The 137,128-nt window shown below is 43.5% G+C and overlaps 5 protein-coding genes across 15 annotated transcripts; 3 read left to right on the top strand and 2 right to left on the bottom strand.

Moving 5' to 3' along the window:
* Nucleotides 1-427: 427 nt before the first annotated feature.
* Nucleotides 428-4,364, bottom strand: AVPI1 (arginine vasopressin induced 1). Its single transcript, XM_020812051.3, has 3 exons — nt 4,144-4,364; nt 2,262-2,622; nt 428-905 (listed from the first exon to the last, which is right to left on the bottom strand). Exons 2-3 carry the CDS (start codon nt 2,582-2,584, stop codon nt 752-754), a joined length of 477 nt encoding a protein of 158 aa, XP_020667710.2. The 5' UTR covers nt 2,585-2,622; nt 4,144-4,364; the 3' UTR covers nt 428-751.
* A 3,475-nt stretch (nt 4,365-7,839) lies between these two features.
* MARVELD1 (MARVEL domain containing 1) lies at nt 7,840-8,659 on the top strand. Its single transcript, XM_078389407.1, has one exon. It carries the CDS (start codon nt 7,992-7,994, stop codon nt 8,517-8,519), a length of 528 nt encoding a protein of 175 aa, XP_078245533.1. The 5' UTR covers nt 7,840-7,991; the 3' UTR covers nt 8,520-8,659.
* Nucleotides 8,660-18,833: 10,174 nt separating this feature from the next.
* ZFYVE27 (zinc finger FYVE-type containing 27) lies at nt 18,834-36,517 on the top strand. Of its 7 annotated transcripts, none has more exons than XM_020812034.3 (13): nt 18,834-19,109; nt 20,186-20,389; nt 20,836-20,906; nt 21,215-21,401; nt 27,698-27,793; nt 28,117-28,229; nt 29,978-30,120; nt 31,206-31,277; nt 31,584-31,607; nt 31,929-32,088; nt 33,287-33,333; nt 34,061-34,142; nt 34,412-36,517. In XM_020812034.3, the coding sequence occupies exons 2-13, from the start codon at nt 20,187-20,189 to the stop codon at nt 34,474-34,476; spliced, it is 1,263 nt and encodes a 420-aa protein (XP_020667693.3). In that variant the 5' UTR covers nt 18,834-19,109; nt 20,186; the 3' UTR covers nt 34,477-36,517. The 7 variants fall into 7 exon arrangements, with proteins under 7 accessions (XP_020667693.3, XP_020667695.3, XP_020667692.3 ...); XM_020812036.3 differs by having other exon boundaries at nt 18,834-19,192; nt 20,314-20,389; XM_020812033.3 differs by having other exon boundaries at nt 18,879-19,192.
* An 8,561-nt stretch (nt 36,518-45,078) lies between these two features.
* SFRP5 (secreted frizzled related protein 5) lies at nt 45,079-55,295 on the bottom strand. The gene is made up of 3 exons (XM_020812044.3): nt 54,384-55,295; nt 50,512-50,589; nt 45,079-45,859 (listed from the first exon to the last, which is right to left on the bottom strand). The coding sequence occupies exons 1-3, from the start codon at nt 54,904-54,906 to the stop codon at nt 45,516-45,518; spliced, it is 945 nt and encodes a 314-aa protein (XP_020667703.3). The 5' UTR covers nt 54,907-55,295; the 3' UTR covers nt 45,079-45,515.
* Nucleotides 55,296-66,135: 10,840 nt separating this feature from the next.
* On the top strand, nt 66,136-120,687 carry GOLGA7B (golgin A7 family member B). Of its 5 annotated transcripts, none has more exons than XM_020812057.3 (5): nt 66,136-66,229; nt 111,316-111,441; nt 111,939-112,091; nt 116,587-116,688; nt 118,382-120,687. In XM_020812057.3, exons 1-5 carry the CDS (start codon nt 66,194-66,196, stop codon nt 118,487-118,489), a joined length of 525 nt encoding a protein of 174 aa, XP_020667716.1. In that variant the 5' UTR covers nt 66,136-66,193; the 3' UTR covers nt 118,490-120,687. The 5 variants fall into 5 exon arrangements, with proteins under 5 accessions (XP_020667716.1, XP_072851810.1, XP_072851809.1 ...); XM_072995709.2 differs by lacking the exon at nt 66,136-66,229 and adding an exon at nt 66,301-80,053 and having other exon boundaries at nt 120,397-120,687; XM_072995708.2 differs by lacking the exon at nt 66,136-66,229 and adding an exon at nt 66,301-80,053.
* The last annotated feature ends 16,441 nt before the right edge of the window (nt 120,688-137,128 follow it).

Raw genomic sequence — 137,128 nt, 5'->3', positions numbered from 1 at the left:
ATTCAATTCTAGAATGCATATGTAAGAAGATGAGGCATATTAAATGGAGCTAGTTGTGTTGAACACACTGCCCTAGTAAACTAGGACTCTTTCCTAACACAGCTCATTCTAGAGTGGGCTACACTGCTGTGGAGGCAGGATCTGTTTCTCCTACACAGTTACTGATCCTGTCTTCATCCTCTAATCAGCATCCAGAATATCTACTTAGGTTCAATACTGATAGACTTCAAAATTAATTGGCAGAGCAACAGAAAGAAAGGCTTATTAAGTTTACTTCCCCTTTGCAGGCTTCCCAGAAATCTCTGATTATGGAAAACAAGGTCCTGCACTAGGTAAACATGTGGGCCTTCAAAGAAAGAATATATACAGTGGGGTCTCGACTTACGAATGACCCTACTTGCGAACAATTCAACTTACGGACTCGACATACGATATATAATCTTTATTAAATATAACATGTGCAATCCATAGATACAGTATTTGTGCTTTAACACAGCAAGTTGTGGCCAAGTCTAAATAACTGAAACATGAAGTAGTGCTTGAGGTTGAGGGTTCTGGTTTCAAATTTGTCTAATAGCAAACTTGAAGTCGAAGGACTAATCTTTATCTGAAATACTCTTCTCTGCTCAGTGATTATTGAACAGCAGAGCTGAACTGTGTTTGCTTGTTGGAACTCCCTTCATTTCAGGTTTTCCCCATCCCATATACTGACATTTAAACATGTACAGGCGTGAAACCTAGGTTCAGTTGCTCACCGGTGGAGCTGGTGCAGATAACCTGCAGCTCCCATTCCCCCTTTCTTCCTATAGTGGAGGCCAGTGGAATGGCCAGTTTGATCTGGAGACTCTGTGTTCCTGCTACTGCTACTGTCAGCATCGGTACCAGATGTAGTGCAATCTTCAATGCTGTTGGATAAAAGATAAAGAATTATTAAAAACTGAACTATGTCTTCTCCTTTAGAGGCCAAAAAAAAAAAAAAGGGGGGGGAGGGAGATGCAATCCATTGTGTTGTCCTTTTAAAGACCAGGGAGCATGACCACAGGAGAATTCATACCCAGGATTAGTGCTGGACTCAACATCTTGATTAATTTAATACAACATGCTGCTGACCTAGCCATCTTAAGTACAGCACTGTATACTCTTACTTCAAGAATAAAAAGGGGCATTCTTTTAAAGACAGAATAGGTTCTAAGGCCTACACAGATCATGAAAATGTAAGTATATTTATTTATTCTGTACATATAACTCCCACAATTACTTACTGTTGTATCAGTTAAACTTGTTGGGAGTTTTGGTCCAAAAATATATGCAGGGCACAAGATACCCACTCTGAAATATTCTGTGCATATAGTACCATGTTTCCCGGAAAATAAGGGTGTTATATTAATTTTTGCTCCAAAAAACGCATTAGGGCTTATTTTCAGTGGAAGTTTTGTTTTACAGTCATGTCATCTTCTAGTTGCTGCACAATGGTAGAAAGAAGGGTTTAACTTAACTGGGGCTTATTTTGGGAGTAGGGCTTATATTAGGAGCATCCTGAAAAATCATACTAGGTCTTATTTTCAGGTTAGGTCTTATTGTCAGGGAAACAGCATCTCACTAAATGTGTACTGGTTTCAGAAAATGATTTAAGAATCAGCAGCTAATTTTGTCTACAAGCACGGTGCATCAGTCAAATGTAGGCTCTGTTTTCTTTTAACCTGCAGCAATGAGACTGTATATATTTCTGGGAGAAGGGAGTTCCAGATGTGCAGAGCCACCCATGAAAAGGCCCTGTTTCTTGTAGCCATCAAGCTAATAGGCGGGCAGGGCTTCAGGCATGACTTTTAATGCTGGGGCATGCTCACATGGATGTAGGCAGTGTTCAGATAATCTAGTCTCAGTGTTTTAAGACTTTTTTAAAGTTATCGTAAATTTGGTCCAGAAACCAGCAGCTGGCATAAGTTGTGCAAAATTGATATAAAAGCCAAACTTTTTCAAGTATTTTAGCTGCCACATTCTGTACCAGTGCATCTTCTGAACTGCATTTTAAGGAAAGGCCCTACATAAAGTGCAATCCTTTTATTATGGGGTGGTACACGGAGGAGTTATGAAATGATTATCTACTAAAACAAGATCATTCTATACATTTGTATTATGTGCATGTGTATGGCTGAGGCTCCCTGGCAATTCCAGATACAAGGCTTGGAGCCCAAAACACTGTTTATCCCTGGACGGTGTAACTGAAATTCAGTGTGGCATCACAAAAGTGATGACCATACCGTAAGCGACTGAAGTGCTGTAGTTCAAGGAGCCTGGCACTACTACTCTTGTTCGAAGGAGGCCTCAGATGCGACTGGAGCCTTAGCTTTCTCTGCCTTCTGTGGAGCTTTTGCAAGGCCTGGGTGATGCACCGATTCTCTGCACACTCCCAGACCAGCTGGGCCCGCTCCTCTGCTTGTGCATCCCCGGTGCTGTGGAAGAGGCGGCGCAACTGCCATAACCCCACCCCGTGAAAGATATTGGCTGATGCTCTCTTGCGTGTGCAGGATTTGGGAGTCTGATGCTGTGGCAAGTCACTGGCAATAGAGGCTGGAGTACCCATGGTGCTAGGTTCCCTCCATGCAGTCGTTGGAGGCAGCTCTGGGGGAACAGAGAAACAAGGATGAGATGAAGCAGCAGAATTAATTGATCTTCTGGGCTGATTGTCTCCTGCTACCCTCTCATTTTATGACGTATTTTTCCAGGATGTATAGAGGATGTGATCATTCCATAATCTTGTTCTGAGGCAGCCAGACTTGCAGTCCACTGCCAGAATGAAGCTACACAAAAGACTGATTCTATCACCACGAAGAATTATGTTTACTGGTATTATAGCTGAACCCTGCCTTTCAGCAATCCCTATGTGCCAAAAATGAGCAATGTGGCCCTCCGGATGTTGTTGGACTGCAGTTCCCATCAGCCCTCCCTGGCATAGCAAGTGATGAGGGGTGATAGGAGCTGCAGTCTAGGAACACATAGAGGACCACAGATTCCTGGCCCTTTCTGTAGGCAGTCAAATACAGAACATTTACATTATCTGCTCCTGAGCAAGAGTTCTCAGCCATGCTGATGGCAGATTATTGAAGTGATGACAGAATACACCAGAGCTTGGAGAAGGATCAGTAGAGTATAGCATGTCAGTTTTTACAGAACACAGGTATGCCCCACTGTGGGAGGGAGGAGCTAAATGAAAAACACTGCAGGCTAAAAGAGTGACAGGTGGCTATGCAGGCACATTCCATCCAGGCTGGGAGTGCCAGGGGTGGGGTGGTATGGGGCACCAGCTTATATTCTTGCACCTCACAGTAATTCCATTCACCAAGTCTAGCAACGTTAGCCTTCCAAAAGTTTGGTGAGTCATTTCTCCAAAGATGGGCATTACAGGCTCCAGGAGGAAAAGGGTGGGGAGACGCAAGCTACTCCAGCAGGACTTCGCTGGCAAATCTTGACTACAGTCTGGTTTTGCGAGCTGCCCGGTGATCCTAACGGGGCATCCTGTTCAACTCCGGAGTCTAGCCGGAGAACAGGAGGGGGAAAAGAAAGTGTCCCAGTTTCCAAGCCAACAAGAACTGCTGCCACAAGGGCTAGATAGGTGAGCCCTTGTATTCGTGCCTGTGCTGAGCCTGTTGGGACTGGCCAGGGCAGCGAGTGCTGGATTCTTGGAAGACTTAAGCACGAACTCCTGCTGAGCAACAAGAACCGGGAGGGCTTGCGCGCTTTCTCTTTCGGCCTTACAGAGATCTCTCCAATATGTACGCCGACTTCAGCTCCTTCGCGATTTACTGATGTTAATTAATGATTAACCTACCGAGGCACTGAATCGCAACGCTTGATCTAAGACAAATCACCCTTGCCTACCATACCTACTACCATCAGGCAGAATTATTTTGAACTTCACCGAGGAATAACAATATTTTTAAAAATAATAATTAAGCAACCAAATTAATAGGAATTTCTTTTAATAAACGGAGCTTTCCTACCTACGAGGCCCTGGCGCTGATCATTCTCACTCTACCTCTGAGAGGAAACCTTTCTCTCGACCCAGCTTACTCAACCTGGAATTTTACAACCACAGATCGAGGCTGCGGCCCAAACCCCAAGCGAACTCAGTCATTTACAGACCTGACGCTTGTTCTTCTCCCTGGGGCCGCGGGTGTCCCGAAAGCTGCTGGAGACCCGCCAGGGCGGGCTCTTCGCAGCGCTGGGAGATGACTTTCGCCTCTTTCCAAGCCGCCTCCCGTCATTCACAGGCTCTTTCTGCGGAGGTTTCCTTTGTCCATTGAAGAGACCAGACAACATGCATCTCAACCAATCAGCTTCCTCTGTCTCTTAATACTGTACCAGGGTTCTAAATCCGAACTCCGAAGAACACTCGCTAACCAATCGAGCGGGGAGGGGGTGGGACGCCGGTGCCCTTTGTGGCAGTGCGTGGCAAACAAGATTCTTGACGTCAGTGGAACGGGCGTTACCCTACAAGCGGGAAAGAGGGTGCTGGGAGTGTCTCATTCGAAGCTGCCGTGTGCGTGTGTTGCACAAAAACCCCACAAAGATTTTTGCCCCCGCCCGGGCAACGAAACAGCTAGCCACTTTGTGGTAGCCCGAAGTGATTGTAAAATGCCACAGATTCAGGCTGCCTTTCTTTATCCACCTTCCGTTGCCCGTTTCTTGTTTGCCCGGTCCCCTTCCCGCGCTCCCCGTCCTGTTCGTTGGCTCCCGTTGCATCCTCTCGTTCTTAAAAATAAAAGAAAGATTGGGTGCGGCGACGCGGTCGAAATGCGCGCTTTGCTGGCAGCCGCCGATGCCGCGGCCTCTTTGGCATCAACTTAGGAACTGCATTGGGAGAAAAGTTTCGGAAGTGTAGACGCCACCGCGCTGAGCCAGGTTAGCAGTCACAGGACACGTGGAAGTAAAACACGGGTTCTGCGGCCAGCTCCGGCGTGCCGGGAAGACAGAAGTTCAGCAGAACCCTCGGGCAGAAATTTTTGCCGTGGTGTTTCCTGGGAAATGAGAATTGCCGTCAAATCGAATCCCTGGGGAGAAAAGCAGTTTTGATAGCTTTATTACGGAATATACAGTTGGCATGGTTCCGAGAGTACCCTTTATTTTATTGTCTGCACAGTGACAACCCCGGACCCAGACTTCAAGTGAAAAACTGGGTACGGTTGTCAATCTGTGGAAATTGCACAAGAATCGTTTTTGCTACAGATTCACGTTATTGAAAGCTTTTTCAGACTGTAATTTCTGAGTGTATATTTGAGTGCAATTTATGGAAAAACATGTTAAAAGAGAGAGTTTTACAGAGGACTGTGTATGCATTTTATATGAGCCCATAGGCCTGTATCCAAGTAGGAGATAACAATAACCTCGTGAAAGTTAACATCATACAGCACACACAGAACTCATTGTTTGCAGGATCTTATGAAAGCCAAGAGTTCCATTGACTCCTAAAGTAGAAATTTTCAATAATGAGACCTTTTATACGTTAGTGGAAAACTGTATGTTTGGAATGGCAACCCGGATACAGGATTTTCTGGACTGAATCTGTTTGGGATAGGATTTGCTCAGTGTGAAGAGGGGGATGGGCGAGTGGGGAGGAGAGACCAGTGAAAAAATTAGAACATGAAAGATCAAAGACTGTGTGCTTTAGAGATAATAACTGTGAGCAAACTGCTGGTTATTTACCATCACCTGAGGTTCTGATGCTGTAAGGGCAAGGTTTTCTCATGCTAAAAGGTAAATTGCATCAGATGACAAATTCAAGTTTAGTCTAAAAAGAGCATTCATAACTTGTTTTGCTGAAACAACTTTGTTGTTCCATATTTTGTCCCAACTCCTCAATTTTTAACAAGCTTTCCCCTTTCTTTCCTATAACTGCAGTAAATGGAAAGGCCATAGGCTGTATCTAACAGTTCTGCAGTGAATAAAGGGAAAACTGATTAGAGCCTGACTAAATCACACCTGTTCAAAGCAGCTGGACCAAAGGGTGCGTTTGGACATTTTAAAGACATGGGAGTGAAGGTTCAAATACAGATCAGATACATCAATTTGTGAATATTAAATTTTATAGTTTTTACACTCCACTCTACAAGTATCAATAAAAAGGCATGCAGCCCCTCTCAGATATAAAATCTAAAAAGGCATGGCACAAAACAAACAAAATGGAGAGGGAAAAAGAAAATAACAAAATCCAGCTACAATTTTTAATTAGGTTAGAAGCAAAATTCAGTGGATATATTTTCTCAGGAGGATGCTGGCTTGTGTACTCTCTTCATTCTCTTCCGCAGTCAGATTGCTAACTGGGACTGGTCACGGAGATCACATAACCCCCCCAGTTACAGCAACGTCACTGGTTGCCCTTTTTTTTTTCCAGGCACAACTCAAAGTTGATTTTAACCTATAAAGCACTAAAGGGCTTGGATCTAAGCTGTCTCAAGGGCCATGTCTTCCTTTTGTTGTTAAGATCATCAGGAGAGGCCTTTCTCTTGGTTCCATACCACCTTCACAGGTGCGTCTGATGGGGACACAGGAGAGAGGCTTCTCTGTTGCTGCTCCCAGACTTTGGAATTGCCTCCCACAGGAGGCCAGACTGGCCCCATCTTTGCTCTCCTTCCGAAAGCAGGAAAAGATCTTTCTTTTCATGCAAGCTTTCCCTTAACATCTGGCTACCTGAGTTGGGTTTTAAAATGATGGGCTCAGAGAGAATGAAGAGAGTACACAAACCAGAACCTTTACTGCTTTGAATGTGTTTTTGGTGTTGCTTTTGTTTTTAGTTTTTTAGTGTGGTATTTGATCCTTTTTTAAGTATTTATATACTTTTGCTTTAAAAATGCTCTTTTAATGATGTAAGCTGCCTTGGGTCTTTTTTAGGGACAAAGGCAGGGCAAAATATTGTAAAATAAAATAAAAATATATAAATAGTGCAGCACTAGGTAAAATATACCCCTCCAGGTTTAATTGGACTGCAGCTCCCAGCAGCTTTAACCAGCACAGCCACAGGCGAGGAATGCTATATATTGCAACACCTGTTGGACCACAGTCTGCCAAATACATCATTTCCCGGAATAATTGTTGGGCAAGAGAAAATTATTTAAATTCCACAAGTTATTTTCCCCTTCTGTTGTGCCAGAAGTTTAATAAAAAGTTCACCTGAACTTTTTCTTTAGGTCACGGTAGGTTGGTCCAGATGGTAAGAGCAGGATGTAGCCCACTTGCACCACTTTTGAGTAGTGCAGTAAGTCCATGGGCTGCCATGCGAGGTTGTAAGTACCCTTAGTTTTCTGACTTATCCCAGTACTCTGAGCCTGCAGGGCCTACATTTTGAGCCAACCTTTTCTGTTGGATTTCCTTGGCAGCAATCGGGTCATTTTGTTGCAGCTAAAATATCAAAAGGTATCAAGCCACAGGCAGATATTATTTGGCATAAGTGTTTAGTTTAGATAAGTGTTCCTGCAAAGCCCATTTCTGATGCCTCAGCTGGCAGGTTATTATACACACAGTCTACAAAGTGTGCCAACACTTCATGTTTCTGACATCTACTAAAGTCTGTGGCAAATAAAATGTGTTATTCTTTGCAGCTTCCTGTTTTGTTTTGTTTTGTTTCAGCTCTGTTGACTGGGGAACTACAGTGTGGCAGAGAAAGTCAATGCTGGTGAAGCCAGCTTTTAATGGATATTTTGAGAGATCTCAGATGGGATTGTAGGGGTGTGGATGAGAGATGGAGAGAGTTTTTAGCAGAAGGGTGGAGAAAAGAGAATCACCCAGAGGAGAGGAGGGGCAAGAGGGGGGAAAAGGGAGGGACAGACAGGGGAAGCTGAGAGGCCCCAGTGCAGGAAAGACTGTTAGGCTCCAGATGTTTGGCAGCTGCAGACAGAGGAAGAGCCTGAGAGGGAGGAGGAGAGTGAGATTTGCTGGGGTGCAGGAGGCACGCAACGCAACAGGACGGGAGCTCCCGGAGGCCCTGGTGTTACAGCATGCCTCTTCCACCACCCCCTTCCTCACCGCCACCCCCTTGCCCTGCATCTCGAGAGTCTCTCAGCCTGAACAAGGCCTTTCTGCGAAGTCTCTTGGGAGGGCTGCGAATTGCACAGCTGCTGTCGGGTGCTGTCTGCTGGGTGACTATAGCGGCACACAAGTACGAAGGGGCCACCTATTTTGCTGTCTTTGCAGCTGTCCTCGTGTGGCTGCTTACTTTGATTCTCTTCGGCCTCAGCGTGTTGGGCCGCTGGGCTCTGGTGCCTGTGTTGGGGACTCGATGGCTCCTGACAAACATCGTGCACGACCTGCTGCTTGGGATGGTTTTCTTTGCTGCCGCTGCAGGCATTATGGGCCACAAAGCACAGAGGGTCAGCTACTGCAACTTGCGAGGCTACAGCCAGCCCTGCAGTTATAGTGCCTACTTGACTGCTGCCATCTTTGCAGGCATTTCTGCTTTCTTATACCTGCTGTCAGGACTCTACTGCTTGGTACGGCGTTCTTCAGGACACCACAACATCATGTGAGAGATGCCAGAAGATACGTGGAGATTGATGGACAGATTTTTCATCAACCAGACAGACAAGACTCACCTTCATTGTTCCCACAGACTGCTCCTTGCTCCAGACTCACTGTTGCTTTCCAAATGGAATAACAAAGCATCCCCTTCTCCTCTGACTGATGGATGCTTTTGCCTGAGGATAATTCTACCCCATCATCAATACCTGAATACCTCTCGTCATGACCCAGAAGCTCGAAATGGTATATCCTTAAGATGAAAGTGGGGTGGGGTGTGTGAGATAATGGGCTTTCCTATCTCTCTTCCTCCTTCACTTCACAAGTGGGTTTTTTTGCATGTCTGGGATGTCTGGTCTGGCCTCTGATTCCCGTATTTGTGATTGCTACAGGAAGCCCACAGTAATTCATTCTTATTTATAGTCTCCACCAAAGCAGATTTAACATAGTTTCTTCACAATCATTGCTTGTTTATTTTTATGCCCTATGCACAGGTTCTTATCCTCTTGCACCGAGTTGTTGTGTGACTTCGAATAGCCACCCTTTGAATATGCACCATTGGCTTTATTAATAATAGTAACCTGTTTCAGGAGTGGTAAGCAATTGTTCAAAGTCTATCGGTTTCTAGAGGCCAGTAACATTCTGTCCTTAATATTTATAAATGAAGGCTTTCTATTGTAATTTTTTAAAAATTTTGTATATGACCCTGATATGGACTTTATAGCATTTGCATAGCCTAGTTGTATTAACCAGTTATTCATTTATAAATATAGAGTTCATATTAGCAAGGAAGTTCTACCCCCTATTTGGAAGACCTGACTTTTCAACCCACATGTGAGGCATGGAATGTGCATGTTAAAATAAAAGGGAGATGCACTTTGCCCAGGTTCAGAGGTTGTCTTTCTTTTTAAAATACTATTCAGTATATCCTAGGCCTAGCACAAAAAATGGGTTCCTGAGCTGAGTTCCCTAGCTTTTTCTAGGGTTAACCATAAGGGTTAGCTCAAAGGAGGACTTCAGCTATCTTTGATTAAAAAAATGTTGCTCTTTTTATTCCCTGTATTAATGAATGGATTGCTTTCATGAAGATAAGTTGTCGTCGTTTATAAGCGCAAACTCACCCCTTAAGTTGATTTGTCACAGATCGCAGGAAATACAGTACTGCAAACCTCTGCAAGTCTTGTGGTCAGACAAAGAAAAAAGAGCAGGAGCCCATCCTAGAAATGGAAAGGAAGTACTGATCATCAGCTATGGCCATTATTGAACTCAGGATGGATCATATGTGAGGATCCCTCCTGGTTGTCCCATTATAAGCCTGAAACCCAATTTAGCGATTTGATTAATTTTAGAAAACAGTCAATTTAAGACTAAGGATCTCAGATTTCATGCTTTCTGAGGCCCCTAATCTCTAAAGAACTCTTAAACATAGCCGTGTTCCCAGTAAATAAGACATTTTGCTACATTCTAGACTCCAGATTGTGGTCAGCACTTTTTATGGCATGACCATGTACCTTCTTGTTTCCATTATAGCCTAGAGATGCATGCATAGCTTATTTTTGTATAAAAATAAATCCTCATCTGGATGGGAGAAAGCATGGAGTTATAGAGCAGAATGGAAAGACATTCTCTAGGAAAAATGTACAAGCAGTTGCAATGTGAACACTAGAAGAAATGTTAAGTACTCCAAACACTGGACATTGGGCTCAGAATTGGGGCAGAAGACAGCTCCTTCCCACAGCACCAATGAAAACAAAGTTACACTGTATGAAAGGCTTCTGTCATGGTCATAATACAGAGATTATGTATTGATTATGTATCATGTATTGATAATCCAGCCTTAGAGAGGCTGATGCCTCAGTGCTTAGCAGCCAGAGCTATCTCCAGGGCCACTCCAACATGTTTTGTTGTCTGAGATAAAGAATAGCGGGCACTCCATTCTATTTAGAAAATCTAGTGAATCCTGCTTCAGTCTTGGTGAGGGAACAGTATCTTCTACTACACCTGAGACAAACAGGTTAACATCATGGGTCCAAGATAGACCAGAATCTAGTTTGAATGCAATGCAACATCACTGCTTAGAGCTGCCATATCCAAAGTCAGAATAGCAACAATGATGTCTGGCAGAAGAGGAGCAAGGAGAAGGGTAGCCTAGCCTTGGGCATTCGGAGGAATGATGGGGAAACTGCTGCTCTGCTCTCCAGCATCTATGCCTGAAGCAGCTATTTTACTCTGTTGGATGGAATGGCCAGCCCTTAATGTGACTGCACCACCATGTCATGTGACAAGATCTGACCATTCAAATCTTGGATCCAGGGACAACATGCAGAACCAGTCCCTTCCACAAAAACTGAAGGCTCCCTCATACAAATGGAGGGCAATGCATATGATTTTACTGTGGCCTGCTCCTGAGAGGAAAAGTGCCTCTGAAACATGGACGTGCCTTGGAAAAAAGACCCCTCCTTTCCAAACTTCTATAGTTTGTTCAATCATGCCAATCTCTCTGAGCAACTAAGAAAAGATTGCCCTTGGCAAGAACGCTACAGCTGATGTTCTTTCTGAACCAGTAGTTTTCAAAAGATTCAGAGGACTCATCTTGTTGGAGTCTTCCTCCTCCATCAGCAAACAATGCTCTTCCAGCAATGCTACACGGGAAGCGTACATCACCTGCCTTTCTGCTTAGGACACTGTGCCTTAGAGTGAGCTACAGGAGTTTTTGAAAGACATGCCATCAGCTTCTGGACATTCCAAACTTTCCTCCTTTTATTCTAAAATCAATTAAGACATTGCTCCAATATGTTTTCATCTTTCTTACTGTACTCTGCTATGAGGATCTGAGCACCCCTTGTGTGTGGCATACAGGAGTTCTTCTGGGCCAGAAGTATCTCTTTGTTTTCCTGGATTAGCCAGAGTAGATGCCTTGGCCAGGACATGTGGCTGCTGAAAAGATTGTGCCTAGGAAGAGGCCCTGACACCACGTCAGTCCTGAGGTAAGACACCTTGCATTTAGGAACAGGATAAGTGCCCTTCAAGTAACAGTTTAGGGAGCAAATGGAATTGTAGAAGCCAAATGGGGATAGCATACTTTGCTGTCCTCACATCATTCTGGGTGGGGTGGGGATCCCTAGCTCCTTTTACTTTGCTGCCTCTAAGAAGACAGTGAACTATGGCATCCAGCCAGGTTTTTGAACTTTTCATTTCTTTTTCTATCCCCTAAATTTTGTACCATTTAGACTAATTAAGACGTCTGGAGAACTCAGAAACTTGCCACTTTGTCACATGTTAATAATTCTAATTTAGGTATTACCCACGTCTTTGTTTTGTTTCCTTTTATGCCAGAAGCAGTTTCTTCATGTATCTTTAGAGCTGGGCTGATTAATATTACATGAACAGGCCACACATTGGGCAGCAGGGGAGGAGACAGAAAGAATGGAACATTGTCTATCATGTAGGGTGGAGTCCAGTCAGCATAATGGGAGACAGCACACATGGTTATACCAAGGCAGTTTGGTCAAGGGTTGTAGAGTAGTGGGTGTCAGTATGGTAGATAGACAAATTATTTAAAATTACAACAGGGAAGGTGATAGCACTATGTAATCACTTTTTCCATTGTAGATTTCCCTGCTTAGAGTCCTGCACCTCAGACATGCTGAATCTCAGAAGCCACTTGACTCCATCCTGAAGGTTCCCAGTTCACCAGCTGAAAGAAGCTTCTGAGAAGGGAGGGCTATGCTGTCATCCACCAAAGCCCCATCTTTTTGTTTAGACAAAGGGAGGTGGCAATGGGTTCCGGATGTTGCAGATTCTCTTCTAGCTACAGTTGGTACACTTTGTGTTTGAAGTCATGGGTACAGCAATGTAGACTAGATTTAGGTCAGTGACATCCACTCAGTTTTGGGTACTTCTTGCCACTATATACTATATTCTACTCCTGTAAATAAATGGGACTGTGTTCATGGGATAAATTTCAGTGAGCACGTGATTCCAAAAATGGATTTTCAAATGTTACTGGATGTCAAACCCCAGCCAGCTTGGTAAGGGATCCTGGGAAACATAATCCAACAACATTTGGGGTCCATAGTTTCAAAACCATGATACCAAGCTATATGTTGCAGATTTGAATATTTAAACATTTCTAGGCATTGATTTTCTTAGTTCCCCATTTTGATCCTCATCTTCATGCCATGGAATGTCAGCTGGCTATGGCTCTGTCCCATTCCCAAAGGTTGCCTTCTGGACCCCTTTCCCACATTTTGTAACTCATTTGCATTGCAATAAATGTATGTGTGGAGCATAGAATGTTTGTGAGTTCATCATTGCTTAGTTCTTCCAAAGTGTAAGAACAAATATCTCTGCAGTATTTCTGTGCTATTACACATGCCACAGCCATGAGGACAGTGAAAAGGGAAACACCACAGCCATGAGGACAGTGAAAATAGTATTTGTGGAAAGTGTGGGAAAGAATTTCAGAATAGAAAGATTCTTCCTCTTTTTTCTCTGCTGCCCAAAGGCTGCAGGTCTGGGGTGGGGGCAGAAAGCTATGCCCAAGAGTCACACGCAGCCCTTGGCTCAATTTCATGTGCCCCCCCCCTTGTCTTCTGTAGATAAGCAATTGATAGGTAGGAAAGACAAGAAGTGACATAAAAAAAGCACCATGTAACCCTGAAATTTTGCAGACTCCACACATTTTGTGTGCTGATTGTGTCCACTATTGTCTGTACCACATATCTGAATTTAGCACAGGTTCCTCATAACAAAAATGTTCTCCAGCTTCTGTTGTAGGGGTCTGCTCCTGGATGGACCCTTCCATCTTGTCTATGTTGTCCCTTATCCAATCACAAGATGCCAGGAAAGACATCTGAGTTGCAAATTGCCTGAAAATGGCCTATCATAATTTCAGAGGCATTTCCCTCCATTTTTTCACCACATGCAGATGTTTTTGACTGCATCAAAAGTTTTATGAAATGCAGTGTTAATATGTATTGTCTAAAGCAGTGCTTCCCAGCCTTATATCTACATATGTTATTGGAAGACAGTTTCCAGAAATACTGGCCAGCACAGCTAGTTATGAAGGCTTCTGGGAGTTTTAGTCCAATAATATCTGGAGACCCAATGGGAACCAGTGGTCTAAAAGCAAGTGATAATACACTGTCTCTGAAATGATTGTTGATTGTTATGACTGGTTGCTGATGACAGACCTGCCGTCTACACCAGTAGTTTTCAGCGTTTGGTTCTACATCTGTTTGGACATCCACTCATAGAAGCTCAAGCTAGCATAAACAGTGGCAAAAGATTGAGAGCACTGAAGTAAAAAAACAGCTGGAGAACAAGCTGGTTACGTGCATTACATAAGCTTTAATACACAAAGGCGTAACCTAAGCAGAGATCAATGCATTAGTTTCAATTCATGCCCAATAGTGGGAAGATAAGCATACCTGGGGAGAAGCTGGAAGGAGAGTCTTGTCTTCCTGAAGAAAACTTTCCAGCTAACAACCTATCGTTTGAAAAACAGAGATAAATATATTTGGTGATGCACCATAGTACATTTCATAGTCTTCATGTTATAAATTTATTTAGAAATAATTGATTTTCTTCCTCCCTCTGTTTACTTCATTTTAAGTACCGTAAATGCCAAACTGGCCATTGGTCATACATTTGTTTATTTGTTTATTTAAAATAATTTACCTTGCCTTTCACTTTTAAAATAACCATCAGGTATACAAATATTTAAAAGGCTCAAGCAAATACCACACTAAAAAGCAGTAAACAAAAGCAACACCAAAAACACATTAAAAGCAGTAAGGCACAACAATCCATTTACGAACCCTATTCAGGCAGCTAGTCACTGAGGGAAAACTTGCCTGAAGAGAAAGGTATTTGCCTGCTTGCGGAAGGACAGAAGAGATGGGGCCAGCCTGGCCTCGTGTTGGAGGGAGACGCAACATCTGGAAGCAGTAACAGAAGGCCCTCTCCCATGTCTTCACCAAACACAACTGTAAAAGTCGTGGGGCCAAGTGAATGGCCTCTCTTGATTTTATTATTGCTTCATCAAGATGGCATGTTCAATCTTTTGAGTCTGAAACTACTGCACAAAGTAAATCCTAGGAACACCACTGTAGATTGTAGCTGCTGGCTAACTGATGTATGTGTGCTGAAAGAGTTCAAACTGTATGTGTTCACTCTATCACTAAGCATATCACTAAGTAACAATTCATACAATACAATACAATCCTGCTGACACTAATAAATATATTGTCGCTATGTGTGAAAAAACACCCAGACACAATGTCACAATGACATTTTTATGCTTCAGAAAGGCAGCAATAGAAATCTACAGCCACAATCTCCAAACCTCCCCTCAGAGAGGAATTTCAGCCTTGCAACAGCCTGTTAACAACCAGTCTTTTGCTAGGCCAGCAGACAGGACCAGACAGAGAGGGAAGGACTGACATTCCAATCACAACAGTCAGCTCCCCAGCCCAGTCAGTGGGAGGCCTGCCCTGAGAACCCTCAGGCTCTCCAGGAGAAAGATTTAAGGCTCATAGGGCAAATATTGCTCCCATACAAATCCCAAGTTATGTGTTACCCATAAGTAGCAAGTAAGATGACACTTTATTAATACAATGTTCTTTTTTTTAGCCCCAATTAACAATGAATTGAGAGAAAAAAATCCAATATTTTCTAAAATGTACCATTTTTGCAACAACAAGCAAACATTACCAGCTATGCAAAATTAAAATGTTTCGGGCATTATTGTGTTGAAAATAAATAAATAGTGTTATCACTTGTTATTCAAAAAAGCAACATGTTATGGACAGTGTCGCTTCTCACACATTACTTCCAAGCTCTGGTCCACAGCAAGGCATCAGTTATCTTCTGGATATCCTTCCAGCAAGAATAATATTAAACTCAAAAGTGAGGGAATTGACATTTCACAAGGCTCCTCATTAGTGTGCAAGGAGGAGATGTTAAATTCAGTTATTCTTTAAGAGATTAAACATGTGAAAAAAGAAAACTAGGCCCACCCTCTAGGAAACTGTCAGGCAAAGAGGATGAGTCTGGAGTAGAGAGCTGCAGGGTATAACTATCTTGTGATATACGTGCACCTCCAATTACTCCATGTTTAGCATAATGCAATTGCAAATTGATTCAGTTTCCTGACTGTACAACATTATTGTAAGCACTGGGGAAACAAAGTTTTCTTCAAGGAATTGGTTTTTTTTGAGCACCCATTGGGGACTTGTTTGTTTCAAATTGCTCTGGTTGTGTGAATGGCAATGTTGTTGTATTCTGTGTGCCAACATTTTGATGTGATTCAAGTGGTGTGAGATGCTGTCCCATCGGGGAAATCAGCAATTATGCCTCCTGACTGAACCGTATCACTTTACATTAAAAAAACCTATTAATTTTTAGTGCTGCATCACATAGGTGCTGAAGTCTTGCTGGTTTATTATTGATATGAGGTACATGTCTTCCATCTGGTGACTTTAGCTTCACCTTATAAACACTGCAATTTCCTTTCTTTCCCTTCTTTTTTTTCTTTTGCATACATCTGCATTCACACAGCCAGAACAATTTTTTAAGAGTGTTGTTTGACCTACAGTATTTATCTCCTGAACATTGCTGCCTTTGTTGTGGTTTGCTTTTTGTGGCAAGGAATTCCACTGTTTGTGGGTATATGGCATACTTAGCTTTTCAGTCCTTGCAAAGAATCTCTCGCAATTCAGAAAAGTCACCTTTCCAAATTCCAAAATCCCCAGTATAGATGCTTCTGGAATTCTGTAGTCCAAAAAGATAGTTGTTCCAACTGCTTGCCTCTGGAAGTGCCAATTGGACAATTCCCAAACACACCTCATCTTCCAAGCGCTTCTGAAAGCTCGTCTATATGCGGATCGGCCTGCATTGCTAGGCAACCACAACATTTTTCCACACAAAGGGACAATTTATGCCAACTCATTACAGTAGTTTGCTTCTAATCAGTAACAGCATTTAAGTCTAAAGGTGATAACATATTACATACACGTTGCGAACAAAAGCAACTTAAAACAAGTTTTCGCCAAGAACTATGGGTCCCACTATGGCTCTTGACTTGACAGGAGAGAATAAAACTGGCCTTATATTTGCAAATCACCAGATAACATTTTGCTTTAAGTGTACAGTACTTCCCTTCCGTGCTAAGCGTCGGCAGGGCCAGGAGGCCTGCAAATCTATGAAGCACCGCCTCTTAAAGCGCGATGTTCCACTTTGCTCCGCCCCAACGTTGGAAGACGGCGCCCCGTCGTGTTTTGAAAGCTGTTTGCAACCTTCGAGCTAAATGCTTGTGATCGGTCTCAGCCTTGCCCGCGATCGTCTCTGAGAGTTTAAGACCTTGTCTAATGCGGCAGTGTCCGTTCCCGAATTGGTGCTTTTCGAATAGGCAGTGCAGATCCTATAAATAAACGTCAAACTTTGGGGGAAAAGGAAGGCCACGTTAGAAAGATGCAAACGGTGACTAAAAAACCCTGGGATCTGACTACAGCGGTGACCTGGGGTTTGTGTGTGTGTAGTCAGTCTGAGAGGGTAAACAGATGATACGACGGAAGAGCGTTATGCTATCCGGAGGCTTGCTGCTGTCATCTCAGAGTCATGATTTTTCTGAAGTACAGTATCACAGCTTCTGGACTATATGTGCAATTTCGATTGCTTCCAATAAAGCGTTAACTGGATTTTGGAATGTGAGAGAAGCGGAATGCTTGACTTCAGGAAGTGTGCTGAACGGTTCACTCGTTCCTCCTGGCCCGATCCAGGCCCCCTTGGAAGGGAGCCATAGTCTATTCTGGAGGGCCATCTTGTGGTTTCCGTATCACATTGCAGTCTCCGTTTTTATCAGCATTATTTAGGTTGTTGTCCGCACTTGCCATTGAAGTAGGCACATCCCAGTGCAAAGTGAGAATGAAGGAAAGCGTGAATGCTTTCAGTATGGGTTTACCAGACTCTAAAGGTTTTAATAGTATTTATTCTTCTAAGGTAGCCTGCTTACTTCGATTGGGATGGGTTGCCATGCATTTTCAAAGTGCTTTTATTTACAGTATTTAAAATATTTTTATCCGCCTTTCTCCTTGAAAAGGAGAAGCAGGTGTCGTTGTCACTGTGAGGACCCGAAGGCTTTTGATTGCTATCTTGATGTTACCGATACTACTATTATGTAGTTAAAGCTTCATTTGCATATCTGTCGATCTCTCCTTGCATCTCAGGACAGTAACACCACAATATCAAAAAACAAATGAGCTTTAGTTTCTCCCTCTGCTTTTTCATCTTGCCCGATGAAGAGATCTGGGAATGTCAAAAGCTTGCACATTCGAGATATTCTGTTGCCCACTGATGCGGGTTGTGGAAATACAAGGGTTTGTTAGATTTCCTAATTGAACAAAGAGGCCTTCGCTTTAATTTTGCCCTTGAAATCCAAACCCTTCCTTTCTCGTATCTTACCCTGGCCTCTTGCTGGCCCATTCATACGGCTGACGTTTGATCACGAATATTCTTCGACGGCCATCGTCTTGTGTGTAAAGCATGCGCCCTGCCTTTTAAACTATGACATTTTCCTGAACGTGTACGGCTCGGTACTAACTGCGAAGCTCTCAGTACACTGGATTCCGAAGTCCTTCCAAAAAGCAGCTTCCTACATGTAACAAAAGCGTATTTTAAAAACACAAAAATTTCAAACAATACGAAAGAAAGACCAAAATAAATACTATTCGTTCACTTCTGGCTTATGACGGATTCGTTTTATTCTTTCGGATCTTCCTCCCTTGATACTTTGCAATTTGCATTGGTTTCAGTGAAACGCAGCCATTCCAAACGGCATTATTTTCTAATCGGGGGGGGGGACGACGACACCGATCTAGCAGCCCCTTTCACGGTTTCAGGGGCTGTTCTCATCCTTCATTCAAACATCTCCTTTTAAGACTCCACCGCAGGTTGGTGGCTATCAAAGAGCTCCAAGGTCAAGAATACTGGCTAAGCGTTGTGCTGAGAAACAGCTGATACTGATAGTGATACGGGTGAACAACTGGCTATCCGACTGTACTGGGAAAAGGGAACTCTCGTTCCGCTGGCCTTGGGAAAGCGACAAAGCTCGTCCACGAATCCACGTTCTATAAACAGCATCCCGCGGAGCTTTGCAGGAAGTCAGGCTCTCAGAGGGAGGCAGGCAGGCGGCCGGCCGCTCTCGACCAATAAGAGGTGGAGCTTTCCGGGAAAGGTCGCGCGCTCCTTCACGGGCTGGTTCCGTCGCTTTCGATTGGCTGTGTGTCTCAGGTGGGCGGGCCGGAGAGGCGCTTCCCTTCCCACAGCGTGGCGCTGCGCAGTGGAGGTCGGGTGCCGCCGGGTTCTTCCTCTCCAGGAAGTGGCGGCGTTCCGAGTTGCAACGATTCGGGGAGAGGGGGCGAGTTCGAGCCTGACAGTGTGCCGGCTCCGCCCTTTCTCCCTTTCAGGGTGGCGGCGGCAGCGGCGGCGGCGGCTTCTTCTGCTCGAGAGGGAGGAGCCGGGGGATCCTCGCCCATCCCACGAAGAGGGCATTCGCTCCATGGGATCTCTGTGCAGTACTTGAGACCTCAAGGCTCCAGGTTTGACTTGGAAATCCCTGCGCTTCTTTTTCCTGGAAGGGCATACGGTGCCCTTAACTGCCTGCCAGGCAGAAATTCAGCAGGTGAATCTTTCCCAGCATCTCTAGGCGGTACTGCTGCCGTTGTGGTTACGTGCCGTCAAGTGGCCTCCGACTTATGGCGACTTTAGGGAGATCTATTTTGGAGATCGTTCATTCATAAGGTCGCCATAAGGGGCATTGATGCCGCAAGGTTTACCTGTTCCGTTTCTTTGTGCCGAGTGGCTGTTTATTAAAGGCGCAGGAGCCCTTCCGGCGGGGATGGCGTGGAGGAGGCGGCTGACAACTTCACTGTCGTCTCCTGAGAGAGAGAGAGAGAGAGAGATGATCTCTCTCCTTGCTCTCAGACTTCCTAGACAGGAGCATCTTTTTTGCTCTTTACTTTCTTTGTCTAGATCCAGCTGGTGAAGTTGCTCACCTCAAACTATGCAAACTGTGGTATAACACACACACACACACACACACACACACACACACACACACACACACACACACACACACACACACACACACACACACACACACACACACACACACACACACACACACACACACACACACACACATATCCAAATGCCTTGCATCCTTTGATGGAGTGTGCTGAGCGGATCACTTAAGGTAGGCTGGTTAGCTCTTAACCTTCCTGTGCCTATCTTGTTATCCTGGTTAAAGAAGGATATGAATACAGGTGGATTTCCTTCCATCCTCCTCCACCAGTGCATGTTTGTGGGTTAGAGATTCTAGTGTAGGCTTGTTGGTGTAAAGGGCTACTTGTGATAATCAGCCCATGGAATGCATTGACATTTTGCATTGTGTCATCTAAGATCTGGGGCCTCAGTAGGGCAAAGGTAAATTTTGTAGGTATCCCAGTTTTGTGTGTGACTTTTCTGGTTGAAAAAGACAGTTTCTACACATGGAGCCATGTGCTTCTTCAGATGTTGTCACTTATTTTTTCCCTCAGACTCGGGGGGGGGGGGAAGCTAATTGTTTTATTTTTCATTTTTTCATTTATTTTTGCAATGACTTCCCTATCTATAGTATGCAGCTGTCCGAGCGTGAAGGAGGAGCAAACACAGGGAATGGGCTGGATAGCCCGACAGCATCTGACACAAAGCCTGTTTCTCCTTCACCTACTAAACCCCCTCCCCTGGACCTCTTCAATCTAGTTGTGTCATACAAGAAGTTGGAGCTGTATCTGGAACCACTGCAAGATGTTGCTGAAGGGGTGTGGTTTCTCCTCAGGTGGGTACCCCCTATGACATCTTTGGAGGGTGGATTACTGGGAGAAGAACTTTGGTTGGCTATTGTAATACTTGAGGACTGAGAGGAAATAGGCCCTCTGTGTGTACTACATACATTTCCTGATATGTAAGAGTGAAGTCCCTCTGATCTTATTCTTCATACAGTGAATACCATCCCCTTTACTGGAGATTGCAGGTAGATTGGGCTAGGAGCTCTCTGGATGTTTGGCCTTAAATACAGGATCTGTGACTAACCAGATTGCAGTGGTTATCCTTTTTTAAACCTTTGTGTCCTCTTTTGGATCTGACTTCCATCTTAATAGGCCACTCTCCTTAGTTTGTCACCCTGTCCTTCTAATAGTAACTCCTTTCTTGTAGCTCCACCACTTTTATGTTTGTGCCTCCTTTATGCAGCTAAAGGATCCTTTGGTTGTTTTTGTTCCACAGCTGGCAAATGCCTCTTTGCTCCCTTGTAACTTGCCTGGGGCTCAACTTCCTACTGCTGACCCTGAGTGAAGGTGAGACTTATTGAGTAAATATGCAAAGGACTTGAGAGGGCAATATACCTCTTTCCACACATGATGCCTGCGATGGCAGGAGGGGCTGAGCCAGTGGGGAATGGGATAGGAATTCACTGGAGGCAAAGTCATGAGGATTGGGTGGCACTTAGGGTGAAAAGAAGGGAAAGAATAGCATGATTGTCAGGCAGACAGTTCTGCTTTGTTGAGGTCCTTTGAACTGGGTGATGGTGATAAAACTGGCTGATGATTAGATTTGCAGTGTCCTAGCCTAATAAAGTCTCTTTTCATCCCACCTTTCATTCCAGCTGCTTGGTATGGACTGTTTATCCTACTAATCTTGGTACCCGCCATGCTCGGTTACCTACAAGAAACATGCCGTATCCGCCTGACAGAAGAAGAGCTGGCACGCCGTAGGTACCACAGTGTACGGCGTGAGGATGTGAGGAAAGTTCAGCTTTCTCGAAATGAGGCTGTGGCAGAAGTGAAGGGCTTGTAAGTACTGTTGGGGAGAAGAGAAATGGAGCAAATGGGTGTCTGTGGACTGCTTGTTGAGTAATATTCTGGAACGTTGTGTTCTTGAAGGCTTTCACAGCCGGGTTCCAATGGTTGTTGTGGGTTTTTCGGACTGTTTGGCCGTGTTCTGCTGGTTTTTCTTCCTAACATTTCTCCAGTCTGTGTGGCCGAAATCTTCAGAGGACAGGAGCTAGAACTCCTGGAACACTTGATGGCAGGAACTTTGTGTAGAACGGAAGAGTCACATAGGTTATTCACGTTAGATGTTCTTCCGTTTCTGAAACATCTCCCTTGCCCTGAATGCATGTAGTATAGTGGCCAACAGTTGTATTCCTCTGTTTCTTCGTTCTCTTAATTTTTGGAACTGATTTTGTGACCATTTTTCTTTCTCTTGTGTTGTTGCTGTATGTTTTGAATGCAAACAGATGAGCCACTCTTATTCCAGTGTGGTAGAAATACTTCAGTTTACGAAAACAGTTTGTGAACCTACACCACCTTGATTTTTTTGTGCCAGTTTCCACGGCACTACACTTGGATGACTATTTCACCATGTTTGACCAGCTTAAAGTCTTGTGCCTCAGGAGAAAAATAAGAGAAGATGGATACAGAAGTGGCCAAGTAGTGGTGTGCAGATTTATGTGCCTCGAACCTGAAGTTGGGGAAAGGGGAGGTCAGGGATTTCTTTGAGGCCAGCTGAGATGACATCACGGTTTCTAATCAACTTACTATATGTCACCTGTTTCAACACAGCTATGTGGACAATAATTGTACAGGTTATGTGGAGGATGTAGCATAGTATGTACATCCATGTAAAACAGTGATAATACCACTTTTAAGAAGTGGTGGGAGGTCATTAGGACAGTAGTGCAAGGAACTATATATGTGGATTGCCTGTGGAGTAGCTGTCCTTTGAAGTGCATTACTTCAGTTCAGTCACTGGAGGGCATCACACATCCTTGTTAATTGTGGTTTTGAGTCTACACTGGAGGAAGAGTCGTTAAGCACTGACATTTCCCAAAGGGATTGCTGTGTAGTATGTTGCAGAACAGCTAACAGTCCAGGGCACTGGTTCTTAACCTTTGTTACTCAGATGTTTTTGGACTGCAACTCCCAGAAGCCTTCGCCATCAGCTCTGTTGGCTGAGGTTTCTGGGAGTTGCAGTTCAAAAACACCTGAGTAACAAAGGTTAAGAACCACTGGTCCAGGGCATCTTAAAGACTAATGACTGCATTATAGAATGAGCTTTCATGGAGTATAGTGCACTTTGTCAGGTACCTGAAGTGTTTTCCAGAATGTACAGTACATGGAGTGAGAGGTAGAAATATAGGCAGTGGGAAATTAAATAGGCTAAGTCATGATATGTACACTCTCTCTCTCTCTCTCTCTCTCTCTCTCTCTCTCTCTCTCTCTCTCTCTCTCTGTATGTATGTATGTATGTATGTATGTATGTATGTATGTATGTATGTATGTATGTATGTATGTATGTATGTATGTATGTATGTATGTATGTATGTATGTATGTATGTATGTATGTATGTATGTATGGAGAGAATGTATGTATGTATGGAGAGAATGTGTGTATCAGAGTTCAGAAATTCTGATGAGCTCTTATGGCATCTGGTGAAGGGCACTATAATCCAGAAATCCCATCCATCATTCTATATTTTGTTCACCTTTTAGATGCCACAAGATTCTTGGTTGTTTAAGTGCTTCTATGATTGTGCTTCCCACTTCTCAAAAATGTGCATCCTCATCCCAGAACTGTGGATCGATTTCAATCACCAAGCAAGAAGTCTCATCTTTAAATCATTGATTTTAATCAACTTTTCTGTTTGTACAGTTATTTTTCCAAAGAAAAGTATGTTCTCACTGTTCAGCGGAGCTACTAAAACATATTGATTTGCAACTAAATATAACTGCTGCTTCTGATTTATAGAATCTATTAGCTATCTATGAATAGGACACCATATTGGTGTAGTGCATACACTTGTTTTGCAGTTATAGTTTTTGATATTTTAAAGATTTTATAACAGATATTGCTTCATTCTGGATGTACAAGTAAAAATTGTGTGGGTGTACTTTATGGTTGAGACTTATTCTGAGCTAAGGCCAATTATCAGATTAGTATTGGATCAGGACAAATGCTTTATTTGATGGATATGAATTTAGAAATGAAGCTACATTGAGCATCAATGCTGATAGGCAAAAGCTCTAACATGAGAGCTAACCTGTCACTCTTCCCCACCCAGAGGTTACCATGCCAGTAGCCACTTTGCAGTATTTTGCAGACGATCATGAAAACATGCCTGTCCATACATCATGTGATTTGGAATGTGGTTGAATGAACTAAAAACCTCATTTCTTTTCTACAGAAAAGATAAACTCAGTCCAAAAAGTTAAAAACTGGTTGCTGTGGTACTGAAGGTGTCTTTAGTATATATTTATTTAACTTACTGAAAGATTTCTTTCCTACCATTCTAGTAGCCTGAATAATTTGCTCAGAGCAGCTGACAATACCTTAAAATCACAATACTGTAGCATGTAAAAGCGTTATGTGCACTGTACAGGGCTGCCCTTGAAAAAGTGTTTAAAAATTGATACATAAAGTGGTAACTAGAGGACAGACCAGGGCTGGTTATAAGAAACAGGACTTCCATGTTACAGTTTCTGTCCATTTCTAGAGACAATTCTGGGGAATCCTACATGGTTTGGGACTTAGCGTATTTTCCCACCCAAGCTGGCCTGAATTCTAATCTCCTCGGGAGAAGCCCTTCTCTGTGTCTCTCTATTGTCTGAAGCTTCTTTGTTAGGAAAGGGAGAGCAAGCCTTGGTGCCTGTCCCTAGAGTGTATGTAGAATGGGCTGAGCAAAATACAGCCTTTCAGATGTTTTACTACAAGCTGCAAGTACAATTCACCCTAGTCAGCACAGCTAGTACTGAGGAATGCTGGGAGTAGAAGACCAACAACATTTGGAGGGCTTTGTTTTGCCCACCCCTGCTCTAGAACTGCCAGGAAGCCTGCTAGCTCTTCTGCAGCAGACTCCCTAAAGAAGGCCATTCAGTCACCATTGTTGAGGTACAGTGGTGCTTGCTTAGCGATTGCTTCGTTTAACGATGAAATTGCTTAGCGATGACTTTTTCGGAGCGATCTTGCGCTCCGTTTAACGATGTTTCCAATGGGCGCTTTTCGCATAGCGATGTTTGGGACCATGCTTCGCATAGCGATGACAGTTTGGGTCCCCCTGTTTCGCTTAACGATGGTTTTGACAGCCTCATGTTGGCTGTTTTTTAAATGTTTAAAAATGTTTAAAATTGTTCAGAATGCTTGAAATCATAAGTGCACATAATAAACCCTTTGTTAAACTAATTTGACTTTGTTCCAACTCTTTTTAAATTTGTTGTAATTTCCCCCCCCATTGAGATGCATTGAATATGTTTCAATGCATTTCAGTTGGGGAACCATGTTTCGCTTAGTGATGTTTCCTATGGTAATTTTCACTTAAGGACGGCAATCTGTTCCCATTGGAACGGATTATCCGGTTTTCAGTGCATTTCATGGGAAACCGTGTTTCGCTTAGCGATGAAATAGCTTTACAGCCATTTTTTGGGAATCAGTTATCATCGTTAAGCGAGGCACCACTGTATTTTTAGCCAGCAAAACTTTTTCTTTCTTTTTTTAAAATTCAGATGAGGTAGTGTCTTTTCAACTAAATTTAGTCTTATTGAATTTGATTTTAATGGGTGGGTGCCATTTGTTGGTGGTCTTTTTACTCATTCTTTTTTTTGGGCTCGCTTTTTACTGATGTGATTTGAATTTATTTTATGTTTTGACTATGATTTTATATTCTTATAGATGACATGTAAGTGCAGCAGACAAACTGTCATAAAGAATTGCTGTCTTATAGACATCAGATCTCTAATAATAGTTATTAATTAGCACAGTGCTGGCTACTTCTCTCTTCGATGGGTAGAGTGGAAGGCACAAGATGGGTGGATGGGACCAAGGAGGATAAGCAGAGCCGAAGGCAAAAGTACCTGTGCAGGAACACTCTCTCACACAGGTGTGGTCAAACAAATATTCACACACACAGGAGGGGAACAGGGCGCTGACCCTTTGCTTCTAGTAAGGAGGCAGGGAGGAGTAGGATGGCTGGAGGTAATCTGGACCTGAGATGGGACAGCATCCTGCTTGTCTTCATGGAAGAGCCTCCACTGGTGCCTTTTGGCAATTAAACTCCTTGTAAAGATTTTACCAGCCTCCTTGCAGAGTTCTTCTGCAGAGCTTTCTTTCAATTGCATAATAGTTCAGAGTGCATGCAGTTGTTATAGAAATCTCTCAAAGCGTAGATTTTCAAAGAGTTGGTCAGTTTCTGTTTCTTGTGTCACACGTGTCTCTGTAAGGAATGCAGTTATTTCAGAGATGTTTATTGAGATGTTCTTAAGACAATAAGAAAAGGATGTTCCTTCATCCTTAACAACTCCAGTAATCTATGTGGCACTATGTTGACTGCTTTCTGATGAATCAGACCCTGGAATGCTGATGTCTCCCTGATGTGGTCTCATGCCCTGGACATATCCAAAAGGAAAGATGCAGTCAAGGTCAAAGTTCATGCTTTTGTCTATGCTACTTATTTGTTCTGCCTCCCAGGTTTATCCTTGGGTCTCTTTATTTTTGTTTTAAATCCCTGTTGCCACAGTAATGCAGCCTTCACTTAGTTCCATCTCACTGTTGTTCCAGTACACAGTTTATCCATCAGACTGCACCAGGCGCCCACAGACAGGCTGTTTGCTTAACCTCTAAAACTTCCATGCTTTTGCTGGTATAGCCACCGAGGAAGTATTTCTTAGATGAGGGAGTAGTTTAGCCCAGCTTATCCCAATTATCTCCTTGGCAGTTTCATTTTTGTGTGTGTCACTGATTCAGTATAAAAATGCATTTGTTCATATTTTCCATGAAATATTTAAAAACAAACCGTTTTTTGGAACCTGTTTCTAAAATATAGTGATTAATAAATGTTCTGGTTTTCTTTATGAGCACAAGATTTTAAAACATACTTTGTACATAGTCTGCAGTGTTTTACACATTTATCAGGGATTAACTGAATTCTGTGGGACTCTTCTAAGTAGCCATGCATAGAATAGCAGTGTTGGCCTCACTACAGCTCTGATGCTAAGCGCAATTTATACAGAAGGGGGTTTGCGTCTAACAGCAGAGACTTCTCCAAGATGGCCTAATGAGAGCCAGTGTGGTGTAGTGGTTAAGAGTTTTGGATTGGTGAGATTCAGATTCAAGTCCTCTCAGAGCCATGGAGATCACTTTTTCTCAGTGTGCCTTTCTTCATAAAGTTATTGTAAGAAGGAAATGTGGAGGAAGACAGCCATATGTGGAGGGAAGGCCCTCCTCCAGATGTAACAATTAAATAAATAATGAGATATTTGTGGCCCAGTAGGGATATGAAACCAGAACCCACCACTTGGTGTTGAATCCTGCTGACTCCCATGCTATGCGGGAGACTTACACGACTTCCTGCCCCCAGCTCTGCATGTACGGAGCTTCCAGAGACAGGAAGTTCTTGCAGAATTCTGGGTGGCAGGCCCTGTTCATCTTCATTTATAATTTGTTCATCACATTAAGAATCCAGTGATATGAATTTGAGTACAAGTTAGCTTTCAAATTATCTTGAGAGAGTTTGTGTAGGCAAGTCATTGAAGTGTGTCACAGGAGTGTGGTGTAGGTAATTTTTCTTTCCAATGTGTCATAATATAAAATGTCATACTTCCCCCTTCTCTGACTGGCTGTTACCATATATGCTTTGTTTACAGCAACCAACATCCGAGAACTCAAATGTCATGAAGTATGGATGGTTAGTCATGCAAAATTTGCATGTGCAGAAAATATAAATTAACTCATAATCCAATCTTTGTTTGAATAAACAAAAAATATTAAGGTTTGTTGGAATGATGTTAAGGTTTTTTGTGCACTCAGGCATCACAAACCACCTAGATCCAATTAATTTCAGGTTTTGGCAGTGTTTCTAGTCCTAACTGTGCTGTATGTGGATGAGGGAATCTTTTTTCCAGCTCAAATCTTCCCTGACCTTGCTCCCTGTTTGTGAGTGGCTTAGAATAGATGAGTTATGTGTGTGGGAAATAAATGTTCACCATTTGTGATGAAACATTAGGAACATAGATTGTTGCTGTGGTTGTGGGAGTAGTGAGTGTGGGGGGCACCAAATAACGCATGCAATGCTGCTGTAATCTTTTTTTCCCTCCAGTCTGATCCAATTAGAGGCCCTCCTGAGCCATCTGTGTGGTAGCTGTGAGGCCGCTTATCGTGTCCTCTACTGGGAGAACCCTTCTCTCTCCTCACAGTGAGTGTTGCTTCAAGAGTACTTCATGACATCAGAGAGTTGTTGCCTATGGTGGCAGTGGATCTAGCGGTCAAATGTTTTTTTTTTTTGGGGGGGGTTGAAGTTTCCTAGTGACTGACTTTCACAAAGATACTACTGTCTGGATACTTAAGATCAGGGAGCAGCTGTTCATTTGTCCAAACTGAGAGAGAGGGTCTTGTTGTGGTTTAGTTTAAGGAGACAAGGGAGGCCTGGCAGGCTTGAGCTGCTTTCTGGACATTTGGCTGTCATCCTGATGCCTAGGTGCGTAATGTTTCATCTGCTCTTTTTCCACCCTTGCCTAGGTTTTATGGGGTGCTGATGGGTTTTGTTTGTGCCCTCTACCTGCTGCCTTTGTGTTGGGTCTTCATTCTTCTCAATAATGGCCTTTTCTTGGGCAATGTGGCATTTTACCGAGGTAAGAGACAACATTCTGATTTATCTTGTTTGAACTCTGGGGAAGAAGACTGGGGTAGATGGGTGGAGACAGGGTATCCCAGATGAAGTCCTCCTGCCCTTTGTTACGTAAAACAATACGACTAAGTGTATGCTAATCCCACCTCACCAAAAAGACTGTGTAGAAATTAATTGCACTGAAGGTATCTAAATTTCCCTGGACCACTGAAAATTGTGTGAGGCAAGGAATATGGTTTGTTCATCCCGGCCGTCATCCCCTGGTGTTCCAGATGGAGGTTTTCTGCTGCTTATGGCAGATTTTGGTGAGGAATGAAGAATTGCAACTCTTCTCTACTGCCCCAGTCCTCTCAATAAATTCTTGAGTGTTCATGAGACCCAGGTTGTAATTTCATTCTCTGGGAATAGTGCTGGCAACTTAATTCCATTGCAAGATATTACCATAGGGAAGTAGTATAAATGATAAACTACCTGTGGTGTTATCTGAAAGATCTCTGATCTCTCACAGGTGGTGGTACAATGAGCAAGTTAGTGCTTTATTGAAATGGAGCTGGAATGGTTTTAGAACATTTTTATTTTGCCATGAAATGTACCAACCAAACCATTGCACTTGGCTGTTTTTATTGGAGGTAGGGGTGGACTACAAACAGGGATGAACCAGTTCAGAGCACATTTCTTTCTCTGACATTCTTTCGTAGCAAAAACAGTGTTCCTGCCCTCACTCTAAACTAGCTTTGTGGATTAGCTGGTTCAGGAGGTGTGGATGCTAGTACTGGGCCAAACTTCTTTACCCAGCTTTGCTTGACCATTGTAGGAGTGAAAGCTGGATATACACACTCTAAAATTTGGGTAGAATGATTGGTCTCCTCCAAATTTTTAACTTCTAGGCAATATGAGTTGTGTGGGGGTGGGTACTGCCTTTCAGTTTAAAAAAACAAACCAACCAACCCCAAAACAATAACCCATGGATTTGGTCATACTGACTGTGGAGCTCTCTCTGTAGCCTTTCATTTGTTCCTGGAAAGAAATGCAGTAAAGAGACTACAGATATGTGCACATTTGGTGTGACTGACCACACAAGGGTTTTTGGAAAATGAAAATCATGTCCTTTGGTCATATTGTTGTCTAAAACATGTGTATGCTAACCCCACCTCACCAAAAAGAAATTAATTGCATTGCAAATAGCTAAAATACCCTGGACCGCTGAAAATAGATACAGGTGGCAGGATTTGGCTTCCTGTTAGTGTTCAACTATGCTTCCATTGCATTGAACAATGCAGAAGAAATTTGGCCTTGCCTGGGAGGTAGGAATTTGGAGAATATTTCAGACTCCTGGAGGGAATTTTGTGCAGGGAAATATTGTTCTTGTTCAGTGGTACTGGGTGAGGTTTAGTTGCAGTTCAGAAGCTAGGTTGGTTAAAATGACATGGTAGTTTAGGCCTGGCTGCTCCTGTTCTGGATGAATCTTACCTAGCCTGGTGCTCCAATACCATCATTCCCAACCAACATAGCCATGTTGCCTCGTGAGGATGGGTGTTTTGGTTCAGCACATCTGAGAGACAGCCAGATTGAGCAAAACAATTTTAGGTACTGTAAATGAACTTAGAAAATGGTGACAGCTACTGTGTCAGTCTGCTTCCTGTGCACTTGGGTAGGAGGTGGGCTTGAAAAATAGGTTGTTCTTCTCATGCTGGAAGTTTGTTGTATCTACTAGAAGGCTTTCAAACTTTTGGGCTTTCTCTGTTTCACTAGTGATGCTGGAACTGAAGTCAGCAGTTGAGCAACGCTTGGGCTTCAAGCCAGTTGCTAGGACTCCAACTCCTGTAGAGGTGGATGCTGCAGAAATGGGAGCTGGAGCCCTTTCAGATCGGACGCCCACACCCACCAGCACTGAGGTGAGAGCTAGAGGAAACACCAGGCCTGTGTTTTCCACTTCCAAACTCTCCTGGAATAATAGTTTTATACAGATGCCTGGGAAGTGTTTTTACATTTCTTGCAAATGGCTGAGGTCCTAGTTCATCCTGACCTGCATAACAGGGCATCAGCTGGTCACCGTGCAAATTACTCCAGACCTGTAGTCTTGGGAAGGTGTCCCCGGTCGACTGTTGAGGACATGCTTTAAGCCAGCCTTCCCCAACCCGGTGCCCTCCTCTGGATGTGCTGGATTTCAGGCTCCATAATCCACAGCCATCATAGCTAGTACCATGTTGGGGAAGGATAATTTTGTGCTACAGGGGCATTTTGCAAATTCAGCTCATAGTAGGAGGGAGAGACAGATCATGGCAGGAAAAGTTGGCCCCAAACCCAGAAATGTGGGGTGTCAGTATTGCCTATAGTGGTGCTTCTCATCTGGAATGTGCCCATGCTTCCGCCCCCTACCTCGCTGCTTTCCAAGTGGTTGAGTCTTACACTCCCAGCCAGTTAGGAAGAAGCTGTGCTGCAGTGCACCTGGACCTTCTTGTTACGAAGGAGTGGACTCAGGCAGGCAGCAGATTGTCATACATCTTGGGAGTCTGTCTTCTGACTTAATTTCTCCAGTTTGCTACTCAGAAGTGCAATAACCTTTTGAATTTGCCTCCGGTTTTTTTTTGAGAACCTCTTTTGCCCCCATTCACTTTAGAAATAAGATATGAGGAAATATCCAAAACCACTCTTCCTTTCCCCTCTCCCCAACTCAATAAATCAGATTGTCTTCCCTGCCTTTGTCTGCAAGGGGCCATCCTTTCTCTCCTTTGGCCCACAAACATATATTAAGCTGTAGGTCCTAAACTTACCCTATATTGTTCTGTGCCTTGGCTCCGAGCTGCCAGGTTAAGAACTGTAACCCGGCAGGAGGGGGATGTCTACTCAGAGGCCTAACATGTTTGTGTTCTTGCATCTGCATAGTAAAACCTCTTCTGGACTTATTATGGCTCTCTTGAGGACTGGTGGACCTTTGCCCCTGGAGTCCTGTAATATTTGCTGTTTGCTTTCCATGTAGGATCTAACCCCCGGCAGCATAGAGGAAGCGGAAGAGGCAGAGCCTGATGATGAATTCAAGGATGCTATTGAGGTCTGTTTCCAGAGATCCTGGTTTGGTCTGTCCTATGCTGGAATAAGGTGATACAGGGCTAGGTCAGCAGGTTATAGGTGTATCCTCCATCCTGTCATCAAGGGTAGTGTGTAGCAGCAAGACAGGATCTGCCCCTGTGATTCGGGAAACACTGGGTATGGGGGGGGGGGCGGTGGCAGAGAAGTAGGTAGTGCTTGACCATCTGCTGAGGATACAACCTAAAAAGTGAAGAATGCCTTGATCTGGGTCTACTGTCTTCTGTCTGCTGGCCTTATCTCTTGCCTTTTCCCCTTGCTGCGGGAGTAGGAGACCCAACTGCTAGTAGTAATGGTGAGTGTGAGTGCTGGCTCATCTGGTCCTAAGCCTGTGTTTGTTCCATTTGCTTATGTGAAACTGCTGTGTATGGATTAGTCCCCTTTGTGAAGTTTGCCTGAACCAAGTCTCATTTTCTTCCCTGTCCCTGCAAGCCGGAGCCCCTTCCGCTATCTCAGAACTTTGTCTCCTTCCAACTTTCCTTTCTGTCCTCAGAGCCATGTCTCTGGATGGTGCCTTCCATTATGCCCTTATCCTTCTTCCCGTGACCATTGAATTGACAATTCATACACTGCTTTCTTCTTAATTTGTTATTTTCACCACTCCCCTCCTGCTCAGGAAGATGATGATATCTCTCAGTGCTCTGGAGAGTTTGAGCTGGGCCTTCCAGAAAACCCATTAATGAGTAAAAATGAGGCAATTCGCAGAAGGGTGTCACAGCTGAAAGAACGTCTACGCAAGCGCTATCCAAGCAACAACCTCGGTGCTGCAATGGGAGGTAGGAGAGTGGGAAGGGCAGAGGGGATAGTGCTGCGGGTGGGTGAGTGAGGAAATTGTTGGGATTTATGTAGGATAGTGTAGAGTAGGTGTGAGATCTGGGGCTGCGTGTGCATATCCTTGGACCTTTCAGTTTTGTGCCCACTCACACAATCCTAATCCCTACATTTTTCTAACAAAAAACGTGCATGTTTTTTTAAAAGCTCCCACCCATCCTCTAGTAGCCAATATTTTTCATTTTAAATGTTTTCAGGAATATGGGAGGCCCTGGGGTGCTGGTCCACTTCAAAACATGACAGAATTGAGCCCCTCCCCAGGTGTGCAGACGGACTTTCTGAATGAACATATATATTTAAAATTTTTAAAAAACTTTTTTGAAGAGTAAGGGACTTCATGTTGTCAACCTATGATGTGGGAGCTTGATAGAATAAAATGGTTTGGTACAATAGCTGTTTCAGAGGATGTGTCTTTTCTTGGAAATACGCCATTCTGCCCAAGGCTGCGTCTGCTTTGGTGGTATAAAAATCTTAGTGCCAAGGGAAAAAACAAGCCTCTCATTCTGCAATATTTCAGTATTGCAAGGAAAACTGGTAAGAGTGAAACATCCTACTCACTGTTTCTCTCTCCTCTACCTCCATGTTTGCTTTACTTTGGCAAGCACAGGTTTGTGAATGCACACCTGCCAAGGTGCTATGTAACTATTCTCTGAGAGTGGCTCTCTTGCCCATGGCCACCCAGTGAGGCTGAGTGGAGATTTGTATTATGTCTCTCCCTGGTCCCCCTCTAACACTTGATCCCTTCATACAGTGCCAGTTCAGGCTGGCTTTCTTAGGAAGCGGAATTTCCTATCTGATGCCAAATTTCATGTTTATATGAAATGGGCACACCTCTGTGCTTCTAGGATGGGGTTGCAGAGCAAAAGACTACTGCCTACTGAGAGCTATAGCATGTCATTGCAAAGCTGCATGGTGCCCTGTGCAAACCTCCTTTTATCTTAAGACAGAGAGCCTTGCTTGGCATATCCTGGCACGTGGGTGGGTCTCTAGGACTGTCCTGTAGGATGATGGTGCAAATGGGGCTGTTGACAGATAGACCCTGATCAGAGGACAGGGGGATGGCGTGCAGGGAAGGGCAACAGCTTGCTGGAAGAAGGAAGGGAGACCTCTATGGTGATAAATGGCTTTTCTGATGTTTCACAGGGAGCTGTGCAAGCTGTTCAACTACCTTCTCTGTGCTGAAGAAGAGGGTGAGTCTCTCTGCTCCAGGAAACCTCTGACTGCCACGTCTGGCTCTTCTTCTGCTCCCTTGTCTTGGGGTTCTCTGCAGCCCAGTGACAGCTCTCAATCCTTCCATAAACCCCTGTGGTACTAGAGTAGAGAGCTGACGTGTAAAGCAGTGGGTGTTGGAAGGTTGCTTGTTTATGGTACTATCTGGTGGTCCTTCTCCTCTTGGCTCTCAGGCTCATGCTAGGCAGGGAGGCAGCTCTCCCACAGTTTCTCATCTCTTGTTCTGCTTCTTTTGATGACATCTCCTTGGGTCAAACTGAAATATGACCTGAAAGGTCTGTCATTGGGATCTCCCACATGTAGTAATAATAAATGATCAGCAGCTGTGGGGCATCCAAATCTCGGTGGGTAATGCAGGATGGGAGTTGTTGCACGAGGTATTGTTTGCATATCTGTATCATTTGAATATCTGTATTCTTCCTCTTGTAAAGCAAATCACCTCTTGGAGAGCCTGCTACCATAGTGGCAACTCATTCTCCCCCCCCTCCCAGCTTCAGATGAATTTGAAATACTGCAGGAAATGCTAATCACTATTCTTATCTTTCATATGTAGCTGTGCCCTTAGGGGAATAAGGTGGGAGGCCTGCGTAGCAGGAAAGCGGTCTTCCAGGAATAGGAATGACCTTTGATGGGATGTCTTCCTTGAACTTTAATTCTATAGCAATGTCTTTCTTTTCCTCCTGTCAGCGGAGCTGCAGTAACTGCGGGAACATTTTTTGCTCCAGATGCTGCTCCTTCAAAGTTCCCAAGAGCTGCATGGGGGCTACAGGTGAGTGAGTAAGAGAGAGGAAAATAACGGAGGATGAACAATGGTAATGTGGTGCCCTGGATCCTGGGCATACATGTGTGTGTGAGAGATTTCCTTTCTTCCGATGAGAAGCTGCTATAATCCTGACAGTTGTGAGGGGGATAGTAGGAAATGGTGGTTTTATATCACAGGCTGGGCATTTAAAATGAAAGGAGCTTGTCAGGCTTTGTGGGTGGGAGGTTGCCTGTTCCTTGGTGGGGCCTGAGTCTGACTGGTGCTTTTTGCTGCAGCCCCTGACGCCCAGCGGGAGACCGTCTTCGTGTGCGGACACTGTAATCAAGCTCTCATCAAGTGAGAAGCCCATTCGGAATCCTGTCTTCTGCCGAAACTGCTGAGCATCTGATCTTGTTCTGGTTGACACTTGAGGAAGCAGAGCAATAACGCCGTGCACTCCTTCTGCGCCTCCCTGGGCTTGTTGTAGGAGGAGGGGGCTGGCACACCGGAGCTGCCAAGTGCCCTGGGTGCCTCCCCCTCCTCCAACGTTTGTGAGCAACTAGGGAGATGCCCTGTAATCATTAACTGCATAGGAGGCCCTTTATACTTAGACTGTTGTAGACGTCCTCCCTTTGCCCCCAACCAAATGCACAAGGGAAAAGTCTTGTGCTTGACTGGAGCCTCACATTCTCTCTGCTCATCCTCACAGGAGGTCAACCACCCTCTTTTTTGCAGAATCGCTCTTGATCTCTGGACTGGCAGACATCTGCCTGTGTTTTGCTGCTGGGTGAGATGCTAGTTCAATGTATTGGCCTGATGTGGAGGCTGGATCTTCCTTCAGGTGGCAGCTGTATCTGGCTCTGTCAAGAGCTGGCCCCAGCTGTGTCAAGAAGGCAAACTTTGGCCCTCCAGCCTGAGAACCTTGATGAGTTAGATCTGCTTTCTCTCTCATTGTCAGGTGTGAGTAGCAATCTCTCTCCCCTTTCCATCTGCATCTCCAGACCTCTTTGTTTGCTCTTTCTAGACTGTTGTTAGTCAATGCTTCACAGTCGGTCCTCTTCCACCTCTGCAACGTTAGTGGGTGCAGAGGCTACTGTAGACAACCAGATGTCTTCTTAATCAGTCAGTCTAGTTGCAAGTGCAAAACATTTGTCTCAAGAGGTGGTGGATCCCTTCTGTAGGACTGGAGCTCTTTTGGACTGTTGTTGCCTTCTTAGCAGAGTAACATAGCACCCTGAGAGAGCAGAGGCAGTGCTACCAGTATCTGAACAAGATTTTCATTGTGGAGAGTAGGAATGGAATGAGAAGTCCTAGCTCAGAACAAAGACTGCTGAGGAAGAGACTGAAGGTGGAAACGCCCCACCCACCCCGGCCATGAGGTAGCACTTGAGATGCAAGATCTAGGGAGTGGTGGTGTAGTAATATATGATGAAGTATGGGCTTTCACTGTGAGTCCCCATAGACTTGACTCCAAGGAGGGTCCAAAAATGGAAGCTGCTGTATTGATCCCTCTCTTAAGTAAGTGTGTGTGTGTGTGTGTGTGTGTGAAGAGATTTTATACAGATAGAGTGAGGGAACAAGAACCTAGGAATGGTTTGTGTGTATGACAAATGATGTTGTTACCCTTGTTAATAAAAAGTCCCAACATTTTCACCCCTGGCACCAGTATGATATTGGGATAAGCAAATGCACAGAGGCAGTAGAGGCTCTGTTGTTACAGATAGGACGTGAAGGTCAACAAAACAAGCAAATGGCATGTGGAGAAAAACATGGGCTGTACTGCTCTAAAGAATGTAGAGTGCAAGATGGGGAGCAATAGAAGAGGTAGGAATGAATGTTGGTATGAGGGACTGCCTTCTGTTCTGCTGGCAGCTTCCGATGTAATGTGTGACAATCTGGCCACATGCTGCAAGCTAGCCATGGTGATGGCGTAGTGGGAGCAGAAGTGGGGGAGGGCATAGTGATGCATTTCTCACCTCATCTGGGGTGAACAATGGTTAAGGTGGAGGTGCGTGGGGAGGAAGATCAATCGAGAACAGAAAGTATATGGATACAGAATTAGACTGGAACTGATTCGGAACAGACCAAAGACAGCATATGTTTACCCACTATGTAAATTAGCAGGGAATTAACTTCCACAAGGTATCATGCTGCTGCTAGTTTCAACAGCTTTAAAAATGGATTAGACATATTATGGAAGACGGTTGTGTGGCTAGACAGGTAAAGAGGAGTCCCCTTGTTCTGTGGGACGAAACAGGATGGATAATCTTATCACGTTCGTGGCTTCTTAGAGGCGTCTGGTTCTCAGCATCGGGGATGAAATGTGGGACTAGACCAAGTCTAGCTTTTAAAATGTGACTGTATATAAATAATGTTAATCTTATTAAAAGAAAACATGGAAATGGTGTATTTGGAGATTTTAAAATCTGAGCTAAACCTCCTTTTTAATTTAAAAAGTTCTGAAAGCAACTGAGGTTTTCTACATCCAAGAGCGAACAACATTTGTAACACTTTCACCAAGGCTTTTCCTATATCTTCCTCCATGAACATTTAACAGCTCATCCTACAAATAATTTATTGGACTTTTCAATGGGTTTAGAATGTTCTGTTTCTCTGGAAAAAGGTAAAAGGATCCCCCCAGCCGTGTTTCTTTTCTCCATTTGCTTTCTAAAGATCATATATTTTATTCCATGAACATTTAATGTTCAAAATGTATATTGTGGTGATAAGGTGAGAACTAATCTAAAGTCTAAGGCAGCCTAATGGAAAAACAAAATTGGAAAACTACAGCTGGCTCTTAATATATGGTCAAGGGATGGCTAGCTAATACCTTAGGTAGTGGTACAGTTAGGTTATTTCAAACTGAAATTAATGGTCGTAAGGAGGACCTTCTTCAGATAGCAAATATGTATGAACATCACTTCAAAATGTTTTCTGCTAGTCCTGCTGCATATGGGTCCCTGCTTTTCATTCTGCAGTGGGGAGCTCTGGACTACTTGCTTTGGAAGGCTTTATCTAATGGTATCACTGGCCTTTGGCAGGTAGAAATCTACTGAGAGCTCTTTCCCTACTAACATGACAATTATAATGGGGGATGAGACTTGATGAATTCATAAAATCATATGGTCTCTTCTGCTTTCCTCAATGGTTAAGTGTAGAGAGTAATCAGGGTGTTTATAGTGAGCCTCCCTCCTCCCCCTACAACTTACTTGTGTTTACAGGAAAGGTCTGAAGCAGAAATGTAAATATGTTCAGTTCAAGCCATTGAGTGCTGCAAGGAAATCTGTAACAATGTTCAGCTGACCATTTTGACATTACTGTAACCAAGGGAGGGCAGGGGCCTGTTTGGAATTCACATCCCTGTTCCACTTTCAGAAGACCATGATCATAAACAGAGAAGAAAAGGCTTGGAGCAGTGGCCCTCCATCTTGTGCTCCAAATATGCTTAAACTACAGTTTCCAGAAACCTAGCCAGCATTGCATATAGTCAGAGCTTCTTGGAATTGTAGTCCGATAAATCTAGGTCTCCTTGTTTAGGGACAGACACAGACACAGACACAGACACAGACACAGACACACAGACACACAGACACACACACACACAGACACACACACACAGACACACACACACACACAGACACACACACACACACACACACACACACACACACACACACACACACACACACACACACACACAGAGTGAGTCTCTTTTTGCAGCTGTTCCTGTGCTTTTTCCTTGGGCACAAAATGATCCCTCATCAAAATCATACATTCTTAATGCCCAAGACGCCAGAATAGCTTTTCTGTCTGATTGATCTCTAACCAAAAAGTCAGTGTGATAAGAGCATTCTCATAGTTCTGTTAAACCAGTCTCTGTTCAGATATAAGATAGGTTTGGTCTTATGTCTTCTTCTCTGATACCCTGTGGTTGTTTTGACCAAAAAACCCTATGAAAGCATGGCATTCTCTCTGACAGGGCTAGTTTGAGATGATTGCCACCAGAAACTCAGCTTTTTGACTGCTATTACCCTGCACAAATAAACAGGGTGAGGTGTAGGAAGGAAAAGGTGTTTTGAAGTGGTCCATGGAGGGAATGGTAAGACCACAAGTTTCTTATGAATACAGAACTGTGGTGTAGACTCTGTTTTCCCTCACATGAACACGACCTAGCCTCAACCATAACAGAAAAAAATGTTTCTGTAGTCTAAACAGGAAAGAGCACTGGCAGAGGCTCGTCAATACCATGTCATAGCTTGCTTGTGCTTGAATCTTGTGCTGAAGTGTCACTAATAATTTATTTGAATGTGGGCATGAAATGAACTATCTTATGAATACATCTATGGCCCTTGGAAATGACCTTAGGGAAAAGTCAGGTTATGTCACAAACTTACAGGTATAAGAAATAAGGATAAATGATTGCCCAAAGTAAAACACAAACAAAAATTAGTTTTCCTTATTAGTTGAAGTTCACAGAATGTTGCTTCTGCTTTGAATCTCACTCCCTTCAGTTCTCTTTAAGCTGGCCAGATCTCAGCTATATTTTCCTTGGGTTCAACATGGGCTCAGATGATATTTAATTTTCATGTTGGTATGCTAACAGCTTGTAGACTGTCTGCAAAGTGATGGCAATCACATCGGCCTGAATTCCACTGCTATTCCCAGCTAGAATAGACCCACTGAATCAACTGCTGAATGATATGACAGCACTTAGTAGATGCCATTGATTCAATGGGTCCTTTTGGATTCAGATTGTGGAGAGCTGTTTATGCATTGACAGTGTTCTTATGCTACCCCCCACCAACCATCAGAATGGAAATGTATGACGAATTTTTGCTTTACATGGGAGATTGATATGCATTGTTGGCTCTTAGGCAGCTGTAGGTGTCAAGTCTGTAGTGAGAAGCAAGCACACAGCAACTGGCAATCTGCAACCACTTCTGAGCAGGATGATCCTCCCAACTCTTACCAGGAATTGAGGAATTAGCATACATGGCACAGAGGTCACCCACTGCTGTTCCTAAGACTGGTTCAAGCAGGGGACCAAAATAGCAGCAGAGTTCACTCAACACCAAACATAATCTCATTAAAGCCTCTGTTTTGCTAATAAGTCCCCTCCAGGAATAGACTCCTTGAGAACTACAGTCTGTGGCTGTAATAAAGTAACAGATAATCCTGATGCTTTTCAGTTTTTTCCCCCACAGATGCTATATTTCTTATAAATGCCATGTGTCATTGTGCAGTGACATTTTAAACTTGACCGGATGGCAATTTTCTTGTAGAATTGTGCATGCATCTCATAATAAGACTGCCTCAGGGACGGATCAATATGCAGTTTCCTGTATATTGCCTGCTTTTGCCAAAGTCTCCCATTAGGATAACCCAAAGCTTTTATTACTTCTATTTATTCTTGTGTGATTGCAGATCTAAGGAAGTGGTGTTACTGCTGCAGGCCAAGCTCAAGAGAGACAGTGCTACTGCTGTGTGGAGGCTAATAATAGCAGGAGCAGCGTGGGTATGGCAGGAGGAGAAAATGACAGGTGTGGGAAGGAGGCCAGTGTCGCACTGAAATAAGGCACTGGAGCACAGTGGGTTGCTGGGCACTTCTGGTGTAACTTATTAGCATGTCTGTGTGAAAAGGGTATTGCTTCCAAATTTAATTTTGAAATATTTTTCAAAAGGTGTTTAATGAGTTCAGTACTTTTTATTCCCGCATTGATCCTAAATATTCATAATTGGTGAAATTAAGGAGTGTAGTTTTCAGTTTACGTAAGCAAATTGGAACCCAGTGAACTCACTTGGTCTCCCCTTGTCAATGAGCATTTTAGCTTTGCCAGAAATAATCTACCAATGCGGAACTAAAACACGGAACTCAAACTAGGTTTACATCCAGGATAAGACAAGTCCCATTGAAATCAATGGGGAAATTTATGACAGCTTTGGTTTATTTTAGTGGGAGGGGAATGCAACTAAGTTGGATTTAAGCCAAAAATTAGAATAATCAGTATCTTTATCAATACTAGATTAACAATGCAACCCTAAACAGTGTTTCTTTAGACATAAACCCCATGAAACTTACTCGAGCTACATATACTTTGTGACCTTAGTGGGGAACATCATGCAGATGTTACGATACCAGTAATGCCAGCTTCCTACTATGAAAGATAACTGGAGTGAAGAACACAGCAGGGCTGATGACTGACAGAAAGTTTGAAGGGATACGGAGGTGCTTCACACTTAGATGGTCTGTCCAGATTCAGCATTGTGGCTCTTCATGCTTTCAGGCAGGGCCCTATCTCAGTCCCAGCTGGAGAGGCCAGGAAGCAAACCTGAGATTGCCAGGGGTGGGTGGAGTAGTTGCATGTGTATGTTCCCATGATGAAGGGAACGAGAGAATTTTTTTTTTAAAAAAAGTTTTGTAGCAGTGCTATTATTTTTCCAAATGTGGGAAGAAAGCCAGGCGTGAGGGTGAACATAAAAAATACCAAGATGATGGGATCATTTATATAGTTGGACATTTCATGTAAAATAAATGATCCTTTTAAAAATATGGGGAAACTTTAATTGCTTATGTATTGACCTCAGAGAAAGAAGTTAGATGGTGGATAGCTACAACTCTTGGCTTGGTACTTTATAACAAAATCTAGGAGTTTTCAGTTCAATTGGGATAGTTCAGTAAAGAGGTGTTGCGGATGCTAAGTGTTAAGAAGAACTGGTCCTATGTTTTTACCGAACAGAACACAAGGGATTTTTTCATACTTGAGTTTCCACCTGAGCAGTGCAGAAGCCTTGGACAGAAGCAAATAACACAGTTAATCCATTTCTGTGGTCTGAAGCATGCAAGTGGGAAGTGCTCTCACTGCAAGGCACAGAAAGGCTTCTGTGTCCTTTCCATGAAGTTGAACAATGATGTGTCTGATGTGGCTAAGTGCAAAGGGAAGCTGAGTTCAGAAAGGCCGAGGTACAGGTAGTGTAAACTGAGGTATGAAGGCCATGGAATTCAAGCACAATTTGGAAAAAAATTGCCTTTTAAAAATGACAGCTACCAGAATCTGCTAGTCAGCATGGTCTGGATTGAAGCCAAATCAATGCAAATAGACCAGATGGGCGGGATATAAATCAAATAAATAAATAAAATAAACAAATTCCAAGGGGACAGAGTAGTGGGTATTTGGACGGGAGGGTTTGTATTTTGTCTGCCTTGACAACGGTGCAGAGATTTAGTTGACAGCTAAAGAGATCTTGAGTTGTGGGGTGAAAGCCATTTTGGAATGATGTTTGTCAAGATTACTGAGGCAAGGACAATAAGGGTGATATAAAGCTGTGTGAGTTGAATCTTTCAGGAAATGTGGCACTGCAACCTCATGGTGGCAGCGTTCTTGTGGTTTTCTTTCTCATTTCAGTTTCGAGAAAAAGTTTGAGAACAACTGGCTTGATTTTTGCTTCACAGTTCAAGGACAGGTGAATCCATGATGGTCTTCAGTTTATGGAAGACATATCAGCAGAACACATTTAGCATGTCGTTTAAGGGGCTTTCTTAATGAAAACTAAATTTTGATAGAGAATGGCATTCTCAGGAAAATGGTATTTTACATAGCTAAACTAGGTGTATGAAGTTAATAAGCTTAATAACTTCACTGGATGAAGTTGGTAAACTAAATAGTCAACTCTTTATATTCAACCTAGGCTTGCAAAATTATCAGTTTTAGTTGTTAGTCTCACAGCCTTAATGTTTTGTTTTTAATCTGAAATTGCTGCTGTGTGTGTGAGGAGAGAAGATCCAGATGTCTCAGGCCTCTTCTTTTCTTCTTTCCCTGTACAACAGCATTTCACCTCTGGTAAATTCATAGGGAAAAGCACACTTGTCATGTCTGTGAATTGTTTTCACTGCAGGCAATGGCAATCTAAGCATATCAGATGCTCCTAATATCTGAACTAATTCAAAGTATATATTGCTGAGCCTAAATTTTTCAGAAAACATTTTTTTTCTCAGAGAATACTAAGATTTTTAATTTCCTCACATTTTTTAAAAAAATAACACCAGCTTGCAGAATTTTCTCCAATTATTCTCCAGCATTTTTGTTGTGGTGACTGCAGTAAGTTTCTTAGCCTGAGTTATGACAACCCTGATTCTACTCACAGTATCTGTTATCCCACCACCCCCACCCCTGGATTGTTCTGGGATCATGGCTCCCTCGTGGCCAATTGGAGAGATGGTCTTCGAGAGATAAAGGAAGCTCTTGCTGATCTGCCTATCGACCTAAGTGGCTGATACTCCTGCGGCATCAGTAACATTGCCACTGATATCACAAACTACCTTTCTTTGGGTGTTAACCCTTTCCATTGTTACTAAACATTCTCCATTGCTCTGTACTTATTCCAGAACATATTTGGCAGCCTGGATTTTACTCTTGTCACAAATTATATTTTTCCAACCAGGCCCCCAATTAAGGTTTGCTTCTCTTTTGCATCCACACACCCTAAACATTAAAAGAAAAGAAAAAAGAAAAGAATTGGAGATCACATCTTAGGATTCTGCTCAGAAGCAGACTGATGCTAAATGAAATCATATCTCACCACCCTAGTACCAAGGCTTCTTCCTTTCAGGTGTGTAGTTCTTTATCCCGCAGGGAAGGTAGGCAGAACAACTGTTGCCAGAGATGTAAGAATTCTCATGCATGTGTGGGAATCAGGGCCTCCGTACAGACTGTCATGACACCAAATTTATCCATGCAATGACCGCCTGTATGTAATTCAAAAGTTTTGAAGTATATGTTGCAGGTTTGAAAATCCAGGCTGCCAGATATGTTCTGGAATAAGTACAGAGCAATGGAGAATGTTTAGTAACAATGGACTCTTGAGAACTTTTCCTTAGGTGTGTCACTTTTGGGGGAAGTTGCTATAGAAGAGTGACAGGCACTACTTCCACCCATTACTATAGTTGCATAAATGACTGTCTTCATACCTGTGATTATACGTACATGCCTCTGCATAGGTGGCTGTAATCCGAATGAACTACAGCTTGGTATTGCACAGGGGTAAGAGAGTGTTAATAAGCAATTTCAGCCAGATAGACATGGTGAAGTCTGACTTATGGCTGCTGTAGCTGGTTCTATACAGCACACTATGAAAAGGAAGTGATAGAGAAAATCAAAGGGTAGAGGATTCTCTGAGTAGAAAGGACATTATTTTAAAGTTTGCTCACCTACCCACCTCTTTTCCCTAGCAGAGTTTGGCTGTGAATCAGTTCCTATGAAAACCCTTCTGTGTATAAGCCATGATCAGTACTCATAGCATGCTTTGTGTTGGGCATTCTGACCACTGGGAGGATCGATGCAATATTTCTTCCAGAACTAGTTTGCCAGCTGATCTGGGCACTCAGGAAGATGGAATGATGCCAACTGGAGGGGAGCCAGGGAGATATATTTGACCTGTGTATGCCGTCCGACAATCTCGGTTGGTGGCCTGGCATGTGGCATAGTGGACACAGTCACCCAACAGGTCAGTTGGTGGTTTGGCATCCTTGGTGCTGGATGCACAGGGCTGTCCTGCTCTTCTATAAGCAATAGTGTCTTAATGAACTTTGTATAATCACAATATTTCTCCAAACTGTATTGTAGTAAAGGTGGGAGAGAGGATGGATGTGATGGAATTAACAAAGGTCAAGAGGCTGCATATGTTTTCACAGGGTTCTCTGATTTATCAAGCCTCCTTTTGCATCTTACAACTGATTTCTATTGTAGTTTTCGATGGCTTAAAACAACCAGACACTTTTTGGGGCTTCTCTTCCCTGGCTTCTAATTTCTCACTACTTAGTCTGACAAAGAGTTCTGGAAAGCTTGAAATACATTTACAATTGATTATAATAAAGATATTGCCTACTTGTGGACTTTGGATTTTGTTTTATTGTTATGAGTCAACATCTCTCTCTCTTTCTCTTTGTTCATCTAGAAAAACGGCCGCTTTCACATACCCCTACCTCCGAATACCAGTAGTCTCAAAGAATTAAGTATACAAACCACTTGATGTATATTGGTCTGTGAGGTATGATTTAAGCATCTGGAGTAGCAATTGCTTTCTAGGAACAGTTTTAAGCCTCTCAGCTCTGCCCACACTGCTTCAGGGTGCTATAGAATTCTTCCTTGAAATATGTTACACAGTCCTATCCAGCAACCATAACAGTAGGAGTCTATGTGGATGTGTGAGAGAAACAGAGACATCATAATTGTTTGCCTTCCAACAACACGTTATAACTTAATTGCCCAACCCATACTTGATAGGTAAATTGCAGGCTTATGGATTCTGCTCATTACTTTCTGGGACCACAGCTTTCGGGGACAAGCACATTTCAGCATTGTGGGATCTACTCATAGCTGTAAAAGGTTTTTTTTGGGGGGGGGGAGGACACAACAATTCCCAGTATAGCCCAGGCAGCATGACCGCTGGTTATGCTGGTTGGCAAATGCTCATATTAATGGTCCAAGATGCTCATGTTAATGGTTTTCAAGCTGTTTTGTTTTCTATTTTTTACCTTGAAGTCCCAAGGTGTATCATATGGACCTACCTGCCAGAACTATACACTTGGTATTGAAGATTTTATATGGTACCAGGGCTGAAACAGTCTCACCATCCTTCTACACAAAAATCTACCACTGGCTATTCTAAGGTTTCTTCATTTCAGTAACCTAATTGAGGTGAACATTTTTTGGTTGCAGTTGCTAAAAACTGGATTTGCAAACTCTTGCCAATCTACAGCAAGTCACACAAATGTACAGGTTGGGTTATGTCCTACCCACTGGCCTCTGTCTTATGCTGCATGACATGAGAAGATGCTGAGAACAAATGTTGTGGCTAGAGAGGCAAGGAAGGCCAGTGGTGGGGACCTTTGGTCCAGTGAAGTACTTCCTACTTCATAGTTGGTGTCTGCCAGTTTAGAACTGGGCATCTACACTTGGCAAGCAGGTTCAAAATGATCATAAACTTTAATGGCTGAAATGGTCAAAGCATGGATCATCCTGCTCATAATGTTCAGAAATTTGAAGACTCTTCATTAGGAGGAACTAAGAATATTGACCCAGATGTTTCTACTAAAACTCTAGGCAATCCAGGGATTATTGGAAAGAAGATACACTAGGGTGGATGAGTTGTCTCTCACAGCTGGTGAGACTGCTCATAATTTTTTGCCGAAGGTGTGTTGGAGATTTCTGCAAGCTTTTCAAAGCTACATGAAGATCAAAGATGGGCAGAGCAGTTCTGAAAATTTGGAAAAACACAAGAGTTTGTCCTGTAGTGTAAGCCTGCCTGTAGAAGAAAGGTTCTTTATAGTCTAGGAGTGGGGAACTAAAAGTGTAAGGAGTGCCATGCGGAACGGTGAGCAAGGATCTCAGAACAGGTGGGGTCTCAGTGGGGGTCTGCCCCATAGAATAAAGGGTAGTGCATGGAACAGGGATAGGAGAACATAAATTTGACAGCAAATTTCATCTCTTTGTTCTTCTTCTCCCAGCGGTAAATGGCCAAGACCAGCAGTCGCCCACCCACCTTGCGACCCATCACCAGAAAGCTGCCACTGAGGTCATCAAGCTGGGGGCAAGGACAAGAGCCAGCATTCTTCATATGTAGCACCAGCTTCTTGGTATCCTTGCGCTTTAGTGGCCCTACTTTGAGCAGCTTTTTCTTCTTCTGGGCAGCCACCAATCGCCTCTCTCCATTCTCTTTCTTGATCTCTTTGATGCGCATCTTCACCACTGGTTGGGGGAAAGGGAGTAATGGATTTTATTAGTGGCTTACAAAAGGATTTGTGTCAGAAACAGCGTTTAAGGTGGAGGAATTATGACAGACTAGAAGGGTGAAGTTAAAAGGTGGGAAGCTCCAGATTAAGTAATTTCATTTTTATCCCACCCATGTAGTGACAGAGCACTAGTCTTTATAAGGACAGGGGCTGTGGCTGGTTTAACACTATAACTTCCTAAATGGCTCCATTAAAAAATGGAGTCAAAGAGGTAGGAAAGTTTTATTAGGCAGACACTGTCAACCTGATCTGCTGCCTGTAACTGAATGGAGGTGTATTCATTAATCCCTCATTGGCTACCTATTGATTTTGTTTTTCACATGGTAGATTTGTATTTGCCATAGGGCCAAACTACCAGTTATTAAACTGTGAACACCCTGGTTGTCTATAACACCCATAACAGTTTTTCTAATGTTCACAGTAGGTGAAAGCCATCCAGGTTTTCTTCTTGCTCCAAAAAAAGAGGCATGACCAAGACATAATCTGAGCTCACTCCCTAGCCTCACACATGTGGAGGAGGAGGAGGAGAAGAAGACATATGAACAGGGTGGTATGTGCTTAGTAACAACCAGAAACTATTTTCTTGGTCACAGCCACTGTTTAGGTAGAAATTGCAGCCATGTGAATCACTGCAGTTCTGTCTCCTTAGGAAAGTTACTTTTTTTTTTAAAAAAAAATTGGACTTCCTAGAACTTCCCAGTCAGTACTGCCAATGACTGTGCTTGCTGGGAAGATTTGGAAACTTTAGCTCCCCCTCTTCAAGACTTTGCCCATCTCCCCTGTTTACTATCTAGTTCAGCCTTAGGTCTTCTGTGGAAGAGGGATTCTGAGAACAGACTGAGGCACACCATGTGTACGGAAATATCTCTTGTAAACTGCTCTCAGCCTTCCACAAGTCACATAAGAAACTTTTATCATCAGTTCTTTATTATCAAAACCATAACAGGAAATATGGTGTTCCAGGTGGGAAAACCTGCCATTAGTAGGTATGGTTTAGGAGTGAAGGTACCTCAAAATGCCATGTGCAGGGGAGGGGTATCAGGAGATCTAGTTGTCTCGGGTGCTCCCAGAGGCATCTAGTGGGGCCACTGTGAGACATGGGAGGCTGGACTAGATGGGCCCTTGGCCTGATCCAGCATGGCTGTTCTTATGTAAGACCTTGGTGTTGATTTCTGATCCCTTAACCAGACAGGTGTGGCTGGTAACTCCAGCTCTGCACAGACACTGACAATGCTGACTGGCGATCTCTAGGAATTGTAATCCAAAAAGTAATTTTTCTAAGGAGACAGAACTGCAGTGGTTCCCATGAGCCTCTTCCAAGTTGTACTCTGAACTTTAGAGGAGCTATCTAAGTTCCTAATCCCTATTCCTAAAGGGGTTCAAAATTTGGGTAGCTCCTTTAAAATTCACACTAAAACCCAGAGTAGCTTTACTGCCCACCATGACCTTGGAGGCCAGCAGGTCTTTCTCATACTATCAACTGCTCTAATCTTTATGCATTTTGGGAATCAGAAGTAGAAAAGGGCCACCAACCAGGGTGGAAGACATTTTGCTCTAATGGAGGAGCAGCAAGAGGACCTGTCTTTCCATGTCAAGATGCACAGTATCCAAGACATACCAAGTTACAGTGGTGTCTTGACTTAACAACCATCCTGACTTGCAATCAAATCAAGATACAACCAGCTCTGGTTGCAAAATTTTGGTTTGACTTGCAGCTGGAGCTTTGAGATACGATCAGAAAAAAGGTGGGGAAAAAGGCGGGGAATTTAAATGGCTAATGGTTGGTGGCAAAGAGGCTGCTTCTTTGTAGCTCCTTCGCCCTAGCGGTTAGAGAGTGTGCGTTCTGAGAGAGGCTTCAGACTGCCTGGTACTGCTGGAATGGGTTTGTTTGATTCGGGGTGTGTGTGTGTTTATATTTCTGTGCTTTAATGGGTCTTGCAGTGTAGCATTTTCAGTCCCTGTTGGAATGATTTTTTTGTTTTGTTTTGTTTTAGACTCCAAACTCTCTGCCCCCCCATTGTCTTCTCTCTCTGTGTCCTCTCTCTTTTTGTGCCTAAAAGCACAAACCTTTGTCTGAGGGGTCTGTGTACCCCAGTGATGACCATCTTTCTTTCCTCTTTTCCTCATTGTTCTCTTGCTTCCTCCTTTCCTGCTTTTTTTTTAACCTTTAAAAACAGCTGGAACAGATTAATCGCATTACAATGTACAGTATTCCTATGGGAAATGGTGCTTTGAGATGCAACCACCTTGAGTTACAACCATCATCCTGGAACAAATTAAGTTCGCAACTCAAGGCACCACTGTATTTTGGCATAGAAGGCAAACATTCCCAAAAGCACATCTTTCCCTCACTGACAGTAAAAGTGTGATATAATAATCAAACAACTAACAACCACCTCTACTTTAATCAACAACAATACCAACAAAGAAAAACAAAAACTTGAAAATATTGTGGCACCCCTAAGACTAATGAATTTATTTCCTTGTGAATTTTCATTAATTATAATCCACTTTTTCAGACACATGGGATACAGTATCTAGGCTACACATTATATGCACATGTCTGTTGTTGCTGAAATAAACTTTACTTTTGCAGTACCCAAAATCACCTCTGCCTACAGAGGTCAAATATGAAACAGAAGCTTGGATATCCTCTGTGAAAACACAGCTTACTATTTTCAGTTAATGCCTAACTGAGATTACTATTCTAAATATCAAGCTGTCCTAATTCCATTTAGGACTTTATGGCCAAAATCCTGTTGCGCCGGTAAGCAAAAGGCATTAACTTTTAGTGGCAAATGTCCCTAATGTAAGGAATCTCAATAGACATTATTTGTTGTGCACTGAGTTGTGCGACTCAGTATGCCTGAAGAGATTTCTTAAATTATGGCAGTTTGACCGTAAAAGTTACGCCTTTTGTGTAAGAGCGCAACAACCTATTATCTGGGGGCATCTTGTTTAGTTGATGATGATTATGCGTTTTGAAAACTTAAACTTTCTGGTATAGTTTGCAGCAAACATGTTCTACGTTGTCTTAATTGGAGCATCATAGAACTAATTAAACAACTATAAATTTATAATTAGATTTTTTTAAAAAATGGCAGAAGAAATACTGAAGCAACAGTAATAGGTCTAAGTTCAGGCAAACAGGATGGATTTTACCTGCTTTTTGTTGTTCTTTGTTTCTTTTCTTTTCTTTCTTTTTTCTTTTGGTCTTTTTAAACATTCTTTTCTTTCAAGGAGCTAAAGGTTGTGTTATGTGGTTTTTCCATGGGATAGGTTATGCAGAGAGATCTGAATGAGCCAATGGATTGTTTAGACAGCTTTGGCTTTTGGGCAATACATGTGAAGTCACTTAGGGAGCTTGTGGTCAAATGAAAAGTTGATTTTTCATCTCTCCTTGTTCAACACTCTAACCGCTACACTGTTCTCATGTCCCATCAAGTTGCTTCCAGTAGAACTTTAAATATATGTGAATTGTTCAAGGAGTGTTTTACATGCCCCCCCATCCCTGTGTTTCTTCGACCTAATGGGACATTCTGCTACACTACACTGGCATAGAACACTACGGGTATAAAATAAATACAATTATAACATAAATTGAAGTTGGTCACAGGTGCATTCCCCTCAGAAATTCTGTATTGAGGATGTTACGAGCAAGAAACATACTCTCTCGTAGTTTTCAGAGACACATAAGTTGTCAAAGGGCCTCTAATTCTCATAGAATAGGTAAATTCAGAGGACAGGAGTCTTGTCTGCTGCCAATTTATGAACATAGGAAAGTACTTGTGGCGGGATGCCCAAGTCACGCCTGTCTGTCATATAGAGCTCTAGGGCAGGAGCCTATGTCAGGACAGGAGGAGCGGAGTCAGAGGAACAGTTGGAGACTGAGGGAGTGAAAGAAGAGTTCTGAAGTGTTAAGACAAAGATTTGAAAGTTGGTGTGCGTTAGAGAATAGATAAGAGATAAAAATAATAGAAAATAGACAGTCATAAGGTATTATTACAGTGGTTAATGTGAATGAATACAAACAAGCAAACGTTTAATCCTATCCAAGTTTAATGACTGAGCAATAAAAGAACATCTATCACTTCATTTCTGTGATTTACCAATCAAACAATTAATAAACCTGTTATATTTGGCAGCCTGGGTCTAAGAAACATATTTGGTACAGTGTGGATAAAGATCCACTGGTAGCAGCATATAAAGGGAGAAAAATTGCACATTGTGTCCTAAGGTAGACCTGTGTTTGAGGGAAAACAAACAGGGGACACTGGGGGAATGCGACGGTACTCTTCTATACTAACTAGATCAATGTTGCCTACAGGGATTTGGGAGTGTCTTTCCATGCTTTCAGTCAAGTTTTATTCCTCATTTTTTCCTGGAGATGTCAAGAACTGAACCTTGGAGCTTTCACATGCCAAGGACCTGCTTCTGTCACTGAGCTGCACAGGTGTGGATTTAGGACTTTAGGGGTTGAAATCAGTACCTTGACTTAAATCCTAGAAAGGGGCTGGAAACTTGATGGTGACATGTTGGAGTATGGCAGCATTCAGGTGAATGCGATACATTCACAATAGTAGCTGCTGGTTTAGAAGGAGGACTTACCAAAGTCACTGGAACACATCTGCTCCATTATGCCGTCTGCTTTGTGCTCCATCTCACACTGGGTGCAGATCTTGGACACTGTAAGGTGAAAAAACAGTGAGAGAGCTCATCAAATGGCAGGGACAACCTGGGTATCCTTGCCTTTGTTTTTTTTTCTTGTTAACCTCCTTTGACTTGTTGTGAAGTATCCTAAACTAACAGAAGGCTTGGGAGTTTGGTCCACCCAATCAGGAAACCTTAATCTCCACCAGAAAGGCTATCTGGATAAATCTATATTTGGAGCAAAATACTGCTCTCTTTACTGCTTTTTCCTCTAACTCCCAGTTTTCCTTATAATAAGATCTGTTCTTGCTGGAGTTCAATGCATTTCCATTTAATGTTACATTGTTTGGAGTTAAAATTAGTGTACATTAAAGAAATGTGGAGAGCCCCCTGGACTTGCAAAGAGAACAAACCTATCCATTTTGAAGGAAATCAACCCTGAGTACTCACTGGAAGGACAGATCCTGAAGCTGAGGCTCCAATACTTTGGCCATCTCATGAGAAGAGAAGACTCCCTGGAAAATACCCTAATGTTAGGAAAGTGTGAAGGCAAGAGGAGAAGGGGATGACAGAGGACGAGATGGATGGACAGTGTCATCGAAGTTACCAACATGAATTTGACCAAACTCTGGGCGGCAGTGGAAGACGAGAGGGCGTGGCGTGTTCTGGGCCATGGGGTCACGAAGAGTCAGACACGACTTAACGACTAAACAAGAAGAGAAATGTAGAGGGGTGTAGGAAAACTGAGTTGCACTTTCCCTAAACAGTGCCAAAAAACCTTGAGAATAAAAGGTCCTGGATATGGGGAATGATGTGACGTTGTGGCTAGAACCAATGTGAATTAGATGGAAGAAGAGGTTTCTGCTTGACACTTTAGCTATGCTTAGCAGGGCTACTGATTAGAGCCAGGTTGGGGAACAGGTAGCCTCCAGACAAGTTGTGATCCATTTCCATCAACCCTACTAGCATAGCCAGTGTGATGGTTGATAGGAGTCCATCCATATGTAGAGGGCCCTACATTTTCCATCCCTGAATCAGAGCAATTCAGGGTGGTGAAACTGTTCCTTGCCACTGTTGGCTGTGCAATGGAATGCATGAGAACACTGGTTCTCAAATGATAGTTTGGAATTCCCATGTGGAGAGTAGTTTGAATGAATAACATCACTACCCTTTCAACCTTTGGAGAAGATGAAAGAGAAGGGGGAAAAAAGAACAAAAGAAAAACAAAAGAGATGCAAAAGACAGTTCCTTGTCTTTAATAGCTGTGTAGGTAATGCACTTCAGTAGCTTTGCATGGAAATAAAGTCCTGCTGAGGGAACATTTTCATGCTACTCTTAAAGGCACATAAACTCTTTCATCCTTTGTCTCAGATTATCTCAGATATTATAATACATTAATAGCTGGTCCCTTATTTAAGTGTTGGATTAAGCCTTCGAGAATACATTGTTGGATTAAAACTTCTTCCTAGGTATGAGAAACCTGAATTCTGTTACATGAAGACTTTGTTTATTTAGCCCTTGAAACGTACCCTCTGGACATTACTCCAAGGTTTAGACCTCACCCAGTCTAGCAGCAAGCATCATTTGCTCTACAGGTGAGCATGTAGCGATACATGCTCACTTGTGGAGCAGATGATGCTTGCATGTGCATGCAGACAGCCATGTGAGAATCAGAAGGCTATCCATTCATGTGGTCAGGAAAGTGCAAGAATTTCAGCAACCATGAGGAGGAAAAGAAGGGTGAATCCTTGTGTGGTTTGAACAATTAAGCCGCCACCCTCCAAAGAAAGTAGATGGCATCTCTTGACTGCATCCACACAAAACAGGTCCATCTGAAAGCGCTCTAGGTTGTTAATCTAATACTAACATTGAAGGAAAGAACATAAGTAATGCCTTCTTCAAACTATATACAGTACAGATAAAATGCTATTAAAACAAAGTACCAGCTGTTTCTAAGCATCCTGTGCTCATTGGTGGTGGTGATGGTACTGGAGTCTTTTTCTCTCTCTGTGTGGCTGAGAGATCACCACTTGCCTTAGGATTTTAGTTGCTTTTGCCTTCACAGCAATCTGCCAGGTGTCCTCTGGCTTCCTCCCAGCTCTGTCTGACATCCTGAAGACAAGCAGATCAGATGCATGGCTGGACAGGAAGGCAGTTTCTGAACTGGTAGTGCTTGATACTGAAAGTAGTGGCTGGGTAGAAGCAAAGACCAGGAACTTGCTGGGCTCTGGATTTCAGTGCATGTTTAACATATCTGTCTGTGCTGCTATTCATGGCTTCTACCTGTACATACTTCTCCATAAGCAGATTTTCATACACCATAAATCCCTGCCATTCACACTTCCAAAGAAAACAATTCTGCAAAGCCCGCCTTAAACTCCCCACCGTTTGGGGAGTAATATAGTATATTCACCCACCAAGGGTCCTCTTGAATTGCAGAGAGGTCTGATACAAACCTGTCCATATAAAATGGTACTTATCCATCCCAGAATGGAATTCTCGGGTATGTGTATGTACAAAGCAAGGTCCCTATCAGCCCCATTCACCAGGGTAAGGGAGATGAAAGTTATAGCCCAGGAGCATTTAAAGGGTCATCAGCTCCTTGATCGTGCAGTACACCAATCTTTAAGCAAATAGAAGAGCCAGTCGGTCAGACTGAATGGTACAGTAGTTGTAATGCTTAGCTTCACTATAATGAAAAGGAAATTATGGAAATAGGATGAGGAGAGCAGAACTGATGTTTGAAACACGAGGCTATTCCCTAATTTACTAGGAATGAGAAATGAATTTTTTTTTGTCTTGTGACAAACTTCAGCAAAAGCCTGGAAGAAACATTAGAGATATTGCTGACCTTTAAAATCATATGCTATTACCAGATCAGGAATAGTTTCAGATAGGTATGAAATATGAGATCAAACCTGAGTCCAGCTTGTTTATTATGGTGTCTGAGACCTATCCTGCACCATTCCATCAGGTAGTCAAGGACTGAACTATGTCCTTGATTGCCAGGAAATCTTTTCTACCTTTTGAAATACTCAGAAAGCAGCAGATTACTGTATTAACTAGAGCATGGGAAAGTGACTTTTTTGGACTACAGTTTTCAGAATCCACCACTTGGCTGATGTGCTTTAATGCTGAATGAAGCTGTCCTACTTTGGGCACATCTTGAGAAGCCAAGGTTCTCTGGAAAAGACAATAATGCTGGGAAAATTGAAAGGCAGCAGGAAAAGAGGAAGACCAAATACAAGACGGACTGACTCTCTAAAGGAAGCCACAGACTTGAGTTTACAAGAGCTGAGCAGGGCAGCTGAGGACAGGACATTGTAGAGATTGCTCCTTCATCGGGTCACCATAAGTCAGAGGTGACTTAATGGCATATCACAACAACAACAACATCCAGTCAGTTCACCTCATCCAAAACCCCACTTCCTAAAGTGGCTAACCAAATACCCTTGAAAGTCTACGAGTAGGACACAAAGATTACATTTCCAGTAATTGAACCCCAACATCTATCTTCATTCAAACCAATCATATCAGACTACAGATCCCAGAACCCACTGGCTGGGGGGGGGGCATGCTGGCTGTGGAACTCTGACAGTGGTGGTCCAAAAATATGATTTATATAAGCTCAGCTGCTGAGCACCACTTTGAGCCAGATGGAATGAGGGTCTGAGCCCAGTTTGAAACATGCACGATTGCCTCTCTGGCTCTGAGACCCGAAGTCTGATCCTGGGAGGGTGAATATTACCTCTCCCAAGGATGGCTCTAAGAATAATCCCTTAGCTTGGTTCTATCCTCTTTCCCTTCCCGCTCCCGTCTCCCAGCGTTACCTGGTGGCTGTGTAGCCTGGCTGTTTCCAAATTGCACAGTGATGCACAGGTCATTGTCAAAGGGAAACTTGTTGCAGTTGAGCATCTCAGGCCAGGGGAAGCCATAGGATTCCATGACAGGAGCACAGGAGTCCCGCACCACCTCGCATAACGACCGGCACGGATAGATGGGCCGGTCGAGACAGACTGGTGCAAAAAGTGAGCAGAGGAAAACCTGTGTGTCTGAGTGACATCGCTTGGCCAAGAGGGGCACCCAGCTGCTGGCTTGCTGCTTGACCTCAGCCATGGATTCATGCTCCAGGAGGTTAGGGAGGCGCATGCGCTTGTATCCCACATTGTGGCAGAGCTGCAGGTCAGTTGGGATGTCCACACACTGTGGCTGCTTGGTATAGAAACGCCCATGCTGGAAGCTGTCTGAAGGCCAGCTGTAGTAATCGTACTCCTGACTCACGGACAGTGCCCAGCCTTGCACCAGAACCAGCAGTGTGGCACCCAGGGCATGCTGCTGGCAAGGTGACATCATGGCTCACAGACACTCCCCTCTGTGGTGTCTCTGCCGCAGAAGGTGGTGGTGGTGGTGGTGGGCACGTGGGACTGAGTTGCCCACAAATGCCGACAGGAGCCAAGCTGAATGAGGAAGCCAAGCCAAACTCAACACCTGACCCTTGAAACCGATGTGCCTCAGCTTAGGAAAGCAAACCTGTTCTCTCCAGGGCTGCTGTGTTTCTGCCTGGCACTATTGATGGGATGGAATGAGCTGAAGCTAGATGAAGTTAAAAGTCTCTGCTCCTCTGAGCTGTTTAGCACCACCCCCTCCAGGCTTCCAAGGCAGCCTCTTGGGGGGAGCCAGCAGCCAATCTTGACCAGGCACGCTCCCCCCTCCCAAGACTGAGTTGGGAGCTACCCATGAGGATCTCCCCACCTCCCACTCTGGGCTGCGCCTCCAGCCCTCTCCTTCTCCCCTTCCCCCTGCCTTTCCTGCTTTCTCTTTCTACAGTCAAAGTTTTTTCCTTGCTTCCTTTATTGGTCTGTTCCCATTTTTTGTGTGCACACAGACACTGGGGGGGTCAACTGGTCTTAACAGAAGGCTTAGAAGAATAAGTTTGGGAAGTAGATTTCAGGAGGGAAGCATTTTATCTGCCCTCCGGCTGTATCTTGGGCGTGCTATTAAAATCTGCTTTTGATTGTGGCAGACTCTGTTTATGAAGGAAATTAATTATCATTTTTTTCCTTCAGGTGTGAAAATACCAGTGGTCAAGACTGAGAAACAGATTTGCAAAACCTGTCCATTGAATTCAGTCGACTTTCTGATGTGTGGTGAATGCCTAATTCATAGTTTAAATATTGAAATATAATATTCTAACTGTTTGATATGTAAGTTGCAATGAAGGGTGTGGGGGGTAGACAAGCTGGCACCCAGCAATACCCACCCTTCCCTTTTGCATCAAAACCAGTATTGCTTACAATGGGTAAATATCCAGAAAGAAATCTAAGTTTGCCACTGGGAGTGGTAGATGGGAATTGGAATTTGGAAAAATGTCTTTCTTGGATTGTTGCACACAGAATCCCTCAGCCAGCATGACTATCCACGCTGGTCAGGGGATTCTGGGATCTATAGTCTAAAAACGGAAACTTTCCAAGGAGCTCCACTTAGATTGTTTTCAGTGTCACTCTATTACCACTTGACGAGATCTTAGATGGAAGGAGTATTTGTGGAGTGGCACTGTGGAAAGAAAAGGTACTTTCTTTATTGCTGTGCTGTATGGAAGTACCCGACTGGAAAGCAGACCCTCCAGGACAAGTGAAAAGGGGCACAGAGCAAAACAACGTGACATTGGAAAGGCCAGTGCTAGCTATCAGATGAAAAGTATATAAATGGTGGTTGTGGGTTTTTCAGGCTCTTTACAAAGCTTTCGCGAATAGTATGTAAATGCTTCAGATAAATCTGGCCAGATCTAATGGTCATGGGGATTGGAATATAGCTAGCAAAGTGGAGATGTGAGTAGAGGGAAGGCCCCAAACCAAAAATACACTGTGATAGCAGTGATTCCAGAACAGATGAATCAGTTAGAGTTACTGAGTAGTACTGCCTAGCTAGGAGTAGTCAAGGCACAGGACAACATTTGCTGTTTTTAAGATAAAAATAATACAGAGCATATATAATAAGTGCTTTCTATTTGGGACAAGTCAAGGATTCTGATTGTGTATCAGCGATCCTGCAGGCTAAGCAGCTGAGCAGGCCTAAGTCAGATGGATGAGGTTTATGATCTTTGAATGTTTTCAGTCTCCTTTTTAAGAAGTGGGATGAATAGGCTACTATGATTATCCATAGCCTGTCCTGGTGTTTGAAGATCTGTGGAATGGGAGTGGCAGTGGTAGCTCCTTTGTTCTGAATGGGTAATAATTTTTAAAAAAGTTGATTTCACAAAAGCCATAACTACAGAGAAGTGACCAGGATTTTGACCCAGGTCATTTAAGTTTAAATGGTGCAAATTTTGCCCATGCATAATTCCTCATTCCTCCCTCCTCTCCTCACATCGATTAGGCTCACATGAGTCAAGGTAGTGAAGCCTCTGGTACAAAATTACTAGTTAGAGCTCTAGTTTCATAGATTGAATTAACTTCTACAGCAGTGGTGTGCTAGTTGGAGTGGTTCATCTTTGATGGCTGAAGGATGAGGGTAGAGGATCTATCTTAGAGGATTGATCATCACTGAAGTAAAGCTAAAGAAAATTATGGTTGCCAAAGGGTGACAGAAGAACTTCCATTCTTTGTCTTGAATAATAATATGATCTGCAGATACAAGTAAACTACACCTCACCTTTCTAATTTCAATGATGTCACTCATAATTACAACATACAGTACTGACTGAAGTCCAGTTGCTTAACATAGTAAGTCTCAACTAGAGCAGGCCCACTGAATAATTGGAGATTTGGTGACTCAACTTCTCTGTAAGTTCCATTGATTAAGTGGGTCTATCCCAGTTACGACTTACTATACTAAGCAATTTCAGCTTATGTATTGGTGCCTGGCGCTTGGTAGTATTTTAAACACAGCAGACACCATTATGTATTCATTTAAAGCAGCCGCTGTATGTGGAAAATATATGTATGCACCAGCATAACAATGCCTTAGAAACAAAAGGGGTTCTAGTTTAGACTCTGCCAGACGATCTGTATGCCTGACCAGCCTGCTGTCCAGGCCTTTCTTGCTGAGGAGCATCTGTACTGCAGCCAAAACTGTGCTCACAACCTGGGGTTCAATCCCAGGTAGTGGCTCAAGGTTGACTCAGCCTTCTATCCTTCTGAGGTCGGTACGAGAACCCAGCTTGCTGGGGGGGGGCAATGTGTAGCCTGCATAATTAACTTGTCAACCGCCCAGAGAGTGCTTGAAACACTATGGGGTGGTATATAAGCAGCACGCTTTGCTTTGCTTTATATGAAATGGAGGAAAGGGTTACGGTACCTTTGCTAATTGTTCAAAAGATGATTTTTCAGCAGTTGTAGCTCATCACATTTGCTAAAAGCTCTTCTTCCTAATCAATGGCAGAGATACGGGGAGCCCTGTCCTCCATTCCATGTGACCACCATAATAGGTTCCTGCTCTCTCATCTGATTATTCTTTAAAGCAGATTTGGACTGGAGAGCTCTTGAAATAACAAACTGTCCTCTAAATCAGTGGTTCTTAACCTTTGTTACTCGGTTGCTTTTGAACTGCAACTCCCAGAAACCCCAGTCAGGACAGCTGGTGGTGAAGGCTTCTGGGAGTTGCAGTCCAAAACTCCTGAGTAACCCAAGGTTAAGAACCACTGCTCTAAATAACTTGAAATGTAGAAGGGTCCTATATAGAGCATGGTTGGAGGTGGGAGCAGCAGGCTGTTTAAATATAAATAAAAGGTTATGCCACAATAAGGCACTTAAGGAACACAACACAGTTTTTTTAAAAAAAACATGTGACTAAGCTTATAATCAAATGTGCTAATGGAACCACTGCTATTTTCTCAGTGCAAGGTACTCTGAAGCTATAAATGTACATAGTGAGACAGTGTGCAGCCGACAGAGTGACAGATGAGCACTCAGGAGAGCTTGGTTCAAATCTCCACTTGGCCATGGAAACTCACTGCTGAGTGAGGGTGGCACTGGCAAAACTGCTCCTTAAATATATCACCTTGAACACCTAGGATGTGACTTGACAGCACATAAGATTGGACTGAACAGCATTTCAATCAAGGCTTTCCTGGATCTGTTTGAGGGATGCAGCGTATATATGATATTTATAAATAATACCTATATCTATTTCTATATAAATAAATGGTATCCTTCAAATGGATCCAGACAAATTTTGACCAAAGTGCTGTTTAGTTCAATGTTATGTGCCATAAAGTATATATATTGCCACCATCTGGGAGGAACTGTGACAGATTCCTGCTGTGGTCTCTCAGTGTCCCAAATGCTAGGGAAAAGGCAGAAGAACAATGTCTCCCTCCCTATTTTCTCTGTAGGCTCTGTGCACTGGGGTCCGGCATGCCTCTGAAACCCTGGAAACAGGCTCAGCTCTATCAGGTGCCCCCTCCAGAGGGGAGGCTCATTAGAAAGTGATTTTTCTCCAGGTTTTATCTGGGCTTTCAGTGACCCAACCCTTGCTAGGGGACACCTGTTGTTAACTCTGGAGATCAATTAGTCATTCCCCCCCCCCCGCAAGGTGGCCTTTCCCCAGATGAAGAAGAGAGATGCCTGGCTGAGCTTGGCAGTGTTGCACCTGCCTGGGTTTGGTCCAGGCAGGAAAATTGTATCTTTGCTTATAGTGGAGAAATAAGGAAAGTATTGCTAAGCTTGGCTGATGAGATAGAAAACAGTCTGATAAGAGTTCCTGTTGATGGAATGGGTGGAGCTCTTATCTGAGGTCTTTTCTGCACTTTAAGGCTAGGAAATATTTGACCCTCCAGATACTCTGGGCTAGGGTCCCCCTAATCCTTTGCCATTGCCAGCACTGGCTGTGGGATTCTGAAAATCCCAGAGGCAACTTTCCCCAGCTTTCCATAAGAGCATTAAGTGCAGGGTTTAAAACGATCTGGCTGTGCGGCTGCAGCACATTGCAGAAGTCAAATTAACAGTGACAGTCTCTTTTAGATTGGGGTTGCCACCATTTCCTAGCATGACTTTTTCTGCGTTGTTCTGACAAACAGGAATGCAACAAGTGCATTTCCTGTCCCAGTGGGACATTATCGAAACGTTTTTAAATTACCAGAAGTGTGCATGCAAGGAAGACTTTCATAAAATAAAATTTCTTTTTCTGTTGCTTTTCAAGTGTTTTGGGTGGAGGAAAATGTCTGGAACTTGTTTGATCACCCAAAGCTAGATTTTTTTCATAAGTTTTAGCGAGGGGCTGTAACAGTTCTAGATAAAGCAGGCTTACCTGTATTTGTAAACAGTACAGTGCACTGTGTTTTAAGAGCTAGTATTTTACCTATGTATTAGTCTCATTTATACCTCACCTCCTCCAATCAAATCAAGGCAGTTTACCTGGTGCTCTGCCTCCCTGTTTCATTCTCACAACAATCCTGTGAGGTTGGACAGGCTAAGAGTAAATGACTGGTCCAAACCTACCTCGTGATTTCAGCGGGGCAAGATCTTGGATCTCCCAGCCCCCAGTCTCAGCTCTGTACTACCCTGGCTCTCACTATGGTACTTTATGTAGTATTTAACTTTGGGCTCCAACTGTCAACTAAAGCTACATCTTTATTTTAGGGAAGAAATTGTTTTTTTTTCCATCTTCCATTAAAACATCTCTCTCTCTCCCCCCACCCCTGCATTTTAAAAAGCATAATAGCTGTCCTGGTGAAGATTTAATGGAATCAAAGGCTTATTTTCCTTGCTGTGACTTTTTCACTGGCCTAAATAAAGGTCTTATGCTTCTATTATTTTTAGATGTTTCATGCGTACTTAGTTTTTGCCTCCAGAGTATTAGAGGATCATATTTTACATGCAAATAAAAAACAAGTTTACTTTGCTTAGCATCAATCCAATCCAGTTCTGCAGATCTCAGATGAACACAACACACAAGATTATGGACATAGATACCAGCTTAATCTACATCTCTCGGTCATTGTGGCTTCTGCCTTGGTGCTCCCTCCTTCCTGGGTGGCACAGACATACCCCACCTGGGGAAGCCCAGTGTGACTAATGCCCTGCAGGGTAGGAGGACTGGTCAACATTTCCTGTTTACAGGAAAAGCACAGTGGCTCCAACTGCAGACAAAGAGTCAAGATGGAAAAAAAAATCTGGCAATTCACCAAACACTGACAACTCCATCAGGGCTTTTCCTTAAGTTATGTCCCAAATGTAGCCACTGTACTTTCAGTGCCCACAGTGAAAACAAATTGTTTTTAGAAGAAAATTGCTGATGGAGAGTTTGCTGGTTTTGCCTAATAATATTAACAACAACAAGGCTATAGGTTGACTCAGCCTTCCATCCTCCTGAGATTGGTGAAATGAGTACCCAGCTGGCTTGGGAGTGGGCAAAGTGTTGTTTACCTAATTATGTTGTAAACTGCCCAGAGAGTACTTTAGCACTATAGGGTGGTACATACGTTGTAGCAATAACATTTTCAAGACATGGCAAGAGGACAGCTTGATCATCACAGCTAACTATTTGTCACTGGATTAAAAGTGACGTAAAATGGAAGTAGGTTTTATGTCATCTTGCCAGAGCTCAGGATATTATTTGTTTAAAATAAATTCATTTTCATTACTGATTACAGTAATGACAAAGTAACAACTTGTAATTACTCACTGCAGTGCCAAGAAGGCAACTTGTTGTATTGCTTGTGCTCTTGATTATTTTTTCATTCATTTGTGCTATTTTCCTTGCTAAAAAATGACAAAGAACTTGAAAATATCCTGTAAAAATGCCTCTATACTGGTTCAAAATACCCTTAAATAGAAACTTTGAAAGTTACTAGAAGTCACCTATTATTTATTTATTTAACTTATATGCTGCCCACACTACCCAAAGGTCTCTGGGCGGCTTACAACAATTAAAAGACAGTAAAATTTATTACACAAATAAAGTACCATTTCTACTCCTTAAATTCCTTTGGTAATTCCTTCATTACTCCCCAAAGTAACTACAGTACTTACAAGTAGCTATGTCACTTATAATATGTTACTTCCAACATATGATTTGGCTACACAGTATTCAGACTCCCTGCCTCCTGTAAATAACAATGCAATCCTGTAACAATCTGCTCAAAAGTAAACCCAACGAAGTCTTCTTTGTAGCTGGTAAACCCTTGTGATATGTTTGCGAATACCTATAAATTGATTTCCCCTGGCCCACATTCCAAGTGGTGCTACTTTGCTTAATGCCTCTCTTGCTAGGTACCTGCATGTGTGACATACTTGTCATCTGGTTACTGTCACATACAGTTCCTCACACTCACATTTCTCAGTCCACATTTTACTTCTGGTTGGATGTGCACTCAAGGTGGGACCCAGCCTTGGCATTCCTGGCTGTTCTGGAGTGACACCCTCTCTCAAGCCTAATAATCTGTGGCTGCTGGTGGAGCTCAGATAAGATAAAGCCTTGGCTGACTGAAGTGAGGGGAGGTGGCCTGAGGCCTCCACTTATCTCAGGTAGTAACAAGATAAGCTCAGCAGCCTCTGGTCCTGACAGAAAATCACTGGCTTTTGATGAATGTGCTGGGATGACTCTGGTAATGAGCAGTGAGGGGTGGGGTAAGTGGAGAAAGGGGATAATGATGGGTCTGGAAATATCCATGTTAGGAGGTGAGAGCATACATGTGGGAATTTATGAGTGTGAAGATGGTGGATTTAAGAGTAAGGCTGAATTGCCGTTTTGGTAGTGACTTGAAGCTGTCAGCTTTTTCCCCCCTTTAAGAAAGGAGTGATTTTCTGTTGCAAAGAGGAATCTGCCTGGCTAGAAATTCTTGTACAACCCCTACCCTGCTAGTTCGTCATCTAGTCATAGGTAGCACTGCTCAGCCAGTTTGTAAATAAGAGAACAGAACACAACAACAACCATCTGTGAAGTTGTCAAACAAGGATTTATAGCAAAAGCTGGACCGCTGTGTTTCTCTGTGCATTGTGTGCTGTTGGTGTGTATACAACAGCTCATCCTACAGCAGGGGTTGGTCCCCAAGTGATGGCCCCCAAGGCTGTTCTTGTGGCTTTCAGCCTCCCCTGTTCCCATTTTTTCCTAGTGAAAAAAGATAAATGACTGCCTCTAGAAACCTTCAGGAGAGATGATTTGCCTTCTAAAGAGGCAACACCCTTTGGGGACCTTTCAAGACCTCAAACCACCCATTTCTGAAAGCTGGAAGTGGACTTCTGGTCATGTCTGCATTCAAATTCTGGTGGTTTTTCTGTTTTGGGCAGCCTGCATGGCCCTGGAGGGTCCCAAGGGCAGAAATGTGGTCCCAGATCTGCTGAAGTTGTCTGCCCCCATCCTACAGGCTTCAATCCAAAAAGGATTTTTCCCGACCAGAAGTCCCCCCCCCCCCCATCTCCACTAATAGTGTGATCAGTGGCTGGCAGATCCTAGGTTTTGGAGTCCAAAAAAGTAACTTTTTCAAGCTGTATTCAATCCCTCTGTTCTTCCTGTCTTCCTTCTTCCTGTTGCATGCCAAGAAGTAATCATTCCCAGATGCTAGATCAGTGGGAAGGGGAGAAAAGCCCCTGTAAATTGGGGCCAAGGGTGGGGAAGAGAGGAGAGATCCAGGGACAAGCTGTCCTGCCAGGTCCTTGGAATATCTTTCACAGACATGCACCCTTCGTGTCTGCTTCCTTCTCCCCCTCCCCATTTGCACATACAGTTGCATAGACGTGATTGCATATTAATGTCGGTGAAATACCTTTGTCCATAGTGCTTGCTGGAGTGCTTGACTCTTGGCTCTTTATTCATAGTGCTTGAGTCCTGACTATAAAGAAGACCCCATTCACCAATATTACTGAAAAGAACTGTCATCCCACCTTGGGGGGCACAAATCCATGGGTTCTAATGCCTTGCATGAACTGCATTTTTCTTGATGAAAGTCAAAATGTATGTGATCTGGTCATTGTGACACATGCCTTAATGACATCCCGGATGGATTACTGTAATTAGCTCAATATAGAGCTGCCTTTGGAAAGAGTTCAGAAATTCCAGCCAGTCCAAAACACTGCAGCCAGATTGTTAAGCAGGGCTGGTTACAAGGACCACATAACCCTCCTCTTCACTTCACAGGCTGCAGATCTGGTTCTGGGCACAGTTCAAAGTGTTGGTTTTAACTTATATGGCATTAAATGGCTTGAGTATCTCAAGGATTATTTCTCCATTTATGATCCTGGCTGCCTGCAATCAGGGGGAGCCTTTCTTTCAGTCCCACCACCTTCATAGGTACGTTTGGTGGGGATACAAGAGACAGACTTCTTTTTTATTGTTCGCAGATTCTGGAACAACCTCCCACTGGAGGCCAGGCTGGCCCCATCTTTGCTGTCCTTCTGTAAGCTGGTGAAGACCTTTCTCTTCAGGCAAGCTTTCCCTTAGTGATTGACTGTCTAGAACTCCTGCATGCATACACGCCCACCTACTTGCATGCCCACCCGCTTGCCCACCCGCCCGGGCCGGATAAAAAGGCAAGGTGGGCTGGGTGTGGCCCATGGGCCGTACTTTGGAGACTCCTGGTTAGAAGGAAATTTTGTGCCTTATTGCTTTTAAATGTGTTTTAGTATGCAATTTATTTATCATTTAAAACATAGTTTTTAACAATACTATGTTAAAAATTGTCTTTTTAATGAAGTAAGCTGCCTTGGGTCCTTTTTAAGGAGAAAGGTAGGGTAAAAATATTTTAAATACAAAATAAATAAATAAACAAATGTGAAACTGGGTGTGTGTAGAAATGCCAAGGAAGAAGCATGCTTTCTGAGACTGGGGAAGTCATAAGTACTGTCAGCAGCAGAGTAATAAAGGTAAACATGTGCATGTGTATATGTGGGGAATTTCAGGGAAAGAAAGGAATGCTAATGACAGGAACAGGCAATTGCTGAGTTGTCCAGTGATGTAGGCTTAAGAGTTTAGAGCTTCTCGGCTGCCAGTGTTTCAGGTCCTGACCTTTGTAGTAGTGGGGAGCCTGAAAGAGAAAGGTGGCACCTGGAAGATGTGTGGAAACACGGAGGCAGATGGGCTGGGTGGAGCCTGGGGGCAGTTTGTTGTCCTCACGAGCAGTAAAGTTGCCTCTGACTTCTGTCAGCCCTATGAATGAATTATCTTCCTGCTCAGCTCTTCTAAACTCAAACCTGTGGCTTCCTTTAGGCAGTCAAGCCATCTCGTATTTATCTTCCTCTTTTCCTGCTGTCTTCAACCTTTCTCAGCATTATTGTTTTGTCCAGTGAATTTTGACTTCTCATGATGTACCCAAAGTCAAACAGTCTCAGTTTCATCATTTTGGCCTCCAGAGATTGTCCAGGCTTGATTTAGGACCTACTTGTTTATCCTTCTGGCAGTCCAGGGTCTCTGGAAAGTTCTCCTAGCTTTCTTCATTGTCCAGCTTTCACACCTGCATATGGTGGTTGGGAGTACAAGAGTGCGGATGATCTTGGTCTTCGTCTCCAGTGACATACAGTATCCTTACACTTGATGACCTTTTCTAATTCCTTCATTGCTTCCCTTCAAAGTCTCAGTCTTCTGGGGGCAATAATTATGTCTGGACATGAGAACAAAGCTAACCACAAATGCTTCAATCAAGCAAAGCAGAAAATAGTCCCCCTGCTTAATTTTGAACCTCTTGCACTGAGTTTCCTTCTTTCTGGAGATACTGAGGAGACCAAAACCCTAGAACTCAAGTCACATCACTCTGTAACTTGCTCACTCTTTTTTTTTTGCATCTTGTTTTCAGTATAGGATCCTATTTTGCCAGTCAGCAGCATCCCATTCCCTTGTGATTCAGAGCAGTATGGCAACCCAAAACTGCAATAGTTGCTACCATTCTGATTAGTACTTGGATCCCATTTGACCTACACCACACATACGCATGGGCACTTTTCTCAAGACCTACACAACTGCTGGGGTTTGTGGAAGGCTCATTACCAGACCATGGGGAACCTCCCCCCTCGAGATCTGACACTCCCCCACCTGCCATGCACCAAACGGCATGGTGGACCCAACTGCCATAAACCCAGCAACTCTTCCCCTCTCCTTGCTTCAGGCTTTTTAGTGTGCTTATGGTGTAAATGCACAATTGCACATAAAAGCACCTTCGCAATGAATCAGTGAGTCCTGGCAGTAGCTGGGAATGTATAGAGTTAGTTGCCCAGTCTTTAGAGCCAGCTGACATATAACTCTTCTAGCACTGCTCTCCCTAAGATTTTTTCCCCTTGCTTAGATATCCTGAGAAGCATAGCAATTCTCCAAAAATCTCAGTTGGTGCCCTGAGACTTGGCAGCTGTAATGGATTGGACTGGCTCTTCACAAGCTGTGCAGATGAGAGAATGTGAGCAGGTATCGTTGGCTTTTGTAAACAACATTTGCTAGAATGCCTTCTTCTAAATAATTGCAATGCAGGGACTACGGTAACCAGATTTTTTTTAAAAAAACAAACAAGAGTTTTAAAAATCCTAAATAAATGGTTCAAGAGGAAATTTTAGCAGGTGAAGCTTTTAATGCATGCTACACCCATGCTGCACCATACATCCCATGCTGAATTTTCCTCTTCCCCACAAGTATTAAAGGTACAGAGAGGTAGCTCCCCCCCCCCCCGTCTGATTATCCTACCAAGGACTTCTTCCTCATTGGCATTAGCTGCCATATATTGATGGAAGCAGAAGGACCTCTTTGCCTTACCCAGGAGGTACAGTACAGTCTTGTGTTACCTACATTCTGGTATTTTTCTTGGTTCATTGACTAGTTTGTAAAGACTTGCCCGAGTTACCTGCAAGTACTTCCTCTCTCCATTTCACAACCAGGCTCCAGCACAGGGTGTGGTCAGCTTGCTCTGAATTATTACATTGAAATAAAATGAAGGGAAAGTTTTGTTGCTATTTGTCATGGATCAGCCCTGGGCAAATTAACGCAGGCAACAAGCAGCTGTTATGGTTGGTCATTTCTGCACATGCTTCATCCAGAGAAGGAAGAGTTTAAGGAAAAGGGCCACTTAACTTTCCTTAGGGGTTAGTTGGTGGAAGAGCAGGGGTTAATCCTTAGTCTGGGAAGGGATAGGTAGCTAGCTATGTCTGGATCTTGGCTGGGAGGAGTGGATCGATTTCCCTGTGGGGTCTTTGTGTTTGCTTTTTTTGCTAAGAGACATCATTGCGAGACAAGATGACGCCTGCCTGCAAGAGTGGAGAGGGGGCCTTGGGGTACACAAGCTTAGAAGGGGAAATGGACAGAAAGATACCCAGTGACAGCAGGGGTGAAGGATGGGGGAAAGTCTGTTGATGATTGTAGATCACCTTGAAAAGCCTTTCCAACGAAGTCTACTTACTAGCTCAGAAATCCTGCACTTTCCCCGTTGGCATTGAACTCCTGGAAATGGAACTACTGTTGCAGCTTTTCTGCGTAGAGAGTGACGTTGAATGCTGTTTACTGTCTTGTGTCTTTTTATATGGTGGTGTTAATGAAGTGGAGGAGGACTTCATTTTGTCTCCCAGTCATGCTGGGTGCTGGATTTTGCTATTCTCCAGCTACCTCTCTCGAATCTGAAGATGTTGGTGTGGCTGTGAAGTTTGGGAAGTTCTAGAATACCCCAAAAGGGGACGTGGTGGTGCTGTGGGTTAAACCGCTGAAGCCTCTGTGCAGCAAGATCAGAAGACCTGCAGTCTTAAGATTGAATCCACGCGATGGAGTGAGCCCCCGTCGCTTGTTCCAGCTCCCGTCAACCTAGCGGTTCGAAAGCATGCAAAATGCAAAAATGCAAGTTAATAAATAGGTACCACCTCGGTGGGAAGGTAAACAGTGTTCCGTGTCTAGTCGCGCTGTCCATGTTACCATGGAAGATTGTCTTTGGACAAATGCTAGCTCTATGGGTTGGAAACGAAGATGAGCACCGATGCCTAGAGTCGGACATGACTGGACAAATTGTCAAGGGGAACCTTTACCTTTACCTAGAATACCCCAAGTTTTTTTGGGAGAATAATGACAGTTGTCCCCAAAAGTTTTCCAGACTCCAGTGGGAACATTTGGTTCATCATCTCTTTGGAAGACACAGGCAGCCACATTTCCACACATATGTGACAGGGTGGACACAAGGCAGATCTAAATCCTGCAAACAAATTCCTGTGCTGAGCATATGCTCAAAGGCATTGTTGTTCGACAGCTCGATGACCGGTTTCTCATGTCGCTGTTTTGCCCCTGGTTGTGGTTTGTGGGCTTCGGGATTCTAGTTAAAAATGAAATAGATCCCATAAGCCTAAGGACTTTCCACTCTTGATGGACAGTCTCTGTGTTAAGCAGCCCTTCGTGTATAAATATTTTGGCCTTTTGTTGACATGATCAGCATTTTCTCTGCATCCACATAAATTCCGAGTTCCTAGTCTCAAATGTGTGTGCAGGCAGCAACAGAATAGAAACTCAGTCTCTTTTCTCTTGGGACTTGCAGAACCAAAGTGGTTTTTATTGGCATTCTGGAACACTACCAATTTTATTTGCCTTCAGTGATTTCTTTACATATTACACACTGTTGTAAATGTCAACTAAAGCAACCAAAAGAAAGTTAGGGGGTCTTTTGCTTCCAGTTATTGCAGGACTCCAGCTTCCATCATCACAAGCCAGCACAGCCAACAATGGGAGTTGTAGTCAAATGTTCACAGGGCTACAGGTTCCCTAGCCTAAATGGTTGATTTAGGTAAAGGTAAAGGTTGACATTTAGTCCAGTCATGTCTGACTCTAGGGTGCGGTGCTCATCCCCGTTTCCAAGCCATAGAGCTAGCGTTTGTCCAAAGACAGTTTCCGTGGTCATGTGGCCAGCGCAACTAGACACGGAACACCGTTGTCTTCCCACTGAGGTGGTACCTATTTATCTACTTGCATTTTTAAATGCTTTCGAACTGCTAGGTTGGCAGGAGCTGGGACAAGCAACAGGAGCTCACTCCATTGCGTGGATTCGATCTCACGACTGCTGGTCTTCTGACCTTGCAGCACACAACCCGCAGTGCCACCACGTCCCTCAATGGTTGATTTATTGTTGACCAAATAATATTTTCTACAAATTGCTTGAAGCAACTTAGCTGAATTCAGTCTAGAGGTCCATGAGGTTCTTTTGGTACATTGTTTTCTACTCTTCTAGTAATTTTAGAATGCAGAGGGCTTTTCAGTTCTGATTTAATTCATCTTCTCATCCCCATGAGATCATTGCGACTCTTGTTCTGATGTTACAGTTGGGGAATTAAGACTGTAAATCTCATGGACCTTAGTGGGATTTACATCTGGAAGGAAAAGGGGAATAGAAATGCAACAAATAATAAATAAATGAAGTCTCATAACATGAACTGAATCATCTAATAAATTCATCACTAATCTCAGATTAACATCCAAGTTCCCCACTAACTCTATCACACAACATTCCACTTTGATCAACAGCATATGGGGAGCTGCAACATGCACAAATGCACCTGAACAAATCAGTGTGTTGGGAATGTGGGTTGAATGATTTCATGTGGAGCTTGGCATACAGTTAAGGAGTCATGCGATTGCTTTGTCATCCTTCCATCTTGCCATTCAAATTCACATTTACTGCACCACTTTCCAAGGAAACTGTAGATTGAGTTATGAGCATGGCAAGACACCATTTGTATTGCAGAGGCAAACAGCAATAGGCAAAGGGGCCTCTGGGCAGGTACCACAGCCAGGACAGGCAACAGGGTCCGATGGCAGCAAGTGAAAGATAAAAGACAGGCAATGTCCCAGAATGAGGGAAAGAGTAAGAGTTTAAAGTCAAACTGTGCATTACAGACAGCATGCTATTAGAAAAAGGAATTCTTAAAGGACTGAAAGCATGTGATTATCACAGCAGGAGCGGGACATTTTCACAACTCCCACAGTTTACAAATTAGCTTGTTTTGTGTTGCGATCTGGTCTTCTGGACGTAAATCCAACCATTGTTAAGTCTGACACAAAGGAGTGAGAGAATCATTTATCTGAAAATAAATCACTAGTATGATTTTAGCTAGAATGATGTATTACCTGTAATATATACTCTTAGTCAAGATCTGAGGAAGACAGGTGTTTCTCAAACTCTGGAACAACCTCTGAGGTTCCAACATTATTTAGTTGTGCATACATGAACAAATTCCTATTTATCTTATGTTACATTACTTCGCAAAGAGCGAGGAAAGCTTTGTTTATGGACAGGCTCATGTTTGAACAGGCAGCCTGCTGCCATTTGCACATTTTAGATCTCAGCTTCTGTTATCCATCATCACTGGACATACGGTTTTGGGATTCATCGTCCAAAACATCTAGAAACAAATCCCAAGCCATGGTAAGTATTTAAGGTAGGCACTGGCACCTTGGAAGACTTTCAAGGAATAAGATGTGTTACATTACTGGCTGAATAGGCTGCCATCACCTTGACCCTAGCAGTTGTATGTTTTGAAACTCAGTGCAGTTTTAAAGGCAGCCCTGTATATAACAGATGTGGCCCAAGTAGGCCTGTGAGTCACAACTAGTAGAGCCTGCTTTAGCTGGTGGAAGTGTGGGTTGATGATCGCCTCCTTTAATACACTGAAAAGTAATTTTTAATCCAAAGAATAGTGGTTGCTTGACTTTGTTTTCCCCAGTACTTCTGCATCAGAGCTTGAAAAAGTTTCATTTTTGCACTGGGACTTCCTGCAGCCTTTTGCCATTGTGGCTAATGGAGTTGATGGCTATGGTATTCTGGGAGATGAAGTCCAAAACGTAACTTTTCCAAGGGCTTTCTAGGCCCACACCTGACAGATAGACAATATGTTGAGCATTGTGGGCAGTTAAAATGGTGATGGTGGCTGTAGTATTTGCCTTCCACAGGACTTTTCTTAGCATTCCCACATAGTACTTAGAACTCTGCCGCTTCCAACTGCCTTTGCTCTTCACTCTGGTAAACGTGTGTGTGTGTGTGTGTGTGTGTGTGTGTGTGTGTGTGTGTGTGTGTGTGTGTGTGTGTGTGTGTGTGTTTGTGTGTCTGTGTCTGTGTCTGTGTCTGTGTCTGTGTCTGTGTGTGTGTGGCCAGCCTTGCTACATGGACTAATTGTGAAAAAATGGGGCGCTCCCAAATTGGAAAGTCCAATCTTTAAGGTAAATGTGGACTTACTAGAGCAGATCAGAACCTCGCCTCCTTAGACAAATATCCACCAATAGTCTCTTTTACATTATAGAGCCTGGTGAACAAGTGAAGGCTTTTGGGCAGGGGGAGAAGTACACTGACTGAATAATGGAAGGACAGAGCTGTCTTCCAAATTCAGGGTTGACAATACGTCAAGGTATGAAAGCCTGTATGTACAGAGTATTAAAATATTTAAGGGGGTATAGAAAAAGTAGACCTGAAAAATGACAGTATTTTTAAAACTGAGGCTTGAACAATAGTCTACTATAATAGATTCCATAACCATTAATCATATCTCCAGCTGAGCAAAATTACTACACCTTAACAATCTTTACAGCTGAACTGTTTATATTATACAGTAATTTATAAATATAGAGGTGGCATTGCTGGTTTTATAATTTGCATTAAAAATTAGGATATGTTGACTTTCCAGGTTTCTGGGGTCTAGATTTTTTCTGTTATTGGCCTTTGCTCCTCCAAGACTTGTAAAATTTTAGTCACAGCAATACCGTAGTGGCAGCCTGCCAGATGTTAAGTTACAAAATTCTGGAGTTACAGTAGGTGCAACAACTACGATTCCCATTCATTTTTTTTCTTGGAGCTCAAGACTTCTGAATCTCCAGGCCCCTGGAGAAGGATTGTTTACAGATGAGGGGGAGGTGTGGACGACTAAAATAATTATAAATATTGTAGAGGGAAATAGAAAACACACAGAGGCATTCAGGAATTTATCACATCATTTCAAAAACATGCTACTTTGAGCACCAGACATCATAGAGCAACAATCATGTAACAGTGCAGCAGCTTTATTTCCAGATACCAACTACTGTACAATAATCATGGATTACCCTCCATAGATTGAAATTGATCTGGCTGGGTGAGCAGAGTAATTTTTGGTGCATATTTTTAATATGCATGAAGGCTGAAAATTACAATACTTTTAATTTTTAATGATGTGTTTTATAGAAACATTCACTGTATTTTGTTTTTCACTCTGCCTTTCTAGTCTATAAGCTCTTGCATTTTTAGAAAGTAAGCTCCTGAAATTTTAAAACATAATTATAACATGATTTAGTTTCTGCCTATAACTTTTGTTTTGAATATATCTTAGTTTGCAATTTCAAGAATTTTGGATAGCAATCACATCTGGATGGGAGGATAAAGGATGCAAAAGATGAGATGTCCTTTCCACTGCAATTTTCTTCAAGGAAGCTAACAGAAATCTTCAAGGTAGCAGCTGAATCTTTTTTTTAACTCTGGTAAGAGGAAAGAATCCTCCATTGCACAGGAAGACAATGAGCTAAATTAGGGGTTGCAGAGCAGGCCACCTGGCACAAAGAGCAATCTTCTAACAGAAAAGATGACTGAGGCAGGGGCTCCGGAAGAACAAATGGGGAAACACCACTTCCACTCCCCGCCCCAGCATCTGATATCTGAGGTAACCATCTCACTTTTCTTAATGGTAGAACTGGCCCTGGGTAAGTGAGCATACAAAGGCTGCAAATTCTAAGTAAACTCCTTGGAATAGTTCTCTCCCACAAAAGTGAAACTGGGTGGAAAGTGATGAATGTTCATGTTATATGCCAGAACATGAATTACACCTGTTTTATTTTTATATACATAGTTAACAATATTCTCTACTGCTTTAATAAGAGCAGTGTATTAAAATGAAAAATGTGATTATTCCACCCCACTCAGCACCCCTCAGGCTCAGCTCTGGCCTTCCCTTTAATAAGGACACTCCTTGACAATCTGGAGAGAGTTCAGAGAAAAAGTGAGTGGGGAAAGATGACTGGCTTGGAATGCAAGACCTATGAGGTAAAACAAAAGAACCGGGCCAAATCACCACTAAAGAGCAAGTGAAGGGAAGGCGAACAGCCGATGATTGTTTCCAAATAGATCAGAGGTTGCTTTGAGCAGGATGATAATTTTAAGGACACAGAACTTAGGAATGTGAAGGGAATGAATTCTGGAGAAAGAGACAAATATCTAATTTAAATGAAGTCGTTTGTAATGGGCAGGAAGGTGCTGCCTTAGTTTTATGCTGGGAAAATCGGCAAGTCAGGGATTGGGGGCAGGCACTGGTTTTCATATGCCCCATTTGTTTTCCTAGCTGGATGCTTTTAATTTTAGCAGCTATGCACAAGACAAAATTCAACAGGAAGAACCTTACCTGCATTTCCATGCAGCACCTGTTGACCTACTGCCTGGCTTGGACAGCTCAACAGATGGGGATCATGCCAGAATGCACAGTGGCAACCCTACCTTCATGTTAGGGGACTTGTCGTGGCACCGTGTGTCTATTTCTAGTTTCCCCTACCCCTTTGTAGACACTGTGTCTAAGCTGTTCCCCCCCACCCACCCAAGCGAGCCTCGTTAGTGCTGATCTGTTCGCTGTCTATCAAAGCTCAGTCATGCCTAGAGTGGCAGCAATTACTGTCTCCTCAGAGAACTCTAGCAAACACAGCACATGTGCCTCTGGCTCAGCCATCCCCAAGATGCCAAATTAATATTACTGGCTGTGAACAGTAGGGGCAAATGTGTCTGCTTTCTCCTGTGGGGTGGAGGAGTGGAGGGTGGGTCATGACAGCCTCTGGGTCCTTCGTCCACAGCATTGTTTTAACTTGCAGTGGGGAAGGGGTTTTCTCTGCTACCATCTCCCCACTGATACGGCTTTCCCTCTTGCATAATGAGCAGAGATATGGCCACTTTTTCTGAGTTTTGTGGCTGAGAAAGAAGAACAAGCTCTGAGATGCAGCAACCACCAGTCTCTAGTTGAGGACAAAACCTTTGTGCTAACCTTCATTTGGAAGGAATCAACACACTCCCCGCTTTCTTACCATCATCACATCTAGGAAACATGGAGAGGCCATCACTGTGGCAAATCTGTCACATTGGCCTTGTTTATTAGCTAGCTTTATAAATGTGTGTCTTGCCTTTCCGCTAATGAATGCAAGGAAGCAAAGTGTGCTGAATAGGAGTGGTTGACTATATTCTGTGAAAAAAGGGGTGGCATGAATGGTTTAGGGCTGCAAGAAGGGAGCGTTCGAAACAGAATAGGTAAAAGGTTGCTAGGTCAGGTTCCTCAATGCTCCCTCTCTTTGAGAAGAACATGTTCTGTATTTTCCCAAGAAAGTAATGTAGTGCCCTCTAGTGGCATATGGAGACTATGGGGCATCACTGACTGAAAGCAAGGGCCCTTTCGTTTCCACAGAGCTGCTATCCTGCTTCTAATGGAATGGCACCCTATTTCCTCATACCTGTGCTAATTCTGCACAGGTTTTGGTGGTTGAGCACCCTTTGCAGTATTCCAGTCTAGGTTTTGTTGCTGATCCAAAGTATCCTTGCTATGTCTCCTAGGACAAAATGGAAACACAGGCTGATATACGTAGGGTTTTTGCAAAGACAGAACATGTTCTTCTCAAAGAGAGGGAGCATTGAGGGACCTGACCTAGCTTGTTGTTGGTTTTTCAGGCTGTTTGGCCATGTTCTGGACATTTTTCTTCCTAACGTTTCGCCAGTCTCTGTGGCCAGCATCTTCAGAGGACAGGAACTAGAACTCTCTCTGTGGCACTCATCCTCTGCCTCGTGGCACAGTGGTTAAACTGCTGTACTGCAGCCAAAACTGTGCTCACGACCCGGGGTTCAATCCCAGGTAGCCGGCTCAAGGTTGACTCAGCCTTTTATCCTTCTGAGGTCAGTAAAATGAGTACTGAGCTTGCTGGGGCGGGCAATGTGTAGCCTGCCTGATTCACTTGTAAACCGCCCAGAGAGTGCTTGAAGCACTATGCGGCGGTATATAAGCAGCACACTTTATTTTGATTTTGTGTTCTGATATCTGATAATCTTAGAACTGTGGAGATGGAAGGGACCCTATAGATCACCAAGTCCAGCACCCATCAAGCAGGCACGTTGGGGTATCGAACTCTCTACTTCTGGCTCTGCAACCAGATACCTAAACCACTGAGCTATCCACTGCAATGGGATGAGGCCAAGAGATACTGTATACAGGAATAACTTTTCCCTTGTTGTTTTTTGGGAAGCATCCCTCTCCCTTCTCCCTTCTGTTCCATGGAGGCACATTTATTCTGGGCCAAAAATGTCTCTACATATAAATTCTCTAAAATTCTGTGAGTTCAGTTCCGGTTGTGGGAAAGCATGTATAAGACGCCATCCTGGTTATATGAAGGGATGTGCCCTGAGTTCCACCATTGAACTTGGGGAATGGAAGAATATGCCTGGAGCTCCCACACTCTCTTTGATTTTATCCATGTCCCCGTGATTCCCATCATTAGCACAGACAGCGACTGAGCCACTGGAAACTCTTAAGACCATGTAGCTACTTTTCTGATCAGGGGATTATGAATGGCTGAGCAGGATAGGCTCCCAGCCAGCTGGCCTGCTTTCCCTGTCTTTCAAGACACCTTCATTACTGCATTCTCGGATCTCCCACCAGTGCATTGAACATCAGCCTCACTGACCTTTAGGAAGGGAAATATACTTGCCTTTAGCTCTGGCTGTTTGGTTTCTCATACAAAGGTAACCTGCATCATAGCTCCACTCTAAATCTGGTGTTGCTGAATGCCAGGTCTGTATCCAACAAATCCCAGATTATCCAAGATCTTATCCTGGAGGAGGATGCAGACCTGGAATGCATAACTGAGACTTGGATGGGTGGAGAAGGGGCCGTTCCCTTGACCCTTGTCTGCTCTCCAGGTTATGCAGCCCAACACCAGGGTAAACTGGAGGGGTGGGGTGGGGAGTAGCCATTGTCTATAAAAACACTCTAGAGGTTGTTAGGTGCTCCGCAGTGGTGATACCAGGTCTTGAGGCCCTCCACATGTCGATTGGGGCCAGGGATGGAATTGGGATCTTGCTGGGTTACCGCACTCTCCGCGACCCAGCCATGTCCTTACCAGAGCTGGTGGACTTCATCTTTGCAGCACTGTTGGAATCTCCAAGGCTTTTGATCTTGGGTGACTTCAACATCCATGTGGAGGCAGAGGTTTCCGGTCTGGCTCTTGAGTTCTTGGAAACCATGGCTTCCTTGGACATGTCCCAACATGTGAACAGCCCCATCCATGTGCGCGGTCACATGTTAGACCTGGTGTTTTCCACCAATTGGAGTGAGTGTGGTCTGATGGTGACTAACCTTGTGTTGGTCCCCTTGTCATGGTTGGATCAATGCCTAATTAAATGCAACCTCTCAGTGGCTCTCCCTCTCTGCAGGGAGCAAGGACCTATTTTAATGGTCCGCCCTCAAAGGTGATCCTGTAGGATTCCAGGACTCCATGAGAGGGATTCTGGCTGATCTGACTGGCGCTCCTGTCGAGGCTCTGGTTGATGGCTGGCTTGCCACTGCTACCAGGGCTGTTGACATGATCGCTCCTAAATGCCCTCTCCATTGCAGAGTTCGTTCAGCACCCTGGTTTAACCAGCAGCTGTGAACAATGAAGCAAAGTAGGAGAAGGCTAGAGTGCAAGTGGAAACGTAATCCGATGGATTATAATCGTAAAGCTGTCAGGATCACGACTAACCTTTACCTTACTAGGGTGGGGGCTGCCAGATGGAACTTTTCCATATAGTCCGCGATCTATCCGGAATTGGTCTAAGTGATAGGCCTCCTACTAGTATTTCACCTGACCAATTTGCAGCATTTTAAAAATCTAAAGTGGAGGACATCTGCCAGGAGCTTTCTCCTTTTTTGAACACAGCAGATCGAGCATAGATGTCTAGTGCTCCGCCTTGCCTAGTGAGACTCGATCTCTTTCAGCCTGTGACGCTAGATATGGTAGACAAAGCACCTGACTGCTGTCGTGCCATCACCTCCTCCCTTGAACCTTGCCTGGCCTGGCTAATCAAAGCAGCCAGGCCTATAGCAACTGAATGGGCCACAGCAATAATTAATGGGTCTTTCCAAGAAGACACTCATTAGGCCCATTAGGAAGAAACCAGGTTTGGCGGCGGGCAACATTGGCAATTATAGGCCCATCGCCAATGTTTCTTTCCTCAGCAAAGTGGTGGAGAGGGTGGTGGCTGATCAGCTCCAGGCCCTTCTGGATAAAACCAGTGCCCTGGATCCATTTCAGTCCGGCTTCAGGCCATGCCATGGTATGGAAATGGCATTGGTTGCCCTGTTTGATGACCTATCGAGGGAGGCCGACAGGTCTCTGTTGGTCCTTCTCGGTATCTCAGCAGCTTTCGATACCATCAACCATGGTATCCTCCTGGGGAGGCTCTCCGAGCTTGGAATTGTTGGTCTGGCACCTGTCTGGCTCTGATCCTTCTTGGAGGACCGTCCCCAGAGAGTACAGCTTGGTGAGAATGTATCAGCTCTGTGGAATCTTAATTGTGGGGTCCCGCAGGGCTCGATTATCTCTCCAATGCTGTTTAATATCTACATGAGGCCACTGGATCAGGTCATCAGGGGGTGTGGGGCTTCGTGTCATCTGTACGCTGATGACACCCAGCTCTACATCTCCTTTTCTCCTTCAACAGTGGATGCCGTTTCATCCCTTCAGCACTGTCTGGAAGCCATACTGGGGTGGATGCAGGTGAATGGTCTGAGGCTGAACCCGGACAAGATGGAGGTCCTGAGGGTGGATGACCCTGATGTCAGTGGTTTGGGGAACTCTCTTTTCAGGGTGTGTGTGACTCTCACCGCAAAGAATTCGGCTTGCAATCTAGGGGTCCATTTTGACCTGGCGCTCACCATGGAGACCCAGGTAGCATCAGTGGTCCATACTGCCTATTTTCATCTTTGGCAGATTGCCCAACTGCATCCCTATCTTGATGTGGGGGCTCTCACTACTCTGGTCCATTTATTTATTTATTTAACTTATATGTCGCCCACTCTACCCAAAGGTTTCTGGACAGCTTGCAACAACTAAAATACATTTAAAATATATACTCCTAAAATTGCCATCAGTACCCACAGTTGATATTATTTCAATTAATAGCCTTCTGGAACAGGAAGGTTTTGACCTGGTGCCGAATTGTCATCAGCGTTGATGCCAGACGAATCTCAATTGGGATGGCGTTGCATAGTCTGGGGGCAGCTACCAAAAAGGCCCTTTGTCTACAAGCCATCCCTCTCACCTCCTTGCTCTTTCAAAAGGGCCCCCTGGTTAGATCTTAACTGCCAGGTAGGTTCATATCGAAGGAGGCGTTCTTTCAGGTAACCAGGGCCTAAGCCGTTTAGGGCTTTATATGTTAAAGCAAGCACTTTGAATTGGGCCCAGGCAGCAACTGGTAGCCAATGTAATTTAAACAGAATTGGCTTGATATGTCCCCCAGCGGCCCCACCACTCATCAGCTGTGCAGCTCAATTTTGGACCAGTTGCAGTTGATGGACGATTTTCAAAGGCAGCCCCATGCAAAGCACATTGCAGTAATCTATACGAGATGCTACCAGTGCGTGTGTAACTGTCATGAGACTCCGCTTGTCCAGGTAGGGCCATAGCTAGTATAATTTCCACAGCTGAAGGAAGGCGCCCCTGGCCACCGAGTCCACCTGGGCTTCCAGAGTTAGACTGGGGTCCAGGAGCACACCCAGGCTGCAGACCCTGTCCCTTAGCGCAGGGAAATGGCCCTCCAGCCTGTCCGGTGAAGCACCCACTAACAACACTTCCATCTTGTCTGGACTGAGTTTCAATTTATTAACCCTCATCCAGTCCATTATCAGGTCCAGACACGAGTTCAGCAGAGAAACCGCCTCACATGGATTGAGAGGTAAGAGCTGAGTGTCGTCCGCATATTGCTGACTCCTCAGCCCAGTCCTCCTGATGACCTCTCCCAGCAGTTCCATGTAGATGTTAAACAGCCTGGGGGACAGTATCGAGCCCTGAGGAACCCCATGTCATAAATGCCATGGGGCAGAGCAACTGTCCCCCAGCACCACCCTCTGGACATGGTCAGCTAGGAAGGAATGGAACCACTATAAAGCGGTGCCCCCAACTCCCAACCCAGCCAGCCAGCCTATCCAGAAGGACACTATGGTCAATGGTGTCGAAAGCCGCTGGTCCATGCGCTTGTAGTCTCGAGATTAGACTACTGCAATGCACTCTATGTGGGGCTACCTTTGAGACTGATGCGGAAGCTTCAAATGGTGCAGAATGTGGCAGCCAGGCTTCTTACTGGGGTGAGAAAACACCAACATATCTCCCCTACTCTGGCTGCCCTGCATTGGCTGCCCATTCATTTGCATTTATTTCAAAGTACTAATGATGACATAGAAAGTCCTAAACGGTTTAGGACCTCAATATCTGGCAGAATGCCTCCTCCCACCTAGATCTACCCGAATCACTTGCTTTATTAAAGATGGGCGGCTGAGGGGCCTAACACCGAGAGAGGCCCAAAGAGAAAGAACATGAAAATGGGCCTTCTCGGCAGCGGCCCCTCACCTCTGGAACAATCTCCCCTGCTCAAAAAAAAAATTTGTCTGGCTCCCTCGCTGGGTGTTTTTGAGAGCCAACTCAAGACCTGGCTCTTTAGGCAGGCCTTTCCTCCTGTCAATACTTAATTTATTGTTATCCTTTTGGTTTAAATGTTGTTGTTTATTTTATTTTATTATTCTTGCTTGTTGTTAGCCGCCCAGAGTAGACCTCGGTCTAGGTGGGCGGGATATAAATTAAATAAATAATTAATTAAAAAAGTAAAAACATAGCTCTGCTTCCCCCTCTTCTGAATCCACTTGTATCCACCATGCCTCCGTGGCCATGCTATCTGGGGATTGTGGTCCAAAAGAGTAACCTTTCCATGGTAGGCTTTGCTTCTTGCAAAACATCTGTTTTAGAGCGTTGTTTGACTTTTTAAGCCTCATGTTGCAATCCCATGCCTGGGTTCTTGTTTTGCTACTTAGTTCTGCTTCTCACTTATTACAGACATTGCACTTGCAAGTTGTTCCTGAAAGCATCTTGTCACACTGCTTCCAGGTTCCACATAGTGCAAGGCTTGGCGAAGTTACTTTTGGGAGTGACATCATCCTGCAGGCAGTCCAACCAAGTAACTTCTCTGAGCTCTGTACGTGAATGAATTCTAATCCCTGAAGGTGGAGGTTTTGATCCAAACCCAGAGCACTTCATATGCCTGGGCCATGGCACTTGCTTGCCTTCTTTGCCTGTCCCATTCTATCTGAGCTCCAACTGAATGATGAATTCTGGCATTGCAGCAGGGAAGCAGATCTGGAGGAGACCGACTGTCAGTCTAGCTAGTGGCTGACTGTAGTGAGCACCTGTGCCTGTCAATGACATGCTGGGTTGAGCAGTGAGAAAGCTAGGCAGAGGGGCTGTGGTTAATTGCAGGTCAATGGGGGCTGGAAGCTCATCTGAATGCACTGTGAGATCCACCACCAGCACCGAGACAACCCTTGTGTCACAGGTACTGCAACTACCTCCCTCCTCTTCCCTTATTACCTCTGTTGGGGTCTTATTCCACAGAAAAGCTTCTTGAAAACCCAGTGTTGGTATATAGCTCCCTCCTTTTGGAGGGCCAATGCTTCAGGATTGAAATTATTCAGGAGCTAGACCCCCCCTCCCACCAGCTCCTCCCTGGACCATCAGCCTCTGTTTTGCCCTCTCTGCTCACTCCTAGACAAATGGTCAGCTTTGGGTGGATAGTCTTCTGGTCTGTTCTGCTCCCCTGTGCCTGCTCCATAGGCTCTGATCCCTTCATGTCCTTGTCATTTGTTCTCTGTTGTGTTTAGATTTATGGAGGCTCTTGGTTACGACTCGCTGCTCCAGCGTGCCAGAAGCCGCCGCAGCAGAAAGGTCTGTCAGGGGAGGAGTAGTGGGGGGGGGGGGGAGAGTTCAGCTGGGACTCTGCAGAAATCCCTTTGCTCAGGCAGGGGGAACTCTCTGAGCTCCAACTGAATGGTGGAGGGTGTACTGTAATAGGAGAGGCAGGGGGAAGGAACAGAACAAGGGGCAAAGAAGTGGGAAAGAGTTGTGCTGCAACGTAATTACTGGCGTATGTGTATGGGGAGAGGTTCAAATCTGCCATTAAGGCTATGGACTTTCTTTAGTGACAGGGAACGGCTTTTTCAAAGAGGTTGTGAAGGTGAGTGGCATGTCTGAGGCAATCTCTGTGAGGTGAGCAAGGGGGCATAATCTTAAACTGAGCTAAATGTTCCTCAGAAGGGCCCTGTTACTTCTGTGTATCCACATGCACGACCTGGTGTGCCCACATTTCTCTCCTCACCTTCATGGCACACACTCACCCTCTCACACACACCCGCAATCTTGTCTTCCCTAAAGTTCTGGAATGTCTCCTTGGCCAAGACTCAGCTTGACTTTGGGGGAGCAAAATGCAGCTGGAGGCCACCCAGCTTGTTGCCATGCCTGGCTGCTGCACCTCATGTTTTCCCTACTAATAAATCCTTGCTGGCTCTGGTCAAGGGACTGCAGAGAGGCTTGGAGCCTGCGTACTGCATTCGCTTCTTCTCCACCTTGGACCGAGCCGGAGTCCCTTGCCTGGAATGAGGTGAGGCAACACAGCGCTGCAGGCTTTGGGTAAAGGAGATCTTCCCATGCCTTTTAGGATATCAGCCATTCGGATGCCTCCCCTTCTCCTGCTGCATACATAATGTGCTGCCTGTCAGCTAGCCGGGTCTAGCTAACAAGGAGAGCATGAACAGAAAGCTTTTCATGCAGAAGAAAATTCCAGAAAGGATGCTGGATGGATTGACAACACCAGATGCCAGCAAGCCCCTCTAAGGTATCCTTTTGGGGATTAGGGCTCTTGCTAAAACTAGGTCCCCGGCAGCACTGTGACTAGCTCCCTGTGGGAATGGAGAGAGCTTCAGAACAGTGCCGAGATGCTAGTGGCAGCAGCTGCCTGCTCTTTTGCTGTAGCTGCAACACAGGCCACACTGGGTAGAACTCAGAACCTGGCTCAGCTTAGCACAGAACTGGCGCAAACCATTTCATAGAGGACTGGGTATTGGATAGGAGAGCTTCTGGGTGACATATCAGTTGCCTAAATTTTGATTTGAACTAGAAGCCACCCCTGTGATAGAAAAACATGACTGATGAAAACCTCCTCTTGTTAGTTTCCCCCACCCAGTCCTCTGTTCCAGGGAAGGGCAAAATATGGCCCCTCAGATGTTGCTGAGCTGCAATTCTTCGCAATACCAGCTGGCATACCCAGTTGATTAAGGCTGACCAAGATGTCAAAAGGGTTTGGAAACCCAGGCCTATTAACAATGGTTGAGGGGGCCAGATGTACTTAACTGGGAAAAGAGAAGGCTGAGAGATGATCTGCTAGCCATATCTGAAGAACGGACCTATGGATGACAGACTGAGCTTGCTTTCTTCTGCTCCCGAGCCAACAGATTAATTTTACAAAAACTCAAAATAAACTTTAGGAAGCACTTTCTTATAGTAAGAGCTGTTTGATAATGAAACCAACTGATTGAGGCCCTGGTGGACTCTTTACTGGAGGTTTTAAAAGACAGGTTTGATGGCCATCTGGCAGGCATTATTTAACTGTGGATCTCCTGCATTAGCAGGAAGTTTGACTCAGTGATTCTTGGCATACCTTGAGTTCTACTGTTCTATGTACACATATAGAAATATTCACCACTGCAGTTTAGTTAATTAGTCAATGTGGGCACTACTGCAGCTTGCAGTTCTTTATAGTTCACTCCTAGCTCTGAGCACTATTATGTATTAAGATAAATGCCTGATTATCTTGCTTAATTTATGACTAATATCTTGTAACATTCTTATAAGAAGAGCTCTATCAGACTAGACTATGGTTTGTGTAGTCCCTATAGTGTTTCTGACTTCAGCTGGCTACATATTTTCAGGAAGCCATCCTGCTTGGTGATACTCATTCAATTGATGCATCTTATCTCTACCCTTTTAGTCATCACCACACCTGGTGACTGAGGCTTTCACAGATGAAATGGATGGAGTCTTTTTTGTACCACATGTAAGGACACGTGCCAGCAAAGCATCATAGGTTACTGTGTGGAAACTTACAGCTACGAGAATCTCCTAAGAGAGCAAAACTAGCATTGTTGTGGTTCATGAAATCTGTGACCTTCCAGATATTGTTGGGCTGCAACTCCTCTAATCCCTTGCAAATAGCTATGCTATTTAGGGCTGATGGGAGCTGAAAGACCTCATGTTGGTTGTCCCTGGGATAGGGACATTTGTGAAAGAAGTAAAATTGTAGGCAACAGCATGGTCACTGTTGACTTCTAGTAGGCCTCCAAGCTCTCCCAGGACTGCATGGAGATTTCTCTCTCTGAGCAGACTGTGTTCCTCTTCAAATAATTTCTTGGTGGTTCCTTATGAATTCCTCCACCTGGTAAATGTTTGTGTCGTTCACATCCCTGCCGTGGGTTTGACAGTACTGTGCCCAGTAGCACTTCCTGGTTCTGCTTCCATTAGTTTTCTTCATGAAGACGACCCATTCTAAACCAAGTAGAAAACTAGTGCTTCCAAAGGTAATGTCTGTCCTTATGTTGATCTATAATGAGAAATGACAGTATCTACACCTTTCTCCCCTCCACCTCTGAATGAAAAATGCTTGTTGCCCCATGTCTCCATGGAGGATGTCAAATTCAGGTGTGGGGAGAGGACATGAAACCTGCTTTAGATTAGCCTCCAAAGGTCATGCATTTGAACATATCTGCCACTCACAAAGAAGCTGGTCTCTAGAGATGCCATTTCCACACACAGCTGTTGCCTTTTTGGAAAGGTCAAGGTTTATCTCCAGGTGCTTCTGCTGTCTTCTGGCGTAGCTGTTGTGTTGTTCTCCTTTCAAATGGTCCAATCAGAGCTAGTCCCTCTTTTCCTTGCTTTTGGAGTACCGCGACTAGGCTCCTCGCCAAACGGCTTGTTCTATCTCTGCCACTTTGAAGAGGGCTTGAGCAGGCAGTCGATGACAGCCCGGCCACAATGGGTTTAATGAACTGGGACGGCAGCTGCAGGTGGTGATGAAAGCTAAAGGGAACGAAAGCTTACATGTGAGCAGTGTGAGGATGCCACACGGTCCCTCTCAGACACAAGGCTCAGCAGAAGGCGAAACTATGGTGAGCCTGGGCGACAATGTGGAATATGGCAAAGTTTGAGCAATGTGTGGTCCCCCAGATATCATTGAACCACAGTCTGTTTTAGCTCTAACCAGCATGGCTGATGGCAAGAGAAAATGGGGATTGCAGTCTAACGACAGAGGAAAACTTAAGATAAGGAAGCTCACAAAATTTTAGAGACAGCCATCACCATTTTTTGCCTTCTCACATTACATGTCATAATTTATATTCCCCAGTCCTGTTTTATCATAGTTGTACTTCTGCTGTACTGGAACCAGGCAAATAAAACACATTTCAAATGAGCATTGTACGAAGAGCTTCGTGGCACAGTGGTTAAACCACTGTACTGCAGCCAAAACTGTGCTCACGAACTGGGGTTCAATCCCAGGTGGCCGGCTCAAGGTTGACTCAGCCTTCTACCCTTCCGAGGTTGGTAAAATGAGTACCCAGCTTGCTGGGGGAGGGGCAATGTGTAGCCTGCATAATTAATTTGTAAACCGCTCAGAGAGTGCTTGAAGCACTATGGGGCAGTATATAAGCACCACACTTTGCTTTGCTTTTCATTTCCAGCTGGGCTGGGAATCCTATGGCCCTCTGAAGTTACTGGACAACCATTCCCAGCAGCCTCCAGCCAGCTTGGCCAATGAAGAAGACTGATTGGAACATCTGGAGACAGCAACATCTGGAGGGTTATAAGCTTCTGATTCTTGATCTACAACAATGGTTTCCAAACTTGGGTCCCCAACATCTGTCCAAGAACAGAACATCTGTTCTTGGACTGAAAATCCCAGAAGCCTTCCCCACTAGTTGTGCTGGCCAGGATTTCTGGGAGTTGTAGTCCAAGAACATCTGGGGACCCAAGGTTAGGAAGCACTGATCTACAGAGAACAGAAGAAGGATGGATGACCTGTCTTGTGGAGGAAATAAAGAGGATGACTGGAAACAAATATTAGAGATAGTCCATGATTATACCAGAAAGCATGTGTAGAGAGGTGGTTGAGGCAGTTTTTCTGTGTTTGTGAATTCAAACTTCAAAGCAATCTCATGTTTTAAGTCAAGACCAATAACCAAAACAGCAAGCTCATTTGCATAATCTGAGAGAACCTCCTGCTGGAATGTTCAGGTATCTTTTATTAGATAATAATTTTTTCTTGTTGTCATGGGCAATCTGAAACATCTACTTCTGACCTTGATCTCAGGTATTAAGAGTATACTACTTCAATCCACAGGATAAATTTTTAAAATCCTCATCATCCCCACTATGTTTCAGGTTTACAGTTTCATGTCTATTTTGCATACAGTTGATTGACATGTCAGAAATGCTTCCCCATGTCGAAATATCCTACTCACAGAAAACTAGTCTATCATACTGTAGAAAAGAAAAAAATAATCTTCACAATACTTTGTATTCTAAGCCTGGGGATTCTGCTTCTTGCCTGCAGGAATGTTCAGTCATGTAAGCTTTCATCCGCAATATGAAGTGCAGGGGTGGATAAAGGGCGGCCCTCCCAATGGCGTTGTACTGCAACTCCCAGCATTCCCTGCCCTTGGCTATGGCAGCTAATGCCGATGGGACTTGCAGTTCATAATACCTAGAAAGCAACATTTCGCCCATCTGTAATAAGAGTGGCTCAACTAAGGTCCCAATTATCCATTGTGTAAGACAGATGCATTGCACACACACACACACACACACACACACACACACAGAGAGAGAGAGAGAGAGGGGGGGGGGAAACAAACCTGACTGTTGTATTCTGGAAACAGAAGTGAAAAAAGGAACTTTCCCAAGCTCTCAAGAAAAAAAGTTTGGAGAGAGTGTTTAATTTTTCTGATTCCTCTTCAAAAGAAATAGTAGCTTTTCCCGACATAAACCTGGAGGTGTTGATGTGGTGATATAAGACGGAGATAATTCATTGAATGGGAATTTTATTTAGGGCAGGGTTTGTGTGAGAATTAAATTCTTTATTTAATTTGTACCTCCACCATAGATTATTATTATTATTATTATTATTATTTATTGAATTTATATCCCGCCTATCTGGACTATAAGTAGTTTCTCTCCAATTAAATTGCTGCAAATAAAGAATACAGTAACTGCTGATATGGGAAGGAAGTGCAAATTAACTGAAGAATTTATTTGGAGCGATTCACATGGGAAATTAACTGGTTTGCCTTCTGTGAAATTCAAATAAATTCTAGTAATTATTTCAAAATTAGCATTTATGCATATAAATTAGCATTCTTCAGCTTTGACCACCCCCCTTCCACCAAATATAGGCATACCTACATCCCTGGATCTGTGCCCTGAATTCTCTATGCATGTAGCAAATCTACTGTTTAAATAATAAAGAACTTTGATTCCAGAAGGACAGGCATGCCCTCCATGCGGTGACAGGTTATCATATAACAGGCAGTTTATATGAATCTCTAACTCTTTGCACAAGGGTTAAAATTCCCTTTCTTTTGCTTTGACACCTGATATGGATGCTTTGGCAAGAGTAAGTCGAGTAGAGACACCTGGGAAAAAGCACCATCTGCCAGGTGTTGTTAAAGCCAATTTACTGGGTGCAGGGGGGGAAACAGTCCTGGCAGAAAATCATAGTTATTCGTGAAAGCAACAATCCTGTTTCTTTCTAGACTAACAACCTGTTATGTTTTAAATTCAGACATTTTCATACATTTTTTAAAATCTCATTGTAGATATACCTCTTTTTCACTGTACTCTGGCAAGTACTACCTAATCCACATTTTCCCAAATCATGTATGAAATAACAATACATCTGGGTGCTGCTGGACATGTGACTCTATAGATGTTGGTGGATGACAGTGCCCATCATCCCTCTTCATTGGCATGTTGGCTGGCACTGAGAGAAGTGGAGTCCAATAGCATCCACAGGATGGCTGGTTCCCCCACTCCAGGTTATACAATCACCATATGTTACATAGAATGTGCATCGAATATAGGTGCTAGTCCCCCTCTATTCAGCACTGGTTAGGCCTCACCTTGAGTATTGTGTCCAGTTCTGGATACCACACTTCAAGAAGGATGCTAACAAATTGGAACAAGTTCAGAGGAGGGCGACAAGGATGATCAGGGGGCTGGAAAACAAGCCTTATGAGGAAAGGCTGAAAGAATTGGGCATGTTTAGCCTTGAGAAAAGACTGAGGGGTGATACGATAGCACTTTTCTAATTTTTGAAAGGCTGTCATACAGAGGAGGGGCGAGATCTGTTCTTGATCATCCCTGAGTGCAGGACACACAACAATGGGCTCAATTTAAAGGAAGCCAGATTTTGGATGAATATCAGGAAAAACTTCCTAACTGTTAGAGCAGTATGACAATGGAACCAGTTACCTTGGGAGTTGGGGAGTGCTCCAACACTGGAAGCATTCAAGAAAAACTTAGATAATCACCTGGCAAACATGCTTTGATTGTATTCCTGCAATGAGCAGGGGGCTGGACTTGATGGCCTTGTAGGCCCCTTCTTTTCTATGATTCTATGCATATGTCATGCTGTTACCTGCATAGAAGCAGAGCTTGGAATGTGGAATTTTAAAAGGAATTTGTTTCTCAGAGTTGGGTATTCCATATTTTTGTCGCTGCTGAGATTGTACAAATAATTTTAATGAGAAAATGTACTTGATCCTCAAACGCTCACATTAAATATAGCAGTTAGTCTTTAAGATGCCACAGTGTTTTGTCCTTTTTTTGTTTTGTTTTGTTTATGTTTTGTCTGATTAGCATGGCTAGTTCATTAAAAACTCAGTCGAAAACTACTGACATTTTGTGCTCTATTGACATACTGTATTGCATTGGTGTTTCCAGAAGGCCAATAAATAAATAAATAAATAAATAAATAAATAAATAAATAAATAAATAAATAAATAAATAAATACAGGGTTATACTCTCTGGTGGCCAATTCTGATATTGCACCTGGGAGAAATTCATACAAATGCAAAAGATAAAACCAGAGAATACTCCCTTGCCACTTAGGACTGACAAGAGAAGAGCATAAAACCTACCTATCAAAATGCTTGAAAGTAACTAGGTTTTACTCCTTGCATCTAAACAATTCATATATTATTTAGTACCTAAAAAGTAACTTTAACTACTACTTACATGACTTGTTACCCAAGAAATAAAGTTACAGACCACTATATTGCTTATAACTAGTTATTTCGATGCTCAATGTAGAAGTCTCTCTCTCTCTCTCTCTCTCTCTCTCTCTCTCTCTCTCACACACACACACACACACACACACACACACACACACACACACACACACACACACACACACACACACACACACACACACACACACACACACACACACACACACACACACACACAAAGGATTCTATGATGTAACCATCAGATATGACTACCATGAACCTTGGAACAAGTGGGCAGGGACAGTAACTCATCTTATCCTTGGTCTTGTAAGGGAGGCGTTACATAATCTTTCTTCCCTGAGGAGCTGCTTGATTTTAGTGGCAGCAATTTACCAAGGTCCTGGGACTTCTCTAGCATCAGCACATCCTTCTTCCAATCTCCCCCCCCCCACTCCCTCTATACCCCCTTTCAAGTATGGTCATGTGCTGCTCAGTCCCAAAAGATAGGAAATGATTTCAAAGACACGGAAACTATGATATGCCTTTGAGGCCAAGCTGGCAGACAGCTTTAATTATATGCTGTACAGTACAATATATTCTAACTAACTGCTAGCTGTTTCCCTAAGTGCCCTCTTATCTCCCTGGCCAATATAAAACCTGGGATGGATTATGCTAGGAAAAGGCTATGCCATCTTATATGCAAGCTAGGACCATGGAACAAATCCTGGATAAACAGAACACTGAGTCAGTGCTGTGCCAGCTCTAAAAATAACTCAGCGCTGCCTAACCCAACAACCTGTGAACACCCTCTCTCACCTCCCCCGGTGCATATGGGGTGATAAATTCCAGCTCCCCGGCTTGAGAAACATCCAGCCATTCAAGAGAAAGCTGAATCACAGAGATGATGGGCAAGGTAACCAAGCTTCTGTGTTCATCGTTGGCTTCCTGTGTTACCAGCCACATTTTGTAAACTGGCCTGTTTACCAGCAAGTTCACAGAAGTGCTGCTTTAGATTTAATTGCTGTCATACAGTGTTTATCCAGGAGCAAAGATGCTGTGACCCTCCAAACATTGTTTGACTCCAGTTCCCATCTATGTCAGCCAGCATGGCCAATGGTCAGGAATGATACAGGCACTGTTACAATAGTGCTGTAAATTCCTCTGGATTGTAATCCAAAACCTCCTGGGCTCAAGTCGGAATGGAACAAGGGGACATGAAGCCCCGTCTTGTTCCCTATATAGCTTCCCATATAGGGATGAATCTGTAATCTTTATCCAAAGCTCTTCTGCAGATGCTCCTACCATCTTATGTGCAGTGTTTGGCTACCAGGTAAAGGGCCTTCTCAGTGGTTGCACCTGATTGTAGTACAATGCTTTCCCTGACTTTGTTGTCAATTGAGTGACAGGTAAGGGCAATCCAGCTTTTAAACCAAATTTGTTTGACCTCTGCTGAAGATTCCACCCCACCCCCCAATTGTTTGAGACTCCGGGGCTGTATTTTCTTGCAATTTGTCTGTCTCCATTGGTTTTACTGATAGCTTTTGGAAGACTTTTTGAAAACAGTGATGAGAAACTCATGGATGAGGTAGAAGTTTCCTTAAGCAAGCAGTGGTGCAGCTAGTTAATTTTAGACCCAGACAGACAAGTATATTACGGTTACTTCAGTTGGGAGGCACACTGCTGCATTTCTCTTCCTTATCCCTTCCGTGCTTCACAAGTGCTTCTACATTTTCTTGACATGACAGAGCAAACAAACAAGCAAACTAGACTGTTTGCCAACCTTAATAAAAATGAATACACTGGGGGGAGCACTGTTTTGCATTTTAAATTCTGTAAATCCTAGTGCCATCATGACTACATGAATAAAACAGAACTTGCTTCTGCTGTCCTGATGCTAAAAATATTTACTTGACAATAAGCACCATTTTGATATTTAGGATGGCATATATTTAAAATCAAAATAATAAAATGGGCATCTGCAACTATGCACACACCTGGCAGGTTGCTCACTGGCTGCAAAAATATTTGTATAAATAACAAATAGAGAGGAAAGAGAGGGTTGGGTCAGGCCGAGAAACATCAGAGCCATTGAGATTAGGCTGTTACTACTGGGCAGTGATCGTGGCTGCCGCCATCACCCGCTCATCTTTTGATGACCGTTTACTGTGTATTTGTTTGTGGATTTTCACCGAGAAGTCCAGCTCTAGTTTCACTGTTGCAAACAGGCAAAGACACAGCTTTCCCAATCGCATGGCCTCCAGTAGGCACAGCATAGAAACCTATGATCAGCACAGTTAAAAGCAGAAGTTTCTTAAAAATGGATCTAACAATTAAGAAAGCAAAAACAAGACAATCAAAATTATTAAATCAAAAGAAAAAACAACAGCAAACACGAGACCTGATAACTCCTGAATGTAGTATTACTTGCACCCTGATTCAAATACTGCAATCAGTTCCAATTCATCTGTTCTGTATATCAGCCCAAGAGGCTGGTCACAGATGTCCTTCTTTCTCCAGAACGTTGATTGATTGATTGATCGAGTGATTGATAATGCTTATAGGCTCACTGACTTAGTGAAAACTACTCTGCATCGTTTCCAAATATACCATACAAGCAAACTAAATGAAGGGAAACTTTTCCATCTGCCAATCAGATGGAAAGAAAAGGAATGCCCCTTTATATAGTTTAACAAGGTTGGAAAAGGGCTTTGTCTGGAAATTCTTTCTCCTTCTAGTACTTTTGATCTAAAGGTTTTGCCGTTTTTCCCCCCAAAACACTTTAGAAATACACAAAACATTTAACTAGAGTAGAAATGGGTAACATATGGGCCTGTCGAATATGGGAGACTGCAGTTCCCATGAACCCTCATTACTGGTTGTGCCAGGGATGTGGTGGCGCTGTGGGCTAAACCGCAGAAGCCTGTGCTGCAGGGTCAGAAGACCAGCAGTCGTAAGATCGAATCCACGCAACGGAGTGAGCGCCCATTGCTTGTCTCAGCTCCAGCCAACCTAGTGGTTCAAAAACATGTAAATGCAAGTAGATAAATAGGGACCACCTTGGTGGGAAGGTAACAGCGTTCTGTGTCTAAGTCGCACTGGCCATGTGACCACGGAAGATTGTCTTCGGACAAAACGCTGGCTCTATGGCTTGGAAACGGGGATGAGCACCGCCCCCTAGAGTCGAACATGACTGGACAAAAAAATTGTCAAGGGGAACCTTTACCTTTACCTGCTTGGGGTCGGTGGGAGATGTAGTCCAACTAAACAAGGCTTGGAGGGCCATACGAAAAAATGTGGGACAAACAAAATGTGTGTGTGTGTGTGTGTGTGTGTGTGTGTGTGTGTGTGTGTGTGTGTGTGTGTGTGTGTGTGTGTGTGTACACACCAGGATGGCAGTTACGTGACTTGTGGTCCACAGCAGCCTTACGGGGCCAATTTTCCATACCTTCCGAATGTTGTCAACTAAAAAAATTAGAACTGCTGATTCTGGAAGATTCCAGGATCAGTGGTCTGCCTTTAAAACAAGGCATACTGCCCAATACTGCCAGAACAAAACTGAGAGGGACTTCTGTCCATTTCTACTTTTGCCTCAGAGGTTGGTACAGTCCACAGTAGGTCTCAGGGCCCCAGACTGCACCTTGCACCTCAAGGTCATGGTCACATCTGGTGCGTACCATGAAGTAATCATGTCTCTTTCAGACGAATTCCTGTTCTCTGTCCCCCAGAGATGCTTTCATAAATGAGCATCTACTCCAGTGGTGTGTATGTTTAATCCAAGCTTCAGGCTGCATTGATAGCCTACTAAGTAATCTCACCACCCAGTTCTCTTCCTCTCTTGCCCATAGCTCTTCAGGACATTTACATTTACCTTGCTCCTCTGGCCAGAATCCTCTTGACAATTTGCCTGGGTAAGAGAAATGATGTAATTCTTGGTGGCATGTTGCCATTCATTAATAAGGTACTCTTGTGATCTTAAACATGTAGTGCATGCTTAAAAACACAACCTACACCTTGTTAATGAGCAACCATTTGCCACCAAAACATATGTATTGTTCCTTGTTCCTATTTAGTCATTTAGTCATGTCCGACTCTTCGTGACCCCATGGCCCAGAGCATGCCAGGCCCTCCTGTCTTCCACTGCCTTCCAGAGTTGGGTCAAATTCATGTTGGTAGCTTCAATGACACTGTCCAACCATCTCATCCTCTGTCATCCCCTTCTCCTCTTGCCTTCACACTTTCCTAACATCAGCATCTTTTCCAGGGAGTCTTCTCTTCTCATGAGATGGCCAAAGTATTGGAGCCTCAGCTTCAGGATCTGTCCTTCCAGTGAGCACTCAGAGTTGATTTCCTTCAGAATGGATAGGTTTGTTCTCCTTGCAGTCAAGGGGACTCTCAAGAGTCCCCTCCAGCACCACAATTCAAAAGCATCAATTCTTTGGTGGTCTGCTTTCTTTATGGTCCAGCTCTCACTTCCATACAACACTACAGGAAAAACTATAGCTTTGACTATTTGGACTTTTGTTGGCAAGGTGATGTCTCTGCTTTTTAAGATGCTATCTAGGTTTCTCATCGCTTTCCTCCCAAGAAGAAGGGGTCTTTTAATTTCATGGCTGCTGTCACCATCTGCAGTTATCATGGAGCCCAAAAAAGTAAAATCTGTCACTACCTCCATATCTTCCCCTTCTATTTGCCAGGAGGTGATGGGACCAGTGGCTATGATCTTAGTTTTTTTTGATGTTGAGCTTCAGACCGTTTTTTGCACTCTCCTCTTTCACCCTCATTACAAGCTTCCTTAATTCCTCCTCACTTTCTGCCATCAGAGTGGTATCATCTGAATATCTGAGGTTGTTCCTTAAATCTGTTCTTCACTTCCACTGGGTATTCATAAGGGATTTGGTTTAGATTATACCTGACTAGCCCAGTGGTTTTCCCTACTCTCTTCAGTTTAAGCTTGAATTTTGCTATGAGAAGCTGATGATCAGAGCCACAATCAGCTCCAGGTCTTGTTTTTGCTGACTGTATAGAGCTTCTCCATCTTTGGCTGCAGAGAATATAATCAATCTGATTTTGGTATTGCCCATCTGATGCTTTCCATGTGTAGAGTTGCCTCTTGTGTTGTTGGAAAAGAGTGTTTGTGATGACCAGCTTGTTCTCTTGACAAAACTCTATTAGCCTTTGCCCTGCTTCATTTTGAACTTTCCTGTTGTTCCTTTTATCACTTGACTCCCTACTTTAGCATTCCAGTCCCCTATAATTGTTGTTCCTTACAAAAGCACAAATCACTAAGAGGATTCTGGCCATCAGATCCCTTCCCTAGAGTGACTGGGAAATGGATTTGATTTTTTAAAAACACAAGGAAGGAAATTAGTTGGTGTCAGATGGACTTTTCATGTCTGGCAAAATCACACAGTTGGAAAACATACTTGTCGGGATCTGCATTTGTTTGTTTTGAGGCTCTTCTGGCCTCTCTTCAAGTAACTTGGCAGGTCTGAATTGAAGGAAGTTGCTGGCCATTGTCAGTATGATGTGAAAGCCAGGAGCTTTCTGGGACAGTGTAAGACTTCGCATTGAGGCTCAGCTACTTCCTGGCTGTGGGGCTGGGGAAACAGTTCAGAATCATATTGGGACCATCCTCCTTGGGAGATCTAAGCACGATTCTTTCTGTGTACCCTGGTGAATGATTCTTGCAATGACTTGATGAGGATTGTGTACTATGTGTACGGGAGGATCACCTGTTGTGGCTTTTTTTAAAACATCATCTGCAATGGTCTATGTATTTTGGCAGATGATGCACCCCACAGTGCCATAGTGGATTCAATTGGATACAAAACTGCTGCTTCACTGGCTCCCTCCCAGTCCTACACAAGCTGTGGCTCATGTTGGTTTTTCTGTCTCTGGTGTGAGTGATGGATGGAATAATACAACATAGCAATAGCTTTAGGCAGAAGACAAGGATGCACACAGGGCTGGAAGATCCCAGAAGAGCTTTTTTCCTCCAGGAGGATTCCTGGCTAAATATTCTCCCCTCTTCATTTAATGCAATTACATCCTACAGACAGCAAGATCATATCTGTCTCTACAGTTTGTGTCTGATTTCAAGGAAGGGGGAGTTAATTAGTAGGTGCAGGTAAATGAATGACCCAGTCAGTCCTTCCTCCTATCTTTGAAAAAGATCAGCTGGGGGTGCATATTTATAGGCAAACATAGAAGGAGCCATTCTGCTGATGGAATTTAAAGTTCTTGAGTAGTTTACTGGCATACCAAATGAGAAACTTTAAAGAGACCCTTCAGAGCCTAAAAGGTTGAGCATATGCTATTAAGTCAGGCCAGGCTGGGTCTGAACATTTCCCTTTTGAGTCCTTTCTGTTCTCATGTGCCTAATCATTTCTAGGATGTGGGAGAGCTGTGAACCTAAAAGCACCCCAAATGTGAAATTTTATCCTTTGCTGCATTGAAAGGGGCCCAGCTGAGGAGACGTTGTACCAGATCAGAGGTACAGCCCATGACTTATATGTTGAACATCTTAAGTGAGGTCTTCGTTATCTGTTTAACAATGACCTATAAAGATGGGAACAATCTCTGCTTAAAAACTCCTCTGCCACCCGGAATCAATACCACTAAGCAATGCACATCCCAATAGTCAGGTGTGTCATGATGCTAGATAGTCTCAGATGCTGCCTTCTGCTTCATGTAGATCTAATGAAGAGATCTACCCACCAGTTGAATACATCTAAAATATTTTTGGATCTTCTAGTTTAGTATTCTCTAACTTGGTGTTCTCCAAATGAGTTGGATTGCAAGTCCTATCATCTCCAGCCAATACTGTTATTGGTCGAGGATGATGAGGGTTGTAATCTTTTACAAGTGAAGCAGACCAGCTTTGGATAGGCTGAGCCCTGCAATCCAGTAGAAGGCTGTCATCTCCAAACTGATCCCTTAAGGTGGCAGTGCAGCCTCTTCTTGGAATCAGAGTTTGCGGCATCTTCATTTCTGTGTTGTTTAGTTCTTTATCCCACAGGGCTTTTCTGAGATCTTGACAATGAAATGGGAGTCATAAGTGATGGCTTCTTAATATATCTGCTGTCCATGCATTAAGGACAAACTTACTTTGCCAGCGCATGCATGAGAGAGTTTGTCTTCTGAGGTACCACAGCCACTAGTTGCTATGTACGAGAAAGTGGGCAGCTGAAATATTGATACCCAGGGCATGGATGCTTTTCAGTGCAGTTTTATTCCAGAGAAAAAGGACTGAGGTGTGATATAGCAGAGCTTAAGAGTTTTACTTCTGCTCCAAGGATGGAGTGGCAGGCAGACCAATGTGAATATGCAAGTGTAAAAATTTTATTCATACATCCCAAGGCAGAAGTGTTGCCATAGAAACACAGCAGTGCATCCCTTTTGCCAGCTGGGAGAGGGTTCCTGGTTGACATCAGAGAAAGGTTGACATAATTGTGGCAGAGAAAGGTGTGGAAAGTGGGATCATGGCACTGGGTGTTTGCTATAGAAACAGGAAAGGGGAGAGTCTGTCAGCTCTATATTTAGCAAAGCTAGGCACAGAAGCCCAAACTGTGTGAATCTGGGGGATTTTAGGCATCAGTTTTCCATACTTGCGGGTGAATATAGTAAGCAGTGGGTTTACCATATTCTCTTGTAGGATTATAAAGGATCCTACAGACTGGTGACCTCAGTTGGTTTCTGAATCAGGATGGGTTGCTGGGATGACATAAACATTGTCTCTTTTCTATTGTTAGAGCAACCTTCCTTGATTTCCTGATATATTGTCTTTTGTCATCATGGATAATGGAAGTTGGATAACCCATCTGAAGGACTCCTGAGTGGGAGGGCTATGTAATGGAACTGGGGTGGCCAAACTGCTGCTCTTTCCACTTGAATATCTTTTGGTATAACTGCAAGAGGAGTGTTTTACACTCATCATCCTGCTTTGATGTTTTGGTCCTGTCAGAGGTCATAAGTGTCTGATTCTTGGCACGCACCACAATTGGACTGCCTTATTGCTGCAGCCTGATTCAGCTAATACTGAAGGCTCTAACCAGGTCCGGGCAGGCTTGGATTAAGTCAAACTGAGGCCCTAAACTCATGATTAAGAGAACCCTGGAAGCTGTTCCACCCATTCAAATTTATATTGTCCTGCAAATTATGTAAAACATGAAACGATTCGTTTTTTTTTATTTAGCAACCCTTTTTTAAATAATCTGAAGCTCTAAACTCTAGTTTACTAATTTTGAGATAAATCCAGCACTGGCAAGGGGTGATTACTACTATATGGAAACTGTGAAACATGATGCTATCTGAAACAAAGAAGCTCTCTTTTGAAAGCATCGCTAGTCCAATAACTGAACTCCAGCAAGGCAAAAAGGAACAAAGCAGGCATATGACTGCTGGGGAAAATGAAATCACATCCCATAAACTGAATCTGACGGTTTGGGCTGCCTTGTGGGATGCAGGCATATGCTGCACTTACCCACAGGGAGGATAACATGGAGTAGTACAGTTTAAAAAGCCAAAATAAAATTGAAATCATCTGCAGAATATTTTGATTTATTGAACAATTCTTTCCCATCAGAGAATTATTTTATGTTTCAAGGCCTCTTGAGTTCTTATAATTCCTTTCTAAAATTGTTTTTCCTGCCTTATGGGTGATCAGTCTCTGACAGACTCATTCTGTACATTCTTGTGCTATCACGATGAGAAAATATATTTCTGAGACAGATCTAGGCCATTTCCTTGGTTGTGCATGCAACATCATAACTGAAACACACATACTGTCTGTGGCACCTATCTTTTACACCAAGGGTGGGCACCTTCAGATGCTGTTGTACTACAATTCCCATCATCCCTTGGCAGTGTAGGCAATGGTGAAAGATTATGGTACTTGTAATACAAAGCTATGGAGGGCCCACGTTGCCCACCATATTTAATAGTAGCCTTTCAAGGGGCTGAAAATGTCTATATTGGTAATATTTCCTATTTATCTTAGCTAATGATGCAACTAGGACGCCTGTGCCAATTTATAGTCGTAGTGTTGTTTCAACTCATTGGTTGAAATTATGTTGCTTAGTGTAGTAAGTTGCAAATGGGGTAAGCTCACTGAATCAGTAGGAATTTAATGTGTCAACTCCTCTGTAATTTCCATTGATTCAACGGGCCTGCTCTATTTCTGACTTACAATGCTGAGCAACAAGATTTGATCCAATGTCTGATGCTGTTTGAACAATCTCTTATGAATTGTTCTACTAAGGGTATGTATCTGTGTCAGCCTTTATGCTGTTCTGTTACCTTAATACAGAAGAATCTGCAGCCAGATGACCATCATCCTAGCTAGGACAGCCAATGGTCAGGGATAACAGGAGTTGTTAAATGCCTGCATGCCACAGATTGCCCATGCCAACCGAAATGGTACCCATCAGAGAAGTTTCTTCGTTTCTTTGAGGCTAGTTGTTTGCAACTCCAGTTGTACAACCCATATTAATGATTTTCTTTGTTATGTCTCTTTAATGATATAGGTACTGTACATTCTAAAAAAAAAATTCAATGTAGGGAAGTTGCTGGGTCAGCTGTACTGCTTCTCATTGCTGTAGAGTTGATGTAAAAGCCAGCCCGCTCATGCCATGTGCAAATTAAACAGGACTGATAATAGCTGTATCAGTATCAGCCAGAGCTGTGAGCTTTAATCAATTTTCTTGGTAGGTTAATCAACTAAAGCTTCCGTTATAGTTGCAATTTGCCGCCTGATTAATTAGTAGAGCTAATATTGAAAGGGATCCAGTGCACAGACTACAGATACGTGCCATTTCCTCTCTCACTGTGGAAAGGAACATATATAGGCATAAATATTTTTTTCCTTCCAGTTTATAAAGCAATCAGATACAATATTTTGTATTTCACACAATTGAAGGCAACAGTGCTCCAATGAAATGGTTATTAAATTTCTTTTTATTTTTAAATTTTTTGTCTTTTAAATTTCTGTTATTCACAGCACTGTTGAGAAGTACAAAACTGTTCAGTTTTTAAAAATCGCATATTTTGTGTATTGTGTATAATTGTGAAAGTTTGGGGTAAAGAGATACCCATTGTTAGTCCTTGTCATTCTTGTTTTTAATGGTCTTTGCAATGACTGCTCTGTATTTCTGTCCCTTTAAGTAAAAACATGTTAGCTGGATGGCTCAGTGAGTGAGGTTTCTGGCTGCAGATCCAGAGGCTGGAAGCTCAATTCCCCACTGTGTGTCCAGAAGAGCCATCCTGTGCAGCCTTGGGGAAGCTGCACAGTTTCAGGATGCCCCAAGAAGAAAGGAATGGTAAACCACTTTTAAATACTCTCCATCTAGAAAACTCTGAAAAGGGTTGCCCCAAATCAGAATTGATTTGATGGCACACAATTATTATTAACTGAAACATATGCCAGATTCCTCTTTTAAATGCTATGATGGTTGCTGTCACTCAGCCGGGTTCCTTTTTTGGCAAGACACAGTGTGTCTGGCATCAGAAGCAGTCATGACCTAAAAGGATTGGCTGGAGCCCATTAGGCAGCAAGTGTAATTGCTTGCCATAAAGCACTGATGTTGTCAATTTCCTCTTTCCACTGAGTACCACAAGTGATTTGTGAGGCATGTTTCCTTCCCAAGGGCAAGCTATATGTCCTGCAAGGAAATCTGTTTTTAAATGTCAGCAAAATCATTGAAGGAAATGAAAACCGCGAAGGAATAATTTCTTTGGTTTGTATTTGGTCCTTTCAGTGATGTCAGTTGAAATTTGCGAAGTTGGATCCTGGCCCAGCACAATGAAGTGGCTATGACCTGACTTATGCAGGATGTCCTATATATTTCCAGGTGCACATCTGTACTACACTTAAAGATGCTAAACATGTAGGTAGACATGGAGTAGGCAACTGAGATGGTAAGCACAACAGGGGAGAAGGTGTGCATTGTGTGCCATCAAGTTGGAACCAACTTATAATCACTCTAAGAGGGCTTTTAAACTGTGATATTTAAGGGATGGTTTTACTGGCTTCACCTCACCTCATGAGTTTCCACAGGCTAAGCAGGGTTTTGACCCTAAGTCTTCTAGTTCATTGCCTTGTCCACTACACCATACTAGGTGTGTAGCGCAGAGAATAATCACTTTATCATTAGTTACTCTGAATTGCTGATGCACAGTAATTGTGAAATCTGTGGCCATCAGAGGACAAGACGCATGCACATTTACATGTAGTATGTCGTCTGTTCCACTAGATGACTGTCATTTGCAGCCACTCTTTGCTCACACAAAGTATGTATTGGTCTGGATTAGTAAAACGATAGTAGTAGTAGTAGTAGTAGTAGTAGTAGTAGTAGTAGTAGTAGTAGTAATAATAATAATAATAATAATAATGATGATAATAATAATAATAATAATAATAATAATAATAATAATAATAATAATAATAATAATAATAATAATAATAATAATAATAATAATAATAATAATAATAATAATAATAATGTGCCGAGAAGTCAATTCTAATGACCTTTCCTAGGGTTACTAAAGCAGAAGCATGGTTTGATAACCAAATAGTAGAGACCTGAAATGTTTTAAAGTCATCTTTATTCATAGTTGATAATCCTGCAGTCCTCCTCACTCATCCTGCCAGAAATTATGGTAGGATCGTCCTTGGCATCCTCTTGGAGTGAGCACTGATGTTGTAGGGCCTTTCATTATTGTCCCTGGGCCTAAAAGGGAGTGACTTCACCAAACCTGCTTTCCTTCCCATGTGTGCTTCCTCCCCCTGAGGTCAAAGCATCCCAGTGCATCACTCTTCAGCCATCCTACCTCTCCCTTTCTTTTTGAAGAGTGCCAGTTGCCTGCATAGAATTTATTATCTGTTTTTTTTTTGTTCAGTCTTCTGGACGTTTTGGTGCTTGGACTGGCCAGTATCCTGTTCATGCCAGTGTAACATAAAGTTATGCTGGTGCAAATGTGCTGGGTGTTACATCCATCAACAAGGGATTGTGGTGTACGGTTGTGCAGTTGGTCACATGTTCCCAGCCTAAGACTGCACAATGGCTGAAGCGCAGTCCTTGAAGCACTTCTGCCTCTGCCATTGTACAATTGGTCATGCTGGGGACATGTGACCTTTTGTGCATTCACCAGTGGAAATGCGTAGGGGCTTGCATTTCTGCCTCAGCTGTTATGCAACTACTGCAGATGCAGCTTTGAGTTGTGCACATGTAATTGTGCAACAGGATTTTGGCCACTGAATTATAGGTAATCAGAAATATTTTAGCAGAGGTTTACAAAATGCGGTCTTACTTCCCCCCTTCCTAATTCTTCAGTTTTGGAAAAAGAACCCCATATCAGATACAAAGATTTACAAATGACAACTTGGAGTGCTTTGCACAGGATAGTATCAATAAAAGAAGCTGAAACAATTCCACAGTGAAAGTGCTCTGCAGATAATTGCAGGTGTTAAACATCAAGTCTCACATTGGTCTTTAGGCCAGTACCACTAGCAGCTTCTCAGGTACTTGCTGCTCCTCTTATGTTCACATCATGAGCAGTTGCAATGCCACTGATTCTGACACATCCCTACTGTTGGTGGAAACATGAACAGCTCATCCACGAGCGACAGGCTTTTCAGCAGTGCATATTGTTCCTTGGGTTGGAGGGTCATGGGTTGCTTTATATGTTTTGTAGGCTTTGTTATACAGTATAGTTTCTTCCTTGATCTTTTGGAGGGGGATATTAAAGTTAGCATGTATTGTACGTATGAGAAGCAGGGCCTTTGAGAGAGAAAGGAACATTCTAAGAAAGAATGATTTTATGGCACTGTGTGTGTGTCACAGATTACTTGCCTATTATAAAAGTGGGTCATGACTTGAAACAGGTTGGGAACCACTTACACAATCAATTTCTTATGTCAAGCAAAGGACTGATCATTACTCACTTTGAAAAGTTGATATAAACTGCTGAATGTGGCTTTTTTTCCACATCAAATCTGATGTTTCCTTGGCTCTAGATGTTATGATTTTGTGCAGATCCAGGAAAAGACACGTGGTAGAATAAGGCAACTGAGTAAGGCCAGGAGGCCTCAAGAGGAACAGGGAGAATGGGGCAGCACAGAGCAGAGTGAAACAGACAATGGATGGACAAATCTAAGGAAAAGACAGGCGGAGAAGGCAAGGGCCTAAGAAAAAGGACAGAGAAGGTAGAGACATGAAGACATGGGTAATCCTTGAGAAACGAGTAATGGAAGGAAACTGTTGAATGTTGTTGCACAGGAGAGGTTATGTGATGTTGGTGAATCTTTGGGTTGGTGAGGGAGATTATCTAGGGACTGTGTGCTGTCGTCCGAAAGGGAATGCACAAGGAAAGAAGAGGCTTTGCGGACAGAGATATTGTGGGCCAGGGGGCATCCTGAGAACAAAAGAGCTCCTGTCTTTTCAAAAACAGAAGAAAAATAATTCCAGTCATGTGAAACTGAAATGCTCCCTTCAACCAAACTCTTGTGGGACAGAAACCCTCTCAGACCGGAACATTAAAAGGCTAAGGAGGAGGCAGCACAGTCCAAGAGACTGGAGGGTAGTTTTGAATTTTCCCAACCGAACATTGGCTGATTGTTATCTAAGGCAACCAAGCTTTAAAACTGAGGAAGAAGGGATGCAAATAGATGTCTTGAATTTCACAGTTTTTTTAAAAAAATCTATATTTATTTGTGCCTTCCTGGGGGACTTCATTCCCTCCAAAAGGAGGAAACCTGGTTTACTTTGAAGTGCACAGGAAGCTTTCAGAGCCAAAACCCCTACTGTTATCCTTGGATGGCTTTAGTCTGAAGATGAACCCAAAGGGAGCAGTTGTGGCCAAGCAATCAGGAGGATAACTATGATGCAGATCTGTCCTACCTGCTCCTGGAGGACGTTTCTGTTCCCCTAGTGCATATTATTGTAGTGAATTACATCATTCCTTTCTTACTCTGGGATGAAGGGGGCAGAGTTATGTGGCAGTTTGTACCAGTGTTTGCTGATCAGCAGTGCTGCCTTTGTAGAGGGTGGGAGAGTATATGACAGACTCATCCTACTGTCCAAAGCACTGTGCTATCTGCTGGCTAGCAGCAAAAATGGGCAAATGCCCAGATAGCTCACATGCTGGCTCCAGGAGGACAAGAAGGAAATGCACATTGCCTGAGTCCTTCTGTGCAGCTTCGCCTCTACCGGTCCCTGTGCGGACCGGGATCCCGGCATTCCATCCAGCTTGGGGACACCCTGGGGGGATGCGGCTCCCACTGGAAGCCCACCCCCTCCTCTTGTGGTGGTGCCAGTCACTGAGCAAGCCTCCGCTGTTGATGAGGCTGAGGAGGGAGAAAGAACCGGCAGCTACCAACTGATAGGATAGTGCTGGGAAATGGGGAGCCAGCCCCGCGGCCAACGCTAGGTGGGGTGCTTGCCCCCGCCCCCGCTCTTCTCCCTCAAATACTGTAATAGGTTTCAGCACCAAGGACAGCGCCAGCCGCACTCTGCGCGCCCCTTTCCCAGCACGCCGCCACCGCCGCTCCGGCGCAGCCTCATTTCCTGCCTTCCCTGCCGGCAGCCGCTGCGGGATTCCAGCGCTCGCTTCCTTCGCTTGCAGCACCAGGGGCAGCGCCCTCCGGACGGCTTCCCGGGCCGGCAGGCGTCTTCCGTAGCCAGCTACTCCTGCCTCCCCTTCGGTCTCCCTGGCGCAGGAGCGGCGTAGAGCAGCCACGCTGGAACAACATGGCAACCGAGGTGAGCGGCGCGGGGAAGAGCAGGACGCACCGGCCCTGGAGGCTGTGTGGAGCTCTATACCAGCCGGCTGTCAGCCGGCTCTCCTCGTACAGGCGCGCGGGGTTGCTTGGTCGTCTCCCTGCCTTCTGGCCAATGCGGCAGGAACCACCGGTTTCTGGCTAACCCGTGACCTTCCCTAACGCGGACTGCTCTGGCATCAGGTCCTCCGTGTTTTGTTTGTAGAAGGCCCCGTGTTATCTCCTTGTGCCAGCTGACTTTGGCAGTGTCTGTGTACCGGCTAACGGAAGGTAGCGGGTTCAAAACCGGGGAGTGTTTGGGACTGAAGAGAATCCCACCGCTCACTCGGAAATCAACTCCCCCCCCCCCGCTCTGGTTCTTCCCTAGTGGCAGGTGGCCCGGCTGAAACGGAAGACAAGGCAGCGGATTGTTAGGAGAGAAAGGCATCTTGCTGAGTTCAGCCGCGAGCCGAGTGTGTTTCCCTGAACACCGAGGAAGCACATGGCAGTGCCTGGCAGGGATAAGTCGGGGATCGGGGAGGAGGAGGTCCCAGGGGTAGAGGAGCTCTGCCTCTTACGCACTTTGCATACGATGCTGGTGGACACCTGTGGCAGGGCTCTCCGGGTTAAGCGTGGAAACCAACATCCAGGATGGGGAATGTTGTACTCATCGGTAGCTGCCCGCACACACCTAATCATAGCTTCCTGTGAGGATTAAGGCAGTGAAGGAGGGGAGAAGGAAGAGGTGCCAGCAGTTGCTCTTTCTCTTAAGGTGCTGCATCCTCTCCCCAGCAGTTCTCCCAAGTCAGATCCTGCCTCTCTCACCTCATCTCCATCCTGCAGTCGCCAAGATCTGTACCAACCAGTGAGAGTCAGAGAGGGCTGTTGCACTTTCCATTCAACCCCCCCCGCCGCCCCGCCCCAGCTCCTGCTTCCCTTCCCTTCGATGTTTGCCACTGCCAGTGCAAGATACAGCCTGGAGCGGGCGACGCTGGACTGAACCGTAAAGGAAAGAACTGAAGGGTTCCTTACCAGTTACTAGGGAAAGGACTTCAGTTTCTAAATGCGGGTGGGGCAGTGCAGGAGCAGCCAGCTAAAGATTGGCTGCTCCTCAATTGATTATATGCGTGGAGGAGGAAGACTGGTTCTTCTTGACACCTATTTCCCCCCCCCCCCCCATTCTTTGTATTTTAGAATATGTTTTATGATTTTTTGCTTTACTTTCTGTATACTGCCCATTTTATACCACCCATTGATAGATGGGTGGTATAAAAACTAAATGAATGAATGAATGAATCTCCATAACACTGAAAGGACTGAAGTACCCAAATACAGAAGCTTCTTTACTGCAGAGGCAGATAAACATTCCTTTTAAGGTAGGGGGGTGGCTTTCCAACTGGAGATTTTGCAACCGAATCCTCCTTCCTTCTACCAAACCCACTGATTTTGATCATCTCCTAGCCCCAGATCTTCAGTGACCTCCTCTTAGCAACTCTGTGAGCTAAGTTTGCAATGCCAGTCCAACCCATATTGAGAAATAGGTATGCTCTGAAATCCAGGCAAAGAACAAGGGCAAACTTTCCCATGATCTAGGATTTTTTTTTAAATTAAATCAGAGTTGATGGCTCTACTGTAAAGCAGAGGGAGGCAGGCACTATCAACAACATATGTCAGGTATCATGAAAGGGAAGCACATATTGCTGGTTATCTATTTGTTAGCATTTGATTTGTTCTAATTACTCTTTTATTTCTAAAAGTCCTTGGAGATGTGTTTGTTTATTTGTTTGCTTTGCCACTGGTGCCAATATAATTTGACTGCCTTTAAGTACTAGGCGCCTTGACTTGTGTGGGGTGCCTTTTGCTGTTCTGCGTCAAGCAGTAACATGTTTTGAGGTCATGCAACTTAACCCAGCATATGGGAAAACAAGAAGAAATCTTGTCACCCAGTTAAGCTAGTATGTGATGATGAATGGCCAGGATGGCAGATTAACGTCAGTTTGATATCTGCAGGACCAAAGCTCTGTCTTTTGAAACTTTGGGATTAAGCTGAGTGAATGCTTTGACTGGGTGGGTAGCTGTGAAGGTTTAGTACATTTGTAGTAGAATGGTACAACAGATAGAGTGGTGGACTAGGACTCAGGAGACCTGGGTTAAAATCCCCACTAGGCTATGGAAACCCAGAGCAGGGTGGAACTCAGAGGGGAGCTAACAGGCTAGCTGGCTGGAACCGGCAAAAACTGTTCCTTAAATATCCCAGTCCACAGTTTTAGCTGTGGACAGTTTCTTAATCAGCACTTCAGACAAGACAACCCCCCCCTTTACATTTAATCTAAGTGTTGCAGCACAGAGTAATTAAAAATAAAAATAAATTCACTGTGCCCCACTGTGCCACCTGTGCCCCTCTGCCAGGTATCAAGGGAAATTTCAATTTACTGAGATCCTGAAGCGGCTCACTTATTAAGCCACTTCACAATACCAGAAATAGATAGTATATGAACCCTTGACAGCTCACGCCTTGGTTTATTTCCAGAGACCACATAAACTGGAAATGAACCAAACTAGAGTTAACCAACGTGCATTAAAAAAGTAGAAGCCATCAACAGGGTCACAGAAAGGTGTTTGTAGGGGTGCCTTAGGGACAGATTGATTCACAATAGCGATTATATCTGATTGCTGAAAAAATGAGTGAACCAACCTGTCCCCACAGCAAACCAAATAGCAGGACAAATGGCTGTCTGATCGGCACCTTGGTCAACAAACCTCATATTAGATATTCCGCTTTTTTCTGCTCCCTTTAACTTCAACTTTCTGCTCAGTAATGAAAAAGTGTCATTTTCTAAATAAAGATGTGACATCAATCTATTAGGGAGGCTATTATTCTTCAGTGTGATTTTTAATACTTTGGGCCTAACTCTGCTTCAATTCTAGGTGTCTGAGTTTTCCTAGATTATTTACCTGGGTTTTGAGAGTAAAGACAGAAGGATGAGAAAGTAAATCAGTAGACAGAGATTATTTTTTGTCAATATAAAATATTCAGCAACAGCGTATTTTCCATATCACTTTCCTCTGCATTCTCTTTCAGCATATTAAATAGTAAATAATGCTAAATTAGCGTCATACCCTGTTTCCTTGAAAATAAGATCTAACCTGAGAATATTATTTATTTATTTATTTATTCCATTTATACCCCACCTATCTGGTCATTGCGACCACTCTAGGTGGCTAATAAGCCCTAGTATGATTTTTCAGGATGCTCATAATATAAGCCTTACCCCCAAAATAAGTCCCAGTTAAGTGAAACCCCCTCCTCCACCATTGTGCAGCAACCAGAAGAAGGCCTACCTATTGCCCAGGCTCTTGCCTTCATGGCATGTACTCACTTCTAGCTTCATTGGTGGTCTTTGGCTGGGATTTAAACTAGAAGTGAGATGAATCTGTATTTTTATCTGAGTTTGGTCTCAATAATGGTTTGCATAAATAACAGTTCAGGAGAAACGCCTACAAGTATAATTCTAGGGGGGAAAAACTGTCCTTACCTTGCCACTCTATGGAAATTGCTTGGTGGCTGCCCCACTCTTCATATCTCAATAGCCTCAGTTTTTGGTTTTCTAGTGACTGATGATCTCTGTGAGTCTGGAGGGTGAGGCTGATCTTCAGGTAGAGAAATGCAAGAAACTGAGGCGTGAGATGCTGGAGAGAAGCAGTGGCAATTCTACAGTTCCTTCTAACCTTCTTTATCATTCTCTTCTCTTAGACAGGTAGAGCATTTTCTTCAATCCCCATTTCACATGGAAATGGAGGTCCTTCCCCATGTAACTTACTTTCTCTGTTCAGCAACCAGAAGAAGATGACATAACTGTACAGTATTTGCATAAATGTAGATTGAAAAAAAAATCCCCTGAAAATAAGCCCTAATGTGTTTTTTGGAGCAAAAATTAATATAAGACCCTGTCTTATTTTGGGGGAAGCACGGTACAATATAATCATTATACATTTTTTCTATTTTGATAAGAGATAGGTGGTTCCTATTTTAATTTATATTTGATATAAAATCTTGCCCTGCAGTGTTCAAGTCAAGCATACATGACATTATGACACAATGGGCTTTATTCAAAATTCAAATAGATAACTTATTTCTTTTTAAATTGAACTTTATACCACAACAATTATTGGAAAAACTGCTCTGGGTGGTGTATATACAAAGTGAAACAGACATAAGATAACATAAAATAAAACTTAAATAATATACTAAATATTCATCACAAGTGAACAAATAAAGCAGCCCACAAGAAATAAATCAGAGAATCAGAAAACAGTTTATGTTGATTAGACTATGAAGACTCACCCACACCCACCCAGACCTGGTTCTAGTCATGATTTTCACAGGTTGACCTTGGGCATTCATAAACTAGTAGCACTGCAAGGGATCCTGAGGTTAATCAAGTCTAACCCACTCTAAAGCATCCCTGACAAATGGCCTCTGTTTAATATTAATAATAATGATCATGTGCTGTCAAGACAATTCTGACTTATGGCAACCCTTTTCAGGGTTTCCCAGGTAAAGAGTACTCAGAAGTGGTTTACTATTCCTTTCTTCTGGGGGTGCCCTGGGACTGTGCAGCTTGCCCAAGGCCACACAGGCTGGCTCTACTCATAGGAGGCACAGTGGGGAATTGAAATCCCAGCCTCTGAGCTATCCAGCCAGCTCCTCTGGTTAAACACCTTCAATAAAGGAGAGTCAATTACCTTTTGAGGTATTCCATACCACAGTCTAACTTCTGTCAGGAAGTTTCTTTGAAATGAATAGAAATCCTCAGTCATACTCTTGTGATTTACCTCACAGAGTTTTTCTGAAAACACAATTGGGGCATGGAGAAGGAGGAACAAATGTTTGTGCTACATTTAAGGTCTTAAGCAATAAGATAGGTAGGGAGAAGTTTGGGGACAGTTCAACTGGTAAACTGAGCAACGTCTGAAGAACAAATTCAATGCAAGAACCTTGCAAAGACTCAGATCATTTTGTCTGAGGAAATTTCTATATCATGAGAACACAAAATGGAAAAGATGAGGTTGAGATCAGTCTGGTGAACAGAATTACTAGGGTACTGGGTTCTTGTTAGGAAAATGTAATTTAGTGTATTCAGTGCATTCTTTCATGTATGCAGTTGATTGCTATTTATTTGTCAAGAACAGAGGTGGGAAAGCAAAAGCAAAGTGTACTCCTTTGCAGAGCTACACATAATGCACTAACCATTGAAACACACTGCTTATTCAGCTGCATGTTTTTCCTTTTCATACACTGAATAAGCATATGAAACAGAAATCAAGAAATAAACTCAAGATGTCTTGTCATACAGCAGTGGTTCCCAACCCTGGGTCCCCAGTTATTCTTGGACTGCAACTCCCAGAAGCCTTCACCACTAGCTGTGCTGCCGGGGGTTTCTGGGAGTTGCAATGCAAGAACACCTGGGTTACCCAACATTGGAAACTGCTATCATAGAGGATGGGAAGGGCAATGATGAAATTCAGCTGAGAACTCTCTGGCTCCATTAATTTACAAGCCAGTCACTTACAAAGACATGTTAAGGTGTGTACACATCTAGGCCATGCAGAGCTGCTGATAAAATGTCATAATGGGTTAGGCCAGGATATATTATAGGCCATTTATTCTCTAAAACTGTGTGACAGGCATCTGCTGTGGTTATGGAGGATCTTGCAATGAAATTGTAGTTCTTGGGTCTTCATAAATCAAGAAAAGCAGATCCAAGGCTGGCCTACCTATTAGCCAGGCTCTTGCCTTCATGGCATGTACTCACTCCTTGCTTCATTGGTGGTCTTTGGCTAGGATTTAAACTAGAAGTGAGACGAATCTGTATTTTTATCTGAGTTTGGTCTCAGTAATGGTTTGTATAACAGTTCAGGAGAAATGCCTACAAGTATAATTCTAGGGAAAAAAACTGTCCTTACCTTGCCACTCTATGGAAATCGCTTGGTAGCTGCCCCACTCTTTTTACCTCAATAGTCTCAGTTTCTGGATTTCTAGTGATAGATGATCTCTGTGAGCCTGCAGGGTGAGGTTGAACTTCAGTTAGAGAGATGCAAGAAACTGAGGTCCTTCCCCATAGAAATGGAGGTCCTTCCCCATGAAATTTACTTTCTCTGTTCAAACTCTGGTTTAGAATGAAGGGCTTCCTTTGGATACAATAAGCTGCCACCCTACCCCCAAGTCCCACTCCTCAGTGGGTAGAAAAGGAGCTCCCACTGCAGGCTACCTTTAAAATTCCCCCAAGTATTGAGAGACTGCATAAACAACTCAGGTTCTCAAGGCTTTCCCTTCCTTCCTTTGTGAGTAATCTCTGATTTGCATGCAGAGCAGGTAGAGACACTGGAACAGGCTGATTTGTATAAGGAGGAGCTAAATTTTATATGTCCATGTTTGCTGGCCTGCCTGCCTACCTACCTACCTGTCATCACATCTACATTCTACAATGGTTGGGGTTAAGACCTTTAGAAGCCCTAAGCACTAAAAAAATTATGGTGCCCCCTACAAGTATAACACACAGCAGGTCCCATGACTTAAAAAAAACATATGATGCACACACTATATGCACAAAAAAACCATAATTTAATTGTATAGCATGTGACAAAAATGAACCATGTATTATATACAAAATAATACATGCAATAAAATTACTGGTTTTCATCCAAATCTTGTGCTTTCACTCTTTAATTAATATAGACAGATTTTTGTCAGAATCTGTAAACAGAAAAGGACACAGAAGAGCTTAAAACCCCTTTTGGGGCATTTTTAAACAGTGGCTGTTATTTCTTTGGCTTGCACATATAGTACAGAGGCCATACGTCTAAAAGAACAACTCATTTTATCCTTATCCCCACCCAACCTCCCAAAATACAGAAGTTAAAATAAAGAAAACAAAACAAAACAGCAACAATGATTATGATGATGGATCATTTCACTCAAAACATGTGTTTTCTCACTAGGTGAGTCCTTATACTTTTTAGCTTTTACTGGTTCATACCCAGTTGCTTTAGGTAGGGAGGTGGTTTTCTTGTGGCTTTTGAGGGAAGGAAGGAGAAAGCTGAGGGATTTGGACGGATGGATGTGGTTTGTTATAGAAGAGTGCACCATTTGCACTGTGATTCATGGGATATCTGGCACTGAAAAAGATTCTGTGGTGCCCCCTTCCTTTATTGATGCCCTAAGAATGTGCTTATTTGGCTTAATGGTTAATCTGGGGCTGACAATGGTTAAATTAAAAACAGAATAATAGTGCAACTTCCTTGGACACAGTTTCAGGAAAACATGTGCAGGCTTCTTCTGAGTGTCCAACACAGGAACTGGAAATGCAGATTAAAATTCACTGACAGAACTATTTTAGGTAAGGTTAAGTAAAGATTCCCCTTGACATTTAGTCCAGTTGTGTCTGACTCTAGGGCATGGTGCTCAATCCCGTTTCCAAGCCATAGAGCCAACGTTTGTCCGAAGACAGCTTTTCATGGTCATATGGCCAGTGCAACTAGACACAACATCGTTACCTTCCCACCGAGGTGTTACCTATTTATCTACTCACATTTTTGCATGCTTTCGAACTGCTAGGTTGGCAGCAGCTGGGACAAGCAACAGGAACTCACTTCGTCACGTGGATTCGATCTTACGACTGCTGGTCTTCCAACCTTGCAGCACAGAGGCTTCTGAGGTTTAACCCACAGCAGCACCACGTCCCAAGAACTATTTTAGATTACTCATTGCCATAAGACAACTTCTGGTTCTTGAGGTCTGCTGCCAGGGGGGACAATAGGTGTCCAGTAGTCCATTGGTCCAGCTGCTTCACAGCCAGATGAAAGAAATCTTTTCCTGGTCTCTCTCTGCTCCCTGAATATTTCTTGCAATATGGTATAGCATAAATATGTAAACAGTAACATGAGTGCTAATTCATGTATGCATGTCGTGTACTACTTGATATCTCTTGCTTCTCAATAGATAGTACACCTTGCCTCCACAGAAATTATCTACTTTGCAGTGTTTGATTTATGATGGCTGCTTTCTACATTACTTATCAGTTAATAGACATGCATGTCTGAACTTGCTCTGTACTTCAAAGAAGACCCTGCCATGCATAAAACACACAAGACCATGTTATTCCTAAAGTGTGGGAAGCTAATATTGGGAGGACACTTAACCTGAGTCTGGACCCAACTATGGCATTGCATATATGAACACCTTGAAGTTATCCTGGTGAAGTCATTGAAGAAATTCCAGAGCAGAAGTCATAGGTTCACTCTTCACTGCTGTGTCAGCACCAAGCAAACAATGTTCTGCATCAGCCACAATCTCCAGGTTATCTCCAAGCAGAGCACCACTTGCAGCACATGATTGTAGTCCAATTTAGAAGTAATCAGATATGGGGAAAATATGCACCTTATTTTCTGTGTTTTTCCTCTCATAGAAAATATGTCAGTGGGAGAATTGTTTTAGGGAGGACTTCAGAAAATGGAATTGTTGCTGGGAAAAGGGGAGAATAAATAGGGTTATCTCAATGAAAAAAAAATGCTGTATAAAGTAACACAGTGAAGCACATGAATCCATGCACAAAGAACAATACATGCTGTTTGATGAGCAGGATCTCGGATTCTGTATGGGCTTCTTCCTCCATATTTCCAGCAGATGTTTTTGCCTGTTGTAACAACTTGCCTGTGTTATTTTCCCCCAGGTCCACAATCTCCAAGAACTACGGCGGAGTGCCTCATTGGCCACGAAGGTCTTTGTGCAGCGAGATTACAGCGATGGGACCATCTGCCAGTTCCAGACCAAATTTCCCCCTGAGCTGGATAGCAGGGTACAGTTGTGACTTGTGCCTCACACTCTGACTAACTTAGTATATCACAAGTCCTTTTGTCAAACCAAAGAGCAAAGGGAGAGATTATATCCATCAGCGGATTGCAGACTGGCTAAACCAAGTTGACATAGGCCTCAGTAGTCCAAATGTCAACAGTGGCTCTGGGCTCTTCAGTTCTCCCTCTCTTTCTGATTCAAATCTCTTATAGTCCTGCTCTTTCATAGTCCCACCCTTTAGTCTGAATCAATATTTCGTAAGAGTTAGATCATCGCATATAAAATACACAATAGAGAGGCCACCTCTCACAGACATGAATAAGAATATATATGCGGATGACACCCCACTATATACCTGTTCCTTGTGTAAGTCTTCTTGGCCTTGCTAAGGTCATTGTTCCATCTTTTTCAGCTAGGTAAAAAGGGAAGACCAAAATGCATAAAAAGGTTTCATGTGTATGTTTCTTATGTGCTTTTTTCCTTGTTCTCTTTTTGCCAAAGATTGAGCGGCATCTTTTTGAGGAAACTGTGAAGACCCTCAACAACTTCTACGCAGAGGCTGAGAAAATTGGAGGCAGCTCCTATCTGGAGGGGTGCCTTGCCTGTGCCACAGCCTACTTCATCTTTCTTTGCATGGAAACCCACTATGAGAAGGTTTGGAGGGGACACACAAGACCTGGGGCAACACCTGATACTATGAATTTAACATAGTTAACAGATACATTGATGGACCAGTGTGAAGCATGTTGGGTAGATAAACCAATAGCATGTAAATGGTTGGGTAATACTTTGATCAGGCCACCCAAATGTCACTGAAGGAAGGTAGATGGGAAGAAAGGAAAGCCAAATGTTGATTTCTTCACAACGATTAAGCAGGTATTACAAAATTTAGGATGGGGGAAGTGTGAGGGTTCGGTTTTTGGCTCCATGTTCGATTCAAAGAAATCAGTAGATTTTTATTGTTTCAAAATAGGTGAAAGGTTTATTGGTGCATTTAACATTAAATGAGTGTCCATAACATGATCTTGTCTCCTTCTGCGAATGGTCCTGAAGGGGTTTCCAATCTTTGAACATGAACGGATTTCCACAACTGGCGTTCCATGGTCCCAGCAAATCTGAAGGAACCCAGTCTCTTATGGCCTGCCCCATTGAACCTTCCAACAGGGGCATGATCTCGTAATCCCAGGCATCAATCCACAGGATTCATCTCACTGGGTCTCAGTTCTCCCAGGAGCCTCCCTGTAGCTCTTTCTCCTCATCTCTCTTATCCTCTAGTCTGATCTTTTGTTCCTTTCTCTCTCCACTCTCTCTTTCTCCTCTCTCAGTCTCCTTCTCCACTCTCTCACTTTGGCTTCTCCCCAATATGAGGATCTGGGTGGAATCTCCCTTCTCCTTCTATAGTCAGCCTCCTCTTTGGGCACTCTTAGCCTCTCCCATGACCCTGTCCAGGGATCCTCCATCCACACCCATTCCCAGCCTGGTGGCAACTCCCCTTCCTTCCTCTTTACCTTCCCTATTCCTGTCTCAAACTCCACTCTCTTTTTCCTCTCCTTTTCCTCCTGAACCTCCTCCATCGTTATTTTCTGTATCTGTTCACTCAGTTCCTCTATTTTTGTCCCTTGCTGAGCTCTCTCTGTTGGTTTGGGTGCTGGCTGGGGTCTTACCTCCTTATCCTTGTTGTGGAGGAGGGATGGCTCTCTGGCAAGTGGGGTGTCCCTCTCGCCTTCTGTCTCACAGGAAGAAGAAGCAGAAAAATCCAAAGATTGTCCAAGGCAGATGCTAAAGTAATTTGTAGTTACTATAGTTTCAGAATAGGGGGTGCAAGCTTGAAAAGTCAGTTTGAGGTGTGGTGTTACCAGGTTTCACCTCAAGGACTGTAGAATCAATTACTTGCCTTCATCCCTAGAGACAAAGGGCTTGCAGGCACTCGGCAAACTACCCATTGACTTTTGGCCAAAGGCACATGGCCTGTATACTGACTTGGAGTAGAAGCACCAAGTAACATGGCAATCATTATTTCAGAAAAGTTGGAAGCTGCATCTTTGAGGCCATCTGGTACCCTCTCAATTGTTCTTGAAGAAATCTGAGGGGGTCAAACAGCCCCCTTATATTCTCTAGAGGATGTGAGGTGGGACAGTTGTGCTATGAATGCATGACACACATAAATATACATACGGTAATGAGGGTTCTGTTTTCTTCCTAGCATACCTCCAGGAAGCTTCCTACATATAATAATGCCTCTTCAAAGGTATTGATAAGCAAGCACTTCTGACCTTGCCAAAGCCTCTGGGTTATCTGGGCTAAGCTAAATAGAATACATTCTGTACAGTGATAACCTCTGCCTGTAGGCAGTAAGAACAACTTCAGTATTCCTGTCCTCTGCAGTGGTTTAATAAGTTAGGATATTTGCACGTGATACTTTAATTTCTCTGCTACTCAAAGAAGCTGTACAATGCATCTTCTTTTATGGTGGCTATGACAAAAAGAAGACATACGGTCTCAGTGGGTAGCAGAAATTAAAGCAACATCAGTAGTCTAGCAACAAACTCATTTTACTGTGAAACAAGTGGTAACCCGAGAATTCTAGTCTGTTCCAAAGCTGGTTCTTTTAGCCTGTCCTCTGTCTAGAAAGTGGAGAGATATGTGATCAGTTGCAGATGTTTTGAAAGCTGAATCACTGTCCATGGTTTGTACACTTATTCCAGGGGGTTGATGGACTCCTTGCATTGTTTCTGAAACCTGCAGTACATGTTTGACCACAACAGCTAGATAAAAGAAATGTGTGCATATTATGGGAAGCAAGACCTGTTTCAAGACCTTTTCAAACTGCATGAGAAGTGATTGTCTGCCTCTGATTTTGGTTGTGACAAGGTGGGAACAGAATGTTTCCACTTAACGCCAGTCCACATCATCTCTGTGATAGTCACTTAAATCATTACTTCTACTTCTACAGGAACACTTCACATGTTATGTTTTTTTAATGCACGTCTAATCGTACACCTAAAAATGTGAAGTGAGCCAAAAAGATACATGTAAAAATGTGTATTACATCAGTTCACTTTTAAAGGAGTCATGATTAGCTGCAAGTCTCTGCTGTATGTATAGTCAGAATAAGCAAATCTGGCTTTGCCTACATAATGTGAGAAGCAATCTGATTACCAGAGGCAGCTGGAGGACTTTAGGAAATGTAGCCCCCACCAAGGTAATTTTCCCCATGATCTGCAAATCATCCAGGAATCTAGAAGTGGATCTACTATCTACCCACTCCTGGTTTAGAAATACAAGGGAGGAACGGTGCACTGAAGGCTGTGCTCTGATTTCAGAGTGCTTTGAAATCTGAGTTCTAAATTCAAGGCTCTAGAATGGTAAGGGACAATATATGAGTCAGTCTAGGTGAGTTTGAATTACAAATTGAATTTTAACATTTGTTTAACAGGACAAAATTTTTTATTGACATTTACTTTGTTCTGGTAATTGGAGTATGGCATGGTTCAGGAGAATCCTGTACCCATATTGCAAAGGATGATAGGGACCACGAGTGGGCAATTTGTGGCCCTCCAGATGTTGTTGGACTACAACTCCTGTCAGATGTAGCCAGCAGATTCAGTGATGAGATATGATGGGAGTTGCAGCTCACTAATATCTAGCAGCCCCTAATTGTCCATCCCTGTTGTAGACAATGAGATCGTTTGCTCACTTGTTACTCTTGTCCAGTGTAGAGATGGTGAGAATGCAGAGAACATGTAATTAACATGCACGTGGACCATCAGATGAGATGTACTGCCTGTCACATCCCTTTTTTGAGGATGATCAGAAGTGGCAGGAGGGACACATTTTAGTTCTTTTGTTTTGTTCTTTTAAGGTTTTCGTTCTGGTTCCAACTGTCAAATTTGCTGGCCAACAATAGACTGACAGCACATTGTATTTAACAACATCTTGAAGGCAACAACTGATCCTTCCCTTCCCTTCCCTTCCCTTCCCTTCCCTTCCCAGGAAAGAACTCTATTGCAATAAAATCACACAATTGGAAGAGACCTCAATTTCATCTGCACCAGTCATTTACACAGGGGCATAAACAGTATATGAGGGAGGCTAACAGTGGGTTTATTCAGAAATAACTCCCTTGAGTTCAATGGAACTATTCCTAGGTAATTGTGTTGGAATTGCATCCTAATCGTGTTCTTCTACTGTCACTTAGGAATGAATTGTCCTGGCAAAATGGTGACATTCAGGATGAGAAGCTTTTTTTGTGTGGAACCGTTGTTCTTTCAAAGTAGTGGTCTCTGCACAGATGCTATTAGTGTTTTTCCCACCATCCATACAACATCCCTTTTATCTTGGTTCTTTCAGCATTTTTTTCTGTGACTTTTGACTCTGTTTTAAATCTTAAAGCAAGGGACTTTAAGTATCTGTGCCAAGGCAAAATTTAAGCAGTAAGAGCTTCCCAGTCAGATTTCAATTACAGCTAAATTATAACTCAAAACCAAACAGTCAAACAAAATAGATCTTGAAGAGAAACAAATTTATTTAATATCTATACAAGATTTGCTTAAAGAATGTTTTCAAAGGAGATGTTGATTTCAAAGAGAACAGAAGTACATTTGCAGAGGATGTCCACAGCAGGAAGCTCCCGGTTATAACCTTTCAATTAGTGCTGCACCACCACTGAACAATAATGACAATAATTCAAGCAGAAAAGCTCATTTTAAAAAGATTTATTCCGGATTTTAAAAGGCTTTCTTAAAGAGATGTGGAATTCTGGAAAATAAGAGAAGTGGGTTCTCAAAGATAAGTTTGGATGGCCATCTCAATATACCCTGCACTCATTCACTGCCAAGTGGTAGAATGAAGGTTGTTGTGGTTGGAACAAATACATCATGGAGGAACCATGGGATGGATGATAAGCAGTCAGAGATTGCTGGTCTTTCTGCAGTTTCCCAGACAGTGCTAGCTCTATTCCTGAAGGACATACTTGTTTAAATTTCATGAAATACTCTTCAATTTTGAAGACCAGTGAAACATCACCAAGAGAACTCTGGAGAATGTAGTTAAAGTTATTTTATTCTTGTCTCACTCATTATTCGGGGTCTCTAGCTAGGTATTATCTTTCCAACACAACTGTTGAATCTCTAATTTTTTCCCCCTTCAGGTTTTGAAGAAGATCTCCAAATATATACAGGAGCAGAATGAGAAGATCTATGCTCCCCGAGGGCTATTGCTGACAGATCCAGTTGAACGGGGCATGCGGGTTGTATCCTTTTTGATTGATTGTTGACACTAAGGATGCAAAGAAAGATAGACACCCATAAAACTAGCTCATGTCTCCTTGAGAGATGCTGGGAGGCAGAAGTTCTTCAGAGTCCTCTCCTTAGTTCAGCAGATGTTCCTGCTTAACCCATACAATTGCTGCTGTGGTTAGTGCAGCCGTGGCTCTTCTTCTGCCTCTTTCTTTATGGGATTAGTAGATTTCAGGCTGAGACCCAGAGACACAATGGTAAATTTATAAGTGCATGCATTTGTAAGGATAGCTTTTATAGATACACCTCCAAGAGGACTACAAACACATGATCTGCTGTAGTGATCTGTGCAACAAACCTCTAAATAGCAGTTTTCATTTTTGCAAGGACCAAGTCTTTGTGAGACCAGTGGGTTTTAATTTCCACCCAAGACCAGGGATAGCTTATAACAAGATATGTTTATTAGAAAATCTGTCCCTTTCTCCTTCCATGCTAATGCTGAACCTAAGCTCAGATGGAACAGAGAAGCCTGAGGACTTACCTGGTGATAATTGCTGCTGCTCATCAAACAACTCTAATACACTAGAAGTTGTAACTCTCTGGGGTAGGGTAGCTCATGAACCAAGTGGGGTTCATCTCAACCCAAAATGTATAAGCCACTTTGGTTCTCATTTTTTGGACACATGCAGAGTATAAACAAAATAAGCAAACAAATAAATATTTACGTTTGGAGTATATTTCTCTGCTTAGATTGAGAAATATGTCCATCATCCACTGCCCCCCTATACTTTGGGGCAGTGGATGCTGGAAACATTGAGGCTGAATGGTAAGACAGTGATGTATGAATTCGTTTTCTCAGTGCTCTTGGTGGTGTTACAGCTTCGCGAGGTTCACAATATCAAACAAACACTGACATGTTTCCACACCTGCCTCCTACAACAAGAGGCTGTGAAGCTTATGCTGAGGAGCCAGATGTTTTCATTCTCTGTGAGGGTGATGGAGGATTTTGGGAGTTGTAGTCCAAAAAAGGGATTTGCCCAAGCTCTTTATATGGCTTCCAAGATGTTGTTGGACTGCAACTTCCATCAGCCCTAGTCAACATAGCTAATGGTGAGGGAGATGGTGGCGATTGTAATCCAACACACATAAAAGACCACATGTCCCCCATTGCTGGTCTAATATGAGAAGTACAATTCTCCCATCAGTGCTGCATTTCGGGGTGCCAAACCTTCATGTGCTTCAAAATCTTTCTATTACTCTTGTACCCCCCCCCAATGTCATTACAAAGCACAAACAGTTGATTCACACACAGAGACACACATACACATCTCCCCCAATCTGTGTTGGCCTTCTGGCATGTACCAGCTGCCTCCCTGGCTGCCGTGCCAGACAAATAACAGCACAGTATTTATTGAATATTTATTTGTTTATTGAAATATCGATTGACATATTGATATAATCCATGTACAGTATAACCAAAACTGTGCTGCTTGGACCCATGCAATTCAAGGGACAAGTATAGTGTCAAAAAAAAAAAAGCCTCCATTCATAAGACTCTGATACCCATCAAATTGCTGGGGTTGCTCTGGAATGGATGTATTGGAAAAGGATCTGCTGTGGGTGACGGGAGGTCTAAGTGGTTATTGGGGGGAGAGGTTCAGGGTTGCCACACACTAGCTCCCAGTCTCCTTAGCCTCTTGCCTGCAGATTGAGATCTCCATCTATGAGGACCGTTGCAGCAGCTCCAGCTCAGGCAGCTCCAGCAGTGCCAGCAGCAGTGCAGGGGGAGGGGGTGGTGGAGCAGGGGGTCGGTGACTGGCACAGAGTCCCGGCAGGGACCTGTACTGCCGGGACGAAGGTGTCTCTGAGATCCGCCGTCTGCGCTATCAGAGCACCCGCTTCTGAGCTCCCCCAGGAGGGTTAGGATGCCAACAAGAAGTATTGTGACACCCCTGGGGTTTGCAATAACCCATGAGGGCAATGTCACTCCAAAGGGGATGCTCAACCTCAGCCCAGGGGAGGAGATTCTCTTGCAGAGCAGCCTGCTCCCTGTGCCATAGGCTTTGGTACCCCTTGGCACTGACATGTCCTGTGGCTCTTCCAAGATGCCCAGATGTCACTGCCTGTGGTCCTTTTCCACCAGCCATCACCCTGCCTAACAGCGCCCGTTTTCAAAAGGTCAAATGACAGCAAAGAATCAATCCAGCAATAGTGAGTGGGTGGAGGGAGGGAGCTGGTGTATTTCAGACCATGTTACAGTCCTTTTCTCAAGCAGCAGCATCAGTCGCTTCACTCCTGAGGTTACACAGACATGCCATCTTTGCTCCTGCCTTTGCCTCTCCTCTGCATGTCACCTCCCTGGCACTTTTGGCAGGCTATATGCTTAGAGCATTTAATGCCCACAGTGCTACTGTGCTGATGTCACTGCAGGTGCTTGCACCCTTTCCCATACTTAAGAGTTTGGGCGTCTGCAGTGGCCAAGGCATGCTCTCTTTGAGCTGTTGAGATAGCTTCTCTACTTAGGCATGATTAAACAGGCCCAATGCGTGGGATCCTTTTAGAGCATTAGTAAGGCAGGGGAAGTCTATGAAGGAGATATGGTGTACATGTGCACATGGTGTTTTGGCCTGCGGGACAGCAGCATGGGTGTTTCTGGGCATGGTAAACCTGTCCAAATTTGGAAGACTGCACCACACACAGTGGCTCTGACCTGCTCTAACTGGTTTCAATGCATTATGGGCTCAGGAACAGTATTATAACATGGGACATATTCGAGGTGCTTTGGATGTAGGGGGACTTTGGTTCATTTACATGCTCAGCCCAATCCAGCCCAAGAGGTGGTGGTATGTATGTAAATATTTATTGTGGCCCCAGCTACGAAAGTTCTACTTGTATTTATACCTTTGCACTGTTTTCTGTGAAACTGGAGGAACAGAAAGGAGGATGTAACTCTATGGTCGGTGTAGGTAGGCTTTTTGCCCTGAACCTTTGACTTTGTTCTCCCCAACACATGGTGGTGTTTTGCAGTGTCACCTGATCACTTGCATGCACAGGTTGTTTTCTTGCTGCATGTGTCCTGCTTCCTCCTGTAAATAGCTATCTGGGCCCCACATACATTTCAGACCCTCTGAATTATGGTGCTTTAGTGACACTTCTCTAACTCTCCTCAATATCATTCTGTGCAGCAAGATGGTCAGGTAGAGGGAGAAGACTGGACCAGGTTGTCCGATGAGCAAATATCCAAACCATGTATGAGGTCTGCCACCCTGCTCTAGCAATAGCCAGCAGTTCCTTAAATGCTTCCAGATGCTCACACACCAAACATTTTGTACACAGGCAAAGTTGGTTTTACTTATCCCACCTGTCCCAAGAACAGAATCTGTGCCTATCTGGAGGGGAAGAGACTGCACTGTGGATGGTTAGTATCAGGTTATTATGAAGATGGGGACATTAACTGAACGAGTGACCTTGATCAGCTTTGCTGTGAATCGTCTGCTTCATTAGTGCTCCAAACACCTTGATTTCAGAATCTGACTTGTTTTTGATGTTGGGAAGGGATTTGGACAGTGACTAGATCCTGTTTTGTAGCCCTAGAGGTGAGGGAATGGGACAACTTCAGGGGCCATGACAGATGCATAGAGGTTAGGCTGGTTTGAAGCTGGGAAGTCTGTCCTCTGTGCCAAGATGCCTTGAGCAGCTGCTCCTTATATCATCTGTTGAAGATCATTCCTGCCATATGGATTTGGTCATGACTGTATCCCTTCCCTCCATGGAAGCCTCTAACAATAAATGAAAAGTGAGAATCTACTAATACTGAATTGTTCTGGTGCATTCTCTTCATGGATAACTGGTTCTAACACATGTATTTTTCTTGCAGTCACGTTGCATCATAGGTTCTCTTGTATTATGACTGCGTAAACTATTAGTAATAATAGTTCACATTGTTTATATTGTGAGACTTCAGAATGTACTTCATAGCTAAATATGCAATAAATATGAAAGTGGACTTATAATTTTAGGCAATAATGTTGTCTTCATTAATTTATATTTGAATTCCAGAGCCATCGGTAGTTGAATATGTAGATTATATTTAAATTATACTTTTACATTTAGAGAAATGTGACTAGGACTAGTTTGCTGTGCAGATCCTGCTGTGGGGCTTGAAGTGCATGCAGTAGATGTTCCACGCTCCTGATATGAGGGTAGGGTGGGAGTTCTTCCTAGGTAGCAAAGATGGATCATATGCAGACACAGGCTTCCACCTGCAGAAGGCTTTGGTGACAGGCTCAACACACACAGGCATACGTGGAGTTGGTTAAAATGCTGTTTTCATAGTAGAGATCAGAAAGCTATCTGGAATTTGATTCAAGGCTCACAGAACATTTTCTGTCTTCCCCTTCCCCCAGTTCAGTCACCCATCAGCCTCCATTCTCCAACATTCACACACATCATTTCCCTTTTCCCTTCTCAATGGCCCTGTTCTGTTGTATAGCATTTTTTCTGGTGTGTGGAACAGAACTTGAAAAAACTACTATTTGGAATGCAGCCCTCCAAATCTTCCAGCTACTGCCCATGCCTGGTGGAAGATTCACCAAGTTGTAATACAGACAATGAATTTTTCCAGGTGTTTGCATGAAATTCTATATATTTCTGCCTATTTGAAAATAGTAATCATATGCTGTCCAATTACTTCTGACTTATGGTTTCCAGGTAAATAATATTCAGAAATGGTTTACCATTCTCTTCTTCTTGGAGGCATCCTGGGACTGTGCAGCTTGCCCAAGGCTGTACAGGCTGGCTCTTCTAAGATGCATGTGGGGAAATGAATTCCCAGCTTCAGACTCTGCAGCCAGATGCCTAAATCACTAAGTGTGACAAACCCAGACCTACTGGAGTGTGCCACACTCTAATTAAGCTGCCACCAACCATTCCCTATAAGGAGTCACACAGACCAGGAATGGATTTTAACAAATAAAAGAACAAGGTTTATTTAAATAACAAACAGGGTAAATAAAAAGATCAAGTAAATAAGATACTGTAACGTGGCTTAGTCTCAATCACACATACATCAGATTGGTTCACACAGAACCCTTTAAAGTAAAGCACAGACCCTGAACCTATCAGTTCTGGCTACCTATAAAGAAACCTGAACCTATCAGGTATGTACAAACTGACACACAGTTGTACTCAGTCTGACACACAGACTCCAACTCCAGCTTCTCCACACAAGCTCCAAATATATATACAGTACAGCTCCTCCCCCTGATGTCCCGCCTTCCACTCCCCATAGGATGGAACTTTCCCTCCAAACCCATGACAGACAGGTACCATCAGTGCTGTATGTGACACCTCCCCGCTTTATAAGTTGTTTTGTAGGGGGAAAGCTAAAGTGCTTTTCTCCAAAAAACAACCAGGATCAAAACACACAAAAACAGTTATACAATAACACAATACCATACTTACTCATACTTACACTCTAGGATAAACATATCAATTAGGCATTTAAATATTAACATTTACAATACATTAAATCACCTTTATTGATACAAACCAAGCATGTTTAATAAACAAGTACATTTAACTTTTGGTTACTAAAATATATACATAGTCCATGTTTCTTCGCCGTCTTCATTCTTCGGGTCTTCTTGATAATGCGTCAGCAACACAGTTCATTGATCCTCTGACCACCTTCACTTCAAAGTCATAATCTTGCAGGTTTAAAGCCCACCTCATAAGTTTACTATTGTGGGTTTTCATTGTCTTTAACCACTGCAGTGGTGAGTGGTCAGTGCACAGAATAAAATGTCTTCCCCAGATGTAAGGCTTGGCCTTCCGAATCGCGTATACTATGGCCAGGCACTCCTTTTCCACGGTTGCCAAATGTCTCTCACCTTTCTGGAGTTTCCTACTCAGGTAGGACACTGGATGCTGGTCCCCATTTTCATCCTCCTGGCAAAGAACTGCTCCTACCCCGCTGTTAGACGCATCGGTGTAGATGATGAACTCCCGGTCGAAGTCTGGAGCACGCAGCACTGGATAATTGATGAGGGCCTCCTTCAACCTCTGGAACGCCTCCTCACAGTCGCTGGTCCACGGGATGCGGTCATCAGTCTTCTTCCGCGTCAGATCGGTCAGCGGAGTCGCCATCTCGCTAAACCTCGGGATGAACTTTCTGTAGTAGCCCACCAACCCAAGAAATGATTTGACTTTTTTCTTGGTATTGGGTCTGGGCCAATCACGAACGGCTTCTATCTTGGCCTCTAGGGGTTTGATCACTCCTCCCCCTACTATGTGACCCAAGTATTTTATTTCTGGGCTACCCAGCTGCAGTTTGTTCTCTTTGCAAGGCCTAGGCCAAAGCACTTCCTCCCCTGGGTTAAAATACCTCTCCCTGGCTTCCTGGTCATACCAGGTTTTCTGTCTAACCTTCTGAGCTTGCAGGTTCTCTGCTGCTAGCTCTAGGTTTCTCTTTAGGTCATTCATTAAAGAGTCTATATATGTCACAACGTCTTGTGGGTCATCCTGGGTGATCTGCTCCCAATTCTGCTTGATTAAATCAAGTGGCCCTTTCACCCTTCTCCCAAACAAAAGTTCAAACGGACTGAACCCGGTACTGGCTTGGGGCACTGATCGATAAGCAAACAAAAGGGATTGCAGCTTCTGGTCCCAATTGTTTGGATTCTCCGCCAAGTAAGCCCTAATCATGCGCATCAGAGTCCCATTGAACTTCTCCGTTAACCCATTACTTTCAGGGTGATAGGCAGTGGTTTCCTTGTGCTTAATTCCACAGATTTGCCATAACCGTTTCATGAGCTTTGATGTAAACGATGTGCCCAAATCTGTGATTATTTCTGAGGCAAATCCCATCCTGGACATATACCCCACCAAGGCATCTGCCACTGTGTTAGTTTCAATGTTAGTCAAGGGAATGGCTTCAGGGTACCTCGTGGCATGGTCCACAATGGTGAGAATGAACTGGTTCCCCCTCTTTGTGGCCTTGGGCAAAGGTCCCACAATATCCACTCCTATACATTTGAACGGGGTGTCAATCACAGGCAAAGGGCACAACTTTGCTTTGGTCCTGTCACGGTTATTCCCCTGCCTCTGACACACATCACATTGTTTACAGAACTCCTTGATCTGCTTCCCTATTTCAGGCCAGTAAAAATTCTGTGTGATTCTCTGCTGTGTTTTGTTCACCCCTAAGTGCGCAGCAAACATGTCAGAGTGCCCCCTTTGTAAGATCATGGGGCGATACTTTTCAGGTACCACTAGCTGACTTCTGATCCCATCTCCCCCTTTTGAGATATTCATCAGGGTCTCTCTATATAAAATTCCCTTTTTCTCACGAAATCTCGCTGGGGTTTCAGGTGTTAGCTGGGTGTCTGTCACCTGTTCAAAACACTTTCGGAGAGTGGCGTCTGCCTTTTGCTCTTGGCCAAATTTGCTGTCTGTGGTTAAGGTTTCTACCACAGCTTCGGAACTCCCCTCATCTGCTTCCGTCTCGGGCTCTTCAGTACCCCCCTGAACTGTCCCCGTGGTAGCTTGTGAGCGTGTAATCACTAGCACCCGTTTCACATGTTCAGCCAGGTCATTTCCCACGAGCACGGCTGCTGGCAGAGTCGATGAAATCGCTAGCCGCCAAACTCCCCTCCAGCCTTGAAAGCTCACAGGTACCTCAGCTACTGGCAGTGAGATCACCTGTCCCTCAATCCCTGCCACCTTTAGGCTCTCATTTGGGATTATATACTTCCCAGGAATAATGTCTGGATGGCACAGGGTCACCTGGGAACAAGTATCCCTTAGCCCCCTATACTGATGGTCAAGTATTCCTACGTCCACCCCTGCGGTCTCAAACAATTGCGAATCTGTCCTCACTAGTAAGCAGCGCTTGACCTCCACAAGAGGACCATTTTCCCCAGCCTGATCAGCAGATGTAACTGTTCCAGATTGAGTCGCCATGGCAACAGGCTCCCTCAGTGGCAAGGAGCTTTGCTCTGTCTGGACACAGAACACAGCTTTTGGCTTGGTTCCACTCAAATCATGAGGCAAATTTCCCTTTAGCTGCTTTAATTTCTCACACTCTGAGATTAGATGGCCCTTTCCTTGACAGAAATAACATTTTCTGCTGTATTTTGAGTCTTTCTCATCTGGTTTTGGTTTTCCCTCCAAAATCTGAGGTCTTTGTGGTTTCATGTCTGAGGGCTTCCCTTCAACATGGGCCCCTCCCCCTTGCTGGTTTTTCCCTGGTCCCTGAGAGTACTTGCTGTAGATTTCTTTGGGTTTGCCTACAGATTTCCCCTCAGCACCTAAGGGCTTTCTAATTTGGTAAATAAAATCTGCGATCTCTGCCACCTCTGTCACAGATTTTGGTTTCCTCTCCCTCACCTGGAACTTCAGCTCCCCATGCAGGACTGAATAAAACTGTTCCAGCGCTATCAGATCTTTGAGCTGCTGGAAGGTCTCTGTCCCCTCCTGAGACAGCCATTTCTCTAGCAACCTCACCAGTTGGGCCCCCACTTGGGTAAAGGTCTGCTCTGGTTTCTTTGTGAGTGACCTGAATCTTTGCCTCAGCTGTTCCGCATTTATCCCATGTCTGGCAAACACCAGTTTTTTAAACTCAGCGAAGTCTTTCATCAGTTCCACTGGCATCTCTGCATAGACTTCTGCCAGGCTGCCACTGATTAAAGATCGCATAATGGTCATCTTCTCAGTTTCCCTTACTGAGAAGTCCACAAACGCTCTTTCCACGAGGGAAAAGAACACCTCAGGGCAATCTCCCTTGTGGTACACAGGGAATTTCTTCAGGTCAGTTTTAGACAATTGGCCCACCTCAGAATCTCTATTGCTATTATTGTTCTGATTCATCATTTCCAATTTTCTTAACTCAAACGCCATTTTCTCTCTCTCCAATCTTTCTTCTCTTTCCATTCTCTCTAATTCAAATTGTCTTTGCCTCTCCCTTTCCCTTTCCTGTTTCTCTTCCTTTTCCATTTCCAATCGTCTTTGTTTCTCCCTTTCCTCCATTCTTTCTCTCTCTAATCTTTCCTCCATTTCCCTCACCCTCAGTTCATGCTGTTGGGCTAGGAGCAATTTTCTGAGTTCTGGGTTCTGTTCTCCCGTGCTCTCATCCTGCACTGAGCCAAATTCCTCCTCAGAACCTTGGTCTACCTGTGGTTCTCTTACTTCACCCATTTCTGCCATTTGGCTTCGAGTCAAGGGCATAATCCCCCCCCCAGAACAGGCTGCCTTCAAAAGTCAAGCCTCAAAATAAAGCGACGACTTTTTTCCTTTTTGCCTCAGAAACAGCCTTCTATAGATTGCTGCTGTTCCTTCAGCACTAACTTGCAACTGTTGCCAGGCAGAATCCACACCCTCTGCTAGGCCTCTCAGCAGACAGGCTAGATCACTGTTACTTCACTCAGCTTTGCCTCAGCCTTTTCCCGCCAAAACGGGTTGCCTCAGAGCTCCCTAATCTAGTCCCCAATCTGAGGTGGCACGTTCTTCCACTAGCGTACCTCCCCGTGAGGTAAGCCTAGAAGATTACCTACGCGCTCTCAGATTTTCCCTGACTAGACCCCCCTTGCTCTGGGCACACTTGCCAAGGCTTTGCTGGACCACTGGACAACTGGACCAGTCGTATCCCACACGCTGGACACCAATCAATGTGACAACCCCAGACCTACTGGAGTGTGCCACACTCTAATTAAGCTGCCACCAACCATTCCCTATAAGGAGTCACACAGACCAGGAATGGATTTTAACAAATAAAAGAACAAGGTTTATTTAAATAACAAACAGGGTAAATAAAAAGATCAAGTAAATAAGATACTGTAACGTGGCTTAGTCTCAATCACACATACATCAGATTGGTTCACACAGAACCCTTTAAAGTAAAGCACAGACCCTGAACCTATCAGTTCTGGCTACCTATAAAGAAACCTGAACCTATCAGGTATGTACAAACTGACACACAATTGTACTCAGTCTGACACACAGACTCCAACTCCAGCTTCTCCACACAAGCTCCAAATATATATACTGTACAGCTCCTCCCCCTGATGTCCCGCCTTCCACTCCCCATAGGATGGAACTTTCCCTCCAAACCCATGACAGACAGGTACCATCAGTGCTGTATGTGACACTAAGCAATCCAGCCAGCTCAATTGAACGAAGGTGGGAAAGAATTTTGTGTTCATAAAGATCACTTCTTATTTGAGCACAGAGGATTTTGAAATAAACCTATTGTTTTTAATGAATAAAACTACTGAATGAATTTGACTTTCGACCAAATAAAGACTAAGCGCCATTAACATCAGTGCTAATTAACTCAATTAATACAAATAAGTTCAACATTTGCCCACAGCTTTAATGGTTTCAATTGATCTGTTTTGGTGATTGTAACCAGCAGGGGTGGCACAGAAACAGCCTGAGCCACTATGAGTAAAGAGGACAGAGCAGCTGATCATGGCAGCTTCGGATGGGGGTGGGGAGCTCTTTTACTTTCTTTGACTGCAATGCAAGACCGTCCCTGCCATATGGGAGTAGTGAAAAACAGTGAGTCAAGCACAGAGCACCAGAACTACTATTTCACAGGTGAGGATGGGGTGGAAAAGAATAGGGTGAAAGCTAAGTGTTTCAGTTGGAAAAATGAGGATGGATTGCTTTGAAGAAATCGTCATAGCTTTGTAAACAAAGCTATACTAATACAAGGGATATAAGATCTCTATGACTTTCTCTTTGTTTAATGACAGTGGATTTTCACTTTTAAGTGCTTCATCCTAACTGGGTGGAGAGGCAGAGGATGCAGCTATTAAGCAGTGCCGAAGTATGTTCTATGTCCACTCAGGAGACACTCAGAGTATTTCTGAATAAGAATTCTCCATTTTCAGTTTCTCACCTAATACTTGTTGCTGAATTTCAGAATTGCACCTGAGTCCTCTAACTAAAGAATAAAGACGCTAGCCTTTTTCAAACAGTACATGGTGTTGGAAGGATGAATTAAAATTTGCTGCAAGTGAAGGAAGATATGAAGATCAAAAAGAAAAAAACAATTTGAAGGAGGAAACAACACAGTGCCACTATGTAACACACACCATTTTCTCATAGGAGTTCCTTTAGAATAAAAGCATAACTGTCTCTTGGTCTTCTAACCGAAATCTTAACCAATTAAGTCTTTCGTGCTAATGCTTCAAGGTCTGCATTTGAGGGGGGCTTTATGACCCCCCACAGCAGATATCTGAACTTGATAATGGCTCAAGAAAACATCACCAGCATCTTGAGACCATTAAGATCTTCTGAATCCATAAAGATACATTCAAATATCCTCTGACAGATGGTGAGCATGGTCAGGGGATTGGACATTACTAAGCTGTGTTTAGGAACAGGAGGATTGAGTCCGTAATGATGCCTTTCCACTGTCTCCTTCTCAAACAGCTAATTAGCATTATTAAAAGCCTATAAGAATGGACCGTGGAAGCATTGCTCGTTGAAGTGCTCCTTCCTGACTGGATTCGGTCTGTAGAATCTGGGAACTGGGACCAATGTTACAGCACAGATTTTACCAGTAGAGACCCAAGCTATAGTCGTTTAAACATTTGTTATTCTTTTTTTTTTTTAAACCAGAGATTTCCAACCAGGAGATTGCAAATATATCTTCTGTGGTCCATGTTTGTATAATAGCACCCTCAAGCGGCAAAGTGGTGGAAGAGATGTCTGCATGAAGTGCTGCAGTTTTAGGGTAGCCCCATTTACCTTTTGTTTCCCTTAAATTATGTTTCTAGCCCTTATGACTGACAAAGCATGCTTAAAACAGACATGACCAGTATCTGGAGAGAGGTAGCTAAATAAGGTCTTTCAGTGGCAGGGAAGCAGGGCTCCAGGATTGTTACCTTTTCCATGGTTAGCAACAGCACAGTAAACTAAGCAAAATATGAAAAGGTGTGGAAAGACTTATGTAAATAAGAAAAGTGCACAAATTCGCTCAGTCACTAATACATATTGTGGAATCCAGTATTCCTTGATGAAAAACCTATTCTTTTGCCTAGTAGGTATCTTTGCCATAGCCATAGGCTGTAGTTCAGTTAATAACATCATCACTCAGCTACAGCAAACTTTAATTAAATTTAAAACTTCCTGTCCACTCTCCTTCAGGTTCTAATGCTCCCTAGAGATCATCTCTTTTGCCCTGGGAAAGACTTTGGGAGCCATTTGGATGGAGCAGGGAAACCTTTAATACAGGAATATCACCATCTGATCGCTATCGGTGGTCACAGACTTGGAGCAGGAATGGCAGCAGAGATTTTCCAACGTTAAAGGCTTCCCCACACCATTCTGAGGCTCCCAAAAGCTTACTTGTGTCAGAAGGGGATCCAAGGGAGCTTTGGAATATTGTTGCCGGGTGATTAACATCATCTCCATTTATGTGGTGGATATTGCACCAACTGGTTTTCAGCCATAGATTTTCTCTCCTGTAAAACTAAATTAAGGTACTTACCTTTTAAAAGAAGGAGATCCACAGATATATACAGTCAATTGATCAATAAAAGGTATTTATAGTTTAAAAGAACTACAGCCATAGAGCTTTATGTTCAATTGATAACAAAACACTGCTCTACCACACAGCCCCATAATTAAACAATGGAAGGACATACACTATGGTGAGATGCGATACGATCTAGTGGCTATAGCACCCCATACATTAAACTGAAGTCAGTTGTGTAAATTGGGTGAATAAAAAGGCTGATGCAATTCTAAGCTGCCTTAGCAAGATTACTTTCATGAGAGCAAGCAGAAGGAACATCCCTAGACTTTTTAAACATTTCTTTCATTTCAGGTTCTTCTGGAAGGGCATCAATTTATTTTTTATATTTTCATGTACTGATTCTTTCATTTCACTTGAAAGGGAAAGGCTTTTTTAAAATTTCCTATTCATGTTTCCCCAGTTATGTTTTCTGGCACTCCAAAAGTCTTTAAAAACACTTTTAAAATGCTCCCCACAAAAGGCAAGGTAACAGAGAATCAATCCACTCTAAAAGTAGACATCAATACATAAAAAAGAAAAATAATCAAACCTTTAAAGACACTCATTTATCTAATCATGATCACTACCACCACCATCACCATAATCAATTCATCATTACCAGTAATCATAGCAAGCCTTGTTTGGTTGACATTGGCAGTCTCTAAACCAAGGAGGAAAATCCTCAAAATGCCAATAATTGTCTTATAATCTGTTTTATATCCTTATTTTGGTAAAGACCATTTTATTTTCTTATTTAGATAAAGCCCAATGCATTTTTTGCCCTGTATTCTTTTCAGCATCTTGAAGCTATGAAGACAGTCTTCCTGTAAGCAGAGCATTTAGCTTTCTTTTTATTCTCAGCCAGTTCTGTTTTATTGGAAATCCCCTGAAGAAGGACCTGGAAATACAGAATGAAATAAGAAAACAAAATGGGCTTTATCAAAAAAAGAGAAAATTACGCAGGCTGCAAGACAATTAGTGACATTCTGAGCATTTTCCTTCTTGGTTTAGACATTTCTTGCGAATGTATGCTGGTTTTAGTTTATTATCTTGGCAGTGGCAACCAACTCCATTCCTCCCCAACCTTTAATGCCCTGCAAACGACACTGCTAAAAATCCCACCAAAATATACTTCTTTAACACAATAAATACAGAGTAAATTAATGAAATAATTTTAAATAATTAGCCAAACAGGGAAAACGCTGTCACATAGACGATGGAGCAAATATATGTTGTACTGCTTAAATGCAATAGTTAGGGGCCCAGGTATCCTTGTACACCAAGGCTTAGCTAGCACAGCCAAAAGTTAGGGCTTCTGGAGTTATAGTTCATGAGCATCTGGGACTTCAAATTTGGCAAACTGCTCCAGAGGTTGGGACCTGAACTAATGGGTTCAAATTACTGGAAGCAGATTTCAACTAAATGTTAGGAAGAGATTGCTGATGATATGAGCTGTTCTACAGGAGAATAGATGGGCTGTGGAAACCTGAGGAATGTTCTTCATTAGGACTTTCTAAGTTGAGCCTGGATGGCCACTTCTGTGGAGTGCTGTAGCAGGGAGTCTGCACTCCCAATGGTATGCTTCTCTCAAGATATTTGTAAATTTCCCTGAAAAGATGTATAAGAATTTTGATATGACTTTGCCATGGGAATGGGAGTGGGAGGGGAAAAGGGCATAAAATATTAAAATGTATATGTGGATGTATTTATAAAATTAATATTTTTTTAAAAAAGTAAAAAACAAACTCAAAAACCCACAAACAAACAATGGTATGGTTCTACCCTTTATTGGCCCATTGATAATTCACCCTGAAACTGCCTTTTGGTCACTTTTATTGAATCTGTGCTTTAGTTTCTGTAGGATCAACAAGCACTCAAAAGTGTAATTACTCAAAGACAAGCTGCTGTGAAATGATGTATATCATAGAACTATAATGTGTGTTGTGTTTACATGAGAATTATTTATTGCGTCTTTTCAAATGAACTGTGATGTGATTTTATAAACAAAGACACATAGACATGTTGATTAAGATACCACCAAGTGACAAATGATAATAAAAAATTAAATATTATGGAAAATTAAAAGTGTTTAAACTCAACCCAATCAGAATATTTTCCACTAGAAGCAAGATACACATTTAACAATGAGTCACTAAGTAATACCAATGACTAAGAAGCATTAACAAATTGCATATGGAGGTGTGTACAAATCCATTTTATGACTCTCCTCTGGCTACTGAAAGATCTTACAAGTAAGGAGAAGAATTTAACCTAAATAAAAGCTGTCTCAATTTTTGCACAGACCAGTGCCTTTCAATTTTAGGAAATTAATTAATGTTTCTTGTTGATTCCTTCATTGATATTTGCACCAGTGGGAGCAGTGGATGTGCCTGCTGTCATCTTATTCTTTTATTTTTCATCACCTTATTTTGCTGTGTAACATATTTCCTATTGCTTCTCCTCAAACAGATCAATCCTTTTAGCTCTCAGCAGCCGGAGTCTGACATCCAGCTTTTTCAGATAATCTCGCTTTACTTTAAGCTAACAAAAGGAAGGGGTGGTGACTGATCTGCATGCAGACGGCACTAAGTTCAGTCCCTGCTGTTACATACAGCACTGATGTTACCTGTCTGTCATGGGTTTGGAGGGAAAGTTCCATCCTATGGGGAGTGGAAGGCGGGACATCAGGAGGAGGGGCTGTACTGTATATATAGGTGAAGCCTGTGTGGAAGAAGGGGAGAAGCAGGAGAAGCTGGAGAAGAGCTGAGAGAAGAAGCTTGAGTGGGAGTCTGTGTGTCAGACAGGGTACTACTGTGTGTCAGTCAGTACCAACCTGATAGGTTCAGGTGTCTGTATGGTTAGCCAGAACTGATAGGTTCAGGGTCTGTGCTTCAAGTTAAGTGTTCTGTGTGAACCAAACTGTGTGTATGTATGATTGAGACTAAGCCACGTTACTGTATCTTATTCACTTGATCCTTTTATTTTTCCCTGTGTGTTATTTAATAAACCTTGTTCTTTTATTTGTTAAAAATCCATCCCTGGTCTGTGTGACTTCTTATAGGGAATGGTTGGTGGCAGCTTAGTGAAACTGTGGCATATCCCAGTAGGTCTGGGTTTGTCACATTGATTGGTGTCCAGCGTGTGGGATACGACTGGTCCAGTTGTCCAGTGGTCCAGCAAAGCCTTGGCAAGTGTGCCCAGAGCAAGGGGGGTCTAGTCAGGGACAATCTGAGGGCGCGTAGGTAATCTTCTAGGTGTACCTCACGGGGAGGTGCGCTAGTGGAAGAACGTGCCAACTGGGGGCTAGATTAGGGAGCTCTGAGGCAGCCTGTTTTGGCGGGAAAAAAGCTGAGGCAAAACTGTGTAGTAGCAGTGATCTAGCCTGCCTGCTGAGAGGCCTAGCAGAGGGGGGTAGACTCTGGCTCGCAACTGTTGCAAGTTAGTGCTGAAGAACAGCAGTAATCTATAGAAAGCTGGTTCTGAGGCAAAAGAAAGAAAAAAAAAGTGGTCGCTTTATTTTGAGGCTTGACTTTTGAAAGCAGCCTGTTCTGGGGGGGGGGATTATGCCCTTGACTCGAAGCCAAATGGCAGAAATGGGTGAAGTGAAAGACCCCCAGGTTGACCAAGGTTCTGAGGATGAATTTGGCTCAGTGCAGGGTGACAGCACGGGAGAACAGAACCCAGAACTCAGAAAAATACTCCTAGCCCAACAGCATGAACTGAGGGTGAGGGAAATGGAGGAAAGATTAGTGAGAGAACCACAGGGAGATCTAAGAAAATTTAAGTTATCACTAGAACATGAATTCAGAATGAAAGAACTAGAGAAGGAGGAACAAATTGAACAGCTTAAAATAAGAGGAAAAGAAAGAGCTGAAATCAGTCAGGCAGAGGCAGATGCCAAGGAAAGGGGAATGGCCATGAGGATAGAAGAGATGAAACTGAAACACAGAATTAGAATGGCACAATTAGAATTAACATTCCTAAATAAGAGAAATAACAATTTATCAGTTGAAGAAATTTCGGAAAGAGAAAAGTATGAGGCTCAGGCCAGACAAAGTGAGCAAGATCTTGAAAAATATAATCAGCAAAAAGACACTAAATTAAAAGAAATCAGAGATAAGACTGAAGAAAAAGTAAAAGAGATAAAAGCTAGGGCTGAGGAAGAAATTTTACAGATCAGGGCTGAGTTTGAGGCTAAGCGAAAGGAGCTGGATTTGAGAATAAAAGGGAGGAAATTGCAGCAAGGGGGAGGGGCCCATGGTGAAGGGAAGCCCTCAGACATGAAACCAAGACCTCAGATTTTGGAGGGAAAACCAAAACCAGAGGAGAAAGACTCCAAGTACAGCAGAAAATGTTATTTCTGTCAGGGAAAGGGCCATCTAATCTCAGGGTGTGAGAAATGGAAGCAGATAAAGGGAAATGTGCCTCAGGATTCGAGTGGAACCAAGCCAAAAGCTGTGTTCTGTGTCCAGAAAGAGCAAAGCCCCTTGTCACTGAGGGAGCCTGTTGCCATGGCTACTCAATCTGGAACAGTTACATCTGCTGATCAGGCTGAGGAAAATGGTCCTCTTGTGGAGGTCAAGCGCTGCTTGCTCGTGAGAACAGATTCTCAGTTGTTTGAAACCGCAGGGGTGGACGTAGGAATACTTGACCATCAGTATAGGGGGCTGAGGGACACTTGTTCCCAGGTGACCCTGTGCCATCCAGATATTATTCCTAGGGAGTATGTAATCCCAAATGAGAACATGAAGGTGGCAGGGATTGAGGGGCAGGTGATCTCACTGCCAGTAGCGAAGGTACCTGTGAACTTTCAAGGCTGGAGGGGAGTTTGGCGGCTAGCGATTTCATCGACTCTGCCAGCAGCCGTGCTCGTGGGAAATGACCTGGCTGAACATGTGAAATGGGTGCTAGTGATTACACGTTCACAAGCCACCACGGGGACAGTTCAGGGGGGTAATGATGAGCCCGAGACGGAAGCAGAGGGGAGTTCAGAAGCTGTGGTGGAAACCTTAACCACAGACAGCCGATTTGGCCAAGAGCAAAAGGCAGACGCCACTCTCCAAAAGTGTTTTGAACAGGTGACTGACGACCAGCTAACACCTGAAACCCCAGTGAGATTTCTAGAGAAAAAGGGGATTTTGTATAGAGAGACCCTGAGGGATATCTCAAAAGGGGGAGATGGGATCCGAAGTCAGCTAGTAGTACCTGAAAAGTATCGCCCCATGATCTTACAAAGGGGGCACTCTGACATGTTTGCTGCGCACTTAGGGGTGAACAAAACACAACAGAGAATCACACAGAATTTTTACTGGCCTGAGATAGGGAAGCAGATCAAGGAGTTCTGTAAACAATGTGATGTGTGTCAAAGGCAGGGGAATAACCGTGACAGGACCAAAGCAAAGTTGTGCCCTTTGCCTGTGATTGACACTCCGTTCAAATGCATAGGGGTGGATATTGTGGGACCTTTGCCCAAGGCCACAAAGAGGGGGAACAGGTTCATTCTCACCATTGTGGACCATGCCACGAGGTACCCTGAAGCCATTCCCTTGACTAACATTGAAACTAACACAGTGGCAGATGCCTTGGTGGGGTATATGTCCAGGATGGGATTTGCCTCAGAAATAATCACAGATTTGGGCGCATCGTTCACATCGAAGCTCATGAAACGGTTATGGCAAATCTGTGGAATTAAGCACAAGGAAACCACTGCCTATCACCCTGAAAGTAATGGGTTAACTGAGAAGTTCAATGGGACTCTAATGCGCATGATTAGGGCTTACTTGGCAGAGAATCCAAACAATTGGGACCAGAAGCTGCAATCCCTTTTGTTTGCTTATCGATCAGTGCCACAAGCCAGTACCGGGTTCAGTCCGTTTGAACTTTTATTTGGGAGAAGGGTGAAAGGGCCCCTTGATTTGATCAAACAAAATTGGGAGCAGATCACCCAGGATGACCCACAAGATGTTGTGAGATATATAGACTCTTTAAGGAATGACCTAAAGAGAAACCTAGAGCTAGCAGCAGAGACCCTGCAAGCTCAAAAGGTCAGAAAGCTTGGGATGACCAGGAAGGCAGGGAGAGGCACTTTAACCCAGGGGAGGAAGTGCTTTGGCCTACGCCCTGTGAAGAGAACAAACTGCAGCTGGGTAGCCCAGAAATAAAATACTTGGGTCACATAGTAGGGGGAGGAGTGATAAAACCCCTCGAGGCCAAGATAGAAGCAGTTCGTGATTGGCCCAGACCCAACACCAAGAAAAAAGTCAAGTCATTTCTTGGGTTGGTGGGCTACTACAGAAAGTTCATCCCGAGGTTTAGCGAGATTGCGGCTCCGCTGACCGATCTGACGAGGAAGAAGGCTGATGACCACATCCCGTGGACCAGCGACTGTGAGGAGGCGTTCCAGAGGTTGAAGCAGGCGCTCATCAACTATCCAGTGCTGCGTGCTCCAGACTTCGACCGGGAGTTCATCATCTACACCGATGCGTCTAACAGCGGGGTAGGAGCAGTTCTTTGCCAGGAGGATGAAAATGGTGACCAGCATCCAGTGTCCTACCTGAGTAGGAAACTCCAGAAAGGTGAGAGACATTTGGCAACCGTGGAGAAGGAGTGTCTGGCCATAGTCTACGCGATCCAGAAGGCCAAGCCTTACATCTGGGGAAGACATTTTGTTCTGTGCACTGACCATTCACCACTGCAATGGTTAAAAACAATGAAAACCCACAATAGTAAACTTATGAGGTGGGCTTTAAATCTGCAAGACTATGACTTTGAAGTGAAGGTGGTCAGAGGGTCAGTGAACTGTGTTGCTGACGCCTTGTCAAGAAGACCTGAAGAATGAAGACGGCGAAAGAAACATGGACTATGTATATATTTTGATGACAAAAAGTCAAATGTGTCTGTTTATTAAACATGTTGGTTTGTATGAATAAAGGTAACTTGATGTATTGTTAATGGTAAATGTTTAAATGCCTAATAGAGTGTAAGTATAAGTAAGTATGGTATTGTATGTTATTATATGACTGTTTTGTTTGTTTTGGGTCCAGGTTGTTTTTTGGTGAAAAGCACCTTAGCTTTCCCCCTACAAAACAACTTATAAAGAGGGGAGGTGTTACATACAGCACTGATGTTACCTGTCTGTCATGGGTTTGGAGGGAAAGTTCCATCCTATGGGGAGTGGAAGGCGGGACATCAGGAGGAGGGGCTGTACTGTATATATAGGTGAAGCCTGTGTGGAAGAAGGGGAGAAGCAGGAGAAGCTGGAGAAGAGCTGAGAGAAGAAGCTTGAGTGGGAGTCTGTGTGTCAGACAGGGTACTACTGTGTGTCAGTCAGTACCAACCTGATAGGTTCAGGTGTCTGTATGGTTAGCCAGAACTGATAGGTTCAGGGTCTGTGCTTCAAGTTAAGTGTTCTGTGTGAACCAAACTGTGTGTATGTATGATTGAGACTAAGCCACGTTACTGTATCTTATTCACTTGATCCTTTTATTTTTCCCTGTGTGTTATTTAATAAACCTTGTTCTTTTATTTGTTAAAAATCCATCCCTGGTCTGTGTGACTTCTTATAGGGAATGGTTGGTGGCAGCTTAGTGAAACTGTGGCATATCCCAGTAGGTCTGGGTTTGTCACACCTGCTACCTGGCCTAAATGGAAGAATAGTTTTAGCTGGTATAATACAGCCACCTGGGACCCTACACAGGACCTTCTTCCAATAAATCCATACCATTAACAGGGAAGCTGGAAGAACTGAGCAGAGACAGTGCCTTTAAGAGGCGCTGTTTACATGGAGAGCAGGATGTGCAGGGGCTTTGTTCACCGGCATAGAATGAATGGTCTTCAGCATCTTGATAAACTTCTTTTCCCATCATCCTTCACTATTGGCCAGTCTGGCTAGGGCTGATGGAACTCTGAACTTCTGAACAACATCAGAAGGC

The sequence above is a fragment of the Pogona vitticeps genome, chromosome 3, assembly GCF_051106095.1.
Source record: "Pogona vitticeps strain Pit_001003342236 chromosome 3, PviZW2.1, whole genome shotgun sequence".
Lineage (NCBI taxonomy): Eukaryota > Metazoa > Chordata > Lepidosauria > Squamata > Agamidae > Pogona > Pogona vitticeps.
The sequence above is the reverse complement of the archived record's forward strand: the minus strand, read 5'-3'. Positions and strand labels throughout refer to the sequence as shown.

What these genes read in the sequence shown, in the direction of transcription:
- AVPI1 (XM_020812051.3), bottom strand. Translation starts at nt 2,584, where the DNA reads ATGGGTACTCCAGCCTCTATTGCCAGTGACTTGCCACAGCATCAGACT. An exon ending in CAGCACTTCAGTCGCTTACG is followed by an intron (nt 906 to 2,261) that starts GTATGGTCATCA and finishes TTTATCCAACAG; the next exon opens with CATTGAAGATTGCACTACAT.
- MARVELD1 (XM_078389407.1), top strand. Translation starts at nt 7,992, where the DNA reads ATGCCTCTTCCACCACCCCCTTCCTCACCGCCACCCCCTTGCCCTGCA.
- ZFYVE27 (XM_020812034.3), top strand. Translation starts at nt 20,187, where the DNA reads ATGCAGCTGTCCGAGCGTGAAGGAGGAGCAAACACAGGGAATGGGCTG. An exon ending in CCTCGGTGCTGCAATGGGAG is followed by an intron (nt 32,089 to 33,286) that starts GTAGGAGAGTGG and finishes GATGTTTCACAG; the next exon opens with GGAGCTGTGCAAGCTGTTCA. An exon ending in GAGCTGCATGGGGGCTACAG is followed by an intron (nt 34,143 to 34,411) that starts GTGAGTGAGTAA and finishes TTTTTGCTGCAG; the next exon opens with CCCCTGACGCCCAGCGGGAG.
- SFRP5 (XM_020812044.3), bottom strand. Translation starts at nt 54,906, where the DNA reads ATGATGTCACCTTGCCAGCAGCATGCCCTGGGTGCCACACTGCTGGTT. An exon ending in CCAGGCTACACAGCCACCAG is followed by an intron (nt 50,590 to 54,383) that starts GTAACGCTGGGA and finishes TTCACCTTACAG; the next exon opens with TGTCCAAGATCTGCACCCAG. An exon ending in GATGTGTTCCAGTGACTTTG is followed by an intron (nt 45,860 to 50,511) that starts GTAAGTCCTCCT and finishes TCCCCCAACCAG; the next exon opens with TGGTGAAGATGCGCATCAAA.
- GOLGA7B (XM_072995708.2), top strand. Translation starts at nt 79,982, where the DNA reads ATGGGGGCTGGAAGCTCATCTGAATGCACTGTGAGATCCACCACCAGC. An exon ending in CCCCTGAGCTGGATAGCAGG is followed by an intron (nt 111,442 to 111,938) that starts GTACAGTTGTGA and finishes TTTTTGCCAAAG; the next exon opens with ATTGAGCGGCATCTTTTTGA. An exon ending in TTGAACGGGGCATGCGGGTT is followed by an intron (nt 116,689 to 118,381) that starts GTATCCTTTTTG and finishes TCTTGCCTGCAG; the next exon opens with ATTGAGATCTCCATCTATGA.